The following is a 143,756-nucleotide window of genomic DNA, read 5'->3' as shown; positions in this document are numbered from 1 at the left end:
AACAGGATCACGTCTCTGAATGCCCTGTGGCCCATAAAGCAGCCAGAAGAATCAACGTTCTGGGCGTTGTCCTAAGCACCACACAGGCGTTCACTTGGGTACGCTCATGACAGCCCTACACCGTGCCCTACACCGTGTGACGGCTCTCACCACGGCAGGGGGAAACTGAGGCACCCGAGGGCTGGGCTGCCGAGAGGCAGGGACTGGGCCAGGCTGCTAGGCGACCTGCTGGACCCCCAACAGCACCCACACTGCTGGGCCTCGCTGTCACCCAGAGTCACACTGTCACACAGTATGGCTGCTCCCAGGGGGTCGGCTATGTAGCTCTACGGTTAGGGGGTCTGAATGGGCAGCTCCTCGCGTCTGCACCCTGCAGTAGAGGCAGAGAGGAGGCTGTCGCGGTCTTCCGTCATCCCCTTCTCTTCCGTTCCCCTGTAGGGGCCGGAAGCCAGAACCTGCCCCGTCCAGACCCCCTGTCTGAATTCCAGCGGTGCTTCCCACGGGAACGGGCCCCACGCCAGGCATCAGAGGCAGGTAATTGCTTCTTAGCCCCCTGCAGCAGCAGCAGAGGGGGCTCAGCTGGGAGGGATTGGGGGGTGCTGGCCCTAAAATGACACCCCAGAGCCTGGAGCCGCTGTATTTACTGCCTGGACATTGGGCATCACCAGCCTCCCCTGGCCTACCCCTGCCACCACTCCCTTCCCCAGCCCTCCATATGGGAAAGATCGCCTCTGTTCAGTCGCTCTCCGCTGGGACACCTGCGCCAGTTTCCCCCGTGCCCACTGCTTGGTTCTGACCGGGGATGTGACCCTAAGGCCCGGTCCTGCCTTCTTCCATGACCACAACGAGCACTCGCACCCAGGTCCTGACGAGAGGCAGCAACCGTGACGGCGAGGGGTCCCTAACACGTGCCCCGCAGGCTCCCCGCAAGCGATGCTGGCCACCTGGGTTCACACAGATCCTGGCACCCGAGGATCCGGGTAAACAGGAACAGGAGGGTCACAGCAGCGGGAATACTCCTCTTGAGTGTGCACACACACGACAGCCATCACGCCCCAGACGTGGCAGGGAAACCACCGACGAGGAGGCGGAGAGGGACCAGGAGAAGTGGGAAGGGCCGCCGCCCCTGCAGGAGCCAGAGACGGCTCAGGACACCGCCGGGCAACAGCACACGTCCGGTACTCAGTGTCTGATTTCGCAAACCCGCCTTGTCCGGGCACAAGTCAGGAAGCACAAAGAAGCAGAGACGTCTCAGCTTCACTCCTCACCCCGTGGCTGAGCCCTCGTGTTAGTCCCCTGAGCAGTCACAAGCAGATAAGGAAAACTGTGCTAGTCTGATGGCAGAGAGAGCCAGAGCAGACCCCAGCGTCCTGGGCAGCCCCATCACTGCCGCTGGCCTGGTTATCATCGCACCCCAGGAGGAGCTGTAGCTGCCACAGCCAGCCCCAGGCACCGTCAACCACAACCACAACCACGAGCGCTGAGGTTGAGACCCAGCATCCATTTGCCATCCACCTTCCCTCCCGCCAGCACCACCAGAACAGGCAGCCTCACCTCGGCAGCACCTGCCGGGACACAAGAAGCTGGTCACAACAAAGGGGTCCACGATGACCAGAACCGTGAGAGTGAGGGAAAGAAGGAGGGATAGGAGAGCGCACCCCAAGGCCAGCCCAACCACGCCGGCCCGACCACAGGTGAAGGCTCCCGCCCCACTTCACGTGGAGCCCCCATGGGTATCAACCACAGAATTCCCAGGCTGCCGGGCAGGCAGAGGGGATGGGAGGTGCTGACAGCAAGGGTGCAGGAGAGCAAGGCAGACCGGCAAGACGGAATACGTGTCGGGGGTCACAGACCACCATTCCACAGAGGTCTTCCTCACCAAGAATGAGCTGGAGGGGGCAGCCATGAAGAGGACGTGGAAAACAAGGAGGCAAGGTCAAGGCCAGCAGCCGCCTCGGCGTCGGTAACAATGCAGATGTCCAGACGACTCTAAACTGCAAGCCGGCAAGCACGGGGGCGGCTGATGCACCGGGGGGGACGGCTGATGCGTCTGCTCCCCTGGCTGAGCCGGTGGGGCCGGGCAAACCCCGGCTCAGCATCTCTGCCATCGTCCGGTTTAGTCCTCCAGCAAGAAGAAAGGTCTGGAAAATGCAGCAACGAGAAGCGGACCTGAGACGGCAGCTGAAGACCCCAGGGCTGCCTTCTGACCGCTGACCAGATCCCTGGACGGCCGCGTTCTCTGTGCAGCCTGGGCTTGTTATGATTTCTACCTCGAGACGTCTCTTTGTGGTAAGGAAAAGCACGTTTATTCATTTTAAAGAGCTGGGTTTTTCTCGATACAGCTTTAAAGGTTTTTAAATTGTTACATATCTCCTCACGGTGAGTTTTTTTTTTTAAGAACTTCACTTTATAATAAAAGTTTATGACTTGATTTTTTTCAAAATAAAGGTCTTAAATAATTCAAAAGAAAAGCAAAGCTGCATTATCTTCCTTCCTGCCTCACACGGAACACGTCACGGCATGTTGCATGTATGAGTTTGCTGGCACTGCCATGACAAAGGAGCGGCTTGGAGGCTGAAGGCCAAGGGCACGGGGAGAAGGGGAGGAGCTCTTTGAGGCCCCTCCCCTGGCTCAGGCTTTGCCTGGATGCGTCCCACCCCAGTGGCCTCATTTTCACCTGATTATCTCTGTATGACCCAATCTCAAATATGGCCACATTCAGAGACGGGAGTTGAGCGGAACCCAACCCATCCTAGTAAGTGTACACCCAGCTGCAGTTTGGATACGGCTGGAGTGTACCCAAGACTTCATGTACTGAGAGTTAATTCCCCCTGTGGGGTATCCAGAGGGTGGACACTGAATCTTGGAGGCGGGGCCTCTGGCAGTGATCAAGGTCATCGGGGCGGAGCCCTGTGCTCACCTCCAAGCACCTGCTGCCTCCAGGGTCTGCAGTTAGCAGGGAAGACAGGACTTGAACCCAGGCACTCTAAGAATGTGTCTTAACCACTAGGCCAAATGCCTGCTCCGACTCTGCTTTTGTAAGGATTTCTCTAAGTAGAGAGATTCTTAATGACCCCCACTCACCCACCACTGACTTCAGCAATCACGGCCCAGTGGCCTTGCTGCCCTCCGCGGAGCCCCAGTCACTCCTGGCCTCATATCACCATGTAGCAAATTCCAGCCAATGTAGCATTTCCTCCATAAACAGTGCAGTAGGTATCCACAAAAACACTTAGAAGAGCTACTGTTTGCAGTAGTGCTTTAAAACAAAACAAAAAACAGCTTGGCCACAATAGAGACCCATTAATGATAGGATCTAATTAGTATGCATAGCACTATTTCCACTATGTAAAGGTAATGGTCCAAACCCACAAGTTCTAAGCAATTAGAATATGCTCGCTGGAACAGGACGGGCTGGGAGAGCAGCAAGTGAGAGGCCTGGACAATCAACTTCTGAGATACAGAGAGAGGAAAGACAGGTGGACAGCATGAGAAAACTAAGAGGCACAGAGACAGCTCCAAGAGCCTTGGTGCTCAAGTATTAACAAGTCCAGGAGGGAGAGGCAGCAATGACGTAGAAACAAATACTTTAAACCAACAACTGCATCCACCGCTCAGCCTGGGGCTCCCGGAAAAGGAACGTGAGGGCTGTCAGAACCACAGTGGGGCCGGCACTGCGGCTCAACAGGCTAATCCTCCGCCTGCGGCGCCGGCACACCAGGTTCTAGTCCCAGTCGGGGCGCTGGATTCTGTCCCGGTTGCCCCTCTTCCAGTCCAGCTCTCTGCTGTGGCCTGGGAGTGTACTGGAGGATGGGCCAAATGCTTGGGCCCTGCACCCCATGGGAGGCCAGGAGAAGCACCTGGCTCCTGGCTTCGGATCAGTGCGGTGCGCCGGCTGCAGCGCACCGGCCGCGGTGGCCATTGGAGGGTGAACCAACGGCAAAGGAAGACCTTTCTCTCTCTCTCTCTCACTGTCCACTCTGCCTGTCAAAAAAATAAAGAAAGAAAGAACCACAGCGGAGTTGCCTGTGTCAACCCGAACACAAACAAAGGAGGTGGTGAGGGAAGAGCTCTCAGGCCTAACTGCCTGACACAGCGTTCGCAAAAACTCCACCCGGACCACAGCCCGGCACAGAGGCTGCTGCAACCCCAAAGAAAAAGAAAATGTTTCCACAAGGACACGGCGCGGCTGGGTAACCTCAGACAAACGGCAGCCTGCTTACTAACCACTGAGGCCAAATTTTACTATTTCAAAACATCCAATGTCATCCTCTTCATGTTTTTTACTGATCAGCACGGGAGTTTTGACCTGCTCCGTGTCCGACCTGGGCCGGTTCACCCCTCCTTAGGCAACCTGGTGGTCCCCTGCTCCCAGGAGGTCACCATATCGATGCCAAACTTAGTGCGGACACCCGATCGGCATAGTGCACGACAGCCCAGAACTCCTGGCCTCAGCCTCCCGAGTAGCTGGGACTACAGGTGCGCACCACCGCGCCTGGCCCCTTCATGTTTTTTAAAGATTTATTTACTTGTTTGAAAGGTGGAGTTAGAGAGAGAGAAGGAGAGACAGAGAGAGGTCTTCGATCTGCTGCTTCACTCCCCAGATGCCTGCTGCAGCCAAGTCGGGGCCAGGCCAAAGCCGGCACCCAAGAGCTCCATCTGGGTCTTCCACATGGGTGCAGGGGCCGAAGCACTTGGACCATCCTCTGTTGCTTTTCCCAGGCCATTAGCAGGGAGCTGGACAGGAAGTAGAGTAGCCAGGACTCGAACTCTTGGCTAGATGGTATGTCAGCATTGTAGGCTTCGGTTTAACCTACTACACCAGAATACTGGCCCCCATCCTCTTCATTTTTGCCTTTAAAATTTTTCCCTGGAGGGTGGGCATTGTGGCAGTGGGGTAAGCAGCTGCTTGGGAAACCCACATCCCATATTACAGTGCCTGGATCTTGTTCCAGCTCCTCCACTCCTGGTCCAGTTTCCTGCTGATGTGCATCCTGGGAGGCAACAGGGGGCTCAAGTACTTGGGTCCCTGCCACTACACGGGAGACTCAGATGGAGCTCCAGCCTCTTGGCTGCAGCCTGGCCCAGCTCTGGCTGTGGCCGGCATTGGGGGAGTGAACCAGCAGATGGGACATTCTCTCTCCCTCCCTCCCTCCCTTCCTCCTTCCCTTCCTCTCTCTTCCTCTCTCTCTCTCTCTCCCTCCCTCCCTCCCTCCCTCTCTCTCTCTCTTCCTCTCTCTCTCTCTCTGCCTTCCAGGAAGATGAAAAGTAAATAAATAGACATTTAAAAAAAAAAAGCTCCCCCTAACCTCAGCCTCGTTGAAGCTGCTCCTGGTTAACAGAGGCAGGTGCGTTCCCACCGCCTGCTGGGCACACTTATCCTTTGGGGAGCTGCTGTCTCTCTGATCACTGCCTGTGGTTTAGGCTGACAGCACTAACCGAATCCACTTCATCACTAACACAGACTCTGTGGAGCCGGGCTTCTGACACGGTCATGTATTCCTCAGGACCAGCAGACACACAGGTTTTTATCTCCTTATATTCATTACAATTATTTGCATATACAATTCCGTACAACTGGGGTGCCTAGGCTTACCTGGGTTGAAACACATTCACAGAATAACCCTGCATGCAATATTGAGCTTGCTTAACCCTTAAAGTCTGGAAGCAGGAGACCTCCAGTTAGGAAAGAGGATGTTAAGGGCAGAAGGGAAGGACACACAGGATGAAGTGACACAGCAGGGAGAGCGTCTCAGAGTGCAGGCAGGTGCTCTCTGCAGGCTTGGGGCAGGGACGGCAAACAGAGTGGGGGCTGAACCCAGCACTCCAGCCACGTCTGAGGACAAGACTACACTATCGCTGAAAGATCTTCATTTGCTTTATTTTTTATCTTAGCACTGGGCGACACCTCATTCCAGAAAACTGACTGCTCTGATGAGCTGAGCGAAGGGGCCGGTTTCATGAATAGCAAAGAGCTTGAAGAAAGCAGAAATACAACAACAAAAAGCAGATGGGTCGTTTCAAAATCATTTTCCTTGTAAGGTGAGCACCAGGAGAGAGAACAATAGGGGAATAACTGATCGGGTGTCAGCTGACACCCGGTTATGTAAGGCCACTTCTTTTATGTAAGGATTAAAGCCGAGTACACTGCTATGGGGCCAATGGACATTGGCTCGCAGGGGAATTTCGGCTATTATCGCTTCACCCTCATTTCTCAGGAGGTCAGATAAACAGCTCAGGGTTAGTTTGCTCCCCATGAGCATGAGTGGCTCCATTTCTGTTTTCAGCCTGGTCCACGGGGCCCACTGCAGCGGCTTAGTGCAGAACAGGGACCTCTGGGTAACCTGCACTTAACACTGGCAAGCACAAGTGGCCCTTTAAGGGCTGGAAAACCTCGAGAGGAGAATAATTGGTGATGCATGATGTCCAGGGTGTGGCACCAGAAGTGAAGCTCTCCAGGAAGCCAGCTGGGCTCACCCCTCGCCACAGTCACCGCGGTCCAATCTGCAACAGAGGCCCTTGGCCAGCAGCACGGCTGGCAAGGCCTGAATCCTCCCTGGCCGAAAGGCTGTGGTGGTGTCACAACCTGCCCGTTGGCCCAGTGATCTCGTGACAGGGGTCTTCAGGCCCAAGGAACGCCCGGTGCCAAAGAGAGTGCCTGTCTTCATGGAAACTCGGGCAGAGATTTCCTGGTAAAAGTTCAGTGATAAAGAATGAGACAAGAGCAGCAAAGATAAGAGGGAGGAGAGAAGAGCTCGGAAGTGCCATCCTCCAAGGGCTGCAACGGGGCTCCCAGCAGGAAGGGGCTGGTGCCGCCCCACACCAGCCACAGGCAGCCATGTTCAAAGTCCTGGGGTGAAGAATTTGAACTCGGAACCCTGGAGCCACGCACATCTCACATCCATGCGAAGGCAAGAGAGAGGCATTTCTACAAACACAAGGATGCAGAGTTTATTACCCCGTCTACCATGTTCAAATCATCTACCCTGCAAAGTTCTAGCGAAACAAAACAAACAGCAAAGTGGCTCCAACAAAAAGACAGCACGGAACACAGCAAATCGTGGCTGCTGTGTGTGACCCAGGAGAAGAGAATGAGGCTGGAATGGAAGCAAAACGAAACCCACAGGAGGGCGGTCCTTCATCTTAACGAGCAGAAGGACCCCACTTGGTGCATGTGAGAAATACGAATCCCCCTAGGTAATTCCAGATATTCTGGGTGGGTAGGCAGCTCATTTTCATTTATTTTTATTTATTTAGCTTATTTCTTTGGGAAGCAGAGACAGAAAGAGAGCCAGCCAGCCAGAGAGCTCCCACTTGCTGGTTCACTCCCCAGAACCAGCCAAAGCTAGGAGATGAGAACTCAACCAAGGTTCCTCCGGGGAGGCAGGGACCCAACCACCTGAACCATTACCTGTGCCTCCCAGGGTGCACGCCTGCTGGAAGGCAGAATTTAGAGGTACAGCCAGGACTTGAAACCAGGACAAAGGTAGGGGATGGGAACTTCCCAAAGGGCACCTCAAAAAAAAAAAACTTGATTAATTGACTTGAAAGGCAGAGTTACAGAGAGAGAGAGAGAGAGAGAGAGAGCAAGCTTCCATGTACCGGTTCACTCTCCAAAGGCTACAATAGCCAGGGCTGGGCCAGGCTAAAGCCAGTAGCCCAGAACTGCATCTGAGTCTCCCACATGGGTACAGGGGTCCAAAGACTTAGACCGTCTTCCACTGCTTTCTCAGGTGCAATAGCAGGGAGCTGGCTCTGAAGTGGAGCAGCCGGGACTTGAGCCAGCGTCCATATGGGATTCTGGGGTCACATGCATTGGCTTGACTACCTGTGTCACAGCTCCGGCCCCCCAAGTAGCATCTTAACTGATGACTCAACATCGCTCCCCCCCCACAAGGGGCCAGTTTAAAATGGGCTTCCCTGGTCATCCTCTGACCTCACTTTGAAGAGCTACGTTAGAGACCACTTATAGTATTCATTTTATTTACCAAGTACTTATTCATCTGTTTTACTGAACATCTGCTGGGAACCAGGGCACTGCTCTCCTCAGGACTTCGGGCCCAAGTCCAAGACCAAAGAGATGAGATCTCTGCTCCATAGAGAAGCATTAAGAAATATGGGGAAATGTTTAGGAGAAAGCAAAACAGCCCCTAGTCTCCCCAAGTCCTGCTGTGGAGGAAAGAAGCATGATGTTAAACACTGGGTGGACGTCAGCCCCAGCGTTCACCTAAAGATGTGAACTGCACCCCTGCCTGACTGTAGCAGAGCCAATGCTTGTGAGCAGCTGCAGGAACTGCTCGGCTTCACAGCGGCTCTAAGGGTGAGATGCCCTAGGAGATTGCGCTGAGGTTAGAGAACGATCAGAAAGCTGGATGTATCACCTGTCTCGGACACGTCTTACTTTGGGATAATTAGTGACTCCCTGCTGTGACCTCTGAGAAGGGCTGTATTCCCACACTTCCTCCTCTAGCATCTTGCTCCCTGTCCGTTAAATTTGTTTTTTACTTCGTCAAGTCTTCTAACATTGGCTGAGTTTTTCTTCCCTGTTTATACGACAAACATTTCTAGGTTTAGGTGGCACGACCCTGGCTTTTTTTCTTCCATAAACAAGATTTTCTCCATTGCTGAATTACCAAAAAATGTGAAGTTCTTCAGTGGTTCAATCCCCCGCTGAGTCGGTTTTTAACAGGAAGCGCCAGGTGCGGTACTACCCAGGCTCCTTCACGGTGGAGGAGCTGCCTTCTGCGTGGAGCACTCTGGGGCAGCTCTAATTGCCTGCGATCACAGCTTCTTCCCCTTGGAACGTTACTGATACCCCCCACTGCCGTGTTGGCTGCATTCGGCGCTGCTGTGGAGACGGCTTATTTTTCTTCTGCATAAACAATTCGCTTACCCATCTGAAGGCCTTAAGAATTCTGTCTTTAAAGTTCAGTAACTGGACCAGGGATGCCCCTCGGTCCTACCGGCTTGAGTCACTTTCTCCGCCTGGTCCAGAATCCTAAACGCCCCTTCCTGCGTCTCCTGTGGCCTGGAGGTGACCCCTGAGACATGATCTCCAAGGCTTCCTTTCCCCTCTCTCGGGCTGCAGATTTACAATCTCCATCCACTTTTCTTCAAACTGCAGGACCTTTGTGGGCATTTTCTGTATCCCCTTTTGGGGCAGCAGGGTACGGGGAGGGAATGCGTCGGCTCTGTACCCCTGCTAGGAATCTCCGCAAAGCTCCTGTATGGACCACGGACTAACACGTCAGGAGCCAGGCCCGGGGTAGGGAGAAGGGAAATCAGACAGGGAGGAGCTTTGGGGGCTGCGGGAAGTCAAGGAGCAGGGGAGAGCCTTAGATGCAAGAAGGCACGTCCAGCTGTAAGGCAGGGCACTGGGTGTCAGGTGCAAAAACGACCAATGAGAGCGAGCTCCTTGATCCTTCCACACACTGTGCTGATGGAACCTTCAATGGAACTGGCTTCACACGACCTGGAGTCAGGGCACCTGGCAGAGAGGGAGCCCGCGCTGGCTCTATGGCTGCTGTCCCAAGAAACCAGCAGTGTGCGAAAGGCAAAGGAAGCAGAACCTAGCAGAAGATCAAAATCCGTGGCAGCAGGGACTCCAGGTCGGGAGGGACCCCGGGAACGCGAAGTCGTGTGCCTTAGGAAACACCGGGAATGCTGGCTGGGGAGAGCAGAGTTTGCCATTTTCTCAGCAGCCGGCGTGGAGGACCAGGTGATGGCCCAGATAACTGACATCCAGCCACAAAGGTAACTCAACTCACACGTTCTCCATGGAACAGTGTTGGTCACATCTGCCCTTTCTTGGTTTCATACGTGGACTTGCAGTTATACTGCCGCTACTGAACTACTGACGTGGGATTTAGGCTGGAAGGCTTCTAAAGACCTTTCATGTGGAAATAGATAAAACTGTCATCCTCAGGGGATTTTTACACTTTTCTATTGAGGTCAAATCTGCATGTGGTGAAATGCACAGATTTTAGTGTGCAGTCCAGTACATTTTGACAAACAGCAACACCCATGGAACCAACACCCAGGTGGGACACAGAACATCCTCATCGCCCCACAAAGTTCCCCCCTACCCGCTCTACTCCCCACCCTGCCCTGATTTTGCCACTGTCAAAGATTTTGCTTGTTCCAGAATTTCAGATACACGGGGTCACGGTGTCTGCTCATGACAATGTCTTAGATTCAACAAATATCGATGGTCTGTTCCTTTTTATTACTGATTAGTACTCTGCCACGGGACGTGCTGTAACCTATTACCTTACTGATGGTTACTTGTGTTGTTCTTTTTTTCCTGGTTGCAAACTCATGTTTTTGTTTCATTCGGGCAAGACTCAGAAGTGGAATTTCTGCGTGGATGTATTTTTAACTTTATGGGAAACCATCAGTTTTCCAAGGTGACCATACCACTTTATATCACAAGGAATAAATGAGAATTACTCCACGTCCTTGCTAACACTGGATGTTGTTGGTCTTTTGAATGCGAGCTGTTGTGTGGGGCCTAGAGAGACCTCACTGTGGTTTCAAACTGCATTTCCCTGGAGAGGAATGATGTCGGCATCTCTTGGTGTGGTTGGTGAAGCTTAGAGTTCACTTATCAGTGTTTGTTGGAATACGCTGCTGGCTGGGCTTTTGTTTGGGATCCAATTAAATCTGTAGGTCAACTTCAGGAGAACTGATGTTTTAACCATGTCAGCTCTTGCCCTTCATAAGCTTGCTATATTTCTCTACTTCTTTAGATCTTACACTTCTCTCGGCACCGTTCTACATGAAGACACATTTTATAAGCATATGAAATGTGAATGATTTATGTGCAAACAGTAATACAATGGTGACGGCTGTTGGTCCTTGGCATCTGTGAGTTCTGTATCCATGGTTTCAACCAAGTGCAGATCAGACATATGTTTTAAAAGTTGCGTCTATGCTGAACATGTACAGGCTTTCCCCTCCTTGTCCTTATTCCCTAAGCAGTGCAGAGTTCAGACTATTTACATGGTGCTAGGTGTTAGCAATCAAGGGACGATCTTAAGTACACAGGAGGATATGTGCAGGTTCTGTGTAAATACCACGTTGTTTGGCCTAAGGTCTCTGAGCATCCACAGATCTGGGAACCTGCAGGGGGTCCTGCGCTCAGTCTCTCACCGATACTGACGGATGACTGTATGTGACTGTTCTTTATCTTTTTTTTTTTCTTTTCTATAAACTCTGCAGATCTAAATGAGCGACTAGTACACCCAGCACAAAGGGAGAAAAGCTCTCAGTAAACACTATATTGGTAATGGGCACTAGACACTCGGGGTCTTAAAGCACTATGATAATGGTGACTAGATTTTTAAGTGAAGAAAAATGATACTGAAAACAAAATTTTAGTCTGACTGCCATGTTAGGCAAAATGAGCTAAACAGAACTCGATTCCAATACTTAGTCCATCGCTCATCATCCGCTCGACAAGACATCTCTGTCCACCACGTCTGTCCCCTTGCTCCCAACTGACCCCGCTGCCTGGGGTCACGTGCTCCCGGGTATGTGCCGGGACCACTGCAGGGATGTCCTAACTTAGCCCTGTTGTCGCCATCTTCCAGCTGCCAGCTCAACTCACACCCTGGACTCCAAAGCTACCTTGAAATATACATTTACGCATTCAGTGTATGTTTGCTATATCTGTTCAGTAAAAATGTTCAGATGGGGCCAGTGCCGTGGTCTACTTGGTTAATCCTCTGCCTGCGGTGCCAGCATCCCATATGCTTGCCGGTTCTAGTCCCGGTTGCTCCTCTTCCAGTTCAGCTCTCTGCTGTGGCCCAGGAGTGCAGTGGAGGATGGCTCAAGTGCTTGGGTCCTGCACCCGCTTGGGAGACCAGGTGAAGCACCTGGCTCCTGGCTTTGGATCGGCACAGCTCTGGCCGTTGCAGTCACTTGGGGAGTGAACCGACGGAAGGAAGACCTTTCTTTCTGTCTCTCTCTCACACTGTCTATAACTCTGCCTGTCAAATAAATAAATAAAATCTTAAAACAAAATGTTCAGATGCATTTTCTTTGGAGTACTGGTTTTCTTTAATGTGCCATGGCTGATATATTCTCCATATATCCTTGGTTATCTGCTAAATTAGAAGTTATTAATCCCCATTGATTAAAATCAAAAGCACAGAAGTTCAAATAATTTTGTTAAAATATCTGAATCATTATTCAGATTCTGAATTTAGTTACAAAATTATTAATCTGAAAACAGACAAAATCAAAATCTTACAAAAAACAGACTGCACCTTCCACTTCTATGGAAAATACGCATTCACTTGCCACCCAGCCCAGCCGCCAGCCTGTACCTCCTGCAGAGGAACAAGCAGCAAATCCAGCCTCCTCGATTAATGCCTTGAGCTGAGCCTTCCTGGCTGTGACAGCAATCGCGACGTAAAATATGACAGCACTGAAGCCATGTAAGTAAAACCTATCCTACCTGGAAGTCATATACACAAAGATAGCAGGGCAGGCACTTGGCCTAGCAGTTAATTAAGATGCCCGTTAAGATACCCGCACCCGGACCTGAGTTTGACACCTCGCTGTGACTCCTGACCCCAGTGACCCGCTCACGCAGGCTCAAGTAATTGGCCTCCTGCCAACTGCATGGACGACCTGAGTCCCCAGTTCCTAGCTTTGGCCTGGCCCAGCCCCCGCCATTTCAGACATTCAGGAAGTGAACCAGCAGATGGACGCACTATCTCCCTCTGTTACATTTGAAAAAAGGAGAGTTTGCCATAATGTAAGAGATCTCAAGAGAAGACCACCATGCAATTCTCAAAATGCAAATAAGCAACAGGAAATCTCTACTCAACAGAATTATAGCTTCTGGCCTCAAAATGGACATCTACTTCACTTTTATGACCGGTGATCCTACAAGCCATGCTCCAAACCTGACATGATTATGTCAAGAAAAATTACTAAACACAGAGAGGTGGCATCTTGCAGCATTTCTGCCACGCTGGCAGGGGAGAGAAAGAGTGATTATGCCTCTTTGCTCTGTGGCAGCATTCCAGCGGCTCCAATCGACAAAGCAGCATCCATCATGCCTTGCATGACAATTTTTCTCTGCCAGTTTCCCCCAGCTCATCATAACATAATTATGCTCCTTTTTTTTTTTTTTTTTCTCGCCAGGAGCCGGTATATTCTTCCACACAGAACAACAGCTGCAGAGCTCAACCTTGATGCCTCCTAAAATGGAGAGATGTGTTCGCTTTTGTTGCAGTCTTGGCACTTCCAAATTTCACACTCCTGCCTGGCCAATTTTCTCACATTCAGCTCTGAAGCTTCCTTGGGGCTGTGCAGAGGAGCGGCCAGGGTACTTAGTACTCGGCTGTACTGTAATTTATCCTTGAGCCAAGCTGTTTTGGAAATGTGTGGAGAAGACCAATGCCGCCCTCATTCTTTTTATAGGCCCACAGTTGTGAAGGAGAACTGTCTCTGTGTCCAACCAAGCTGAACATTTTTATTTGTCTCTCTATCGATGTGTATTTGTGCGTCAACGCTTTCTGAGAGTTAGGAATATGGGGCCAAAACCTTGTCAATAGAAATCCTATCGTTAATGGGGGAAAAAAGTTCTGAGATGTTTAAATGAATGTTAATAATACTCACCGGGGTTGGGGGGCATCGCTCTGTGCTAACCATGTTCTAAGTGTTCACAAAGGCCACAAGGGTGAGTGTGACTGTTACCCTCAGTTCCCCAAGGAGGAGCAGCATGAGGCCACAGCAGGGATAGAGAAACGTGTGTGAGAGCCCACAGCAGGAGTTACATTCAGGCAGCTGGGTCCAAACCCAGCACTGTGACGCCGCTGGGCCGCCCATTGGGTGAGCTATCAGCTTGTAAATCCGGAGGCCAGCTTTACCTGCGTCCAGCCCTGCCGGGAGAGACCTGGGCTCATCCCTCGGGGAGTGGGAGCTTATGGGCACTAAAAGCCTCACACCTCTCAAAGAGGAGCTGCGCCTTGTGTACCGGCAGCCTCACTGAAGTCGCTCTACGGATCCCGCAGATCGGGACTGCTCTGGTCTCGACTACATGCCGTTAACCTGAGCGTTAGAATTTCCCTTCAGCCCATGCGGTAACACCGAGGAGCAGGAGGAAAGGGTTTCCAAATGGCCAGTGCGTGGAGGCCGCCAAAGCCATGGGAGAAGCCAGGCTCACCGACACGGCCCTGCTGTGAGGCCATTCCCAGGGACGACAGACAGACAAGTGCCAAGGAGCCTCAGCTGGTCAACCTTCCCAGCCCAGACGTGACACAGAGGCTTCCCAGACCCCCGGCCCTGTCACCAACCAGCAGTGCTCAGACCCACAAACCAAGCAGAGGGCTGCTGCTTCCTAAGCCACTTGGGTGCTTGGGGTGGTTTGTGGATCGGGAGACAGCAACAGAGGACACCTGGGTGAATTCACGCCTGGGCTCCTTTTTAAAGCAGATTTTCCAAGAGAGCCCACTGCTGTGGCAAACCTACAAGGTCTGCTGTGTGGGTGCTGTGAGTAGAACGTGGGTAGGCACTGTTAGTGGTTGAACTTGTATTTAAATATAAATCTTCAACAAAGAGGCAAAGGCAATACGATGGGAAAATCACAATCCTTTAAGAAAAAACTGGGGTGGAACAGCTGGACATCCATATGCAAAAATAGAAGAGGAGGAATCCAGAGGCCTTATCCTCGTCACACAAATGAGCTCAAAGTGGATCACGGTCTCAAACACAAAATACAAAATTCTAAGAAGACGACATGGGCAAAAAGACGACCTTGGATTTGGTAATAACATCTTACATGCAACATCAAAGAATTCATTAAAAAAAGAATTGATAAGGTGGGCTATAGTAAAATTAAAAACTTTTTCGATGCAAAAGAGACAAACAAGAAAATGAAAAGAGAAGCCAGAGACTTGGAGAAACTATTCGCAAAGGACATACATGTATCTGATAAAGGACTTTCATCCAAAATGTATAAAGAACTCTTAACACTTAGCAATAAGAAAACAAAAAACCCAGTTAAAAAATGGGCAAAAGACTTGAGTGGACACCCCCGCCCAAGAAAATATGAAGATGCAAATAATCACATGAAAAGTTGCTCAATATTCTAAGTACTTGGAGAACTACAAATTCAAACAAGAAAGAGCTACCACACACACACGTTAGAATGGTCAGAATTCGAAACACTGACACCCTAAATGCTGGAGAGGATGTGGAGCCACAAGAACTCTCATTCACTGCTGACAGGGTTGCAAAATGACCCCAAACATGCTTTATTTTGGTGGTGTTCCATATCCATCTGAAAAGAGTGCAGGTTCTGTTATTAGTTGTTGGATATGATCAGATTGACTGGTAGTGTGGCTGGCGTCATAGCTGGTGATGTGGTTGGAGGTATGGCTGGTGGTGTATCTGGCATTGGGGCTGATGGTGTGGCTGGTGGCATGGCTGGCACTGTGGCTGGTGGCATGGCTGGCAGTGTTGCTGGCAGTGTAGCTGGCATTATGGCTGGTGGTGTGCTGGATGTGGCTGGTGGTGTGGCTGCTGGTATGACTGGTGGTGTGGTTGGAGGTGTGGCTGGTGGTGTGGCTCAAACCTTACATACTCTTTTTTTTTTTTTTTTTTTTTGACAGGCAGAGTGGACAGTGAGAGAGAGACGGAGAGAAAGGTCTTCCTTTGCCGTTGGTTCACCCTCCAATGGCCGCCTTGGTTGGCGTGCTGCGGCCAGCGCACCGCGCTGATCCGATGACAGGAGCCAGGTGCTTCTCCTGGTCTCCCATGGGGTGCAGGGCCCAAGGACGTGGGCCATCCTCCACTGCACTCCCTGGCCACAGCAGAGAGCTGGCCTGGAAGAAGGGCAGCCGGGACAGAACCGGCGCCCTGACCGGGACTAGAACCCGGTGTGCCGGCACCGCAAGGCGGAGGATTAGCCTAGTGAGCTGCGGCGCCGGCCACAAACCTTACATACTCTTGTTCATTTCTTCTCTGCTTGAAAGATGGGAAGACGGCTGGCACCGCGGCTCAATAGGCTAATCCTCCGCCTGCAGCGCTGGCACACCAGATTCTAGTCCCGGTCGGGGCGCTGGAGTCTGTCCCGGTTGCTCCTCTTCCAAGCCAGCTCTCTGCTGTGGCCCGGGAGTGCAGTGGAGGATGGCCCTAGTCCTTGGGCCCTGCACCTGCATGGGAGACCAGGAGAAGCACCTGGCTCCTGGCTTCGGATCAGTGCAATGCACCGGCCGCAGCGCGCCGGACGCGGTGGCCATTGGAGGGTGAACCAATGGCAAAGGAAGACCTTTCTGTCTCTCTCTCTTTCTCACTGTCCACTCTGCTTGACAAAAAAATTAAAAATCAAAAAATAAAAAAATTAAAAAAAAAGAAAGATGGGAAGACGTGTCTCTGTCCTGGGAGATCTTAAGCTCAGCTAGAAGATGGAGCTCATATTACAATAAGAGAAGAGGATGAGATACGCGAGGGGGCATGCCCTGTGACCACCATGCCCACCAGCACCACAGGTAATCCCGCCGCAGGCTCTCACCTGCAGAGTCACGGTTCAGGCACAGCCTGGGAGAGGGCGGAGCTCATCTCCCTGGGAGGGTGCTCTTCTCTCAGGGACAATGCTGGGTGCTGTCAGATTCGCACATGAGGCTTCCTTTTGATCGGTCAGCTGATGATAAACTCCTTACACTCACTCACAGCTCGTGTTGAGGTCTAGCGCTCCCTAAGCGTCGGCTGTGGGCCAAGTGCTCCTCACCTATCACGTCTGTCTGTGAGTCCTGAGCCCCAGCTCCTGACAACAGCACCGGCGTTTTACACGTGGGAGAAGTAAGGCTCAGTGTGGATGGATAACGCACCAAGGTCCCCCTGCGAGTGGACGGCTGAGGTGGAAATCGGGTCTGGCGGACAAGCAACCTCCAGTCCCTCCACGAAAGATGCTCCCCAGCTAACTACAGCTCAGTGTGGGCCTTCTCAGCTTTTTGATGAGTGAAAACCAATGGGTGGGCCGGCGCTGTGGCGTAGTGGGTAAAGCCACCACCTGCAGTGCCAGCATCCTATATGGGTGCCGGTCCGAGTCTTAGCTACTCCACTTCTGATCCAGCTCTCTGCTGTGGCCTGGGAAAGCAGTAGGAGATGGCCCAAGTGCTTGGGCCCCTGCACTCATGTGGGAGACTGTGAAGAAGCTCCTGGATCCTGGCATAGTCATTTGGAGAGTGAACCAGTGGACCTCCCCTCCCCCCGCCTCTATGTTTCTGTAACTGTGCCTTTCAATTAAATAAATAAATCTTTAAAAAAAAAAAGAAAAGAAAAGAAAACCAATCGATATGTCAAGCAGTACTATAGAATACAGGAAAGAACCAAGGGAACTCAATGATTAAAAAAAAAAAAACACAGAAATTATTCGAGCTGAACAGGAGAGGTTAGACTGCAGATCTTAACGGTGTTAAAGGGAGTACAAGGGAATATCAGGAACTTACTAGGAATGAAGAAAATGCTCTGAAAAACCCAACAGTTTGACTCTAATAGAAATAAAAACTCCTTAAATGTCTTCCTTGTTAAAATAATTAAATCTGTAAACAAAAACCTTTCACAAGGAAAAACCCAGGCACAGAGGTTTTCTTAGTGAAATGTATCAATCCTTTAAAGAAATATATATATTTCCTTATATATAAATATATATATATATATATAAAGCAGACACAAACTTTTTCAGATAAGAGAGGAAGATACTTCACAACTCATTTTGTGAAGCCACTACCAACACCTGACAAGGAGACGACCAGAAACAATGGAAATGGCATGTCGTCTCCATACCAGTCCAAAGCCCTCAACAAGTGATCAGCAAAATCAAATCCAGGAACGTGTGGAAAGGATTCTACATCATGGCCAAGCGAAGTCAATCCCAGAAACAGAAATAAAAAGTCCAAATGATTCTCTAAATAGAGAAAGCATTTGATAAACTTCACCCCGGCCAGGATATTCACCTATTCAACAGATATTTATTAAACACATACCAGGGATAAAAACAAAGCATCCCAACTGTCCAAGCTTACTCTTTGTGGGCGAGAGACGAGAAGCAAGACGGCAGCCTGAATACGCCGCGTGGTGCCAGCCGGGGAGCAGTGCTAGGCAGGACAGATCAGGGGAGGGCGTGGAGCTGTCGCCCTCTCGGGGAAGGTGACGTTCTGTCCGAGAACTGCAGAAAGCATCTTGGTCTTTCTCAAATGAGGGATCCACTGGTGGCTTAAACACACACATTCTCCCAGGTGGTCATGAAGCTCAGAAGTCCAACCCCACCTCACCAGGTTAAAACCCAGGTGCCAGCAGTGCTACGAGCCTATCTGGGGGTTCTGGAAGATTCTGCTACTAGTGGGTTGTGTCATGGGCAGAGGTCAGTTCCTATGGGACTCAGGTCCCACTTCCTTGACTGGCTTTAAGCTGGAGGCCAGTCCCAGCCCCCAGAGGCTGCCACACTTCCGGCTCCTGACTCACTTCCTCTCTCTCCAAAGTCAGCCCCAGCACACGCATAAAGACTATCATTCATTTGCAAGCTACGTATTGAGTGTCACCAACCATCAGCTGGAGTCAGGGCTGCATCGTGACACACGAGTTCAAGCTACACGGGATCAGGCCCCAAAGAAAGTTGTTTCTTAAAGTGGTACTGGTCACGCACCCGACAGGGGTTCACAGATTGAACTGTGGAGTCCTGACCTCGCTTCATCTACAGACAGAACCTTGCCAGGCACTGGTGCTACCGTGAGGTCCTCAGCTTGGGCTGCTGCCCTTATACACAAGGGAAATCTGGGAACAGAGAAAGACACACCCAGGGCGAAGCTGATGTGAAAACACAGGGCAGATGCCGCCACACGCAAGCCCAGGAGGAGTCCTGCCGACACCCTGACCTGCGGCTTCCAGCCTGCAGCACCGCCAGGCGGCTGTGGGTGGGGCTGCCCTGGCTGCCGTGCCTTGTTCCAGGTTTCCAGGCTCCCTCATGTACCACACACTCCAAGCCTCGCAGTTCTGGGAGACAGAGACTGGGGGTGCCAGGCCAGTGGGCACTTGAGAAATCTCCTGTCTCTTCCTTTTTTTTTTGTAAGGGTATGAGTGCCTTCATGAGGACCTCACTTTCATGAGCCAATCTCACCTCCCAAAGCTCTCACCTCCAAATATCATCCCACTGGGGACCAGGGGCCAACAGACATGTCGGGGTGCGGGTACCCAAAGCTCCAGGCCATTGCAACCCGGGAGGATTTCCTTTAGAATTTCTTGCTGGCTAGGACTGCCAACAACACACTGTTCTGGCTTTTCTTTTTCACTGGATTTAGAATTCCAGATTGATGAGCTCTTCCCTGTCAGACCTTTCAAGATGTCATTACCTATGGACGCCATCATTTCTGACAACGTCACTTCTGGTCGTCTGTCATCACTCTTCTTTTTTTTTTTTTTTGAAATTATTCAAATTTTATTCAACAGAGTGCTGGAAGTCCTAGCTGGAGCAATTAGGCAAGACGAAGAAATACAGGACATTCAAACTGCAAAGGAGGAAGTCACATTTTCAAGACCTTATATATAGAAAACCCCCAAAGACCCCACCAGAAAGTTGCTAAAGCAAATAAACAAATTCGGCAAAGTTGCAAACATACAGAAATCAGTAGCACTGTGATACACCAATGGTGAGTCACTGAGAAAAGAAATAAGAAAGCAATCGCACATGCAATAGCTACACTAAAGAAAAAGAAAATGCCTGGGGATAAATTTAACCAAAGAGGTAAAAGGTCTTTACAGTGAAAACTATGGAACACTGATGAAAGAAATTGAAGAGTATTTTTAAACTGGGGTTAGCAAGTGATTCTTGTGGAGTGGTGGGCCACAGTGCAATGTTGTAGCACATAGACCCAGTGCAAACTGAGCACGGCAGACAAGTAACCTCCCCAGAGATCTAATTCTTTACAGCTCTGGGTTCCTGCCTAGTGTCCTGTGTTCATCCTGCAGGGCTGCCCACATAGAGAGCAGGTCGAGCCCGTGTCTCTCTAAACTTCAAGTTCAAGCTCAATGCCGCAGTATTAAGAGGTGGGGAATCCAGGAGCTGATGAAGCCAGGATTCCTTTTGCCTGAACAGGGGAAGTAGCTTTCTTAAAAGAAAAATATTTAGTTAGTTATCTATCTATCTATCTATCTGAAAGGCAGAGTTAGAGAGAGAGAGAGAGAGAGAGAGAGAGATCCATCCATCCTCCATCTGCTGGTTTGCTCCTCCAAACATCCACAACAAACATGGCTTGGCCAGGCCAAAGCCAGGAGCTCAGAACTTGGTCTCTCATATGGGTGGCAGAGGCCCAAGTATTTAGGCCATCCTCTGCTGTTTTCACATGGTAAGGAGCTGGATTGGAAGTGGAGCAGCCAGGACTCCAACCACGCGGTCAGCCCTGTGATGGGTGTCTGTCTACAAGGCTTGAAGCGCCGAGTTCTTTCCTTCTACCATTAGAGGATACCCCAAGAAGGCACTGTCTATGTTATTTATTTATTTATTTTTGAGTTTTGGGTTAAGATGTAGTATTTACACATTTTTAAAGGGCTACAATGCAACTTCTATAAAAAAAATTTTTTTTTTAATTTATTTGAAAGAGTTACAGAAAGAGGGAGAGCCAGAGAGAGAGAGAGAGAGAGAGGTCTTGTATCTGCAGGTTCACTCCCCAAATAACCGCGCCAGGAGCCAGGAGCTTCTTCTGGGTCTCCCACGTGGGTGTAGGCCACGGCAGAGATCTGAAAGGGAAGTGAAGTAGCTGGGACTTGAACCAGAGCCCATATGGGATGCCGGCGCTGTGCCCCTATGCCACAGCGCCGGCCCCTACAAGGCGATTTCTCAACACACAGACAGCTTCGAATGCCTTTGCCTGGCCACCGGCCTTGCTGATCCCTCGTTTGTTCCTGTGAAGAAGGCACCGTCTTAGAAGCAGAGTGAGCTCTTCCCAGACATCAGGTTGCTGGTGCCCTCATCTTAGCCTGGCCCCCAGAACACTCGGGAAAAAAAAATGTCTGTCTTTGTTCAATGACTCGGGTCAAGGTGTTTTGTTACAATCCCAAAAAACCTAAGACATCTGGAAACATCTTGATTTTTCTCTACTATTCCAAGGACAATTGTGGAGGATCTACCTTTCCTTCCACACCCAGACTCTACATATCAGCCCCACTGCCTTCTGGCCCCCAGGGTTTCTGACGGGAAATCTGATGATGGCCTTGGGGGAAATGCTGATATTAGTCACCTTCCTCTCAGCTCTGTGGATGAGAGTAATGCAGCTGGTGGTGTCTTGGGCAGCAGAACATTCAGTCACAGTATCATGATGCCAGAAAAACTGTACCATCATTTTGAGACCTATCATTCAGAGGTTAAAGGGAAAGGAATGGGTATTTTGAGCATAGACATTTGGAGGTCTTCAAAAGCCAAAAGCTGGGAGCCAGCACTGTGGAACAGTGGGTTAAGCCATGGCCTGCAGTGCCTACATCCCATGTGGGCACCAGTTCGAGTCCCAGCTGCTCCTTTTCCCATCCAGCTCCCTGCTAATGTGCCTGGGAAAGCAGCAGAAAATGGCCCAAGTCCTTGGGTCTTTGCACCCATGTGAGAGATCCAGAGGAAGCTCCTGGCTCCTGGCTTTGGATCAGCACAGCTCTGGCCATTGCCCATCATTTGGGCAATGAACCAACAGATGGAAAATCAATCTCTCTCTCTCACTTCCCCTTTCCCTCTGTAACTCAGTCTTTCAAATAAAAAAGTTTCTTTTTAAAGGCCAAAGGTTATTATCACTTGTTTAAACTAGAAAAGACAAGACCATTGAAACATTCTAAAGGTTTTAATTTCTCAAAAAAAAAAAAAAAATCAATCTCTATCACCAACCTAAGCACAAAGCTCTTGGGGTCCTACGTGTACTGAGGTGGAAGAGTCTTGAGAAAACCCCTTTGGATTAACCGCAGCTATGATTGGTCCATTCCTTGCTCCAACTTCGTAAGAATCCACCGTCACAAATTACAAATACGTACAATTCCCTGGTTGGGCTGTGTTGGATCAATTTCATCCTGACTTCATAAGGTGCCACTACTGTTATGTAACTCCAAAAGCGTACATCCAGCTGGCCCCGCCTAGCCCAGGGAGCCAATTCTGGAGACCTGTGTGACTTGGACCCATCTAACCTAGGGATCCTGCTTGTTGAATTTTATTCGTTTGTTTCTTGCTTTGTTAGTTTGTTTCTTGGTCCATTTTATTTATTCTTTTCCCCCTTTTAGGTTGTTTTTTTCCCATTTATTTATTTATTTATTTATTTTTGGACAGGCAGAGTGGACAGTGAGAGAGAGACAGAGAGAAAGGTCCTCCTTTGCTGTTAGTTCACCCTCCAATGGCCGCCATGTCCGGCGCGCTGCAGCCAGCACACCACACTGATCCGAAGCCAGGAGCCAGGAGCTTCCTCTGGATCTCTCACGTGGGTGCAAAGCACTTGGGTCATCCTCCACTGCCCTCCCGGGCCACAGCAGAGAGCTGGCCTGGAAGAGGAGCAACCGGGACAGAATCCGGCGCCCTGACCAGGAGTAGAACCCGGTGTGCCGGCGCCGCAAGGCGGAGGATTAGCCTAGTGAGCCACAGCGCCGGCCCTCATCTATTTATTTTTTGACCATTTTGCTTTTTTGCCAGTTTTAGACTTCTTAGCAGGAGCATGTTTGCAGCTTTCCTCCTCCTTGTTGTCAGTTATTTAGCATCTCGCTGCTTTGCACTACTGGCATGGACAGTAGAGCTGGTGCTGTGCAGCGCTCATATCAGCAGCCAGTCCCCGTGGATCCAGTCCCCGTGGATCCAGACCCGTGGATCCGGTCGCCGTGGATCCGTGTGTGTGATTAGGGCTCGCAGTCAGGGGAGCTGATTAGTTAGTGTTCGCTGATGGAGTTGAGAGAGTAGTTTAGAGAGAATTGGTCCATCACACTCTTGACGGGTCAAACTTCCTGGACACCATCACCGGGCCGGCTGCAGCCCAGTGAGGCTTGCCCGCTACCTTGAAATGGGCAAGAGGTGGCCGTGAAGATCCTGGGGCAACACCGCAGCCCCTCCACTTGCGGGCAGTGAAGTAGGAAGTGGCCCTCACGAGGAGCCTGCGGCGTGAGAACCTTACCCGGCTCCTGGAGGAGTGGTGTACGGCCAAGCACGCGCTCCTGGCCATGGAGCTGGTGGGCGGGGGCTCTCTGTGGCACCACAGCTTGGAGCAGGGTGGCCTGGGGGAGGCCGAGGCCAGGCCCCTGCTCAGCAAGACCCTATCAGGCAGGGCAGGGGCTCCCGCCACGCACCGGGAGGCACAGGGAGACCTGAAGCGGGACCCAGGAGTGCTACACCCCGAAAGTCTTTCTCGAGCAGGACTATGATGTCTTTAAGGCTGACATGCTGGAGGCTGGGGGTGATCCTGTCTGCCATGCTGGCCACAACGCCGCCCCTCTGTGGGAGGAACACAGCCGAGCTGCAGGACAGTGTCCCATGCAGGTGCTACGTGCTGCCGCATCCGGCCAGGCCAGCCCTGAGGGAGCTCCTGGCGTGGCTGCTCACTTTGGACACCTGGGGGAGGCCCCCTGCAGGGCACCTGAGGACCCTGTCAGGAGCTTGCCAAGGAGAATGAGGTCACCTTTGTGCGGCTCCTGGGTGTTCCCTGGGACCCAGAGACCAGACAGTACCTCACAGGCCTTGGCTTGCTGCCCGGCACTGGGGCAGAGTGGATGCTAGGCCCTCGCAGCCACAGCCCCATCCCTGTAGCTGGTCTCCCAGAGCACTGAGAGCCACTCCCGGGAGAACAGCATGCTGCAGGCCTCAGCCTCCCACCCCCAACTCCAGAAAGGTCTCGAGCAAGTCTTCCCCTCCCACCGCCCAGCCCCTGCTGCTGCAGGGCCTCCAGGAGCTCCCCGTGGAGTCCCCACACTTGACTCTCCCCTACCTGGCCAGCTGCAGGAGTTACGGGGCCCTAGTCCCAGCCCAGCCCCAAAACCAGTCCCTGTGGCCTCCCCCCAGACCCCCAGTGCCAGGAGCAGTGGAGACCACACAGAGCCTGAAGCTGTTGCAGCTAGTGAGCCCCAGGAAGCTGGGGCCCCAGCCACGGCCCGGGAGGAGAGCCACAGCTGGCAGGGCGCAGCAGGAGGGTCTGCAGGTTCCTTGTGCAGGCCTGCTGCATCCTGCCAGCCCCGGCCCCCGGCCCTGGAGTCTGCCACTGAAATGTGGTCCCCTGCACTCTCACCGGGGAAGGTCAAGAGCAGGGCCCTCGAGCTGAGCTGCCTGAAGGTTTTCATCTTCTTGAGGCTTCTGCAAATGCTCTCATGAAGAAAAGTCCTAAGGGGTCCCGTGTGACATGTGGGTCCCTGTGTGCACCCGGGCAAAGTTCTACTGAGTTCACTGGCACATGGATCACCACGGAGAGAGAAATGCTGTCCCATGTCACCTGCGTAGGGATTCCAGAAAGGCGGACCTCATGGAAGTAGAGGTGATGGTTCCCAGGCTGCATTAAGCCACCGCCTGCAGCACCAGCATCCCATCTGGACACCCATGTGAGTCCCGGCTATTCCACTTCTGATCCAGCTCCTTGCTAATGGCTTGAGAAAAGCAGCGGAAGATGGCCCAAGTCCTTGGGCCCCTGAAACCACACAGGAGACCCAGATGAAGCTCCAGGCTCCTGGCTTCAGCCTGGCCCAGCCCCGGCCCTTGCAGCTACTTAGGGAATGAACCAGCAAATGGAAGACATCTCTCTCTCTCTCTCTCTTCCTTCTCTAACTCTGCCTTTCAAGTATATAAAATAAATCTTTAAAAACACACTCCCAATTACTGCCCGTCTCCTGCTGGGCCATGCTGTAGCTCTGCAGGTCCCCTAGTGCAGGCTCCTGCTCCTCCTTCCCACCAGCCAGGGTCTCACGGTCCCAGCGAGGCTGATGCCGCTCAGTTCACCCACTGTTTTCATTCTGTGCCCTTCCTCAGGTACAGGAATCACAAAATGGCCATTGTCACGAGGAAAGGGAAATGCAACAGAAAAAGCTCAAAAGTTTCTCAAAATATGCAACCATTACATAATAAAATGAAAACCAGGGTGACGCATCTAAACATAGACGTGCATTTCATAAAAGACCAAGCATGCAAAACATCAGAGATCTGATGTTGTTTGCTTGTACTTTGACAATCCTGACACCACGTCCTAGTTAGGAGCACGTTACTCACCAGCAGGAGTGACGACAAGCCCCGACACACGGATTCTGTAGAGAGATTAGTCTCTTACCTTCCCCTCCTCCTCTCCAGCTGGGGTTACAAACAAAAATAAGAAGCCATGTTCCAGGTAGGCAGTCAGGAGGGTTCCAAGAACATTCTGTATTTGGCCAAGATTAGGATTTAAGGCTTATCACAAAAAAAGATCTATGAAAAAGAAAGAGACAATAAACAATGTTAACAATCCATCGTACAAGAATGAAGTACAGGGCACACTGCAGGTGCCTGAAAACATTTATTAACAAGCGTATGTAACCCAGATCTCGCCGCATTTTTCCAAACAGACCTCCACGTGTAGCCCCGGCTTAGGCGCCACCCTGGTTCCCTTCCTGGGCCGGGGATCTGATCAGCCGCCCTGGTTACTGCTTTTGAGAATGTGTTTAACTTGGAAGACCGTGCTGCGCTATAACTTCACATCTGGCTTGGGGACCGCCCGCTTAGGGAGTCCACGCACGCCTGCAGATGTTTCCACAAGCTTCATTTGGGAAATTTGCTGCACTCTGGCCTTGAAACATGTGTATGGGAGATTTTTAACATAAGAAGCCCTGCGTGCATTGTTCTCCTTAAATAAATGCATGCAACTGTAAGAATGTGTGTCTCGGGGGTTCTGCTGTCCACAGCTGACTGGGCACATTCCCAGGGAGGAAGTAAGGTCAGCAAAACAGCTGCAACCGTGAATGCAAAGGGGGCCCGCAGCCAGGGTACAGAACCAGTGAGCGTCTGCTTCCGTATGAACATGGTGCTGCAGAAGCCACCACATAGAGGCAGAAAACGCTAAAGGTGTGTGACTCCCACGAGGTGCCTCTTACAGGCCCATAACATTATAACTTTATGGCTAGCACTTCATAGATGCAGAGCTATCAAATGTGTCGGTTGGAATTTTCCCTAAACTCTGCTTGGCTCCAAGGTTGGGGAATGCTCAGGTTAATGGTGCCGGATGCAATGGGACCTTTTTCTTCCTAGACAGCAGAAACTTCCCGTCTCAGGCCTGCTCCTGCCTGGTTTTGTGACCACAGGTTCATCATGTGGACAACCTGGGCCTCAATCCCATCATTTGAAACCAAACAATGACTCGGAAATTGGTTATTTTGTCCCTCCCCACCGCTGCCCAGAACGTAGTTCCCAGGCAACTTGATGTATTTGGTTCCGATACTGCCATTCTTTTAGTCAAGGACCGCGAGGGAAGAACGGCCAGAAACAACTCTCCCTCGTCAACGCTGATGCTCAGGGTATAGAACAAAACTGGCAAACACGGCCCCCAGGCAGAGTAGACAGTGAGAGAGAAAGACAGAGAGAAAGGTCTTCCTTCCGTTGGTTCACCCCCCAAATGGCCGCTACGGCCGGCACGCTGTGCCGATCCGAAGCCAGGAGTCAGGCGCTTCCTCCTGGTCTCCCATGCGGATGCAGGGCCCAAGGACTTGGGCCATCCTCCACTGCCTTCCCAGGCCACAGCAGAGAGCTGGACTGGAAGAGGAGTAACCAGGACAGAACCGGCACTCAAACCGGGACTAGAACCCGGAGTACCGGCACCGCAGGTGGAGGATTCGCCTAGTGAGCCGTGGTGCCAGTCTGTCATTAGATTTTTAGTCTGAGGTTAGACACCTGAGGAATGAATTTATGAATGGCTTTGACGCTTGGATGCCCCTTGACAGATCCACACACCAGCCCATGTCGCTGTGAGAGTGCTCCGCAGGAACACACAGGCTGATGAGAAAGCATTGATTAGCATCTTAAAAATATTTATATATTTATTTATTTATTTATTTGAAAGGCAGAGTTACAAAGAAGCAGAGAGAGAGAGAGACAGGTCTTCCATCCACTGGTTCACTCCCCTAATGGCTAAGCTGCTCAGAAGCTCGGAGCCAGGAGCTTCTTCTAGGTACTTGGGCCATCCTCTGCTGCTTTCCCAGGCCATAACAGAGCACTGGATCAGAAGCAGAGCAGCTGAGTCTCGAACCGGCACCAGTATGGGATGCTGGCACTGTAGGCAGTGGCTTTACCTGCTATGCCACAGCTCCAGCATCTAACATCTTTCTTAAAAGGCTAAAACCCACAGACTCCCTATGCTTTGTGCTGAAACAACTCTTCCTTATTTCCTAGGGCCCTTCCCCTCTTCATGCTCCTGTGAACCCACATCTCGCGTGGATATCAGCAGACACGCAGTCACAGTGTGTGGCCTATGTTACACACTATTCCCTTAGAACTCCATGATCTTCGTTTGTGATAGCCATAAAATACTTAATAGAGCTGACATAATAATTTTTATCTATATTAGAGTAAAATGGACAAATTAAGGTCTATAAAGATATGTCAAGATTACTGGAAAATGAAACTCTATTTTGGTGCAAAAAAAAAAGGAAATTCATAGTTTTTCATAATACACATCTTCCATGATCTTTCTGAAAGCCTCTCACATTATCAGTGTGTTTTTGTCTGTTTCTCTTTACATTTTTTTTTTAATTTATTTGAAAGGTAGAGAGAAAAAGAGAGGGACACCTTCCATCCACCACTGGGACTGGCTGGGCCAAAGCTAGGAGCCCAGAACTCATTCCGGGTCTCCCACCTGGGTGGCAGAGGCCCAGGCACTCCGCCATCACCCGCTGCTCCCCAGGTGCACATGAGCAGGAAGCTGGAACGGTGGCGGAGCCAGGACTCAGACCCAGGGACTCCAATATGGGAAGTGGGCATCGCAAGCACCACCCTGACCACTATGAGTCCTTCTTCACCTCCCCTGAACACAGGCCTAATCAAGGAGCTGGGGCAGCGTTTGAGGCAGACACTTACACCTGCTCTATTTTATGGTGGTTTGTATCCTCTAGCAATCTAAGGTGGCAGTTTTTGGCCTGAATTTTACCTTGTGTAATACTAAGATCCTGTTCCCTACACACACACACACACACACGTGTGCACACACATGTGCACACACACATTGCCTTGTTGCAGGCATATCTTCACCCATCTTTTTACTTCCAGCTTTTTTACTTTATTTGGTGATTCAATCTGAAAATCTTTTCCTTCTGACGAGCGAGTTCTACTCACATTTGTCAGCATGACATAAGTGCTGGTCCTAGTTCTGTCCCAGCTTGTACACTTTCTTTTTCTTGTACTGTACTTCTTCCACATTTTCACACCTTGGAAATCGAGGCATGTCTTAGCGTGGATGCCAAGTCACCGCCTAATTGTCTACATGGTGTTCTGTATGATGACTAAAATGACAGCGATCCTATGACCGAGGCAATCAGTCTTTACCTGGGCACACACATGCGTGTGACGTGTCCTCCTTAGTGCCTGGTGCAGTTCGCCTGTGGAGGAGGACCTGCACTCTGCTCTACTGGCCATCTTTAAGTACCTACGTCCTGGGATCTTTGCCTGCTTCAGCCAACACGCACTGCTTCCTTCCGAGAACAGGCTTTGTCTCTCCCAGTACCCATCCCCTCTGTCACCCCCCAGTTTTAGTCCCCATACTATTTGTGCTTTACCTCTTCCTTCGCAAGGAGAACACGATCTATCAGTACTAACGATGTGGCAATCCACAAGTGTCGCCTGCTCCCTCCCAGGACAGAAACACGACGTTGCATGTCAGGTGCCTTCCTGTGTTTAACAAAACACCCACGACTGTAATGGCTTCAAGCAGTGAACCATCCTCATCTCCCGCAGGGGCTGCTGGTCTGGGCGAGCGGCCACGTGGGGGTTACGGAGTCCGCGGCAGGCTTGCTCCTGGGAGACCGCCCCCCCGGGTCCAGGTCCATGTCAGCTGAGGAACAAAGCCTGGGTCTCCGTCTCCCGGCCGGCCAGCCTGGGCTTGTTCACACTCAGGCTGCAGAACTTCCAGCGGCGGCGAGAGAGGGCAAATCCCACCCCCCGGGCATGTTTCAAGTCTCTGCTTGCACTGCTTCTCCTATTGTTCCATTGGCCAAACGAGCCCCCGGCCAAGGCCGGCGTCAGTGTGGGAGACGGGTATGGAGAATTCACTTCACCCTTCATTCCGTCTATCTTTCCCCTTCTTTGTTTTTGTTTCGGGTTTGTCCTCAGATGTACTCAGCATTCAGCCCTGTTCTGAGGGTTCCCATTACCTCTGGGTCAGAGTACATCCTCTGGGGAGGGGGTAGCAGGAGGGAACCCCGCCTTCTCGTTTGCACGAAGGCACTGTCAGGACCAGCCGCAGCTCTGCCCTTCAGCTGTCTCTGAGTCGGACACAGAGTCTATGGCTCCAGCGTGGGACAGGGGGCTCCTGGGGCATGAGGGCTCTGCAGAGAAACAGAACCAGTGGGAGACAGATACAGAGGTGACAGAGGACATTATGGGGGCTGGCTCACAGCACTGCGGAAGCCGAGAAACGCTACCACCTGCACCTGGAGAACCAGGAAAGCTGCCAGTGTCAGCAAGTCGCAGTCCGAGGGCCCGAGAACCAGGGGAGCCACAGATGCCACTCCCGGTCAAGTTCAAAGGCCTGAGGACTAGGCACACGGATATCCAAGGGCAGGAGAAGATTTGCGGCCCAGGTGGAGAGGAGCAAACCTGCCCTCCCTCTGCCCTTCTGCTTCACCGGGACCTGTGACAGGCGGGTTCCAGCTCAGCAGCACCGGGAAGCACGGGTCTTCCTCTGCTCAGTCCAGCACCTCAGATCCTGACCTCCCCCCGAAACTCCCTCACAGTCACGCCCAGAAACACACATCGCCAGCCTTCTGGGCATCCCGTAGCCCGGTCAAGTTAACACATAAAACTGAGCGCCATGTCCGGGCTGTTCTTTTGATGGTCTCACTGGGTCCAGAAAGAACTTCCTCACAGCCAGTAACTGCTCAGACCTCCTGGAGGGGCTCCCATGTCTGCAGCACCATCCTGCACGCCGTGCTCCTGAGCGGGCCGGCTCTGCAGCTGCAGGAGCAGACACCACACCCAGGCTGTGTAACTTCCACCCAGTCCAGAGGTTATACCTCCCTGGCCCCGGATGTGCTTTGGTCCATGAGACACGAGCAGATGGGCAGCGGGCAGAGGCTGGAGAGGCCTCGCATGGTTACATCAACCATCGCCACGGCTGCCATTTCCATGAGAACATTCCTGCTGAGTCCGCTGGTCCAGGGAGCAAAGGCTTCCCAGCTCAGCGGGATCTGCAGCCTGAAGCAGCATCGCCGACGGGGTCCGGGCCGGAGGAACCCCAGCCAACCCTGCAGCAGCCAGGCACAGCATTTTCCGCACTTGCATTTTGAAGTGGTTTTTTTACACAGCGGCACTGTTGACACTTGGTACGGTCTCTTGGTTGTGAATATCAGTGTCTATGGCTAAACCATTGGGGAGGGGGGGGTTGGGCGGTGGCAAGATGGCACTTCTTGGTGAGGACACGGCCCTCGCCAGCTCAGGCTGGGACTTCTCCACAGCCACGCAAGCAATTCCGCCCACAGGTGGCCAGGAGCCACGTGAGCGCATGGCCTTTTCGTGTTCCCCAAGTTCTCCTTTTCCTTCCCACTCCCAGACTTTGAAATCTCCCCAGTTTCCTCTCGTGCTGAGTGCAGAGCTGTGGATGCGGGAGTCCGTTAATACCTGTTATTTGAAAAAATTCACGAATGAAGGCATTAGGAGGTCGTCTCTTCTAAAAGTGACAAAGGGCCCCCGGGAATTAAAAGGTAGGCCATTTGTTCTATTGAACTGCACATTAAATAAATGCATTTAGATACACCAAATGGCCTTTTGAACAAATCAGCAAAATTATATCTCACCACCATTTTAGTTTGATTGCATCCCACTTCAGATCTAGCGCTAATAATTCAAGACTGACACACGTTTTACTGGGCTGCTGGGAGCCCTTGACCAAAGCAGAGGTAAAATGCCCAGAAGCCTCTTCCAGCCCTTCCAGAACTGCTGTTAAGGGAACCGGCTGGGCCTAAAAGAAACTTGTCCCTTACACTAATAAACTCGCTTAATCACTCGCAGAATTAAAACTGGACTCTTAGCTGCTGTACTTCTCACAACTTTTAATATGCTAATGTACATTGTACGGCTCTCAGAGGGGGAATTAGCATGCAGCGATTCCTAAGCCAATTTGGCCCTGGAGCCCTGAGAACTTTCTGAGCCGGGGACATTTGTATGATTCCTATCAGCCCGTGGAACGCAGCTGGAGAAACTCTGATCTTTTCCACTGACCTACAAGGCAATGAATCATTCTGTCAGTTGCACAGTTGTATTTAAAATCCCACCTTCCTGGTCCGATGCTGACTGCCCGGTGGTTGGTTACCCTTTTGATGGCTCCACACTCTTGTGGGCATCCAATGAGGCCGGGGGCAGGAAGCGGTGGGTGGTGGACAGCCACCAAGCAAGTCAGAAATCACTGCAGTGGAAACACTTCTTTGGCGGCACTGAGTCTCACAAGTCCATAAAAGAACCCGTGGGTATCTCACTATTCACCCGCACACTGGGTCTTTGACCACCAGAACCTGGTAACGGGGCCCGCACTAATGGCCGTGTTCTGAATGGTTCCAAGAACGCTGGGTCTTGGCACTGGCTGCTGGGACTCCGCTCCCTTTAACCCTTCTTGGTGAGGAGCTGTTCTCGCATCTCACGGCCTGATCAGCACGAGGCTGCACATATATTCACGTGGAGTGAAACAGGTGCGAAATGGCAGCGCGCACCTGTCCTTAGAAGTCAGGGTCACAGTGAGTTCCCGGTAAACCCGAGGACCACTGAGCCAAGCATAGCCAACCACATAGCACCAGAATACATGAATACTGGGGAAGAAATGATACCAACGTATCCCTTGGGTTGTTCCCAATTGCACCCTGCTTAATTTAGAGCTACTACAAGACAAGCAAAAACAAAAGAAAAATGCCTCCAGCCCAAGTGGCCCTCCAGAGCTTGACCTTGTACCCACATGGACCAAGTGCCAAGACAGCTCCATGGAGGCCTCAGCAGCAAAATACCCTCCATGGTGCAGGACACAGGGCTGTCTGCTGTGCTGCCTGCTCCCAGCGCACGGCCCTGCGATGGCACACAGGAGGCACTCGGCTGTTGGCAGCGGCCCGTTTTAAGCACCATGGTAGGTATTCTCACACAAGGAATCAAGCACCCACATGTGAAGCAGGATTCCCGTTCAAGCAATAAGGCACACGCATGTGACACACAGCAAACCTGGTTATAGGAACCTGTACCTTCGGAAGGCCTTGTCCAAGAGCAGGGCCGATGAGGGCAGCCCACCTTACAGTGTGCACCAAGCCCTACGAACGAGTCAGTGCTCAGCCAGTGAGAAAATACAGTGGGAGAGAAGAGCGCCTCCTGATAGTACACAACTCTGAAACACACACTGAGCAAGCAACGCTCAAGAGGGCCCAAAGCAAAGACCAAACCAGCAACAGGACAGGCTCCCAAGTGGAGAGGCGCGGTCTGGACCACAGATGGACTCTCAATGTCGGACAAGTACTCTGTTCTCCCAAACTGATAGGAATACGTTACTTATCCACAATTCGAGATGAAACTACAAAATGAGACTAAACAATTCTAAAACTGAAGTCGAAAAAATACCTAAGGATAGCCAGGAAACTTTTGAAACAGATCAGAAACTGACCCGGGTGTGTGTTTATGCTGAGATAAAGCTGTAAGAATCGCAGCACGATGCTCCTGAGGCAGGAGCAACAGACCAACAGGAAGACGGCGCACACGTGCTCAGAAGGAACAGCCATATTAACAGAGGTTCAACTGCTGGAACGATAAGCAGTGGGAAAAAAAAAAAAAAACACCACTATTTCTTGCCTAACAGAGCAGCACAGGTGAAAAAGACCATGAACAGGTGTCGGCCAAGATGCAGGATGGCGAATACTTCCCAAGCCTGCAGTGCAGGCCACCGGGGGAAGAGATGGCAATGGATGTGACACACACCTTCTGCCCAGGAGATCCCGTTCCTGAGACTCTCAGAAAGCTGCACATGCCAGCGTCACGCCACAGTAATGGTCCAGGTTGCTAAGACAAATGGCCAGCTGTGAGACACAGCTGAGTGAGTTCTGGTTTCCTCCGCTCAGTTCCACGCAGGCACCAGAAGTTATGATCCATGGTCATGGACGTGAAGAGCCGTTGTAAGTGGAGGTGCCATCACGCCAAGTTCCAGAGGCATTGTGGGTCCCTGTCAGGGACAGCAGGTGCAGTGATCCAGGTGGGTGTGCTGCACAGGTTGGCTCCCCACAGCCAGCCCTGCCGAAAGGGTTTTGTTCCTGTCGCTGCCGCTGTCCTCTGTGTTCAGAGTGCGATCACCGTGTGTATGAGTTCATTTTCTGTTGCTATAATTCAAAACCTGAGGCTGGATACTTGTAGAGAAAACCGGTTCACTGAGTTCAGCATTTTGGAGGCTGAAAAACCCAGATGAGGCAGTCCCATCTGTTTGGCCTCTTATAAAGACCTCCAGGGCAGATGGCTTCTCCATAGTGGGTGTGCATGGAAGGGACCTTGTGTGGGACAGGAAGCCAGGGGCCAGGCCATGCTTTTGAGAACAACCTGCTCTCGGGCTTCCCAAGGGCAGCACGTGACCCAACCGGCTCCCACCAGGCCCTCCCCGCAACGTCAACACGGCTGTGCTGAGGACCACGATTCAGGGGATAGCCTCAAACCACATCCAGCCAGAGCCCTGGGCTTCCATAGAAACTTGCTGTAAGCAATAGCTTCAACAGAGAAAAACAGGTGGGACTAAGTGGGCAAGAGAGGCCAAAATTTTGTCACAGAACACCTCATGGAGAGCCAGGCGTGCTCTACGAGTCAACCTAGACAAAAGGTACGTGGGAGACTGTGGGGACAGTCTACAGCTTTTTGTGGCTGGAAATTCCTTCAAGTGAAAGGAGAGACACACGTTCCAGAATGGGCGACCCCACGGGAGATCACTTAGCCTCACTGATGGGACTCAGGGCTGAACATGCTGACGGCCCAAGGCTCTACCCCGTATCTCAGCTTGGCACTCCAAATCTCAAAAGCCTCTTGTTGTAGGCCCCCACCCCTCCCCTGAAAGCCCCCACCTTATGCTCTAACAATAGGTCTGATCATGTCTTGAGGCCCCTGTTTACTTAGGGAAGCTGAAGACGTAGTCACGCATGTGCACAGGGAAGCCGGAGCCCTGCACGGCAAACCATCACCCGGGCATGTGTGGAAGAAGGAGAGGCCTAAGAGCAGAACCGAGGAGGTCAGATGCTGGAGGCCTCTCGGCAGTGAGAGATCCACTGGCCGAGGACACTGGCGCTGGAATCCATCTTGCTAAACCGTACCACGAACAGCCTGGTTCCCGGCCCCTCCGATCAGACCTTGCCTCTCTGGTTTTCTGCACACCAGCTTCCCCTACCTCATGCACAAATCATTCCCCAGGTCCCAAACTGGGGAGACAGATCTGAGTCAGCTTCCTGTCTCGTTCGCTGCCAGATCATCTCAAAACACCCATGTCCCAGATCTGTCTTCACACGCATCGGATGGTGACCCCACCTCATTCAGTAACAACATGGGCTCCAGGTGGGCAACTGTTGCAATGTATAAAACACAGATTAGGATTACTACAGATTGGTAAACTTGAGATTGATCCTTGGGAAATTTCCAGAATGTATAACCAAAGGAATGGATAGGGAAAAAACCTTGAAGCTCTCTACAGGTCAATACGAATCACCCTACAGTAAATAAATACATGCATGCAAATAAGACCAAACCAACCTTATTTCCTAAGCTACGTGACAGAAGTGACCATCAGCCCAACGAACCCTGGTGTAGCAAAGTTGCTGACCGGGTTGCTCATTGCGTCCTCCTGGATCAGATCATGCGAGCGCAGACTTGAGGGTGGCGGTGTCTTGCTTTGCCTTGGCTGTCGTAACAAAGGACCACAAACCGGGCGGGGTGACTTAACAGAAACGGATGTCTCACAGCTCTGCAGGCTGAGCCCAAGGTCAAGGAGTGCGCAGCTCCCTCTGAGGACGGTGACGGGGACCAGGTCTCCCTGGCTGGCGTTCTTCCCAGCTGTGTGCCGGTCTCCAATTTCCCTTTTCTGTAGCACCACTACTCACAATGTTTCCATTTGGGCTCAGTCGCAGCTGCACAACTCCAACGAGGGCTGAGTGCTTAGGGCTTAGGGCTCAATGTCTGGATCTGGGGAGACACAAGCCAGCCCTCACCAGGACGGGTCCTAGCAGGAGGCAAGACAGCCCCCTCTGGGAAGCAGAGCGTGATGGAGGCCACACAGAGCCCATCAAGAGGCAGGGAGACAGCACGGGCGAGGGCGGCCAGGCATTGAGCTGGTGCCCTGCTGCCATTCCCTGTGCACCATCCCGAGGCCTGGCCTCCTCCAGAGTAGGGTGAGGAGTGAATGAGAGCAGGAGCAAAAGGCATTATGCAAACCAGGAGGAGGCCCACGTGAGCCACTTATCACAGGCGCCGCCCCCTGCTGGGTGGGATGCGGGCGCATCGAGGCCGCCCTGTCTTTTGCAGCTGTGTTGATCAGCACGGGACATGGGGATTTACTAATTCACTGATCTCATTGAGTGCTCATTTATAAAACATCTTCAGGAGATTTCCACGCATTTCCTGTTCTTCAGACGAGCTGAGGGAGGAGACACAGTCACCCGAGAGATTCTCGTCCTTCCCCCAGCCACCAGCAGCCAATTCGGTCCTCACAAACCCCTTTATTTCGCTCCATCTCCCCTCCCCCGCAGGCCAGTGAAGATGGCTGGTGTTGCTTGCTCTGTTCTCCTCCAGGGTTGGGAATCTCCCCCTTGCCATGGCTGTCGTGGTTTCCGCCTTCAGATGGATGTAAACCTTCCGTCCTAACGTGGCCTCGCAGGTTTTCCCAGGTGTGCCCCAGGGATTGCAGTCTGCGTGAGATCCACCGTCACATCAGAAACAGAGAGGCCCCAAAGTCCAGAGCATCCAGGAAACGCTTCGTCTCTCTTGGCAACCGTACTGCATCAGCTCCCTTTCCCCTGAAGTTCTGACCCGGCGCCCTGCCGGGCGGGCACACTCCCACACCTGCAAACAAAGTGCATCTTCCTTTCCTTTCCACCTTCTGCTTAATGACGGCCAACTGCTACTCCTGCGACGGAGCACGAGGTTTGTTTGATGGGCGGTGGCCTAAGAATTTCAGGAGCTAACCTCAGATGAGGAAGGAACGCATGACTACCCGTGCCAAACAGCCAAGGCCGTGTATCAAAGAAGTCCCGACAAAGTGGCATCAGGATGACTTCCAGAACCGACCGAAAAACCCGGCTGATGATCTTCCCTAACCTCCCCCGATGGCCCTGTCTCCTTTGAGGGTCCTGATCACTTGCAGATTGGGGAAAGTGCTGGTGAGACTGCTGAAGTCCACCTTGTGCCCAAGACTGCAGGCCTCTGGAACACACCTGTTCCCTGGCAGCCACTCTGGTCTCCAGCATGGAGCAGTGTGGGCCTATTTTAACCGTTAGCATTAACTGTGCGCCTCACCAGGACCTTTAATGCCGCATCCTGATCCTGCAACAAGGGATGTGGAACGTGGCATTTCCCAAATTGCTCTAACTCAGGACTCCTTTCTCCAAACATCGCAAGGGCTGAAGGTCCCACCTCCACAGGTGCTGGCATCCTGTCTCCACCAAAATCCAGCCTTCCTTGCAGCTAGGTGTGGCCAGTGGAAAGAGGTGTCCACATCTCATCTATGCCTGACCCACACAACCCTCTCACCGGCTGGCCAGGACCTTGGCAGGGATATCAGGGCCTCTGAAGGGACTTCCTGGAGGAGCTGAACGCCTGCCTGAAGCTGGTGCCTCAGTGAAAGACGAAATGTCAGCTTGTGAAGCCATGCAATGTTGAGGCTTGTTTACCCCGCGGCCTAAGGGCTGCCTTTCTTCTCTGCTCCCTGAGATCCACCCTCCGGTCCCAACCTCGCCACTGAGATGACCCCTAGTCTGCGAGTTCTGAATCACATCCTGGGGCTTCGTCCCATGGCTCAGCCTCTCTGCAAAACCAGACCCACTCCACCACCTCTTCCTCCCCTCTGGGTATCTGCCGCCACGGCCAGTCTCTGTCTGTCGTCCTCAGGCAGAATATTCTCACGGTCTCTGCTTTCTCTCGCTGCTCCTTCTCCCCAGCTTTCCAAGCACCTCCATCCACCGTCTGTGTTGGTCCTGGCTTTCCTATCACAGCTTCACCTCTCATCTCACGGCTTCTAGCCTCTCATCCACACAGTCATTCAGCGCCCTAGGATGATGGCAGCTTGTCCAATGTCAGTACCTCTCCTGGCCTTACACTTGTTCCCCAGAACTTTATTTTCAAGTTGCTAAGGCAGCCAGCGCTTTGGCTCAATAGGCTAATCCTCTGCCAGCGGCGCCGGCACACCAGGTTCTTGTCCCAGTTGGGGCACCAGATTCTGTCCCGGTTGCCCCTCTTCCAAGCCAGCTCTCTGCTGTGGCCTAGGAGGGCAGTGGAGAATGGTCCAAGTGCTTGGGCCCTGCACCCGCATGGGAGACCAGGAGAAGCACCTGGCTCCTGGCTTCGGATCAGCGCGGTGCACCGGCCGCAGCGGCCATTGGAGAGTGAAACAATGGTAAAAGGAAGACCTTTCTCTCTCTCTCTCTCACTGTCCACTCTGCCTGTCAAAAAAAAAAAAAAAAGTTGCTAAGGCATTTCTTCACTTGAAATCACAGGCCGAACAGCAGAAGTGACTGTACGGATAGTCCTTTGGGACCCCCTGTAATTCCCTCCTGTCCATCAGCTTACCTCCGCAGAGAGGCCTTCTCTGATTGCCTCCGCTGTGGTATCTCCCCACCTGGCCCCTCGTCCTGTGTCGTTATTCTCCGAAGCACTGCTGCTGCTTGGGTATACATTATAATCTTGTTTGCGGCTTCTCAGCCACTAGAACACAAGCTCCAAAGGGCACAAGATTTCTTCTGCTGCTGTATCCCTGGTACCTAGGGCAGTGCTTGATGCAAAGTAGGCAGGCGTTCAATAAAACTTTGTAGAAGGAACTAAGGCCAAAGCTGCTTCTACTCCAAGTCACGTAGTTCGTGAAGGGGTTCAGACTTCAGACAGGTGTTCTGCCTCTGTGTCAGGTTCCTTCCACTGCCCAATCATCCTACATCATCTCAGACTCACAAAGTCTGAAACAAGAGCTCTGCCGTGGGGCCTATGTCCATCACTGATACCTTTATTCTTCCAGGCTCCCTGGTTGAAGATTGATGACCCTGTAGCCGTCTTTGATCTCTACCCTCTTCTGTCATCCAGGTCTGATCTGTTCAATGTCTTCTTTCTCTCTTAAGGACATCTCCTTGCCCACCTTTCTATCTATCCCAACACTGCAGCACCAAGCTCCAAAATAAATTGTTGATTGTCCTGTTCCCTTTCTCAGTCCAATACAAAGCATCATATGACCTCAAAGCATGAATTCCATAGACTATTTCTAGAAGGAGACCCAAGAAACCAACCAGAGTCCCTCTGGAGATGAGGAACTGAGAGCTTGTCGAACTGGAGTATCCTCTCCATTGTACATGCTTTTGAATGGCATGGATTTTTATCAGTTGCATTATTTATTTTGCAGTTTAAAATGTTTTAAAATATTGCTTCACATCCACATTTATTTTACAGGCTTTTTTTTTTTTTTTTTTTTTGCTAAAGGTATAACCTGACTCACTGTCAGATCAGGAATGTAACAGCTGTAAGATGGAAAGGAGGACCTCTGGTAACAAGCTTGAGAAGAGGGCACTGGTTTGGCTGGGCCATTTGTGGCCACCAAGAGCAGGGGCAGAGAGGGCATGGGTGCTCAGGAGACTGACCACACTGTGCACACGTCACATGCCTTAAATTTTGGCAGTGAAGAGAAATGGTGAGAGGAAGTCACTGCTTGAGCAGCCGAGGGAACTGGAAGGTCTTTGAGTTTTTTTTAAGGTCAGGAAAATGTTTCTATTTCTGCAAGCAAACGAGAATTAGAGACTGATCCTCTGTCCCCTTGCCGAACGGTATCCTCCAGGGGACCACATCCGCTCGATGCACAGCTGTTGTCACCACTGTCTAGCTGTTCCTGGCACAGAACCGATGCTCAGTAGACAGCTGTTGTGTAACTAGAGGAATGAATAGATGGAGAGGGAGGCACTGCCCTTCCAATGCCAATGCCAAGGGAGTCTGGAATTGGAAAAGGACAAAACCCAGAGTTCAAGTGGGTGTTCAGGGAGAAACAGGGTCACACGGTTGCATGGCGGGCTGTGTGCTTCGTCGCCACAACCTCTCTTACGCGATACAGTGTGAGGGTCTCTGCTTGCGCTGAGCTCTCGCAGGTGGAAGGAACTAGCTGGGAGCATGACAGCAGCAGAGCACTCTGGGAGAGAAGCTGTGATGAGCAGCGGTGGGCAAGAGCACATGATGGGGAAGCTCCTGCTGATTCCGCACCAAAGCCCTTTGCTCTCAAACACAACTGCATTCAGCAGGTGGCCCCATCTAAGTCTGTTTTCTGCTGCTACAACAAGACAGCCTAGACTGCGCAATGATAAAGAAAAGAAATGTATTTCTCATGGTTTGCAGGCTGGGATGCCCAGGATTGAGGGCCTGCACCGGTGAGGGCCTTCCTGCTGCTTCGTAACAGGGCAGAGTGGCAGACGGTAAGGCTGAACCCAGGAGCGCACTTCTGGGATAACTAACCCCTCCCATTATCATCAATGCATCCACGAGGGCAGTGCTCTCCCCATCCTGTCACCTCTGAAGGTCCCACTTCCCAGCATTGTCACAGTGGCAATTAAATTTCAACATGAAGCTTTCGCAAGAGACACTGGAACCATAGCAGCCCTCCTGTGTGCTGATCCCTGAGGGTGCAGGATGAGTGGGACTGCTCTCTGCCCTGGGGAAGCTCATCATCCAGCCAGCCAGGAGACCCTTTACCTCTGTAATGCAATGGGCCAAAGGCTATCTCCTGGTAGCTGGGCCGAGCAGGAGGGCTGCAGTAATTCTGCTGGAGACCTGCTCCCAAAAGGCAGAGAAGAGGTGACGGTGGAGCTGCATTTGGAGAACCGTAGGAAGTTTCCTAATGATGATCATTCATTTACTCTAGAACAATTCACTGAACACCTACTATGTGTCGGGCACCATCCTAGACTCTGGTGAGCAGACACAGTCCCCGCCCTCCCAACATGTGCAGCTTAAGAGAAGTGCTTTTGTGCATACAGTGCCATGAACCCATGCAACTCTAAACCTGGCCAAGGGCTATAAGGACGTGCAAGGCTTTCTGAAAGGTGAGATAAATTAATCTACACAGAGCACATGTGGCAAAGATTGCTAGCTATGTCATAACATCCTGCTCCCCCTTTTTTTAAAAAAATTTTTTTTGACAGGCAGAGTGGACAGTGAGAGAAAGAGAGAAAGGTCTTCCTTTTGCTGTTGGTTCACCCTCTAATGGCTGCCGCGGCTGGCGCACTGCGGCTGGTGCATCGTGCTGATCCGAAGCCAGGAGCCAGGTGCTTCTCCTGGTCTCCCATATGGGTGCAGGGCCCAAGGATCTGGGCCATCCTCCACTGCACTCCTGGGCCACAGCAGAGAGCTGGTCTGGAAGAGGGGCAACCGGGACAGAATCCAGCGCCCTGACTGGGACTAGAACCCGGTGTGCCGGCGCCACAAGGTGGAGGATTAGCCTAGTGAGCCGCAGCGCCGACCTCCTGCTCCCCTTTTTCTGAATACAACAACACTGGTCACCCAAGAGAGACTGCATGTCCCAGCCCTACAGCTTTATAGCAAGGTTTGGCCATGTGACTCAGTTACAGGCAACGGTCTACAAGCAGGAGCAATGTGGGGGACCTACAGTGTGCCCTTAAAGGAAAGGGTCTGTCTTCTCCTTCCCCCTTCCCCCTGGCTGAAGGCAGTGGGGAGCCATCTTGGAGCATGTGGGCAAGGGTAACACCCAGTGACAAGAACACACCGGGTGGACAAGAAGAGGGAAAGAGTCTGGGCCGATGACCCCAGAGCCACCTTAGAAGGAGCCTTGGAATGTTCCCAGTCCTCCAACTGTGCAAGAGAAAAGTCACCGCCCTCAGGGTTAGGAAACTCTCATTTGAATTCTCTGTTAGAGCAGCCAAGCTTATGCTACTTAACTCACACATAAGATCACTGGGCATGGCTTAATTGTGCAACAAACAATAGCGAGCAGTCAGGCCTGAGTTAAGAAACTGTGTGGACTCTTATCTGAGGGATGGGCATTGGCACCTGCATCCCACACTGGAGTGCAAGTCCTGGCTCCACTCCAGGTAGTAGCTTCCTGCTAACGCACGCCCTGGGAGGCAGAGGGTGATGGCTGAAGTATTTGAGTCCCCGCCACCCGCCTGAGTTTCCAGCTCCTGGCTTCGGCCTGACCCAGCCACAGCTGCCACAAGCATTTGGGGAGTGACCCAGAAAACTGAAGATCTCTCTCCTCCTTTCAAATACATAAAATAAAAAAATAAATTAATTTTAAATTCTTTAAATCAGTTTTGAATATTCATATGCTTAGAGTTTGAGGGATTCATTTGCTGAGAAAAATGAAATAATCTTGAAATGTTCAGAGCAATCAGGCTTCCTGCAGGCTTCTCGACTTTTGAAGAACTCCCTACCTACTGGATGAAGTTGTGTGCGGCCTCAGGATGGCTGGCTGAGCGTGACTCATCACCAGGACAGTGAGAACCGAGTGCCTTGGCTCCTCTATGGTTCATGAAAGCACCTCCACACCATTAACTCTCTGATTTCATCCTCTTAATAAGTTGCATGCAAAAGAGACCCATTACCACCTGCCTGTTCCACTCCAGGCCACCAGGCCTCAGGGAGCAAAGCTAGGCCAGGACACCTGCTGGCCCTGCCCCAGCCCCACCCCCTCCTTGTCACGCACCTGCTCAGCCTCGAGACCCCCCCCCCACTTCCCTTAGCATTCCCTCGCCATCTGTTCTCCCGGGGACCTGAGCTAAGCACACGAGTGGGCCACAGAGACGTGGAAGGGAAACATGACAGGTATCCGCAGAGGGTAGCGAGAGGGGCTTCCCAGGTGAGCACCAGGAGACGGCACCAGCAACAAGGCTCTAAGCCCTTCAGACCAAAGCTGCCAGCAAGGAAGGAAAGCCGGGTGTGGTGGCTGCTGCAAGTCCCACCTCCCACAAGGGGCTCATCCTTCTCTCTCCCACACAAAGACACACACACACACACACACAGACAAACGCATTAGGCCTGCCAACCCATTTTTGGAAATCAAGGTCAAGCCCCCTAGTCCCACTTTCCGCTAAAGAATTCTCTTTGATGAAGAGCAATACTTCATTAATCACTTGGCAATTGGATATTTTAATAACACAAGTCACACAGTGACCAAGCCCAGGATGTAAATTAGCGTCCGGACTCCACGCCCTGGCTTTTGCCTTCATGTCCCACTTCCTCCTGATGCAAACGAGAAAGGTGAAATGAAGCCGCCAAACAGGAAATGGGGCGGGGCCGTGCCCAGGTGGAGGACACTCCTTAGCTTCCCACAGACTCTGGGAAACAGCAGAGGGATCTAAACGGGTGCAGAGCAAGCCACGGCTGTGGAAATGGAGACAGCACTCACCTCAGTGCCTGTGCGTGAATACAAACGCTGGGAGGGTGCCTCACTAACACGCAAACCTCCAACAGCCAAGGGGGCCCCGCTTTCCAACGTGGGATTCGCTGCTTCCAATGTGCTGTACACATCCATACAGGGCACACACACATGGAATCACACATGTATTGACATATAAGGGTACTTTCAACAGTTCATGGAAAATGGAACTGGAAGACGTTTATTTTGGTACAAAAATTGTGAAATTCGGAGCCGCTGCTATGGTATAGTGGCCTAAGTCTCTGCCTAAACTACCAGCATCCTATATGGGCGCTGGTTCAAGTCCCAGCTGCTCCTCTTCAGATCCAGCTCTCTGCCAATGGCCTGGGAAAGCAGTGGAAGATGACCCAAGTACTTGGGGCCCTGCACCCACGTGGGAGACCCAAAAGAAGCTCCTGCACTGAAATCATCTGAACTCCAGCCACTGTGGCTACTCAGGGAGTGAACCAGCCTCTCTCTTTGCCTCTCAAATAAATGAAACAATTTAAAAATTGTGAAATTCATGCACATGAGGGGGGTCTTCAAGCAGTTAATGGAAAACACGCAGCATGGAAAAAGCACAGATGGCTTCCTATGTTATATATGTGTATATGTGAACATGTTCAGCCTTCAAAAAGGCAGGCAGTTCTGATGCCTGCTACAATACGAGTGAACCCTGAGGACCTGGTGCTCACAGAGGGACCAGAACCATGTGTTCTGCCTTTATAAGGTGCCTGGAGTCAGCACACTTAGAAACAGGGTGGAGCCCAGGTTCCCGGATGCTGCAGGAGGAAGGGCCAGGAAGCTCTTGTTTAATGGGTGTGGGATTCTTTCAGGGATGAGGAAAAACTACAGGGCCTGGATCGTGGTGATGGCCGCACAGCACTGTTAATAAAGGCATTGCACTGGATGCTCCAAGATGATTAATGCTGAATTCCATGCTATGCATACTTGACCACCATAGCAATAATAAAAAGGAAGTGGGGACAAAGGTTAGTGGTGCTGTGGGAGGGACGGCACCGGGGTCCTGGCGCTGAGGATGGAGGAAGGGCCTGCAGCTGAAGAATGACATCTGGGAGCTGAAGCCCGGGAGAAGTGGCCCTGCTCACACCTGCACGTAATCCAGCCAGGCGCATCTCCATTCAGACCTGCAGAGGTGTTAACATGATAAATGTGCCCCTGGCACTGGAGCCGATTTGGTTTTGTTCTGCTTTCAACTAGCTTACCTAACACTGCAGAGGCCTGGGGCAAAAACCACAAGTTGAGGGCTCCTGGGGAGTTGCCAGGGGTGGCTCATGCCCTAAATAAAAAAGCCAGATAAAGCCAGAACAGCGAGAAGCCTGGAGCTCATCGCCCATTCACCGAGTGACACACTCGGATTCACAAACACTGGTCCCACACCCACCCAAACATGCACCGAGTCAAGCGCCCCTGTTTATCCGACAATCCCACCTGAGGGCCACGTTCCACGGGGCCACACACACAGTATGATTTTGGCTGTGTCTGCAATCAAAAATAACAACACTACATGGGCAACTTGTTGTTTTCAAAATCCAGTTTCCAAATTTTCTCTAGCAGCATGTCCAGCCCGAGGAACGCGGGCCAGCGCAGGAAGAGCTGAGCTGCCGTGGGAACCAGCGGTGTGGTCCAGGCTGGAGGGTGCACCTGTCGTCTGCGCGGGCCGATGGCAGCGCCCTCCCTCCCGGCCTCGGCCTCAGCCCTCCCCGCAAGGTCTATTTATATCACTCAGCCGGCACAGGCCCATATTGGGCAGTGTGGTCAGCAGGCCTGCGCCCTACCTGGCCTGGAGCACCCGGCGGCGCCATCGTGGGCAGCCCTGTGGAGCGAGTGGGGCCGCGCCTCAAGCCGGGGCGGCAGCACTGTAAGTAGGGGCCCGGGCTGATACCCGCGCCCTCCCAGCCCCCGAGCCCGTGCCCGGGCCACCTCCTGTCCCTGGTGTCCAAAGGCGCTCCCCTGGGGAGGCCGCGGGCCTCAGAGGCGCTTCCTCCCTCCCTCCGGTCCCCTCCTCCCTGTGGCAAGCTCCGGACACCTGCCCCCTCTCAAAGGTGGGGACACGTCTGCCTTCCTGTTCCTGGCGTCTTCTTGGAACCCGCAAGGGGGCCTGGCAGTTAAAAAAACGGTTCCTTTAAGTTCAGTAAACACGGGACGTCTCCCTGGGCAACTCTCCACTGTAAAGCCGGGAACATAATTGCCCTGCAGTTCCCCGCAGGATGTGGAGAGGAACTAATGAGCTGTAAGGCATCTCGGAGCACTTTCAAAGTGGAAAGCCTGCGAGAATGCAAAACATCATGAGCTTGAATGGGGGGGGGGGGGCGAGGAGGACTGCCAGCCAGGAGGCCACGTGGTGCTTCCGCAGTCTGCCACCCCAGGGGAAAACCTGGGGGCTACCTGGCGGGGGAGGGGGGTCCTGTCTGCAGAGCCACCTCCTACCAGCATCTGCAAAGACAGGACTGGAGCAGGATGATGGCACTGGAACCTGCTGAGGGTGGGCTGCAGGGGGTCAAGGAGGGCTCGAAAACTCACCTGCAGGGCTTGCAGATGGGTGGGGGTGGGAGAAGCAACAGCTTATGAATCACAAATGCTGGAATGTTTCAGCTTTGCGTAGTGACAAATAACTGACCAGAAAAGAAGAAGGAAAAAACAAAACAAAACAACAACAACAACCCTGGGGGGGAGGGGGCTTTGCTGTGGCATAGGTAATAGGTTAACCCTGCAGCGCCAGCATCTCATAAGGGTACGGGCTGGAGTCCCAGCTGCTCCACTTCCCATCCAACTCCCTGCTTAATGGGCCTGGGAAAGCAGCAGAAGATGGCTCAGGTCCTTGGACCCCTGCACCCATGTGGGAGACCTGTATGAAGCTCCTGGCTCCTGCCCCTTCCCCCCCCCCCCCCCGGCCATTGCAGCCATTTGGGGAGTGAACCAGATGATGGAAGATCTCTCTCTCCCTCCCTGTCTCTGTAACTCTGCCTTTCAAATAATTAAAAACTATAAATAGAAAAGAAAGAACCATCAGGGCAGCCAGCTCGTGAGCTCTGGCGTGAGGGAAGCAGAAACAGGCCGGGGCTTCCAGTGCTCCCTGAGGACAAAGGCTGACGCCCCAGACAGCAGGGAAGGGCTGAGGTCTGGGAGTTCCTGTGCAGGGTGGGAGAGGCGGGTGGGTGTATCCTACTGCACCCAGCTGCAGGCAAGGGAATCAAGGGAATGACGGGATGATTCATTAGACTTGGACCAAAGATGAGCAACTTGGAGCATTAAATATCACTTTCCTATGCAGAAGAATAATCTTCAGGATACTGCTTTATTAAGTTTATGTAAGACCAAAATGGGGGGCCAGCGCCACGGCTCACTAGGCTAATCCTCCGCCTTGCGGCGCCGGCACACTAGGTTCTAGTCCCGGTCGGGACGCCGGATTCTATCCTGGTTACCCCTCTTCCAGGCCAGCTCTCTGCTGTAGCCCGGGAGGGCAGTGGAGGATGGCCCAAGTGCTTGGGTCCTGCACCCCATGGGAGACCAGGAGAAGCACCTGGCTCCTGCCTTCGGATCAGCGCAGTGCGCCAGTCGCAGCGCGCTGGCCGCAGCGGCCATTGGAGGGTGAACCAACGGCAAAGGAAGACCTTTCTCTCTGTCTCTCTCTCTCTCTCACTGTCCACTCTGCCTGTCAAAAAATTTAAAAAAAAAAAAAAAAAAACAGACCAAAATGGGGAAAAACTTATGAATTTGTAATTTAGGACTAAACAAAGCCTTAATATAACTGAACAAACCATACTGAGCATCTCTTATGTGCCAGGTATCATTCTTTAAAAAAAAAAAAAATTATAGGCCGGCGCCGTGGCTTAACAGGCTAATCCTCTGCCTTGCGGCACCGGCACACCGGGTTCTAGTCCCGGTTGGGGCGCCGGATTCTATCCCGGCTGCCCCTCTTCCAGGCCAGCTCTCTGCTATGGCCCGGGAAGGCAGTGGAGGATGGCCCAAGTGCTTGGGCCCTGCACCCGCATGGGAGACCAGGAGAAGCACCTGGCTCCTGCCTTCAGATCAGCGCGATGCGCTGGCTGCAGCGGCCATTGGAGGGTGAACCAACGGCAAAAAGGAAGACCTTTCTCTCTGTCTCTCTCTCTCTCACTATCCACTCTGCCTGTCAAAAAAAAAAAAATTACTTATTTAAAAGGCAGTTGATGGAAAGTGAAGGAGAAAGAGAAAGACTGATCTTCCATCTACTGATTCACTCCCTAAATGTCCTCAGTAGCTGAGACTAGGCCAGGAGGAAGCCAGGAGCTCCATCTGGGTCTCCCATGAGGGTGGCAGGGACCCAAGTGCTTGGGCCATCACCTACTGCCCCCCCACCCAGCACACTAGCAGGAAGCTGGATTGCAAGTGTAGAGTAGCAGGGACTCGAACCAGGCATTTTTAGATGGGATGTAGGTGTCTCAAGTCTTAGCTTAACCCTCTGTGCCACAGCATGCACCCGCAGGTATCATTCTTATCAGACCAGGCTGGCAGATTGGTAGGCCAAGTTGTGGTTTCCACGTGCATGGGGAAGAGGGACATTCCTGACAGAGAACAGCAGGTGGATGGGCTTCAGATTCACTAGTGGTCCAGCTGAAAACAGACAGGCTGGGAGAGGAGACGGGAGAGGGCAGAGGTGCCGGGTGGTGCGGTCTCGTGGAGTCTGGGTAGAGGGTTGAAAAGAGGCACAGTGTTTTTCAAAACGTGGAGTAATCACGTGGCCCATGGCAGTCACCAGCTTATAGGAGGGCTTTGTTCTCTGGCTAGGACACTTTCTGATCTAGAATGTTCATGGTCCTTGGCTTGCTAGGCAAAGTCACTGGAATTTAAGAGTCCTGCCCCAGTTCTCCAGTCTTCGGTTTTTCCCGATAGAAACCAAAGCTGTGGTGTGGATCCGCTCCATCACAACAGTGACCCCCGTCCCCACACTGCTCACCTCTGTGGGAGCAAGTACACGCCATTCAGGGATCCAGAAACTCCTTCTCCCACCCAAACAGGGGCGGGAACAGCGCCTGTCTCCCCTCACACATGCTGATGCCAGGGAAATTACAGATGAGCAAAGGTCTCCAAGGCAGCTCCCCTGCACACTGAATAAGGGGGTGGAAGTCTCTGTATTGTCCCGTCACTCATCACGTGGCTGCCAACACTGTAGTGTGCTAAAACACAAATTAGGAATGCATGTTCTCTCTCTCTCTCTCCCTCTCTCTCCATGCAGACGGATAAACAGATACCTCTATCAGAGATATCTTTTAGTCATTGGAATATATGCATTATATATTATTCATATATTATATATATATATATCAGATACATGTTTTATTCATTGGCTATATATTCACTGGAATATATATATATATATGTATATATATATATATATATATCTGATATGCCTATTAGGTAATGCACAGACATGGTTTTCAATGTGAGTTAGGTCTTCAGAAACTTTAAAGGACTTTAGTGTTAATATGGTCTCCTACTTTTAGCTCACTTTGTGCAATGTTTAAGACATGCATCCCGGCATAAGGAGTGAGACGGAATGTGCTGGACTCCTGTGTTACACAGGTGAAGCCTCTCATCACCCGCCAGCTTGCATGCCGACCCCCGCCTGTCCCCTAAGGCCACTGCCATCCCAAAGACGAGGTTCACCCCTGCCACTTCTCTTCATGGTCCTCCACCACAGTACGCATTCTTTTTTTCTTTTTTCTTACTTTTTTTTTTTTTTTTTTTTGACAGGCAGAGTGGACAGAGAGAGAGAGAGAAAGGTCTTCCTTTGCCGTTGGTTCACCCTCCAATGGCCGCTGCGGCCAGCGCATCGTGCTGATCCGAAGCCAGGAGCCAGGTGCTTCTCCTGGTCTCCCATGGGGTGCAGGACCCAAGCACTTGGGCCATCCTCCACTGCACTCCCGGGCCACAGCAGAGAGCTGGCCTGGAAGAGGGGCAACTGGGACAGAATCTGGTGCCCCGACCGGGACTAGACCCGGTGTGCCGGTGCTGCAAGGCGGAGGATTAGCCTAGTGAGCCACAGCGCCGGCCCACATTCTTAACAAATCATTTTTTAAACTTATTAAAATATAATCCCCAACCTAACAAAAGCTCCACAAAGCGTACAAAAAGCTCCCCCATCCCTCTGCCAGACTGCCCAAGGGTTTCTATCTGCATTGTCAAAGTGGATCAGCTGCTCACTCTGTAACGCACCGCCTGTGTCTAGTCTACCACACGTCCTGTCTGTGGGACTCACTCATGTTGAAACACAGTTTCCATTCAGTTCTGCTGTGCCCTGGGCTCTTGGGCACACAAACATGCCACAGTCTGTTTGTCCTCCCATTAATGGATATTGAGGCTATTTCCAAATTTTTGCTATTACAGTGCTATGAATTCAAACTAATGAAACAGAGTTTTTTTTTTTGTTTGTTTGTTTTGTTTTTTTGTTTTTTTGACAGGCAGAGTGGATAGTGAGAGAGAGAGAGACAGAGAGAAAGGTCTTCCTTTGCCGTTGGTTCACCCTCCAATGGCCGCTGCGGCCAGCGCATCGTGCTGATCCGAAGCCAGGAGCCAGGTGCTTCTCCTGGTCTCCCATGGGGTGCAGGACCCAAGCACTTGGGCCATCCTCCACTGAACTCCCGGGCCACAGCAGAGAGCTGGCCTGGAAGAGGGGCAACCGGGACAGGATCGGCGCCCCGACCGGGACTAGAACCCGGTGTGCCTGTGCCGCAAGGCGGAGGATTAGCCTAGTGAGCCGCAGCACCGGCCATGAAACAGAGTTTTTATGGAAAAGCATGCTCCTGTGTCAGCCATTGTCTAGAAAAAGTGGCCAGAGTAAAGACAATAAAATTAAACATCATCAAAGCAAAACATGAGTGGTTTAAGGAAACTGACATTTTTGCACAATAAAATGTATAGAAGTTCATTTCTCAAAGCTGAGTATCATGGACATGGATCCAACCGCACTTGGGATTTGCGAAGTAATTGGGCTTTATTCTCATGATTTATATTTATCCCTGCTACTCATTTTTCTTCATTATTATGGGTCCTGATATTATGAAGGCACCAGTTCAGTCTTGTATAAATTGGAGCAGAGAATCACTTCCCATTGATAGCACTGAGAACATTTCTACATTTTGTTTTGCTGATGAAAGTAGAAAGTACTCCCAGCCTCGTTGCAAGAAAAACAGTTGTCAGCTTCCTTCGTCTCCGAGCTGCGCCTGCAGCCGCTGATCTGTGTATGTACCGAAATATTTTTACATGACACGTGTTCGTACAGGTGACAGGCTGCTTCAGCTCTACCGAGAAAATTGTGTATTGTACCTGCATGGCCTTATTTAATTCTGCCAATTCTTCTCACGTAATCCTCAAAATGAATCCCAGGCATAGCAGCAAAGATGCTGCTTGGGACGCCTGTACCCCATACTGAGTGCCTGGTTCAAGTCCCAGCTTCCTGCTAATGCACTCCCTGGAAGACACAGTGACGGCTCAAGTAGCTGTACCTCCGCCACCCACGTGGGAGACCTGGATTGAGGTCTGGGCCCCAGGCTTCGGCCTGGTCCAGCCCTGGGTGTTTCGGGCATATTGGGAGTGAACCAGCAGAAGATGCAACAAATCTGCCCCCATCACACACACACTTTTCTGCCTTTCAACTTAAATAGCTAATTTTAGAAAATGAATCCCAGGTGAGGATAGTGGAAGTTAAAGTTCAGATTGCCAGATAGTACAAGAGGGATTCAAACTCAGCCACCCAACCCAAAGTCCATGTTTCCAATCCTTAGAGCTACCCTGTGCTACAGACCGGTAAACTATTTATTTATTATTTATTTATTGCAAACATGGATACCAAGGACTAGTCTCATTACTTTATTTACATATGTTGTTTCCATTTTATAGATGAATAAACCAAGGTTGAGAAAGGTTATATAATTTTAAGATTACAATAAGTAACTGGCTGACCCGGAATTCAAACCCAGGGCTAGGTCCCAGCAAAATCCCCAGCTGCCAGGCCAGCGTCTCCCGTGCACCTTACACTACAAGAAACAGGGCTGCAAGTGGTTTTTAAGTGTGGTGCTCGCTTCAGTGCCTAGATATTTTCTCAGGACTTTCATGAACAGATCCCTTTGCTCTGTAGCAATTAGAGTAGCTTCGGGGGTTGTACAAAAGGCCACTGGAAGGAAAAGATACTTAGTTAAGCATTTGTGCCATTAAAATTATTTAATAAACAGAGAATGAAACATTTTTTAGAAGTTCTACTTTCTGTTGTTTATTGAAGTCAATGTTTGAGAGAGAGAGAGAGAGAGAGAGAGAGAGAGAGAAACAGAGAAAATGCATCAAAGTATTTATTCAAGAAACTGATCTGCAGATCTGCAGACAACCAGATGCCCTCCGTGAAATAACACCATTCTCCTCTCAAAACTCTTCACCTGGATTTCGGCAGAGGTGGAGATCCAGCGCCCACATAGGATGCTGTCCCGCTCGTGATGTAGAAGGTGGATTTATGTATGACATTAGAGCAGGAGTTGGCAACCTGCTATTCTTGTATAGTCGATGACCCAAGAATGGCTTTTGTAATGGCAAATGGCTTTTAAAATCAGGAGTCGTCTTTCCTGACACGTGAGACTCTGACGTGTGAAGAGACCTGAAGTGGCAAGGCTCAACACCCGCACACATCTAACTGGAACATAGCCAGGCCTCTTTGCTTACATGTTGCGTGTGCGACAGCACACTCTTTTGTGCGACAGCAGTGTTGGGTGGTGGCGCAGGGACTACACGGCACAGAGCCTGCAAGATTTATGGTTTCCCGCCCTTGCACTTCAGCAAGTGGTTGCCAGGGCCGACCTTGAGTCAAATGGCATTGGGTTCAAGACTGAGTTCCATCTCCTGTAAAAGCCATTTAAGGAGGAGAGATAAACTCAGAAGACAAACGAATGTGACTGTTGCCTTTTACCAAGAAGAAATGAGGATAAGTTGAGGCTTCTACGGCTCTCCTACTTGACAGTGTAATAATAGAAATCTAAGAGTTTCACAAACATGATACCACATTAAACATCTTTAGAAATCTCATGGAAAATGTGTTAGGAGAAAACTATGCATAGATTTCAAAAAAATTTCTGCACCGAAATAAACACACCTTTTAATTTCACTTTTTCCACAAACTTTTTGAAGGACCCTCATGTAATTATAATTAACTTAGGCAACTTTTCTCAATTTTCCTGCATATACCACTTCCGCAAGTAAGGAGCTAAAAAAAATTTTTTTTAATCTGAGAGGAATAGAGAGACACAGACAATGCTCCCATCCATAGGTGTACTCCCCAGGAGCCTGTGAAGCCCGGAGCTGGGAACACAATGCAGGTCTCCCAGCCGAGCGGCAGGAACCCCATTACTGGAGCCTTCTCCACTGCCTGCCAGGTCTGCATGAGTAGGGAGCTGGCGTGGGAGCTGCAGCCAGGAAAATGCAGGCGTTGTGACCTCCAGGCTCAACACCTGCCCTGAGTGAGCGTTCTCCATTACCACCCCCAACTCCAGTTCACGCTAGTTTAAACAGCAAAGGGAACAGTTCCTCTCCCAAAGCTGAGCGATACAGATAGAAGGTGTCCTTCAAACTCCATTGCCTCAGCTTCCCTCCTTCCTGCCCTTGCTGGCTTTCAAAACAGGGCTGCAGCCGTTCAGACCTCCCATCTGGACAACACGTGCACAGCCCTGAGCTACACTCTCATTGGTTGATCTCAGCTCTCCCGCCTGTCCCTGGAATCCAGAGGAGCAACATGGGAGTCAGTCCCGCCCCAGGTGCACCACGGGAAGACAGGTGGACACCGAGGGAACCCTTCCACTGTCCCCTGGAGAGCTGCTTGTAAGATGCTACCCATCGTGTGCCTATGAGGAAAACAGCCACATGGTTCACTTGTTCTTTCATCATCCCTGAGTAAATGTTACCTGTGTTTTTATTAAAAATGACCTCGACACCAAATAGCCCAACAAGGTGTCATGGCTCTTCCTTCACAGACACGAAACCCCAGGGCTATGGCCGAACATCTGGGTCCCCACATCTTAGCTGCCCCCAGCCACCCAGCACCAGAACTTTGGGAGCTGATGAGCCGGAATCAGCAGCAGCATGCCGGGTCCTTCTGGAGGCCGCGCGTGGCCGTCGAGCACTGTGAGGGCTGGTGTTCTGGGGTTCTTGTCTATCGGGACAAATGGAACGGGCGAGATCTTCAGATATTTCCTGACAAGAAGGCATCAGGCTTTTTGTTTCTGAGCAGCAGCTGTCACGTGACGCTGGCTGTATCTAATGAAGCTTCTGTCAACCTGACTGGGGTGGCTCCTGGTGTGTTACAGCAGAGTTCAGAAACACAGCGATCTCTTAATTACCCAAGACTGGATCGCCTTTGGACAGATGTGAAATCCATAAATGCAAATGTTCATTTTTAACCAATAAGCCCTCACCAACAAAGTCTTAAGCTGTTAGTGAAATAAGACTAAGCCATTAATGCAAGGAAATCCAGAAAGAGGGCTGGACTCCTGTTTCAAGCATATGACTTCTAGCACTGACTAGTTATTATATCATTCTGCAAATTTCAGCACAGTGCTTTTTGTGTCTTACAATGCCATTATATAATTAAACATTCCTATCATGCATAACATTTGCTGCTTGAATTGAACTTTAATTCAACACTCAGAAAAGTGCCATTTCTCATGAGATTTCTAATTCTTTACTGGGTTACAGAAATTTAGAAAATTTCTAACTTTTATAGCTGACAAACTTTGTGCTCATGTTATTGGACTTATCTCTCCTTTAAAAATGTTTACTTATACTTGTTTACTTGAAAGGCAGAGTTGGGGGAGGGGAAGAGAGAGAGAGAGAGAAAGGTGGAGTCTTCCACCTGATGGTTCACTCCTCAAATGACTACAAGAGCTGGGACTGGGCCACGCTGAAGCCAGGAGCCCCAACCGCAATCTGGTTCTCCCCGATGGGTGGCAAGGACCCCAATTACTGGGGATCATCCACATCCCCCAAGGTGCATGATGAGGAACCTGGATTGGAAGCAGAGCAGCCAGGACTGGCACTGGCACTCAGTATAGTACATGGGCCAAGTGTATGCATACAGTGTATGTCCCAGAGGAAGCTTCACCTGTTGTGCACAGAGCCTTCCCTAAGCTCTCCTTTTTCAACTCCCAATACTAACATTTCTTCCATCAATTTATTGTTTGCTTATTTGAGAAGCGGATGAGAGAGACTAAGAGATCCTACCTGCTGGTTTACTCCTCAAATGCCCACAATGACCAGGGGGCTGCAGCTGGGAGCCAGCAACTCAATCCAGGTTTCCCACAGGAGTGGGTGGCAGGAGCCCAGCCATGAGCCAACTCCCTAACAGGAAGCTGCACTCAGAAGCCAGAGCTGGGACTCAAACCCAGAAGCTGCACATGGGATTTGAGCATCTCAGCTACTGGGCTAAACACCTGCTTCATCCGTGTTCCTTCTTCTTGCAGGCACCTTAGAACCACGCAAGAGCAAGAAAAGTGGCAGAGACTTGAGGTCCTCCCCTCACATCCGGGGAAGTCCTGCTTTCAATCAGAGCAGCTGATTAACTTCCTTGAAAGCCCCTGCCTCCAACCCCCAGGAAGGTGAGGATGCCACAGCTAGCTCTAGAGACCGAATTAGACCAGGGCGTCTTAGGGAAAGAAGGGGATAGGTCTGTGCCACTGTGATGAAGGGAGCCAAGGAAGGCTGAGCAAGGGGGAAAGACAGCAAGATGCTGGCCCTGTGTGTCTCCTGAGCTGAGGATGTAGTTGTAGGGCAAATGTCGTCAAGTCTCAGGTCAGCAGACATCTGGTTGTGAACCCAAAGCTCATGGGAGATGATCTTGGTGTGCTGCTCGGTTTGGGCAGGGTTTTCTTGCCCTCAGTCTTCCCACCTCCCCAGGGTGCACCCTGAGTGGCCCCCACCATTCATCTGTGGACTGGCCACCCTAATATCTGGGTGCATTGTCAGAGGGTGTGCACAATCCTTTAAGGCGATGCGCGTCTCCTGGGAGAGATTGGTGATGGGCGCCCTGCACCCTCAGCCTGCCATCAGCCACACCCTACTGAAATGGAGTCGTGCACCACACCCATCTTCTCTCTCTTCCTTCCCATTGGGAGGTATGAATTCCCAGCCTTCAAAAATCTGTGCTACTAATAAGGAAAACACCGTGTTGGCAGTTAATAATTCACTATTTACATGACCAAACACCTCATTTTCAAAGGTGGTTGCCTTCAACTGCTTTGTTTGGAATGAATGTGTAGTTATGAATACTTGTTAGAACTACCGCTGCATATTTAGATTATAGAGGATTTTTTCTAGAACACTGCTTCTTTTCTTTCCCTCAGGAACGTTCCCTGGCATCTGTGCTGTTTTGTGAGTGATCAGACATGCTCAGAGCCCCTCCGGACTCAAGCTGAACTTAAAGACGACAGACTGAGAAAGCTCAGAGAGTGCACGATGGAGCGCAAGGCCGAGGGAAAAGAGAAGCAGCAGCACAGCCTGAGCTTGCTGAACAAAATCCAGAGCATGAAGGAACTAGCAGAAATGATCGACGTCGTGCTCATAGCGGAAGAGGAGAAATTCCCTTGCCACAGGCTGGTCCTGGCTGCCTTCAGTCCTTATTTCAAAGCGATGTTCACCTGTGGACTGCTTGAATGCACGCAGCGGGAAGTGGTCCTCTATGACATCACGGCAGAAAGCGTGTCGGTGATACTGAACTACATGTACAGCGCGGCCCTGGAGATCAACCACGCCAACGTGCAGACGGTGGCCATGGCCGCCTACTTCATGCAGATGGAGGACGTCTTCAGCGTGTGTCAGAGATACATGATGGACCACATGGATGCCTCCAACTGTGTAGGTATCTATTATTTTGCAAAGCAGATTGGAGCTGAGGAGTTATCCGATCAGTCAAAGAGATACCTGTATCAGCACTTTGCCGAGGTGAGCTTACACGAAGAAATACTGGACGTCGAAGTGCACCAGTTTCTGACGCTCATCAAATCAGATGACCTTAACATATCCAGAGAGGAGAGCATTCTGGATTTGGTTCTGAGATGGGTAAATCATAACCGGGAACTGCGCACGGAGCACCTCGTTGAGCTTTTGAAGCAAGTCAGACTGGAACTTGTAAACCCTTCTTTTTTAAGACAGGCCCTTAAGAGGAATACAATGCTCCTATGTGATGCAGGTTGCATTGACATCATTCAGAATGCGTTCAAAGCCATCAAGACGCCCCAGCAGCACGCGCTAAACCTCCGCTACGGCATGGAGACCACCAGCCTTCTGCTTTGCATTGGCAACAACTCCTCAGGGATCAGATCAAGACACAGGAGCTATGGGGACGCCAGTTTCTGTTATGATCCAGTGTCTCGGAAGACCTATTTCATCTCCTCTCCCAAGTACGGGGAGGGTTTAGGCACCGTGTGTGCTGGTGTCGTCCTGGAGAATAACACGATCGTCGTGGCTGGAGAAGCGAGTGCCTCCAGACTCTCTAGACAAAGGAACAAGAACATTGAAATCTACAGGTATGTATCCAGGAACAAGTGAGTCCCTTTCTCACACCCATACCTCGAAGATATGTCTGACCTCCCTTGGTAGCGAGCATGGAGAACGTGGAGCCCTGGATGACCCCAGGCCCACAGTGGCTGCAGCTGGCCCTGAGCCACAGGGGTAGCGTCCATGCAGGACTGTCGGGGTAGACTGCAGAGCCAGGACATGGGATCCGTACAGGAAGAGGACGCCGTGGTCTTCTCTGGGTCAGTGCCTCTTGTGGGATCCCTGCACTTGGTTAGGCACCTTCTTCCCACGCCAGGGCTTCCTGGCCAAAGCCCTCAGATTCTTTGGGTAGCTCTTTTGCTTCCTCATCAGGATAGCACATGATTAAACCATGACAACACTTGTCAAAAATGAAATCGAGCCATGTCAAAAGTCTTTTTGATCCTTAAACATCTACTTTTTGACCATTTTGAAGACCTTCTCTCCTTGCTTGTGTCCTGTGTCCAACCATTTGCCCCATGTTTCCCTTCTCATTGATCGGGCACTCAGCCAGGCTGTCTTCACTAACCAGCTGCTCCACAATGGTCGGAACCAGGGTCCAAGGAAGCAGTCATCCCACTATCTCCTCCACTAATGAAACTGTCAGCAAGGCAAGTGATGAAATTATTGCAAGCATTGCCTTGGGCTTAAATGAGATTTCTGCCTGATGTCTGGAGAGTTAAAATCTCCCAAAACCACAGTCACTTCATTGCCAGTTTTGTGAAATGTATGAGAATTATGTATAATCTTGAGGTGCATTCCTACATGAGTACACTTCAAAAAAGTGGTAGAGAAACGCATTCCTAAAAGTTAAGTTTAGGGAGCAGGTGTTCAGCCTTGCGGTTAGGATGCCTATGTCCCACATGGACTACCTGGGTTCAAGTCCCAGCTCTGGTGCCTGATTCTAGCTTCCTGCTAATCTGGACCCTGGAAGGCAGCAGAAAGCTCAAGTAACTGGGTTCCCGGAATCCACCTGGGAGACCTGGACTAAGGTCTAGTTCCTGACTTTGGCCCGGCCCAACCCAACCCTAACCATTAGAGGCCTTGGAGGAGTGAGTCAGCAGATGGAAGATCTCTGTTGGTTGGCTGTCTACCTACCTACCTACCTCTCTCTCTCTCTCTCTCTCTCTCTGCCTCTCCAATAAATGTTTAAATAAAAAGTAAAACATTTTTGTTTTGGTGCAAAAACTATAAAGCCCATGCACGTTTCTTGATGATTCACATTTTTCACGTACTTTTTGGAGACACATCCTCTGCATGGATGTCAATATTTTTTTGCGCCAGCACAAGACTATCATTTCATTGCATTTGCCACACACTTCTGTAGACTGCTGGCCCATGTCTTCTTGACTTGGAAGCTGAAGGAGACTAGAAGTCTGCTGGGCCGTGTCTTTTCCCTATGCTGTACCTCTCCCTCTGCTTTGTCACCTGCTGCTCGCTGGCACACGAGCACCTGAGGATGCAGGAACTGTCTTTGAACTGCCAACCTCCATTAACACCGAACGCTCCTGTCACTGTGGCTCCTTCTTATGTCAAATCCACTTTTCTTAACAATAAGTTTTTTAGTTTTATCTGAGCGTTTTCTCTCCCCAGTTTCAGTTCTAAATTTAAAACCAAAATCAGACTGGCAAGTCACCCAGCAAACCTATACTCCCCAGCGTTCACAGAATGTATTTTGGTCTTAGCCTATTTTCTTCAACTGTGGCTCAGAAAACCAAAACCCATTATTTAGTTCTATTTATATACATTCATTCAGTTGGCTTTATTTCGTGAGCCCCCACAAAAGGCAACCAATCAGCCCTTCTCTTCTATAATCCATACAATTAAAAACACTGGTAAAGGGAGTGGGCATTTAGCCTCCCAGTTAAGACAACAGTGTCCCAACCAGAGTACCCGGCTCTAGTTTTTGTTTCCAGCTTCCTGATGATGTGGACTGCAGGAGGCAGCAGTGGTGGCTCAAGGCAGTGCCTGCCACCCACATGGGAGACTTGGTTTGCATTCCCAGCTCGCAGCTTCAGCCCTGGCACAGCCCCAGCCCAGCCCAGCCCCGGCTGTCTCAGGGGCCTGGGGAGTGACCCAGTGGAATCTCTCTCTCTCTCTCTCACCTACCTCTATCTCTATCTCTTCCTCTCCCCCTGCCCCTCCCTCTCAAATAATTAAGCAAATAACAATAGTGGTAAAATATTACCCGTGATTCCAGGACTTGGTTTGCTGTCTAGAATTACATAGAAGGCAGCCATCGTAAATCTGCATAGAATTCTGCATGCCTATGGGGATGAGCCAGGCATGGCCCTGAGGAGGAGAGCACACCTTCCCACTTCGTTGCCAAGCCTGGGGTAAAATCTCACCTCATGAAGAACGGAGGCTTGGCCTGGAACCACGGGAAAAACTCCTGTAACATGATTAACTGTCACACAATTAGTGCAAGATAAGTAGTCTACACTTAATTCATTCCATACAAATCCCTATATCAAAATGTCTTCATTTGTTTCCAAAACAGAGTAACTTTTTTTTCTTACTTGCCCTGTTTTCCTGATGTCTGTGCTTTGTTAGTTCTGAGTCCAGGTATACTTTCTGGGACATCTTAACTTCAGGTCTTTTATCCCACTGTCCCGGGGAGCACTTCACTTTGTCTCACACTCATCATTGAGTCGGGACAACCGAAAGCCACCAACTCAAAGGTGCAGGGACTGTGTCATGTCCTACTCACAGGTGCGGGGACTGTGTCATGTCCCACTACCCTTCACAGGTGCAGGGACTGTGTCATGTCCTACTCACAGGTGCAGGGACTGTGACATGTCCCACTACCCACCCCCACCACCACCACCACACACAGACCATCAGGTAGTGTGCTGGGCTCCAGAGCACACTGCAAGAACAGATACCCTGGCGGCGCTACCTCCCAAGGGTCTTCTTAGACTATATAACTATTCATGAAATAATTTACCAAAATTACCATATCTATTCGATTACAATAGGCGTTAAATGCCCAGTAGGCATCTACAAGTGAGTTTTTATACAGTGTTCTTGACCCAGTTTTAAGCCAGTAAGAATTACAACAATCTTAAAACTCTGCATCTCCTACATTATCCAGTTAGAAATTCTGAACCGGAGAGACTTTCAGGTCCCCGGCCCTAAAGCTATTTTTTTACTGCACTATTAAAGTGATGATACATCTCTTGCACACAGAATAAGGCATTGGAAATTTTTTTTAATTCATTCTTCTTTCATGGTAAAACTGTAGATGATTTGCTTAAAATCTTTACCGTGTGCTCTTGGTTTTTGCAGAATTAGCAAACAAATGCTAGTCTTGGATAATGTTTACTTTTTCCATGTGTGATTTTGTTACCCGTGAATGGCAAGGTTCTCGTCTTCACGCAAGAAAGAATTCAGGTGTGAGACAGAGAGTTGTGGAAAGTAAAATAGCAAAGTTTATTAGGGAAGGGACATCCGTAAGAACGGATGGGCACCCCTCCAGACAGAACCTGAGGGAGAGCACCCAGTCGCTCAGACTGGGGAAGAGTGAGGTTACATGGTTGAGTGGAGAGAGTACACCTGGGCAGGCCAGGTGAGCGGCTCAGCAGAGAGGCAGAGGGCTGAGCGCGAAGTCTGGTTGAGGCTGGGGTTTTTTAAGGAGATGGGTCTTTGTCTTCACACATCTCCTCCTGAAACAAAAGACTTTAAGGATGTAAATACTAAAAAAACTCCTACCTGAGTCCGCCCCCCCCCCCAAGGTATCAGACAGAAAGAAGCCTGGTTGGTGCCACCCTGAGTTAGAGGAAGGGTGAGCAACACCCCCTGGAGAATCTGGATGGGAGCAGGGTATTTGAAATGCAGATGCTGGGCTGCATCTGGAAGAGTATCAGGCAGAAGGGGCAGGGACCCCCACCTGGCAGGTTATGAGGTAGATGCAGATGCTGGACATAGACGTCTTCTCTTTAGGGCTTTGTCACACACACATAAGCTCATATCTGACTTCCTACCTAACAATTTTTCTAGCATTCTCCGGATAGGTGTAGTTAATCATTTTTAAGTACATTATATTTTGTTCTTCAGTCTGAGAGAGAGAGAGAGAGAGAAAGGCAAACTTATACCACTGTGTTGCATCAAAAGCCTATGTATTTCTGGGGTCGGTGGTTTTCAGGTCGATGCTAATGCCAGTCTCTCTCTCTCTCTCTCTCTCTCTCTCTCTCTCTCTCTCTCTCTCGCTTACAGGTATCATGACAGAGGAAACCAGTTTTGGGAAAAGCTATGCACAGCCGAATTTCGAGAGCTCTACGCCCTGGGCAGCGTCGGTAACGACCTGTATGTCGTAGGAGGGCAGATGAAAATTAAAAACCAGTATCTGATCAGCAACTGCGTTGATAAGTACTCGGCCGACCGCGCCGCCTGGAGGAGGGTGGCTCCCCTGCCCCTGGGGCTGGCGTGTCACGCAGCGGTGGCCCTGAAGGAGAAGCTGTACGTGCTCGGCGGCTGGACCCCGCAGGTGAAGCGGCTGCGGGGCCCGGGCTGCAGGCCGAGTGTCCGGAGGCTCTAAGGGCCTGGGCCGGTCGGGTGTGTGCAGGGCGGGCGGGGAGCAGCTGCAGGGGAGGCGGGACGCTGGCTGCACTTCCGCAGCTGTGCGACCAGGCACAAGCGACTCTCGGGTCTTCCACACATTCAAAATCCTTCCCCTGGGTGGGAAACCCGAAAACCGACCCCACGAAGCACGGGCGTCGGCAGAGAGGAGCCTGAACATAGGTATATCATACCTATTTTTAAAAACTCAGAATTTTGCCATGGAGAATATATCCTATCTGTTTTAAAAACTCAGAATTCAAGTAGATTTTTTTTATTTGTGATATCTAGCCAAAAAAAGGTGTGGATTTCACCACAGCTAGTACAGAAACCTGACAAATTCTTTGTAACTAGATTTTTTTCAAGACCATTATTTAGTTGTTTTTTTTTTTTTTCTTTTTTTTTTTTGACAGGCAGAGTGGACAGTGAGAGAGAGACAGAGAGAAAGGTCTTCCTTTGCCGTTGGTTCACCCTCCAATGGCCGCCGCGGTAGGTGCGCTACGGCCGGCCGGCGCACCTCGCTGATCCGATGGCAGGAGCCAGGTGCTTCTCCTGGTCTCCCATGGGGTGCAGGACCCAAGCACTTGGGCCATCCTCCACTGCACTCCCTGGCCACAGCAGAGAGCTGGCCTGGAAGAGGGGCAACCGGGACAGGATCGGTGCCCCGACCGGGACTAGAACCCGGTGTGCCGGCGCCGCAAGGCGGAGGATTAGCCTAGTGAGCCGCGGCGCCGGCCTCATTATTTAGTTTTGCAAGAGTAAGTTCCAAAGACAATTTATAAGCTTTGTGTTTTTTTTACTAAAATAAGAATTGCTTAAATTAAAAGAATGGAAAACTGGCCGGCGCGTGGCTCACTAGGCTAATCCTCCGCCTTGCGGCGCCAGCACACCAGGTTCTAGTCCCAGTCGCGGCACCAGATTCTGTCCCGCTTGCCCCTCTTCCAGGCCAGCTCTCTGCTATGGCCCGGGAGTGCTGTGGAGGATGGCCCAAGTGCTTGGGTCCTGCACCCGCAAGGGATACCAGGAGAAGCACCCGGCTCCTGCCTTCGGATCAGCGCGGTGCACCGGCTGCGCCAGCCATTGAAGGGTGAACCAACGGCAAAGAAAGACCTTTCTCTCTGTCTCTCTCTCTCACTGTCCACTCTGCCTGTCAAAAAAAAAAAAAAAAAAAAAATTAAAAAAAAAAAGAGAGAACTGGGTTTCATTTTTTGAGACTTCACAATTGTATTATTAAAAAAAAAAAAAAAGGCAACTGTCTCACCGCTAAGGTTACAGGGCTGTCCGCTCTCACCGGACACCTTAGTCCCGCGCTTACAGAGCAGAACTCCCCTGACGCTGGCCGGGTCTCCGCAGCCCCGCCTCAGAGGATCTGGGGCTGAGAGCCCTGGTGGCCGCACCGGTGCTCACACACAGCTAAGAGGCTGCCATGTTTCCTTCAGATGGATCTTCCTGATGAAGAACCTGACCGACTAAGCAACAAACTCCTGCAGTACGACCCCAGCCAGGACCAGTGGCGAGAGCGGGCGCCCATGCGGTACTCCAAGTACCGCTTCAGCACGGCTGTGGTCAACGGCGAGCTCTACGTGCTGGGTAAGACGAGACCAGCTGGCATTTTCCCCTACAGTCTCCCCTCCTCTTCTATCCCAGCTCAGATATATGCATGGCTGGCCAAACGCTGGCTTTCATTTCTTCTTTTCTAGAGCTCAAATAAGATTAAATGAAACTCTGACTTCTTACTGAGAGCAGTTACTGCTAGGGCATTTTCAGGTGCCTTGGGATGAAGCGATGGTTAGTGATCCACCCGCACACAGGTACACTTGGGTGGGAACAAGAGCCCTTGGCTACCACCAGTCAGTAACACGTGGGCTCCGGAGCCGACTGTGACTGTCTTTGCTGTTAGGAGGGAACAGCACCAAGGGTGGGAGCACCCTGCAGGTCACATGGGTCCTCATCTGTTGGTTCACCACCCAAATGCCCGCAACAGCCAGGGCTGGGCCAGGAACTCGATCCAGGTCTGTCCTGTGCATGGCAGCAACCTCAGCACTTGGGCCATCATCCTTCCCAGGCCCATTAGCAGGAAGCTGGATTGGAAGTGGAGCACCCAGGACTCAATCAGGCGCTCCAGTATGGTGTGTGGGGTCCCAGGTGGTTTAACCCCTGCCTGCCCCATGTATGTCTTCCTTATCTCTTGAATAAATGCAGTGTTATACTAATCAGCAGGGATTTAAGAAAGACCTCGATTTGGTTCCAGCAAACTGGGCATAAACAACTCCGGAACATCCCCTGGGCCCCCTCCTTTACTCCTTGGGTTCTTTGTTCATTAAGTCCTTTGCTCCTCTAGGTCCGATCCATCTCTGTTCCCCTCCCCCAACCCTGCAATGGGGGACAGCAGGCTGACTGGTAAAATGATAACTTTGCCACTTCCTTACTTCATCCCATCTGCACTGATGGCTGACAGGCAAAAATGGGGGTGGGGGTGGGGGGCAGCAAAGAGCTGGCAAAGGAAAAACAGGAAGTCAGGGATGAAAGCAAACCAAGCGAGCGATTGAATAGAAATGATTTTTTTTTTTTTTTACTAAAGAGAGGCCATTATCCCTTGGCTGTTTGCACAGCATGAAGCAAAATAATTCAAGTACTTAAGTATTAATCATTGTCTCAGGATTTTAAGAACAAGAACATTACGCAGTATAATGTATGACTACCTCAGTTATGGAAGTCACTTATGATAATTAAGTTTTTTCTCTTACTTCATTATAACTGTTTGCCCTGTCATAGGCCCAGAAGAGACAAGCCCTAAGTTCCGATAGGTTGCCTAGGAGAAACATGTAACTCAAGGGGGTCGAGGGCGAGGTGGCCTAAAAGTGATGTCACCAAGTGAACCAGAATGAGATTTCCCCTAATCCGGCACCAAAGCTAAGCTAGATCTGCAATAAAAATGATAATATCTTGTTTGGTAAATCGTTCAGGGAAAGGCACCCTGGAGTCTATTAGGTTGCACTTTGTGGCATGAACATACATCCAAGGAACGAATGAAAACAGGTAAATCTTAAAGGACCTCTAAGACTTCCGTGGGTGAAACAGAGAAAGAATCACAGGAAAGGGAGGAATAGGAGGGGGAGGGGAGGGAAGGGAGAGACTGTCCAGGATTTAATAAGACCCAGAGTCTCATAATAATCAGAATGTCTAGGGTACGATCCCAAATCACTCATCATACAAAGGGTCTTAAAACTCTTAACTCACAAGGAAAAAAAAAAAAACAATTAACCATGAAAATATGCTACAGTTCTCTTTTCAAAGGCTTTAAAGCAACTGTCATAAAAATATTTTTTAAATCTATTGTGAACATGCTTGAAATAAATGCTAAAGTTGAAAGTCTCAACAAAGAAATAGAAGAAACAAATGGAGAATTCAGAACCGAAAATACCATCACCAAAATAAAAGATGTTTCAGATCCACTCAAGCTGGCTGGAGGCGGCACAGGAGACAGGCAGGGGATGTAAAGGGAGACCGACAGAAACGAAACGACACAGTCTGGGCGACAGAAAAGTGCTGAAAGGGACGGAATAAAACCTAAGGAAGCTGTGCAACAATTCCAGAAGCTCTCCTGTTCAGGTGACTGCAATCCCAGAATTCAAGGAGCAAGAACGCGGGGGTGAGAAAGAGGCTTGCGGAGATAATGACTTAAACCCTTCCAAGTACAAAGCCATAAGCTTCCATTTTCAAGATGCTGAGCAAACCACAAATAGAATGAATCTACAAAATCCATGCCCAGACACATCACAAATAGCCGAAAAATAAAGGCAAAAAAAGGAATCCTAAAAGTAGCCAGACAAAAACATTTGCCTTACCCAGGGAACAACAGTTTGAATGACCAGAAATTCCTCAGCAGAGACCATGGGCAGGGGCTAGTGGTTAGCCCGGTGGCTAGACACCTGCGTCTCATCTCACAGGACCTGGGTGCAGTACCTGCTCCTGACTCCCACCTTCCTGCTAATGCAGGCGCTGGGAGACAGCAGGATGGCTCCAGTGACTAGCTTCCTGCCGCCCTTGTGGGGAGATCTGGACTGAGTTCAGCCCAGAATCTGGGAAGTGAACCAGCAGGTCAGGGAGCTCTCTTGCTCTAAAATAAATACATTTTTTAAAATAAAAAAATTAAGAAAGCATGAGAGCTAAAAGGAAGTGTAAACGTTTTTAATTTCTAAAACGCTAAAGAAAAAGAATTGTCAACCCAAAGTTCCATATCCCATGAAAATATCCTTCAGGAATGGAGGTGCAAACAACATATTCAAGGATAAAGGAACACTGAGAGAATGCATGCAAAGTAGGTCTGCTGCAAAAGAGTAGCGAAATAACTCCCCAGACAGAAAGGGGAGGATGCATAAGGGGAGTTCACAAGTCAGGAGTGAAATAAGATCAACAGAAATTATTGATATCTGGGTAAATGAAGCAGAATATTATTCTGCTTTTGAGTTTTTTTGATGACTGAAAGGGTAAATAATTACATTTTACATGGTTTCCAATGCAAGTAAATGTAATCTATGGGACATATTTTATACAGCATAAAAGGGGACCTGACAGCTGGGAGGTTCCAACATTCCAGTTCTGGTGGTAAAATCCTGATTCTCAGTAAACTTCAAAGTGTTAGAGTCACATTTTGTAATCCCCAAAGAAAGGCTAATCAAAGAGATATAGTTAAAATTACAATAAATACATTAAGATGTAAGACTTTAAAAATTTTACAACATTCACATAATCCAAAAGATGCCGGTGCTGTGGTGTAGCAGGTAAAGCCACTGCCTGCAGTGCCAGCATCCCCTATGGACACTGGCTTGAGTCCCAGCTGCTCCACTTCCAATCTAACTCTCTGCTATGGCCTAGGAAAGCAGTGGAAGATGGCCCAAGTCCTTGGGCCCTTGCACCTGCATGGGAGACCCAGAGGAAGCTCTTTGCTTCAGATTGGTGCAGATGTGCTGTTATGGCCATCTGGGGAGTGAACCAGCAGATAGAAGACCTCTCTCTGTCTCTCTGCCTCAGCCTCTCTGTAACTCTGCCTTTTGCATAAAATAAATAAATCTTTTAAAAAAATAATAATCCAAAAGAGAGCTGACCAAGTAAAACAGAACAGCAGAGAGAACAAACAAAAAACAAATAATACAGTGGCAGACCTAAATCCAGCCATGAACATAATCATGTTATGTTCATAACATGATGACGACTTAGAAGACAGAAATTGCCAGACTGCATTACAAATAGAATAACCTAACAATATTTTCTATAAGAAACCCACCTCAGTTAGAACGATGTAGGTTAAAAGTGCAAGAACAGAAAACATAAACCAGCCAAAGTCTAACTGATAGGAAGGTGAGGCTGCTATGCCATCATCAGACAAAGTACACTGTGGCAGAGAGGAGATCACCAGCACAGAAGGATTTTACATAATGATAAAGTGACGATTCACGAAGAAGACATAACAGCACTAATGTGCATTCAGCTAACAGAGCTTCAAATTACACCAGGAACTGACAGAACTAAAAGAAACGGTCAGCCCTGCAGTCACAGCTGAAGACTTCAGCATTCCTCTCAGTGATACGTAGGATCAGCAGACAGTAAACCAGCAAGTATCTAGAACTCACAACACTGGCAATCAACTCGGTCCAGCTGAAATGTACTGTCTGTCCCTCCCCAACAGAGCACATGGAACACTCCCCAGAACAGACTGGATCCCTAGTTATAAAACAAACCTTCCAGTTTCAGGAAGTGGAATCCTACAGGTCATCTGCTCCAGCACAGTGGGATTGCACTGGAAAGCAGGAACACAGAGCAAAGTCTTGAGAACTGTGCAGCACATTTAAGAATTCATGGGTCAAAGAGGAATCTCAAGAGAAATTAGAAAATGTGTTGGGCTGAATGGAAATGAAAGTGTAACACAACAACGCAGAGTGCAGCTTAAGCAGTGCTTGGAAGGAAATGTGTAGCATTAAGTGCTTATATTAGAAAAAACACATCCTCAGATCTATAGTCCAAGCATCTAGCTTAAGGAACTAGAAAAATAAGACCAATATAAACCCAAATCAAAGAAAGAAGTAAATAATAAAGATAATAGCAGAGAACAACAGAACTAGAAGCTGAAAAGAGAGAAAATCAGTGAAACCATGCTGTTTCTTTGAAGATATCAAGCCAGGGGCCAGCACCGAGCTACAGGAGGTTAATCCTCTGCCTGTGGCACTGGCATCCCATATGGGCACTGGTTCGAGTCCCAGCTGTTCCTCTTCCAGTCCAGCTCTCTGCTGTGGCCTGGGAAAGCAGTGGAGGATGGCCCAAGTACTTGGGCCCTGCACCCTCATGAGAGACCTGGAAGAAGCTCCTGGCTCCAGAATGATGCAGCTCTGGCCGTTGCGGCCATTTGGGGAGTGAACCATCAGAAGGAAGACCTTTCCCTCTCTCTCCCTCTCACTGTCCGTAACTCTACCTCTCAAATAAATAATACAAAAATCTTTAAAAAGAAAATATTCATCCAGTTAATAAACCTCTAGCAAGACTAACCAATTAAAAGAGAAAACAAGCGACAAATGATCAACATCAGGAATGTGAAAGCGGCTAGCACGACAGCCCCGTAGACTTGAAAGGATAACGGGCATTCCACAAACCCCTCAACACACACATCTCTGATGACTTGGATGACATGCTCCAATTTCTTGAAAACCATAAACTACTAAAAACCACCCAAGATTAAACAAATAACTCAAAACTGTGAGGGTAGTTCAAAAAGTTCATGAAACATAGGATTAGAAGGTAAATTTATTTTGATACAACACAAATTGAAATCCATCCACATAAGAGGTCTTCAAAAAGTTCATGAAAATGGCATGTTATGAGACATTGTGCATGAATTTCAAAAACTTCTGCCCCAAAATAAACACATATTTTAATTCCATTTTTCCACAAACTTTTTGAAGTGCCCTCCTATTACATACATCATATTCTTAATTGAAAACATTCCAAGAGACAAATTTCCAGGCCCAGTTGGTTTCACTGGTGAACTGAACGAAGCATTTACAAATAAATATGAGTAAACCAGTTCTGCACTTCCTTCAGAACACAGAAGAGGGAGGAACAGTCCTCAACTCAACAGCATTACACATACCAAAGCTGTCAAAAGATTTTACAGAAAAACTGTACACACACCAACATCCCTCATGAACAGACACAAACATCCTCAGAAACATACTAGCAAGTTCAATAAAGCAATATATAAAAAGAGGAACCATGACAAATACGCTTCATCCAGGGAATGCAAGTTTAGTTCAGTATTTAGAAACCAGTCAGAATCTAAGTTAACAGTCTAGAAAAGCAAAGCCACATGATCCCATCAGCTGATGCAAAAAAAATCACTTGAGAAGAAAAAAATAACCTCCATTCAGGCTATAGCCTTCTCAGGAAACTAGGAAAATAAAAGAACTTTTTCACTTTCTCCACCTGACAGGGGTCACCTAAGAAAACTTTCCAGTAAAATGGCAAAATGGAATGCTTTTCCCCTGAGTTCATGAGCAGGGCAAGGATGTCACTCGTGCTGCTAACTGTATCACACTGCAACAGGAAGTGTGCGGTCTGTGCCACTGGAAGGGAAGAGATAAAACTGTCCCTGTTTCAGGTGACATGATTATCTACATAGAAAATCTCAAAAGATCAATTTTTGAAATTCCGAAAACTCATCAACTTAGTGTGGTCAAAGAATACAGAAGGTCATTCTTATTTCCTCTTTTAATAAAAAATTATATGTATTGAAGGTATACATGTTTTGATATAACAAATTTGAGTATATTATGAATGATTATATTCAAACTAATCACCGTATCTCCTCATTTGGTCACTCTGTGTGTGTGCGCGGTGAGCATCTGAGATCTTAGTGAACGTCCCCTATGTTAACTACATGGGCAGTATTCTTTGGGTACATCACCCTGTATGTCTGATCTCTCATTCATGCTGCAGAACTGCATCTCTGTACCCGTGACCACAATCTTCCCCTTCTCCCCGCCTCTGACAACTGCAGTTGGCTCTCTGCCTCTGTGAACTTGACTCTCTCAGGCCCCACCCGTGGTGAGATCACACAATATTTTTCTTTCTGTATCTGAGTCATTCATTAATGAAGCCAGTGTCCTCTGGTTCATCCATGTTGTCCCAAGTGGCAGGATCTGCTCTCTGGAGGCTGACTAACACTCCATGTCTGCATCCGGTCATCCTCTGGCACTCACTTCGCTCATTCCACATGATGGCTGCTGTGAGCAGTGCAGCAAGGACTGGGGGGCGCAGGTGTCCCTCTGGGGAAGTAGCTTCCTTTCCTCTGGGGACCCTTGCCAAAGAGGGATTGCTGGATCTCACAGTGGTTCTTCCCCCTGGTTCTTCCCTGGGTGACCCTGCTGGGTACCCCTGTCTCGGGGACTCTAAGTGGTTAATTATTTTCTCAAAGGCATTCACTTCTCTGTGCCATCCCTCCGTCACGTCTGTAAACTAAAATCCCACAGATACAACTGAGACAAATCAACTAGTCAGCTATATATACTTATGAGACAGAGAGAGATCCTCAGCTTAAACCTCACACCTTATGCAAAAATTAACTCAAAATGGAACATAGAGGTAAATGCAAAATACATGAATTTAAAATTTGCAGAGGATAACACAAGGAAGTCCTGTGACCTTAAGCTAGGCAAAGAGTTCTTGGACATGAGACCAAACAATCCATGTATAAAAACTAACAGTGGCTGGCACCGTGGCTCAACAGGCTAATCCTCCGCCTTGTGGAGCCGGCACACCGGGTTCTAGTCCCGGTCATGGCACCAGATTCTGTCCCGGTTGCCCCTCTTCCAGGCCAGCTCTCTGCTATGGCCCGGGAGTGCAGTGGAGGATGGCCCAAGTGCTTGGGCCCTGCACCCACATGGGAGACCAGGAGAAGCACCTGGCTCCTGCCTTCGGATCAGCGCGGTACGCAGGCCGCAGCGTGCCGGCCGCGGCGGCCATTGAAGGGTGAACCAACGGCAAAGGAAGACCTTTCTCTCTGTCTCTCTCTCTCTCACTGTCCACTCTGCCTGTCAAAAAAAAAAAAAAAAAAAAAACTAACAGTGATAAACAGTACTTCCTCACAACTGGTAACTTGTGCTGTGTCAAACATGGCTGAGAAAATGAACACCAAGTACAGACTTGGAGAAAAACATCTGCAAATCAAATCTGACAAAGAGCTTTTTCCAGAATGTACAAAGAGTTCTCCAAACTCAGCAACAAAAAATAAGCAAAAGATATGAAAAGATCCTTTACCTAGTAAGGATATAAAGATAGAAAAATAAACACTTGATAAAATATTCAACATCATTCACCATTAGTGAGATGCAAATTAAAATCAGTTAGGAAAAGACACTATATACAAAAACATACAAATATTAAGGGTTCAGGAATATCAGCCTAACAAAAGTTGCACAACACTTTGGAAAAAATTATGAAACATTATTGAGGCCATTAAAGAGTAGAAAAGCCTAGTGTTGTAAATATGTTCATTCTTACCCAGAATACAGGACAGTTTCAAACTCTGAATATTTTCTTTTACCTTGACAGGCTGATTCTTTTTTTTTTTTTTTTTTTTAATTTTTTTATTTTTTGACAGGCAGAGTGGACAGTGAGAGAGAGAGAGAGAGAGAGAAAGGTCTTCCTTTTGCCGTTGGTTCACCCTCCAGTGGCCGCCGCGGCCGGCGCACCGCACTGATCCGCTGATCCGGAGGCAGGAGCCAGGTGCTTCTCCTGGTCTCCCATGGGGTGCAGGGCCCAAGTACTTGGGCCATCCTCCACTGCACTCCCGGGCCACAGCAGAGAGCTGACCTAGAAGAGGGGCAACCGGGACAGAACCCGGTGTGCCGGCGCCGCAAGGCGGAGGATTAGCCTAGTGAGTTGCGGCGCCGGCCGACAGGCTGATTCTAAAATGTTTATGTGTAAAGAGACAATAATAGGTAAGATATACTTGAAGAATAACATGGTAGGATAGTCTGGTTTATCAAACAGACATATATATATTAAAGTGGTCACACTTATAGCATCATAGCACTTCCATAAAGATAGACGAATGTTTAACTGGAGTGGAAACCCCAGAGAAAACCCACACATACATGGACACTTGACATCACAGATGTAGCATTGAAATCAGACAGGGGAAAGGTGAACCTTCCAGTATATGGTGCTGGGACACGTGGGTACATGTACGGAGAGAAAATGAGAGCCCAACTCCACCTCCTACTGTTCATGGGTAGTAGTCTACACTGAGGGAGACCTGAATCCAAAACAGAAAACATAAGGTGCACTTCAAGTGTCACTTTTTTCAAACAATCTAGCCCTGACTGGCGAGTTTAGACCATGTCCATTTCACATACATATTCATATGCCTGCTACTTGCTATGCTTTTGTTCTATGTTTCTTTATTCCTCTTTTCCTCCCTCCATTTGCATTATTTTTATTCCACTTTTAAAATTTTATGTGCATGTTATTTCCATTAGTTGCCCTGGCTACTTCAGTGTGCATCCATAACTCCTCACAGTCCGCCTTCTACCCCGTCTCAGAACAGACAAGAACCTGACTCCATCCCTTCAACCCACTGCACTTTTGGGGTCTTAGTCAACCACAGAGCTCTTCAACAAGCTCACGGAAACACATACTATGAAAAAAAATGACGCAAGGACTTTAAGATTTTGCACACCAAAGTAAACTGATCTTTTAATTCCATTTTCCAAGAACCTTTTGGCACCTCATCTTTTTTTAAAATACCCTCACGTTGTGGTTTAAACAACTCTTGAGGGAATGTGAGGAGTCGGATGGGTTAATGGAAAGTCAGGGGATCCCTATGGAATTTGGGGTGTAAAATATTTGCTTCCTTCCCCACAACTTTATCTTCATCCAGAACAAACAGGCCACCCTCCTTCCTTCAGAATAATCTCCAAATTAACCATGAGAACAGCAAGGGAGCTCCACCCCGAGCACAGCTGACTGTGGAAGCAAGTTGCTTAGCTGGCCAGATGGGATGGAGAATTGTAAATGAGGTCTTTTGCTGGTTTTTGTCTCCACCTGGTAACTGAATGCCAATCTGATTGTCAAGTTTTTGTACTTAAAGCTGACTGCCACCAGAGCCCGTGGGGTTTTCCTCTCCTGGAAGCCCCTCACCGCTCTGGCTGGAGGTCCTATATACTAGTAAGTAAAACAAACAACTCTTTACACTTCTTCATGAAATCAGCCTTTCCGGTACTCCTCCCAGCAGGGAGAACTCACACTCACCCTGACACTGTCCCTTCCATATTCCTGCCAGCCCGGGACTGCTGGAGACTGATTGTCCTGGCGTTGGATTCTCTCTGTTTTGTCTTTGTTTTTTGAAGCCCATCTTGCTGGTAAACAGAATTATAGACTGGCAGTATACTCTTCTTTCAGCACTTCTAATGTGTCAGTCTCCTTCACCTGGCTTTCATGGTTTGTATTTAAAAAGCTAATGTGGCTCCCTTGAAGGAAATGCGGCCATTCTCCCTCTAAAGTTTTTCTCTCTGCCTCTGTTTTCAGCAGTTTCACCTAAGTGTGGTTCCTTTGTTTTCATTCTGTGTGGAGTTCACTGAGCATCTATAATTTATAGACTGAAGCTCTCATCCGTGTTGGCGAAGTCCTCTGCTCCTGCCTTTTTAAACGCTGCTTCTCTTTATTCTCTCTCTTCTTGCCTTGTGAGACTCCAGTTAGCGCTATGCTAGACCTTTAGATCTATGCATCATCTATCTCATATCTTATCTGAATTCTCTTTCCTGTTTCCTTGTTTTCCTTTGTACCATCTTCAGAATCACTGTCCGCCTCCTGATGTGTCCAGTTTGCTGTGAAGCTATCCAGTGAGCTCCTGTTTTCCTAGTTTTCAGTTCTAGAATATCCACCTCATTCTCTTTCACAGATTCCAGTGCCTGAGTGAACTTCTTATCCTTTTCTCCATCTTTTCCTCTTATTAATAAGCTATGGTATTTGTCTGCTAATTCCACTATGTGCGTATTTCACGAGTCTACTTCTAGCAAGTTTCCTCTTGTATCGGCTGTATTTCCCCCCTGCTCGTGTGCCCGGTAACTTTTCGCTGCACGCTGAGCTATGGGACAGAACACAGGCTCCTGATGCTACCCTTCGCCACAGAGACACAGGGAGTGAGGGACTGAGCCCCGCCGGGGAATCAGGGATGAAGCTGCGCCAGGGCCTTGTTCCAGCCTTGGGCGGCCCCAGTCCACCGGCAGCTTGCCCACGTTCCTCAGGCACGGCCCTCCCGGCCTCGGGACTGCAAGCCCGGCAGCGCGCCATCTCCTCCATCCTGAATCACCGGCAGCACTCAGCTCGTTCCTGCCTTCACTTAGCTCAGCTCTCAGCCTCCCCGGCAGGCATCTCCCAGGAGACCACTTGCTCCCGTGCTAATGGCAAGGGCTCCCTCCCCTTGGCCAGACTTGCTCTCCTACTTAGCATGTCAGTGTGAGAGATTTCTCATGACCGCCCGAAGTGTCTGGCCCAGAATCGCAGGCTGCCCCAGTCATCCACACATACAGGAGAAAACCAGCCACGCGCTGCAGGTCCCCGTGTGCGGCTCCTGCTTCCAGTCTGTCACCCGAAACCCACGCAACCACCACAGGCTCCCCTGCTTTCTCTTCCCCTCCCTGGAGTCCTCCCTGTGTGCCAGCTAGACCAGAATTAACCAGTGCCTGAGGGCAGAAGACCATCTAGGATGGGCTCTCCCCTGGCTGCAATCTTAGCTCTCCTTGTCCTGTTTCCATGCCACTCCCATGCCTCTTAAAATGCACTCTGCCCACTTAGGCATTTTTTTCTAGTTGCACAATGCTCGCTGGCTGGCTGCAACACCAAGAGGCAGGAAAATGGTTACTATCCACGCCACAGACATCCTAGTTTCACACACACTTTCTTCCTGTACATTTTCTTCACAACTTTATTAATGGAACGAAGGAAGAGAATGGACTCTCAGAGGGACCAGTACTTTATCCAGGCACGGCTGTGAAGTGCACACAGAAATCAGGACCAGGCATCTGAGGGCAGCGCTCTGACCCACCGTACGGCTCACACCCAGGCTGCTGTTCCACTGCGCCTGTGTCAGTAGCCATCCTAAAGGGTTGGGCCCTTGGTTCTGTCTGTACCTTAAGTGCACTGAGACAGGGCAGTAACTGTTGAGTTGTACGTTGGTGTGTGCTGGTCCTGAGCTCTCTGGTATTCTGGTCTTCAGAATTCCAGCACAGCCTTATCTCCTGCCAAAGATCATAAACTAGACTCTCTCCATAGGGGCTGACTGAGGGAAATGGTTCATCACCATGGATGAATATAAATTCTGGAATGTTTTCCCATAACTGGAAGTGTGGAATAAGCCACAAACTCACACATCCCAGCCAAGGTCAACATCTCCCCCGTAAATGCTCCTTCCAAACCAGGGCTTCTCCAAGCACGCTGGCCCTGCGGAGCTAGGGCCTCCCTGTCTGGATTAGCCCCAAGGCTCATCACCAAGTGACTTCCTCCCCCTGGGGAGCAGGCACGATCAGCCACTCGTGCTAGATCCACGCTCCTGGGATCATCTCATGAAATGGTTTGAGCCCAAATTGGGATTTAGTTGCACAAAACAAGCGAAGACAGTGAAAGGGTCAAGACAGGAAGGAAGCCCGTTTCTAGCTGCAGAACAAGCTGACATCTCCTGAAGTTGAAACATTCTAGCTTAATGCCCGTCTGGCACACAGTCAGGACTCGCAAATATTTTTGAGAGAACCCTGCTAGGGATCAGTTCCCCTCACTTGCAACCATTATCTGTTCACTGGGTGGACATTCCACAAAAACCTAACCACTGGAGATGCCAGAGGGTCACACCAACTGGAGAAACCTGGTGCGGAAGATGCACCAGACGGATGGAACCCAATGCACCGACGGACCCACTGCACCAACTGCTATGTTTAGAGACTTCCGCAAACCTCGGGATTCAGAAGGCTGACCCTGAGCTCGCCCTTGAAAGAGCAAGAGACTTGCTCAGCCAACTAGCAGAGAGAGGGAGCGCCTTGGCCAGAGATGTCCCATGGCAAGGGGTGTCTGCTACCCGCCTGTGGTTCAGGAACCAACTGCATGATGCACCAATGGCAGATGACCCTGGAGAGGAGGCAGCTTCACAGAACGCACGCTAGAACTCAAACCCTGCCCCTAAACAGTGGCGAGCCACTGGAGAATTCAAACAGTAAAGTCACAGTGGCTTGGTGCTTTTCAAGAACCAGACCCCTCCATTCTACCTGCACACATTCGCAAGACATTGAAAGGCTTTGCCTATGTGGACGGTTTCACATGGAGACGGTGACTGTCTGGGGTCTGCCCGCCGCCCTCTGCCCTAAACAGTGGCCAGATGGGCAATAATTCCAACCCTGGCAGCCCAAGTCACAACAGCCAAGCTGAGAAACAGATGGATCAAAACTCGAAGTTCTAGAAATTCTCACTTTCTAGAGACTAATCCAAGTGAGATCTCTGCTCTTTGCTGTAGCTGCACTTAATTTTTTTATAAGATTTATTAATTTGAAAGGCAGAGTTACAGAGAGTCAGAGGCAGAGAGAGAGAATCAGAGAGAGAGAGGTCTTTCATCTGCTGGTTCACACCCCAGATGGCTGCAATGGCTGGAGCTGCAACGATCTAAAGCCAGGAGCCAGCAGCTTCCCCTGGGTCTGCCAAGTGGGTGGAGGGGCCCAAGCACTTGGGCCATCTTCTACAGCTTTGCCAGGCCATAGCAGAGAGCTGGATCAGAAGAGGAGCAGCTGGGACTTGAACTGGTGCCCATATGGGATGCCAGTGCTACAGGTGGTAGCTTTACCCGCTACGCCACAGTGTCAGCCCCTATACCTGTATTTAAATACAACACTGTCTGTGTGTCAGCCAGGTGGTGAGCCAGAAAAAAAAGGAAATCAAACTAGGTAACTGTGCCCTCTGACTCCATGCTCTTACAAATGGTTTTCCGGGACAAGAGCTGAAGTACAGCTTCAATAGAGGGTATATTTTTATTATCTGTGTTTTGTTTTCTTTTAATATGAAAATTTAAGAGTTAGCTTTAGAGTTTGACCCATTAGGTTAAGATAAGATTGTAATGTGATTTCTGGGACATTTTAAGTTTTGGAATTTTGTTCATTATCCTCTGAACGTAATAGAGTATTATTTTTGCGACATTTATGAAAAAAACACAAAATACGCCATGTAAGAAAGAAGTAAAAGGAGGGGGAAAAAGCACATACTAGGAAAAGAAAAAATGGTTTCTAAATTCAAAATGATTGCAGTGAGAGGAGCAGGAAGAGAGTAGCCGGGCCCCAGGCTAATGAGGAGGAGCCATCCAGAGACTTAGAAACAAACAGCCCTTAGGAGCTGGATGAGCGAAAATGAAGTCTGACGACCCCCACCCCCCACCCCACCCCGCCAATGGAGGGAAGAGATAACTGAATGGAAAGAAAGCCTTTCTAAGTAGCCAGTGAAATTCAATTGAGCAGCATTAGTGCCAGGGAGACCAGCAATTTCCACCGGAGAGATACTGAATTTTCTTATTATACTATAATTTCATTAAACAAATACGTGCTAGGGCAAAGAACAAGCCACACCCTGGGCTGGGAGATGAGCACCCAGAGGGGACAGACTCCGGGCCCAGGGGGCCTGGCAGACTCGGACGACACAGGGCTGTGCACGCAGGGAAGGGCGGACCTCAGGGACACAGTGGAGCACCAGCTAACCCACTCCACAGGGAGGAATCAAGTAAAGAAAAAGACGAAAGTACACTTGGCACCAACAACAATGTAAGTCAGAACACTGGTACACAAAGATTAAGTTGTCATAGCCAAGATTCAGGAGCGCGTGTTTAGTCAGTTAAAAGGCAATTACTGATTACAGTTAAAGGGCCGACCACCGTTCAGCGTCTGAAATCCAAAAAGCTGACCGTGACAAGCCCGTCAAGCAAGCTGGTCTCACGCAGCCCTGTGGGCGGGAGTTTGCTGGGATTACTGCTGGTGACAAAGGTGGGATGGGCCACTGTCCCACAGCAGTGCAGTCACGCTCACTACCGAGGCGGGAGCGGCCCAGGTCAGCCTGCGGAGCGGCTTTGCAGGGTCAGTTAGCCCCCTGTTGGAGGGCGAGTCCGTCTCCACCTCCAGATGTGTGCTGACTGCAGCAAGCTGTCACGGAGTGATTCACCAGGCTGGAAACCAGTTCTGACTCTGACTCGGGATGGGGGCCGAGGAACAAGTGGGCTTTTCCTGGCAGTGAGGGGCTCTGGTCTATTCCCACTGCCCAGTTTGATCTTCTGTCCGCTAAAGCCGCAGGAGAGACCAGGAGGAGCTGTCCCGATACTCGTCGCTGCTGCCTGTCCTTAAAGACAGGGCTTGCAGCTCTCTGCTGTGGCCAGGGAGTGCAGTGGAGGATGGCCCAAGTCCTTGGGCCCTGCACCCCATGGGAGACCAGGAGAAGCACCTGGCTCCTGCCTTCGGATCAGCGCGGTGCGCCAGCCGCAGCGCGCTACCGTGGCGGTCATTGGAGGGTGAACCAACGGCAAAAAGGAAGACCTTTCTCTCTGTCTCTCTCTCACTGTCCACTCTGTCAAAAAAAAAAAAAAAAAAAGACAGGGCTTGGTGCGTGGGTCTGGTGCTCAGTTCACGTGTCTGTCGGCCTGAGTTCACCTGCTCTTGTCCTTCGGGCATGTGTTAGGAACACGGCCGTGTGGATGTAAGACTGGGTAAACACAGCAAGCTGTGCAACAAACAAGGTGAACAAAGCTTACGAGCAGGGGTTAGAGGGCAGTCTGATGGAAAGATCTAGATTTCCCAGGTTTCACCACGAGAACAACGCTGAGTCTTCCTCAATGGTTGGTTTGCCTTTTCGCTTTGCTTGGACAGAAGTTGCTTTGCCTCATCCAGGGTGGTGACACAGGTTCATCACCAATGGGAGGGATGCTGGCAATGACAGGGACACACTCTGGTCAGCAAGAGAAAACCCGAGCTGCGCCGTCATCCAGAACCACCTGAGGAGGTGAACCTGGGTTGCTGTGCCCCAAGGCCCGGGCTCTACCGTTCTCTGTATCAGCCCAAGGTAGAACGACCCCCACTTCTGGGACTGTGCCCCTTTGGAATCTGCCCTCCAGGGTTTACGGGCACATCCTTGTGGGTTCTCAGAGGTCAGGGTCCCATGGGGGTGTGGGGCTGTCACCCACTTGGAGGATCTAACAGACTGGCTGGCATCAAAGAATCTGTCTCCATACAGGAAGAACCATGGGCTCACTCCTGGTTCTGCAGGCATCTTGTCTGTGGTCTCGTGGACGTTTTTATCTCCCGCTGTCAGTGCTGGCCCTGTTTCTCACTTGTGTACGATCACAGCAGTAACACTGGCGTAACCATCTCCACACCAAACGTCAAGGAGAACCGAGCTGTCAAGTTAGGATGGTCCTGCTCCTTCGCCAGCAAACAAGAAACACAGGCTCACAGGGTCACACGAGGAAAGTGCACAAGACGGGGCCGCACATGGAAGCACTGGCTTGGGGCGGCTGCGTCCTCGTCCAAGGAGCTTCCTGCAGAGCAGAGGCCTGTAGGTTACCTGGAGAGCCTCAGTTTATCCCCGAGGGTCTGTGTCCGGCTCTGCTGACTTTCTAAAGTTCATGGGAAGTGCCCACCCCAGGGGGGCACAGCTCCAGTATCAGGGACTCCGCATTCCAATCTTTTCCTGAGATTCCTTTTTCAGGACAGAATCCGTTTACCAAAGCAGGGGAAAGGCCCACTGCACGGCGGCTACTGGGTCTCCCCAGAGAGCCGTTGGAGCATTTCCCCATGGGCCACGCTTACCGTGTCCTGTGGCTTCACCTTTACCAATTTACCATGGTGAGTCTTTGACCCTATGCTGCCTGTCCATCACTTCTCAGGTAATTACCTGGGTAAGGCTGCCGCCCTACTTATGGGCGGAGCATTCTCCAGTTAGCAGGTGAAACACCTCAACAGAGGGCAAAGTTGTCTTCCTGGCCTGACGGGAAATGAGCGATTCTGTAGTCACATATTCCAAATGACTGAAGCATCTTTAAGGGCCTATATTTGATAACATTTTTAACAAGGAAAAAAAAGCATTCTAGGTTACCCCTCCTCAGAGTCGTGAAAGGTTTCTTTGAAGGAAATATTATTCATTTACATCATACCTATAAATATGTTTTTAATGATTTAGTTATTCAAAAGGCAGAGTTTACAGAGAGAGAGGAGAGACAGAAATCTTCCATCCATTGGTTCACTCCCCACGTGACCGCAATGGCCAGGCCGAGGCCAGGATGTGGCAGGTTCCCCAGGTCTCCCATGTGGCTGCAGGGGCCCAAGCACTTGGGCCATCTTCCACTGTTTTCTCAGGCACATTAGCAGGGAGCTGGGTCAGAAGTGGAACAGCTCAGACTAGAACAGTGCCCAAATGGCATGCTGGCACTGCAGCAGTGGCTTTACCCACTATGCCACATCGCCGGTCCCATCTATATTTTTGAAATTCATTAGCACCGTGTGATTTTGACCAAATAACCTAACCTGAGTCTGTCTGCTTCATGAACAAAGCAGCAAGGGTGATGATAAGACGTCATTACCCCCTGCCATTCTTGTGACGCTTGCGAGACGGTGTCACCCACATGCTGACTGCTGTGCCTGGCATATGACTGCTCCATAAACGATGGACACCATCACTGTCGTCGCTGGCAATGAGTGGCAAGAGGTCTATGACGGTTCCGTGCCCTCGCGACGCTCAGCCCAGGCATCTGGTCTTCCATGTCCTGCACAATCCCCTGGGAGGCACGACTGTGCCAGGGTCTCTCATGCCTGGGGCGCCAGAGGACCAGGTCCTCCTGTGGCCTCACTGCAAACCCACACATACTGTAAAGCCAAGCACATACTGCACGTCCATGCCCCCTGCTTCCAGGGCTGGCACTTGGGGAACTCGTGGAAAACAGTGTGCTCACGGGAAGTCAGGAGGTGGACAGTAAGCCACGAGACCGTGAAGCGAACACCCACACTGGAGTTTTGCTTTGAGTTGTGAAGTTTAGAACAATGGCCCTCGGTGAGAATCTCTGCTGAGTTCTGAACTCTGGGAGAAGCGTGCGTTGCCACAGATGCCGTGAATAACCCAAATTTAGATGAAAACAACCAGTGGAGGGGTGGGCTCGGCACGGGTTGGGTGGCCTTTCCAGGCCCTCCGTAGTCAGCCTTCTTAACCTAACAAGGATGAGACGTGGTGCCAGCTTAAGGGGTTCCAGGCTTCACCTGGCTTCCTGTGCGGTTTTTATCAGCTTCACCACCTCATGGCTGGCTCTCCTGTTGGGCTGCTTCCTGGAACGGTGAACATCACTTAAACAGTCTAGATAAGCCCCATGAAGAAAGGATACCCTTAGCAACACGTAGGTATTTAACCCGGCTCAGTTACCTTTTGGCTTTTTTTTTCCCCCTGAGGATTTCCTGCAGATCATCACCGTTTGGGTCAGAAACGCAGGCAGAGCCACTGAACCCCCCGGGAAGACAGCCAGGAAGTGTGCTGTTTCAGGCCAGGTGTCTTAAGATGCCTCATCAAGAAACAGCTTCTGTCATGTGCACAGTGAAAGCTCATTATAAGAGACAGCGTAAGCTACGTGAATCCAAAGTGGAGACCAATTTCCCTAAAGCAGTCAGTCCAGAAAGCGCAGGTTCACACAGGGACTTCCAGAAGTTCGTGGAAAAAGGAACTGAAGCTCGTTCTGGTGCGAAAATATATTTAAAATCATGCAGCTCTTTTCATCCCATGCATCTTCCATGCGTTTTCCTGTTGCTCCAAGAATTGTTAACTCCTTGCTTCCTAGTCTTTTTTTTTTTTTTTTTTTTGACAGGCAGAGTGGACAGTGAGAGACAGAGACAGAGAGAAAGGTCTTCCTTTACCACTGGTTAACCCTCCAATGGCCACTGCGGCCGGTATACAGCGCTGATCCGAAGGCAGGAGCCAGGTGCTTCCTCCTGGTCTCCCATGTGGGTGCAGGGCCCAAGCACTTGGGCCATCCTCTACTGCACTCGCAGGCCATAGCAGAGAGCTGGACTAGAAGAGGGGCAACCGGGACAGAATCCGGTGCCCCGACCGGGACTAGAACCCAGTGTGCTGGTGCTGCAGGCGGAGGATTAGCCTAGTGAGCCACGGCACCGGCTTACTTCCCAGTCTTTAAATCCTATTTTTATGAACAATTAAATACAAAGTGAGGGGACATCCTGGCTCCACTTCGTTAACGGCTCGCTGTGAGTGCTTACTGAGGCCTCTGTTCGAGACACTGGCTCAGAAATCATTCCTGTGTCAGATAAAACTAGCCAGCATTTTAGGTCTCATAGTATTGGTTGTGCTTTTGAATTTTTTAAAAAACATTTTTTAAAATTTATTTGAAAGGTAGAGTGACAGGGGAGAGACAGAAATAAATCTCCCATCTGCTGGTTCACTCTCCAAAAGGCCTCAACAGCCTGGGCTGGGCCAGGCTGAAGCCAGGAAGCCTGGAACCCCATCCACCAGGACTCTCACATGAGTGCAGGGGCCTGAGTACCTGCAGCATCACCCACTGCTTTCCCAGGCACAGAAGCAGAACAGCCAGGGCTTGACCCAGTGCTCTGACAGGTGATGACAGCATCACATGGAGGATTAACCCTTCGTGCCACTATGCCAGCTTTGGTTATGCTTTTAAGTAAAGTATGCTTACTTCTAAAATGAAAATATGTGCTCATAAAACTGCTCTTGCTTTCCACCAGGCATTCTTAAAAAGCATATTCAGGGCCGGCGCTGCAGCTCAATAGGCTAATCCTCTGCCTGCGGCGCTGGCACCCTGGGTTCTAGTCCTGGTTGGGGTGCCGGATTCTGTCCCGGTTACCCCTCTTCCAGTCCAGCTCTCTGCTGTGGCCTGGGAGGGCAGTGGAGGATGGCCCAAGTGCTTGGGCCCTGCACCCACATGGGAGACCAGGAGGAAGCACCTGGCTCCTGGCTTCGGATCAGCGCAGTGTGCCGGTCGTAGCGGCCATTTGGGGGTGAACCAGTGGTAAAGGAAGACCTTTCTCTCTGTCTCTCTTTCACTAACTCTGCCTGTCTAAATAAATAAATAGCATAATCAGGAGTTGCATCCACTTGATGGGTCAGGCAAAATCAAATGTAGAAAGTGGGCTGCAGAGGCTGGTGCTGTGGTGTAGCGGGTTAAGCCGCTGTCTGCAGTGCCAGCATCCCACATGGGCACCGGTTCTAGTTCCGGCTGCTCCACTTCTGATTTAGCTCGCTACTGACGTACCTGGGAAAGCAACAGAAGATGACCCAAGTGCTTCGGTCCTTACACCCATATGGGCCCCTGCACCCAGATGAAGCTTCTGGCTTCAGCCTGACCCAGTCCTGGCTGTTGGGGCTGTTTGGGGAGTGAACCAGCAGATGGAAAATCTTTTGGTCTTTTCTTCTCTCTCATGAAATCTTCCAAGTAAGTAAAAAAAATATTTCAAAAAAAAAGTGAGCCCCAGAGTGTGCAAACCAGCCCTGCTTGCCTCCAGCCTCAGCTCCCTCCAACCCCACAGCACCTGCCCTCCAGCCACAGGGACCCTGGTGGCTTCCTGAACACACCTGCCTCCCTGGCCTCTGTCTACCCTCCCGCCGTGCACGATGTTGGCAGGCTCCTACACATCCTACAAATCCCATCTCCTCGCCGTCACAGCTCGTGTGACCCTGCCTGGGCTGTGCCACACACTGCTCTACCTGTCCCTGTCTCAGTCACACTAAGCTCACACGTCCCCAGGAAGACACCTGGCCTCCTTCACCTTTGTCTTGGTTAAAAGCCAGCCCAGGGCCTGGCTTCAGGTGATGGATGCATGGGGAACACGTGTGCATGGAACTGAACCGCCTCCTCCCTGCAGCCTGTCCTGCTCCCCCACCGTGTGAAAAGCCACCAGGGTCACTGGCCGTGGGGCGTGTGCCATGCCTGGAGCTCAGGGGCTGTGGTGGCCCCGCCAGCCAGCCAGGGCCACTGTGTCCACACGGCTCAAGCCCCACACTGCCAGCGCTGTTCTCTCCAGGAAACCATTCTGTGCCTTGCTGGGTGACTGAAAACCTAACAGCACTGCCTGCGTTTGCCTCTCAGCTTGAATGCCATTAAGAGCGATGGAGGGAGCGAGCCGGGAGGTAAAAGGCTGGGCGATTACAGGAAATGCATCTCAAAGCTCACTTTCCTGGTGAATTGTTTCATGAAATGAGAGGGCCAAGCTCCCCGGGGGCCAGATCTGGCCTTTTCTGTTGAAACTTTACTAAGATTCAAAGCAATCTTTAAAAACCCAAGTGTTTCTCACATCACAGAGGCTGCTGATGAGAATGGCTGACGCCTCGACCTTGCTGCCTGGTGAGTCCGAAGGTGTGAAACGGTGCCGGGGAGCCTGGTTCACATCTTCCAGACAATGCTGGCATGAACGCCACCGCGGGGCTGCAGCTTAGGACCCGCAGAGCCTGTGAGGGAAGTGGTGAGGCCAGGCTGATAATGAGACACCCTGTGCTCACAATATTCCCCAGGCACGCATTCCGCACACCAGGCTCTGTCGGAAGACCACGGAGATGTGCAGGACGGTGCCACATACCCCCATGTTCTAGGCGGTTGGGTACGGTTATTTGGTCAAAGCATCCAGGCACAAAGCAGTTCTCGGAGCGCCCCATCCGGCACATCCCAGTCTGATCACACGAGCTTTCCAGGCTTGGATACACTTTTCCCAAGGTCTTGCTGAGTCAGGAGAGAAACACGCGTGACTGAGAACAGGCGTGAGGGCACCCCCAGTGCCTCCTTGTACTGACAAAAACTGGACTTAGAGGTTCGGCAGCTGCAGAGGCCTTGAACCACACTTTGGCTTAAAGCACCTAGAAAATATATTTCCAGTTAAGAATATGAAGTGCTGGAGACCTCCATCACCTGACGCCCTCAGTGGGATACTCAGAAATATTCACTCCAAGTGACCAAAGTTTGCCTCTGACTCCCAAATTACAAGTTAACTGTACTATTTTTTTTTTTTATCATCAATATCCCCAAAGTTCAGCCAGCCAGCATTCAGCATTTCATTGCGACAGTGAGAGAGAAACCGTGTCTAACGCCACTGCTGCATGACATATGGTTTCATGTTCGGCTGATTTCCCAGCAGACTCTGAGTGTCTTATGGACAAAACAAAGCAAAACCTTAACCTCTGACACCTAGTGCAAACATGAAGTGGCTATCCACAAATTATACTTTTATGTTAAAGCTAACTAGAAGTTGGAAGCACTTCTGATTTTGAAGTCAGAATGTCTGGAAATTTCTATGCTGGGAAAGCCTCAGCAGGCAGTGCTGGGAACAGACGAGAAGCGAACCAGGAGAATTCTGCCACAGCCCCAGGTGTAGCTGTTGTGTGTGCCTATAGGAAAACAGTTACACAGCCAGAGCTGCACAATCACACAGGCCGTGCTCTGCCCTTATGAAAAAGAGGAAAACCTGCTAAAAAGCCATGCCAATGGCCTGCAATGCCTCAAGAAAGCCCAAGTCTTGGGTATGATTCCATACAACTCAATGCATCAAGCTCTCTGTAGGTAAAGGAGTATTATGACAGAAGATCATATGTTACTGCTTAATTTGCAAGAAAATGTGAAGTTATCTTTAACTCATTGGAACAGAAAAGAATATAACAAATGTTTCAAAACATCATAAAGAGGGCCTGGTGCTGTAGTACAGCAGTTTAATCCTCCATCTGCAGCACCGGCATCCCATATGGACACCGGTTCAAGACCCGGCTGCTGCACTTCTGGCCCAGCTCTCTGCTGTGGCCTGGGGAAACAGTGGAAGATGGCCCAAGTGCTTGGACCCTTGCACCTGAGTGGGAGACCCAGAGGAAGCTTCTGTCTTCATATCTGCCCAGCTCCAGCTGTTGCAGCCATTTGGGGAGTGAACCAGCGATGGAAGATCTCTCCCATTCTCTATAAACTCTGCCTTTCAATAAAAAAAAAATCATAAGGAACTGAAACAAAAATTTCCACGCTTTAAAGAAGAAATATTAATTATCAAACAATTCTGTCATCTTGATTAAAATGTATTTTCTTCAATTTGTTCATCCTAATTCATATATGGTAAACTCCTAATTACTCCCTTTATCAGTTCTTCAGGTAAATGAGGAAATAAGCATAAATGATCCCTTTCTGCAGGTCACTTTATTTAGACACAGATAAATATAGCAAAGACTTATCAGGATCTTTTTCCTTTAATTTTTTATGAAAGAGCCAGTGCCTAGCACCCCTCTGAAGTCACACAGCATGCCCGGCCCCCTGGGGAATACAAAGGTGTGTGCCTGGCCCCGCAGGGCCCATGTCCTGTGTCTGCCTCCCCGTGTGGGAGCAGAATGCATCCCATCGCCAGGTCTCTGCAAGGCCTCCTCATAGAAGCACAAGTACGAGGTTGGCCCGTGCCCTGCTAGGCGAGGCCAGTGGTCCATTAAGTCAGCAGCCCTGGGCGAGGAGAACAAGCCCAACAAGACTCAACCCGATTTCTCTCTCAGCCTCTGGGCGGAGATGCCTGTACCCTCAAGGAGATGACTGCAAACCAGGCAATGACTCAGGACTTGTTATGCTGTAGAAAGCTAGCCACTCCTGATTTTCCTTTTAATATTTTCTTGCATCCAAATAGAACTTTATCTTTAGATTACCTTTTCCACATACCCCCAAGATTTATTGATTTATTTATACGAAAGGCAGAATTACAGAAAAAGAGGTCTTCCATCTGCTGGTTTGCTTCCCAAATGGCTACAATGGCCAGAGCTGGGCCAGAATGACTCCAGGAGCTTCTTCCAGGTCTCCCACGTGGGTGCAGGGACCCAAGGCCTTGGGCTACCTTCTGCTGCTTCCCTGGACATGTGAGCAAAGAGGCAGATCAGAACTGGAGCAGTTGGAATTCAAACCAATGCCCACATGGGATGCCAGTGCCATAGGCTGCGGCTTAACTCACTGCACCACCACGCCAGCCCGCTTTCTGTTTTAAGAAAACGGCACAGGGATGAGCGTAGGCGCCGATGCCCTCATGCGTTCAGTTCAGTGCTTATTTGTTGCCTCTTTGGACCCAGTGTCAAAAATGCTGAGAATTTTCATGGCATCACAATGAATACAGAGACACATGATTGTCTTCAGTTAGTCTGATGGAGAATCACTGGCAATGGACTGAGTGCAGGGTCAGCAAGTGGGAGAACGGCTGGGGGCTGCACCCGTGCTCCGTGACAGTGCTGAGCACTGGCACATCCCAGGAAGCGAGAAAGGCAGGTCAGCCGGCTCTCCACCCGGCCTGCAGGGTGTTTTCCTAAGACACCCCTGTGTTAGACTTGAGAAAGTGACAAGAAGCAGGCCTCCTGTTTTCTCCAAATCTGGAATTCTAAAATGAAGGTGCGAAAGAATGTGGGAGCCGTAACTCAGGTGACAATGAGCTAAGCTGTCTCGAGCACTGTGTTAGCCGAGGAGATTATATTTGACACCCAGGTCTGGAAGTGGCCCCTCCACTCCAGCACGTGGGCCAGCAGTGCCCCCAGAGACCGGCACATCGCGAGATCCTCTTCTGTCTTGAGCAATGCCCACCAATGGCTGTCTCTGCTGGCTTGCTCTTGCCAATGTTTATGACCAAACGAGTTACTGGAAGTCGCACCAGAGTGTGTCTCCCTCCACCCAAAAGTCTAGCTCTGTGTAATTTGTTAGCCTTTTGCCCTCCTGGTTCTTTCTTTCAGCCTCAAAAGAAACATCTAACTTGACCACCGAGCCAGGAAACCATCATAGACATGGCAGTAATTAAATTGAGGATAATCCAACATAGATTTCAGCAACTTCGGTAAATACTAGTTTACTTGTGCAACCCTCTGAGACAGGAACGAGAACGAGAATTAACCTTTGGGGATCTTGACGCCCGCTACCCGCAGTGCACCAAAGTCTATAAAAAGAAAGGTTTCTGTGGCCGCACCAGGGACGCAACGACTCCCCGTGTTCCTCCTCCCCTTTACCCCCTTCGCAGGGTAATCTAAGAACTGAATCTTTACAACAATTTGTGAAACTGATATTGTCCTCAATACACAGGTAAGAAAGTTGAAACTTCGAGAGATTAAACTGAGCAACTCTGTCCAGCTGGTGGGAACAGGAAGCAGGGTCTCTTTCCCACAGCTCACAGGTGCCCAGGGCAGTGACAAAGTGTATGTTCTGCCCCAGGGCTCCTTTGGCAACTGCAGGGCTTAGCAGAGCCACAGCCCCCTCCTGTTCTGGATCCAGCCCCGGAAGCACAGCATCAGCCACTACCTGGAGGCTCCCTGGGAGCAGAAGGGCATCGGGAGCCCAAGGGCAACTGGGACGCAAACCCTTGGAGCGGACCAGAGAAGAACCACCTCTCTCTGCCCTCAGCCGGCTCCCTGCCAGGCTCTGTGGGGGAGGAGGTTTTCTCCCAATCTAGAATACAAGAGCACAAGCAGAGGGAATATTTACCTCGGCAGAAATGAGAGGGGAGGGAGGCACTGCTTGTGGATCACCCCAAAACCACGGCATAGAATCTGCACTTGAGGGCCACTTGGGTCGGACTTGCAAGGAAGATTTCTACTCATCTGTCTGCTTCTGAACAAAGAGAAGTGATGCTCAGAGGTTGTGGTAGCACATAAATTAAAGATCCCGAGGTCTCTCATTGAAATTCTACAGAAGTGCCGATCCTACCCTAGGACTCCTCTCTTCAAAAGATCGCTCTTGTCGCGCTGGTGCTGACTTATTAATAAAGACCACGCTTTTATTTGATTATTTATCTAATCAAGATTCACCTTCAGCTTAAGCTCATTAAGCCTGCTGCTTGCAGAGTATAGCTGCTGGTGGAATTACAGCCAGGTGACACAGAGTGGTGTCTAGGCAGAGCCCCCCGTGGTCCCTGTCACTCTGCAGCGCAGCCTGTGGACGGTCCGCCAGCCACAGAGGACGCCACCGACTCGCGAGGTCAGTTCTGGCAGAGCTGGGGCTGAACGTTAGCCAAGGACGCTCAGCAGCAGGGCAGCACTCTAACTCTCCCAAAGAGCAAGGGGAGGAAGCCCACCCTGCACGCCCTGTGCCGCACAGCTCCCAACCGGCCTCCAGGCGGAACTTCCGCATTACGCTCTAGAAGGTGGCTGCTCCCCGGGCCCCAGCCTGAGCCCCAGCGATGAGCCATCAACCTGTTTGCTTCCACTCACTGGTCCCCTAGAGTGGCTAGGGTGTGAGCACCTGGGTGCAAGCCCTCCCAGGTCTTCCCCAGATAACCGGACCATCTTACTCCAACCTCAGGGGTACGTGCTGGGCTCATCTGGTATGGATAAACCTTCTTTAAGGGCCCCCGCCTCACCAACAGGAAATCCCACTCTGTCAGGCCCAGACACCCCTCGCCACAGCAGCACCCCCGTGACCGGGGGCCCATGGGCCGCAGAGCCTGCCGCTCACCCAGGCCTGTGCACCCCCGCCCCCTCCGTGACAGCACCCGCCTCACACTTGGCACTGTGACTGGCTGAATTATTTATCCAGTCGGGTAAGAGAGAAAACAGCTAAAAGCTTCCTTAGAGCCTCACTCCCCGGATACTGAGACAGAGACGGGCCGAGCTCCATCTGCAAAGCAGGAGTGGGGGAGACTTTTCCTCCAAAGTCCCCTCCCAGCGTCGTGTATGCTGGTCAAAGTCGACTGTGCCCGTCAATCTTCTTGGGGACACAAAGCATGGCCTTTGCCCCCGGGGGACACAGAGCTGTCCCACCGGACAGCTGGGACGGCAGAGGCAGAGGTGATGGTCTTGTTGTGCCAGGCATCGTGCTGGGTTCTGGGGCCGTGAGGCTCAGGACCACAGTCAGTGAGCAAGACAGGCGTGCAGGCGACATGGGGACACTGTCCAGTCACCGCTGGGCAGGGTGACGGCTGCTAAACAGCGGGGAGAGGAACGGGCCTGAGACGGTGCACGGCTGATTTCTCGAGAGATGGGGGCAGTTCTTGGTTTTGGCCCCCCCAGTGAGGTCAACATCACCTCCTCAGCCAGTCCCCATTTGACGTGAGTGATGGCCACTTGAGGGCCCCGTCTGTGGTAAAGAGCTGGCTTAGCCCAGGCTGGCACAGCACGGATCTTTGGTTGGCCATGTGGGTTGGGCAGGAGTCTGGGCGAACGAGGTCACTGATGACAGCCCCACCACAGGGGACTCACCTTCTGCCCTCCAAGTCAGGGAGTGCAGCCCAGACTGCTGGACCTGTCACCGCGGGACCCCGGATGGAAAAACAACACAAAGAATTGCTCACAAACGTGTGCCTCCCGTTCCTACAGGCTGGGAGTTCTTACACGGCTGCTTCTCCCATAGGGGTGGTGCTGAACCTCACCTTGTGCTTCTGTCACTCGTCACCTCCTCTGACTTTAGAACCCAATTTCTATCTCTTTTTGGACACCTGCTGAGATGCCCACTCTTCTGTTTATTCGTACACGTGACCCCTTCCACCCCATTAACTTCTTAAGACCTGCCTCACTGGTCTTTTTAAACTCATGTCACTTCGCTCATCGCTTTCATTGTATAGGCATTGAATGAACAGCCACTAAATGGACTGTAAACCCACGGATGACCCTAACCCTAACTTTAACCCTGACCCTGACCCTAACCCTAAGCGAGATACCAGCCTGCAATGGTGAGGGAGGGGAAGGACACCTCCCCAGCTGGCCAGTCAGGAGGTCTCTGCCAACAGCCCACAGTGAAGCAGGTGTCCAAGTCAGGGCAGCCCCACCCTCAGCCCTGAGGTTCACAGTAGAGGGGATGCCCCTGGATGCCGGGCTCTGGGCACGCGCAGGCCTGCAGTAGAGTCAGTCTGGTGCACAGGCACAAACAGGAAGCACCCTGAGTAAAACTGACATTGATCTTGACCATGGACTGCGCAGTATACGTTGCTATTGCTGAGAAATTCGCTTAGAAGTAGCACCAGGCAAGACAGAGAACAAAGGCCCACAGGTCTGTGACACAGACCCACGGGACAAGGGTGCTGTCCGTTGGAGGGTGTCCATTCTTATCTAACTTCTGGGCGTGATTCTCTGCAGGTGGAATTGGCTGTGTTGGTCGAGATAAAGGCCAGGTTCGGAAATGCCTTGACGTGGTGGAGATCTACAACCCGGATGGGGACTTCTGGCGCGAGGGCCCGCCCATGCCAAGTCCCCTCCTCTCACTGCGAACCAATGCTACCAACGCAGGAGCGGTGGACGGGAAGCTGTATGTCTGCGGGGGATTCCACGGAGCAGGTACCGGGCCAGGTTTCAGTGTTCTGTTACCTCCTCTGATGCTGCTCTTGACCTCCCCTTCCTGCCCCAATCACTAGTGCATGCTGCTCAGAGCCTGCGTGCTGCCGAGGGCCTGGCTTGGGAGCTCAGGGAGCCAGAACAACTCACCTGGCCTCTGGACGTGGGTTTCCTTATCTACCAAATGCAGCCATGATGTCCACAGCTGTTGCACGATTCCATGGGATCCGGCTTATAATGCATCTGGCATGTGGCAGACACTGTACATACTGGGTGCGTGGAGTGTGGTGAGAGGAGGAGTGGAGAGTAGACTGATGCCTGGTAGCAGGGCTCATGGAGACAGTGAAGCACAGGAAGAACAGACAGAAGAAGAGGATCAACCAGACGCATGGGGTTGCATCTCTGTCGTCGTCAACCGAGACCCACAAGACTCGTCTTCCTGCGTTTCTAGAATAATCCCCAGTGCTAAACTTGGTTTCCAGGAATCCCATAGTACCATCACTGTGTTCTGCACACGTGACCCCAAGTTTTTGATATGAGAAAGAAACTTTGAAACGTACATCAATCTGGCAGGCAGATGTCTCCGAAGTTCGATTGGCTGTATCAGCAAATCAGGCAGAGTGCGGTTCTGTTTTCCGTGACTGCTGAATTCTTAGCCACTAGTGGAGGCACGGGCCAGCAGTGCCCATGGAACAGAGGCCTCGGGGTTCACAGAGTTGTAAGAATTCTAGATGAGAACAGAGCTGACGCTGCAGCAAGTGGACTTTTCTAAGTCCCCTTCCTTTTATGAGCACATAGTGACAAACAAGTTAAGGAACACGGTTCTCTTTATGAATTATGAGACTAGAACAAAATGCAACAGGTAGGTCTTGTCTTACTTGAGTCTTCACTCAAACAAATCTTCCATACGAAAACTACGTTTCAGGTAACCTAGGAAATCTGAGCATGGACCAGCGTGTTAAATGGTAGATATTAAGGAATTACTAATTTCCTTTGAGATGACCGTGGTGCTGTAGTTTTACACAAAAGACAAGAGGGAAGAAGTTTGGGTCAATCCGAGACCGTGCACACGTATTTCCAAGTGAAAATGAGGCACTCTTGGCATCTGCTTTCTTCTACTGCAGCACATATTCCTAAGCCAGGAGCAGGGACGAGAACAGATCGGAGCCTGCAGACAGAGGGCAGGAGCTGCTGGAGCCCGGCCTCGCTGTCGCTTTGACTGCTTCGCTTCCATCCACCTGAAGATGTGGGATTTTACTTTGCCTTTCTCCATCCGCTCTTCCAAGGACTTTGTAGGCCGTGTTCTGTTTTGTTTTCTTCACATTAAACGCCACATGCATGGTCGGGTAAAGTTTGGAACCTGTCCAAGCAGCAAGAAACCTGGCCCAGCAAGGAGGCCTGAGAAGTACCCGGCTCAACCTCTGCCTGTGATTAGGGAGCTGTGGGGACAGGAACCAAAGCCCAGGCATAGGGAGCCGGGGCACCGAGCGCTCCCTCCTGGCCGGCCAGGGGGAGGCTCCTGGCATATGCCTTCGCCGGCTCCTGGCCAGCCTGGGGGAGGCTCTGGGTCTGTGCCTGGTAGGCTCCCAGCCCATCCGGCGAGCTCCTCCCCAGCCCCTGGTCTTCTGCTTTCTCCAGACAGAAAAGATGGACAGAGCATGCCAGGGGAAGCAAGGGTGGAGGTAATTAGCTTCTGAGGTCCTGGAAGGCTTTCTGTTCTTCTTCCTTTATCTTATCTTCCTTGGCAGAAGCCTGAGCTAGAGAACCTTTTTTTTTCCCCTAAACTTGCCAAATGCATGCTGTGAGCTCTAACAGGCTAATTTGCAGCCAGAGGGAGAGGGATTCACTCCATGAGCTCTCCAAGTCCACTTTAATTATTTGGTTCTAAAATGGTAGACTGTCTGGGATTAGCTGAATGAACCGTCGCTGGGACTTTATGCAAAACAGAACAATTACATAACAGCCCATTGTGATCAAGCCGACCCCATCATCATCAGACCAAGAGCAGACACTGAATTTTCTCTCCCCATGTGACACACACCGACTTGTCCCATTTATTAATTCAGAAAGAAATTAATCTCCGGTAACACATTTTGTCAATTAAAATATCTGATTGGAACATATCTTGAACAGGCATCTGGGACACAATCTCGAGATGCTCAGCATCCGATGAACACAGACTCTGTTACAAATGGAGCGATTTAGTTCTGCTTAAAACAGTAGCAGGCTGAACACCTCTGTTTCCTCGCCACACCCACTGCAGCGACAGCAGATGAACAAGCACAGTTAGACAGGGAGAGGAGGGAGGACCATGGCGCCGCAGTTTGGGAAGCTGCAAAGCAGATGAATGAGCAATTACCAGCCGGATCTGAGGAAGTGCAGTCCCACCCTGGCAACGGGAAAAGCAAAGAAAAACCCGGATTTGTGCCGCAGACCCCAGGGCATCTCAGAGTCTGGAAGAGGAAAGGCAGGAGGCGCAGGAGACAGAGAACCCTCAGCACCGCTCGGTTCTCTGTGCCCCTATCCTGCCTTTGCCCCCTCGGACGCTGGAGTGGAGGCCAGGAGGCCAGGTCAGGCTGCCAGTGCTGGAAACGGGACGCAGTGAGCATGACCTCCCCGCTGCCTCCCTCACGGACTCCCAGCACGTGGGCAGCAAGATGAGAAGGTTCTCCCTTGAGGATCTCACCAGCCCCAGAAAGGCAAAGCCAGCCAGCCCTGTGGGAAATCTCACAGAGCCTCCCACGGGACGCGGATGAGCCCGTTACCCTACTCTTCAGCTATGGGAGTGAGCTGGGGAAGCTGCCCTGATAAAAAAGGTCACTGAGCTCGAGTGGCTGGAGGCCCTGGTCTCTGGGAAGGGAGCCATGCAGGGCAGCATCCAGGAGAGAGCCGGCACATCACCAGACAAGAAGCCGAGAGCAGTCAGGGTCGGGCTCACACTGCTACAACAACTTTTCTCAAGAACTCGGGGTCCCCCCAAGAGCTCCCTGTGCCTCATCTCAAGGCAGTACGCCAGAGGCTGAAGGACGTACCACCAGGCCACACCTTTGGCCATTGCCAAACTGAGGACCAAGCTTCCCACACATGTGTCTTGGGGAACACACCCAAAGCACAGCAGCGTCATTTTTATTTTTATTTTTATTTTTATTTTTATTTTTAAGTTGACAGGTACAGTTACAGACAGTGAGAGAGAGAGAGACAGAGAGAGGTCTTCCTTCCATTGGTTCACCCCCCAAATGGCCGCCACAGCTGGCGCACTGCGCTGATCCAAAGCCAGGAGCCAGGTGCTTCCTCCTGGTCTCTCATACGGGTGCAGGGGCCCAAGCACTTGGGCCATCCTCCACTGCCCTCCCAGGCCACAGCAGAGAGCTGGACCGGAAGAGGAGCAACCAGGACTAGAACCCGGCACCCACATGGGATGCTGGCGCCGCAGGCGAAGGACCAACCAAGTGAGCCACAGCACCAGCCCAGCAGCACCTGTTCTTAAAGTAGACCAAACAGCCAAGGATCACCAGCATTGGAGCAAAGCATGTCCACCAAAGATGGAAAGCAAAACAAAGAAAAACCACGTGGGGGGAAACAGGAGGCTGTGCCTCAAGGAGAAGAGAAAATGCAGCATCAACAGAATGGGGAAGGGGCTTTAAAGATTTCTTAGAAACCAAAAACACTATAGCAGACATGGAAGCCACAGCGGAAAACGCGGAGGGGACAGTGGGGAAACAGCCTGGAAGGCAGAGTGCGTGCGTGGAAAATGAGACGTGAGGTCCAGGAGGCCAACGCTGGCATAACAGGAGCTCCGACAGGAGAGAGCGGAGCAAGAGCCACAGATCCCCTGGGAAGTAAATTTAGGGACTGCGGCAGAGCTGAAGTAACCAGACTGACGGACACACTGAGCCCCAGGACAGTGAAGGAAAATGTCCCCAAACCAAACTCAGCAGAGCGATGCTGGAGTCCCCAAGTTTCTAGGGAGAACAAAAACAGTTTCACATGCACTGCCAAGAAACAGGCTCTGACCATGGCACTGAAAGCTGGAAGAAAAGTAAGCAAACGCCTTCAAAACTTTCATGGGAAAATGATTTTTCACCTATAATTCTTTTTATAGAGTTACAGAGACAGGGAGACACACACACACACACACAGCACACGTGCACACACGAGCAAGCAATCTTCCATCCACTGGTTCGCTTCCCAAATGGCTGCAACAGCCAGGGCTGAGCCAACCCAAAGCCAGGAGCCTCGAGTTTCTTCTGGGTCCCAAGCGCTTGGGCCGTCTTCTGCTACTTTCCCAGGCAGGGAGCTGGATCAGAAGCAGAGCAGCTGGATCTCAAACCAGTGCCCCTATGGGATGCCAGCATCGCAGGCGGTAGCTTAACCTGCTATACCACAATGCCAACTCCTCACCTGTACTTCTATATCTGCTGCACTATTAAGCGTAAGGGCTCATTTTCAGACTTGTAATGATCAAAAAGCTTTTCTACCATGTGCCCTTTCATCAGAATATGCTTCAGCGGAATCTACAGGATCGAATGTTGTGCTTGTTAACCCAGCACGTGGGCCACCTGCATTCCTTATCAAAGTGCCTGGGTTCAATTCCTACCTCTGCTTCCCATCCAGCTTCCTGCTAGTACACCCAGCAGGCAGCACATGATGGTTCCTGCCACTCACATGAGAGACCCAGATGGAGTTCCTAGGTCCTGGCTTCAGCCTGGCCAGTCTCTGCTGCTGTGGGCATCTGGGGAGTGAACCAGCAGATGGATACTTCTCTCTGTGTCTCTCCCTCTCTGTCACTGTGCCTTTCAAACAAATGAGTTTTTTAAAAATGAATATATAAACCAAGGACGAGCAGACATGAGATCTAGAGGTCAAATTAAACATAGCACAGAAACCAGGAAACCCCTGGGAGGGGAGTGAGTGAAGGCCCAGGAGTGGCAGCCACACGGTGGGTCCAGGGTACAGCCTGGGTGATGGAGCTGGACGAGGGGATCTGTGGGAGGGGCCGCAAAGAAGAGAAAAAGGATGAAACCTCATTATTAGCAAAGAAGACTTAAATATTTGGACATGTGAAGAAGAGCAATGGAAAGTAACAAAGATGAAACAACTTCAGAATAAACCAACTGTAAGCTGTGTAGGACAGAAAAAGCAGGCCACGTAGCACGTTATAATAACAGTCTCATAATCAAGTGCACACTCAATTCTGAGCTAACCAGAACCATGCCTTAAGTGTACTGGGAAAAAAGGAAACAGAGAGTAGGCAGATGTGGCAGGGATGTGAGAGGAAGCCACACCCAGGCTCTGGTGGGAGCCCAGAGCCTTTGACACCTTCATTTGAGAAATCGAGAAGCCGCAGCAGCAAGGAACGCTAGCTACAGATACGTCCGTCAGGGCCAGGAGCATCAGCCAGAGTGGAGAGGAGAAAGATGAGCAATGGGGTAGAGACAGCTACTTGTAACGGCTAAGACTTGGAGAGCTATCTGCTTTTTTTTTTTTTTTAAAGATTTATTTATTTATGTGAAAGGCAGAGTTACAGAGAGGCAGAGTGAGAAAGGTCTTCCATCCACTGGTTCACTCCCTAAATTGCAGCAACAGATGGAGTTGGAGCAATCCGAAGCCAAGAGCTTCTTCAGGTCTCTCACATGGGTGCAGGGGCCCAAGCATTTGGGCCATCTTCTGCTGCTTTCCCAGCTACATTAACATGGAGCTGGATGGCAAGTGGAGCAACCAGAACTTGAACCGGCACCCATATGAGATGCCAGCACCGCAGGCAGCAGCTTTACCCACTATGCCACAGCGCCAGCCCCATATCTAACTTTTTAAATCATGTGAATGTGCAGCTGATAAAAGCAAAAGCTGAATTCAAAATGCTCATCACAGAGGAGTAATAAGGAGGGTGTTAAGGAGAACAGGAGCAGGAGAAACCACTGGGAGACAGTTCTCCATGGCTCTCGGGTGTTTCTGCATGTCCTCAGAGCAGACACTGGCTGCCTCTGTTCTAGACTGTCTGTGCAAGCATCCTTATACAGCACACAGCCTTACAGGACACGGTGTCTCCCTCCACAGCAAAGGGCAGACACACTTGCCAGTCCTCACAGGATTCAGGTTCCCTAAGCTCAGGCTTTGTCTCCAGCAATGCAGGCCACTGTGCAGGTATCAGCCAGCGTCCTTCCTGTTGCCCTGTGAGAATGGGGGCTCAAATAACTGATGCTTAAAATGCTGGTACCCCAGGGCCTGCGGTGTGGTGCAGTGGGCTAAGCCTCCGCCTGCAGTGCCAATATCCCACATGGGCAACAGTTTGTATCCTGGCTGCTCCACTTCTGATCCAGCTCTCTGCTATGGCCTCAGAAAGCAACAGAAAATGGCCCAAGTCCTTGGGCCCCTGCACCCACATTGGAGACCCGGAAGAAGCTCCTGGCTCTTGACTTTGGATCAGCCCAGCTCTGGCCACTACAGCCATTTGGGGAGTGAATCAGCAGATGGAAGACCTCTCTCTATATATCTGTAACTCTACCTCTCAAATAAGTAAATAAATCTTTTTTAAAAAATGCTGGTAGCCCAGCTATGCTACTGCCATGTTGATGATGTCCTTCAGCCCTGAGCTGGGAGTCCCGTATCTTCTGTCAGCACCACTGAGAGCGAGCTGAGGAAATCGCAGAGCCTTCACAGAGCTTGACAGGGTGCTGGCACTCACCAGGAGGGCTCTGTTCTCTACTGACAAAACAGGACAAGGGAGACGGTACTGTGCTCCCAGAAGCTCAGAGCTCCTAGTGCCAACCCTCCACAAACTCTCACAACACACAGAAGAGGGAACACTTCCCAACTCATTCTGTGAGGCCATATTATCCAAAACCAGACAAAAGTGTTTCTAGAAAACTGTAGGTCAATATCCTTTACGAATATGGATGCAAAAATCCCCAATGCAACACTAGTAAAGTGAATCCAGGAACACAGAAAAATAATTATATATCGTGACGACAGACTTATCCCAAAAACTCAAGGTTGGCTCACCATCTGCAAATTCCCTACGGGCTATACCACATTAACAGAATGGGGGACAGCGACAGGATGAATCTCTCAACAGATGCAGAAAAGGGGTCTGACAAAATCCAATACCCGCCATGACAGAAATACTTAACCAACGAGAAAAAGCGGGTGGCTTCCTCAACCTGATAAAGGGCATCTGTGCAAAATCCACAGCCTGCATCACAGTTCACGGTCACAGACGGAAAGCGTTTCCCCTAAAAGGAGGAACAACACGAGGATGTTCCCTGTCGCCACGTCTACTCAATGCTGTACTGGAGGTTCCAACCAGGCAGTTAGGAGAAATACGAGGCACCGAAGTTGGAAAATAGTAACTATTGTATACGACATGATCTTCTGCTTAGAGACTCGTAAGGAATTACTTGTGCCCAAAGAAAAACCTCATCTAATAAGCAAGTTTAGCAAGGTTTCAAGACACAGGATCAATATACTGAAAGCAATTGCATGTCTGCATACTTGCAATGAACAATTCAAAAATGAAAACAAGAAAACAATTCCATCTATAATAGCAACAGAAAGAATAAAACACTTAGAATTAAATTTAATAAAAATGTGTACACTGAAAAATTTAAATCATTAAAAGAAATTGAAAATCTAAATAAATATCACATATACAAAAACTGAGGAGCTCATCTAAAATTAGTACAGAAATTCAAGAGGGGCCGGCACTGTGGCGTAGCGGGCTAAGCCTCAAAATGCAGCATCAGCATCCCATATGGGCTCTGGTTTGTGTCCCGGCTGCTCCTCTTCCAATCCAGCTCCCTGCTATGGCCTGGGAGAGCAGTTGAAGATGGCCCACGTGCTCAGGCTCCTGCACCTGTGTGGGAGACCTGGAAGAAGCTCCTGGTTCCTGGCTTCAGATCAGCCTAGCTCCAGCTGTTGTGGCCATTTGGGGCATGAACCAGCGGACAGAAAACCTTTCTCTCTGTCTCTCCCTCTCTCTGTCTGCAAATCTACCTCGTAAATAAGTAAAGTCTTTAACAAGAAAATTCAAGAGACCCAGAAATTCAAAACAGTCTTGCAGATGAAGAACAAAGTTGGAAGACTCATACTTCCTAATTCGAAACCATATGTCAAAGCTACAATAATCAAGAGCATGTGGTACTGGCCCAATAAAAGACGTATAGATCAGTGGAACAGACTGGGGAGTCCAGAAACAATCCTCCCTGTTTACAGTCGGCTGATTTGCAACAAGGCTTCCAGGATGGCTTAACAGGCAAAGGATCCTTGTGGCAGCAAAAGGTGAATAACTGGAAATCCAGGTGCAACGAGCGACTTGGAAACCCTACTTTATATCATGCGAAAAAAAAAAAAGGATCAAAAATCCAAACATGAGAGTGAGAACAATAAAAATATGAGAAGAAAACATGGGCTTAAATCTTTATCACACACACAAGTAGATAAACCACACTTCAGAATTTAACACTTTTGAGCTTCAAAAGGTAGTATAAAGAAAATGAAAAGACAACCCACAGGATAAAAGAAAATATTTGCAAATCATGTGTCTGGTAAGAGACTTGCATCTAAAATGTACACAGAAATCTTAATAAGACAAATGACCTATTTTTTAAATTGACCAAGGAGCTGAACAGACATTTCTTCAATGAACAGAGACAAACAGCCATATTCTCTATCCTCAGCCATTAAAGAAAAGCAAATCCAGTGCATGAACCAATGCTTCCTAGCCACTAGTAGGATGACCGTACAAAGAGGGCAGATAATAACAAGCACGACAAGGACGAGAGAATTCAGAACCCTCAGACTCTGCGGGGGATGAGACAAGTGGCACTGCTATGGACAACGGCCCTGGCAGCTCCTCAGGAGGCTGAACACAGACTCGTGTGAACCCATGAGAGAGTAAAACGCCCCACGCTGGTATGTGGATGTTCTTCGCAGCAGTATCCCTAACCACCAAAATGTGGAAAGACCGCGTGTTGACCCTCTGAAGAATGGGTAAGCACGGTCCATTCACACGGGGGAATGTTGTTCATTGAGAGGAAAAGGAAATGAAGCACTAATTCATATGCTGCAATATAAATGAACCTTGAAAATGTCAGGCCAGGTCGAAGAAGGCAGTCACGAAAGGCCACAGTTGTGGGCTCGGTGTCTGGGAAACACCCAGAAGAGGCAGCAGCCAGGGACGCAAAGCAGGCTTCTGGCAGTCGGAGCCTGGGAGAAGGGAAGGGGCGACCATGGGTGAGGGGTTCATTGTGGTGATGAACAGGTTCTGACACCATACAGTGGCGGTGGCTGCAGAGCTGTGTGAACACACTAAAATTCCCTGAATTATATACATTTAAAAGCTTACGAGGCATTGATTACATCGCCAAAAGGCTGTGTTACAGGGAAAGAGAGCTCTTCCCCTTCCGTCCTCCAGGGCTAGGGGAGCGGAGGTGACTCACCCACAGGGAGAGGGTGTGGGGCCAGTCTAGAGGTGGCCGAATCTGGAGAGCCAGTGAGACCCATGGCACGGCGACCCCAGGAATGTGCACACTGACACCCTGCCTTCCAGGGACGGCATGGGCTTGAGCAGTGGCATCACAGGACACCTATGATGAACACCAAAGCCTCTCTGTGTCTCCAGCTCACCCGTGCCCCCGGATTCTGCATGTCCCACATAGCAGGGCTGCTCACAGAGGGTTTGGGGGGCCCTCTGCTGACACATCCCTGCTCCAGCTCTTTGGGGTGCAGCTGCAGCTTCCTTCCAGGCCCTCAGTTTAGTCTGCTTTCCCCAGCTCCAGGGCAGGCGGTGCACAGTCTAGCCGGCAGGCTGCTGGCACACATGCATACTTGCGAGCTACAGCTACCCCTCCCCATTGCAGGAGAGCAACACACTCTGCCCACAGGCCGGGGCAGCAGGGAGGCCTGCCCCATCTCCATCTGGACGCCACGATGGCTGCCTAAGCACAGCCAGGATCTGGGCTGCAGGGTTTCCACCCCAAGCACAGACCAAGTCCTTGCTGCTTTCAACCCCTCCGGGCCATTTTCCCCATCATGCCTGGCTGACGTCTAAGGGACCCAGGCAATGTTCTCACCTTTGCCTCAGGTCCCCTCCAAATCTGTCCCTCCTGCACACAGGACAGCAAAGGGCTCTGCCTCCTCAACCCAGCAAAGCTTCCCTCAGATCACCCCCTCTGTCTTATCCAGTCCTCTCTTAATGGTGGAAAGGCTGCAGAAGACAAATCTGAATTATCAGAAACATGCAGCGGAAGCTATTTCAAACATGAATTCCCTCACTAACAAAGGAAAAGTAAAATTGACAGCTGGCAGTCACCTGGCAGTGGTTCTGTGCTAGGTGCTGTTCTGAGCGCTTACCTGGTCCTCCCAAGTGTCTGCAGGGTGGACTGATACACTATCCCGGTTTTATAAGAACAGACACTGGGACCACCTAGCAAGGTCACATGAGGGTAAATGTTGAATCTGGGAATCACATCTAGATACTCTGGCCCCAAAGGCTAGATTGTTACCCAATGGGCTAAACTCTCTGTCCATACCCATCAACTTGGAATATTTGGGTATGAGGCCTGGACATCTATCTATCTATGTTTACAGCAGTTTCAGACTATTCTAATTTGCAACTGGGGTTGATTCCCTAGCTGATATCTGTTGGTTTCTATTCATTCAACAGACCTTATCAAATGCCTTCTAGGTAATGAGCCCAAGTAAATTCCCAGAATACAGATCCTAATGTGTTTTGTTCTAGTCCTGAAAGAGCTAATTGAGGGAAAAATGAGGAAGTGTCTATATTAGTGGAATAACGGAGCTCTCCAGCTTCTTAGAACACGGCTGTGCTCCCTAGGGAGCAGCCAATTCCAGGTCTGGAGCACAGACACCTCATCATCCCAGAGAGCAAGCCCGGCTCAAAGACTTAGGGGAGTCGGGAGACGAGAAGCCAGCCCAACAGGCCAGTCACTGGCCGAACAGAGTCACGTGGACATCCCAAGTCATAGCTAACGGTAATTCACTCAAAGGGTTTGAATGAAAAGCCTGCTGATCAATGTAGAAAGTCTGGTAGAAGGACAGATAAGATCACTGTGTAACCCTAACTAACTGGTTCAAGCAAAAGCCATAAATGGATGCTGAAAGCACTGGTTGAAAGGTTCTATAGAACCAGATACTCAGACAGCACCAAAGCACTCCCCTGCAGGTCCCACGTGCACTGCAGTGAGAACAACGCATATTTTCACAACGGAGAAGCCAGGTGGTCACTGCTGTCACCAAGCCATCATCACTGAGAGCTGGGACTGTCATGGAACCCAGACCCTAGAGGGTACAATGTGCAGTCTCCTTGTCCCTGTGCCTGCAAAGCACTTAGCTTGCTTCTAATCAAACCTCTGCACTTCACTCCAGCTTATAAGTAAAAGAGGAACAAGGTAGGTGACCCTGTGAGAAAAAAATAAATTCTGAACATGAGACGTTCTACAAGAAAACCGGCTTGGACATAACAAAACATCCAAGTCGTGGAGAAAAACCCCAAGATGGGAGCCATCCTGAGGGAAAGGAGACCAACAGGATAGAGCAACAAATACAATGTGTGACATTTGGCTCCGGGTTTGAAAACAGCAGCTATATTAGGCAATTTGGGGGTGATGGGGACATGAGAATCCTGGCTGTTGAGGTTATCAGTAACTAGTGTAGAGTTAATGTTGCCCTTTCTGAGGTATGCTAACAGCTTTGTAGTTATGAGAAGGGATATCCTCGTTCTTAGAAAAAGCCTGCTGAGTATTCAGGCGTAAACTTTCTGCAAGTGTTCCAGAAAAAGTGTGTGTGTGCACGCATGCGCGCTGTGTGTGTGTGTGCGTGCACATGTGTGCTGTGTGTATACGTGCACGCTGTGTGTGTGCATGTGTGCTGTGTGTGTACATGCATGTTGTGTGTGTGCATGCGCACTGTGTGTGTGCGTGCACATGTGTGCTGTGTGTATACGTGCACGCTGTGTGTGTGCATGTGTGCTGTGTGTGTGCATGTGTGCTGTGTGTGTACATGCATGTTGTGTGTGTGCATGTGCGCTGTGTGTGTGCATACGCGCTGTGTGTGTGCATGCGCACTGTGTGTGTACGTGCACGCTGTGTGTGCATGCGTGCTGTGTGTGTGCATGTGTGCTGTGTGTACATGCATGTTGTGTGTGTGCATGCGCACTGTGTGTGTACGTGCACGCTGTGTGTGTGCATGTGCGCTGCGTGTGTGTACATGCACGTTGTGTGTGCATGAGCACTGTGTGTGTGCATGTTGTGTGTGTGCATGTGCGCTGTGTGTGTAAGTGCACGTTGTATGTGTGTGTGCATGTGCGCTGTGTGTGTATGCATGCGCGCACACATGGGGTGGGGGAGAGCAAATGTGGCGAACGTTAACTAACACTGAATTCACCTGCAGAGGCATCTGTCCTCTCTCCTTCGCTGTTCACTTGCGATTTCGCAGCATGACATCGCTCACCGCGCCCCTCTTGGGTGACATCACAATGGCCCTGGGATGCCCCAGGGGAGACCTACTACTTTTATTTCCAGTGTCATGTACACATCACAATACAGACTGTCTGCCAAAAGGTTGGTGGGAAATGGAAGTAAACGATGGGTTTATTTTGGTTCAAAAACAAAGTTTGAAATCCATGCATGGTTTTTATGTAATATATTTTCCATAACTTTTAGAACACCTTTGTAAGTATAGATTTCAAAAAATGGCTTTTGCCCCAAAATAATCTTGTAATTCCATTTCTTTTCTGAAGTCTCCTCGTGTGTGTGTAGGGAACATATAATACACTATATATACCATTTCTATGTCCAAAAAGAATGGAGCCAACTTACTGAAAAAGCATAAATACAGCAGCACTAAACACACGCTGAGCAGTAAGTACAGGGAGTGGTTATATCAGAAGCCTAAGCTAAGAACAATTTCCAGAATTCAGCTCATTTTCCGAGCCACCAAGGCCCAGGAAGAAAGCAAGGGCTCTGGGGCTGTGGTCGTGGGAGGCACCCGGATCTCTGCTCCGCCTGCCTCTCATCCCAGGTCTGCCTCCTGCTCGCCCCTCTTATCCATCTGTACTCTTCTCAGGGCCCTCCGTGACACAGGGCACCCACTGCACCCTGTGCTGTCACACTGCAGCCTTCAGGCCTGGCTTTCTGTGGACAGCAGTGGCCGGGGCTGGTCAGGTGTGGGCCATCAGGAAGGTGACATCCCAGAAGTCCGGCAGGGACTAGCTCCCCGTCCACATCATCCAACCCATTCTTCCCCCCTCCCCACTATCACACTTGACTTCATTTTCTAATTAGGTTTCCAAAGAATAAAAATAATCATCTGTCTCGGTTTGGGCTCCTCCACAAGCCCTGAAACCAAGACTGGGGTGAGAGCAGCTTCCCTGAGACCCCAGCATGGGGAAGAGGATGAGACAGGAAGGGGGCTCACCTGACCGCTTCCTGCTGCAGCCACTGGGGCTCAGGCCCATTGGCAAACCCAGACTTGCCCCACCCCAAGCAGGAGGACTCCAAGCTATTTATCCTCAGACTCGCTTCTTGATTCTTCCCATTTGCCCTGCATGAGTGGGGAGAAAATCCTTGGCAAACAGCAGCAGATGGACACAGCCAGTTACCTGGGTCAGTCAACGCATGCTTTACTGTTCGTGCCAATGTCTCTTGGATCTTGTGAGAGGCCGGAGTATGGAGGAGAGCATACCCTGTTCTGGATCTGCACTGTCCTTAAGGCAGCAAAAACAAAAAACAAAAAACCCGCAGCTTAGAAGACTCCCATCTCTTAAACATGAGAGAAGTCTTCTCAGAGACTCATGGAGGGGAGTGGCCAAAGTCCGATGATCAATAAGAACGAAGCGAGCATTTTGCCAGAGAGCAAGTCAGGAAGAAGCAATTCTGCCAGGGGCCCAGACACATCCTGTTCCAGTTTCCTCATGCTCTGACGTGATACACCATGAACTTCCGACGAACGCGGCACTTCTCAAGTCTCTCCCCGTACCCCTCCCAGCAGCAGAGGGGGCCCCCTGCAAGCTCGAGGGGTACAGCCCAGGGTGGCGACCACATGCAGTAAAAGTCTGTGACACCCACTTACCCACCTCAAAAACCGGGAGAGCGTTTTCTCTACTCCTGTTTCCCATGGAGGAGGAGGAAGGGTGTACGGTTCCCACCATCCCACGATGAGCAGGATGCCACTTACCGGCTTCAGAACAACAGATGTGGGGTCCAGCCCCATCTCCTTTCCCTACTGAGTGTAATACAGTTCTAAGAACCCAAACCCACCTACGTAGGTAGGTAGAAATGCCACACAGTTTTCACTGCTTTGGGAGCTCTGTAGGTCAAGACATAGGAGAGCAAAACAAGTAACCCCAAGAAGGCACACCAAGTTGTCGGGTTATTCTTGGGGGAAATCTTGGCAAGTCTGTGTTGTTCTGAGAGATCAGGACTCCGGAGTCATACAGAAGGTCTGTTATCTAGAACATTCTGTCAAGGTTAAGAAAGCGCTTGACTGCCTTCTTCATTTTACCATTAGACCATTAACTTCTACTCCAAGTAATTAACATGAGAGATTGCCAGAGAGGCACACATGGTTTTACCAAGATCTCCTCCACAAACACTGACATGACACACAGCAAGTCTGACTGTGCCGACGCTGTAGAAGGTCCAGCCTGCGACAGTTTGAACGAGGACACTGAAGCCTTCATCGAGCTCAAACAGGACAGAACCCAGGCGTGGCTACGGCAGAAGATGCTCTTCGCCTCCATGGGAGGAGCAAGCAGGAAGATGTGACAGTGGCACTGTCGTGTTTTCAGCCACCCACCGCGCCAGCCCTCTCACCTTCCTGTTAGGCTCACTGCCTACTCCCACTGGGAGGCTGGGGGCCTTCTCACCCATCTAAGCAGAGTCCACAGTGAGCCGCTCAGCCTCTCCCTGCTGAGTTTCAGAAGGGTACAGCAGCTGTGCCCAGCAGCAGTGGGCAGCAGGAGGCGCACTGGAGTACCTGGCCTTACTGGGCCCATGGCCCAGCCCCCAGTTCTCCTGGGTAAGCTGCCTTCCTGCTCACCAAATCCCTTGTCACTAACCCCAGCCCCCGGTGGTATCTGTCAGTGCTCCCACGAGCTCTCGTACAATAGGCTTGACCCCAACAACACAGCTTTGAAATACATTCAGGAGAAACTGCTAGAGATACTAAGATAAATGGATAACCCTGAAGACTGCATGGAATCCTGGACACATGGCTAAGAAATGGACGGGCCATAATAGGTGGCAGCCACGTGTCCATTTGAATTCTAATTTAAGCTATTCAAATTAGATAGAATCTAATAGTCAGTCACTTTGGATGACACCATTCTACATGTGCCCAGTGGCTGCTGCATCAGATGTGTACCCTACAGGGCATTTCCCTCAATCCATGTGTCCGAAGGATTTAAATAGCACAGTAAGCTTAATTTTCTAGAAATACAGAGCCGTGGCCGGCGCCGTGGCTCAACAGGCTAATCCTCCGCCTTGCGGTGCCGGCACACCGGGTTCTAGTCCCGGTCGGGGCACCGATCCTGTCCCGGTTGCCCCGCTTCCAGGCCAGCTCTCTGCTGTGGCTAGGGAGTGCAGTGGAGGATGGCCCAAGTCCTTGGGTCCTGCACCCCATGGGAGACCAGGAGAAGCACCTGGCTCCTGCCATCGGAACAGCGCGGTGCGCCGGCCGCAGCGCGCTACCGCGGCGGCCATTGGAGGGTGAACCAACGGCAAAAGGAAGACCTTTCTCTCTGTCTCTCTCTCTCACTGTCCACTCTGCCTGTCAAAAAAAAAAAAAAAAAAAAAGAAATACAGAGCCGTATACCAAGCATGCAAAAAACAGACACTGCTCTTGAACACTTCTGATATACGTTAAGTAACCATAAACTAAGGCAAAAGAAAATGTCAATATATTTCCCAAAGTAGAAATTATAGGACCTACACATCCTGTCCATAATACAAGCAAATTACAAATTCACAATGAAAGGACAGCCTGCACACACATGCACACTTACACACACTCAACTGGAAATTTTTAAACCTTTTTCTACATAAATCTTGGGTTCCTGAAAGTAAAAAACCATGAAGGAATTTGAACCACACTAGCAATTTTCTAAAAGCAGTATGCCAAAGAAAATGTATGGTAGTGGACACTGGAAGATGGCTGAGCATTAGCACCTGACCCAAAGCACAAGTTCAGGGTTGGCAGCACTGGCACGGGGTCATGGACTCCAGCCGTGCCCCCTCGTGAGCGAGGCAGCTTCACCTTGCTCCCATCCCTGCTGAGTCATCAGCACAGCCTGGCACACCTTACAGCTGGGACTCAGGTTTCTTCAGCGTGGAGAAAGCTACGTCTTCTGCTCAAAGTGTGTCTGCTCGGTTGGCTGTTAACTGATTCTTGGGGCTTGATGCCCTTCAGATGAAGTCAGCTCATTCAGTGACGGGGGTTTCTGGATTTCACACCCCCATGATGCTTTGTCGTCCTCCTCTGCTGTTTTTCAGATCGCCATGAGGTTATCTCCAAAGAAATCCTGGAGCTGGACCCTTGGGAAAACCAGTGGAATGTGGTCGCCGTCAACGTGCTCATGCATGACAGCTATGACGTCTGCCTGGTGGCCAGGATGAACCCCCGAGACCTCATTCCCCCGCCCGCAGACCTAGTGGACGAGGACAGTTAGCACGGAGGCCCTCCTGCCGTGCCTGGGCACCCAGCCATCACTGACACAAGCACAGCATGCGTAGCGGCCCCTGGGCAGAGTGCGCTGGTGCTGCCGGGAGGGGTGGACGCAGTCTGCCCTTGGGGACACAGTAGATGAGACACCAGGGGTGAAGCAGCTGGAATGGCCACAGGAAGAGCCCTGGGGGCGCAGGAGATGGAGGCATTGCAGTCAGCAGTGGCCTCTTACCTGGCCACAACCTCACAGGTGCAGCTGATGGTCAGGTCACAGAAATGGCCAAGCAGAGGCCCTGGGCTGGCAAAGCCTCCAGGAGGCCAGGTTGCCTAGGGCACAGGGTTCACTGCTAAGGTTAGGAAAAGTAGGTGGAGCTAATTGATGGCCAGCTGAAAGGACCAGGAGCGTGGACCTGGTCACTGCGCAGGGGGGTATCTCGGGTAGGGACGTGAAAGGCAGGCTTCTCTCTGGGCTCCATCCTGTCTTCGGTCTTACAGACTGTACCACAGCAACATGGCCCGGAGCTGGGCTGGCTGTGGCCTGTTCCCAACACACCACCATGAACAGACATGTCTGCTCTGGGCAGAGCATGTGTGCACACAGAGGTGCAGGATTCTGCAGTCCTGAGCCACTCTGGGGTTGGTACTGAGGATCCGGGGTGAGGCTTGTCCAGGCTGCCCTCATCTGCTCTCAGACATACACAGCCTCTCTGCAGGCTGGCGCCAGGTGAGGAGAACTGGCCCCAACCCCGGGCCAGCACTGGCTCCGGAGTGAGGGGAAAGGAAACAGCCTCTCTGGCCTGGCCATCTGCTGCCTTCTTAGCCTCAGCCCTTAAATACCGTCCCCAATGTTGGGGTGAGGACAGAGCCACTGGCTTTAGCCCAGGGACACTATTTAAATAATACATAGGAAAGCCACCTATTTTCCTACCATCCATCTGTATTTCTGGAAGCACCATGAATTCTAAGAATGTATTTTGATGGCTGCTTTTCAACTGCATTTCAAAAGTTCATGAGGCACAAGGTGCTTTTTTAAGCAGGAGAGATCAGTGAATTCCCTACGGTTTTCCCAGAGAGAGACAGACCCTCCCAAGACCGCTGCTCTGCAGCACGGAGCTATGCGTCCCCAGCTCCAGCTGCTCACCCAGGGAGCAGAGGCAGGTCCAAAGGAACAGGAGCCACCTAGAAACCGACTTCTTCTGCCCCAAGGAAGGGGACCGGGTACCCAGCCCTGTGTGTTCTGGAGTAGACTAGACTCTAGGAGGGCAGGGGTCCTGTCTACCTCCTTGCAACTGCAAGGACCTGGCCTAAGGTGGATCTTAGAGTGGCAAGTTAGGGAGGAATCTCTGAGCACAGCTGGGAGTCTGGGTTAAAGTGAGCTCATTTCTCTCCTGGGGAAGGGTCATAATCTGTGGGTTCTTCTCCTTGCTGCAAAGACAGAGCAGTTCTGAGTTGGCTATGTCAGCTGCTGGTAGCCACAGCTGAGGGCCTCCAGTCCCAAGCTCCTCTTCACAGAATCACTGTGCCTACTCCACCTACTGGAACGTTCTAGAAGCTGCCAGTTCCCTGAATCTAGGGAGGCCTTGTCAGCGTGTCATTGCTGATCCAGATGCTTTGGGCTCGAGTTCCACCTCAACTTAGCTAGTAGCCGTGCAACCTTACACGAGATAATCTTTCTAAAGTACTTTTTTTGCTTATGTGCAAAATGGGAAAGAAAATGCTACATGCTTTATATATAAGAAAATGCTGAGCAAAATACCTGTTAAATACTAAAGCAATAAACACGCATTAGCTTCCATCATCATCGTCATCAGTATCACTGCCTTCAGCATTTCCCAGAGCGAGATGTCCCAGGGGGAATCCAGTGCTGTAAGGGACCCCTGCAGTGGGTCACACACCGGTGACCAGAGACGGCTCCTGACTGCCCAGGCCCAGCCACTCAGCTCCTCCCGGGGCTGAGAAGCAAGCAAGGGAGGCCCTGATGCCTCTCAGACGGATGCCTTCCTGGAGGGCGGGGGTAAAACGGCCACTGCTATCCCATGAAAGGTCTCGTGGGGTCACTGTGTCCAAAGCTCTTCAGGGAATTTCAAGAGAGGACAGAGGAGGACAGATGACCTCGGCCTGGAGCCAGGGTGGTCAGGGCTCCCGGGCTGGTTTCACCCTGGAGGGTGAGCTCCCATCAAGAAGCAGAATGTCTCAAACTGGTTCTGCCAAATGAGCATACGACGTCACAGGGAGCAGCCATCCGGCTGTCATTTGTCTTTACGTAGCAGGCTGCTGGCTTGCTCACTTCCGTGCTCGGTGGAAGCCCTAGGGTGCTTTTCTTATTTGTAATGAAAAACCATGGGCCCTTGCCCCCTCGCCGTTAAACACTCAGAGATCCAACTGTGAAACGTTTTCCTCTCGCTCCTTCCTTCACTGTAACCCAAGGCAGTCCCAACATCTCACGGCGGGCTCTTTCCAAACCTCCCCAGGTTGCCGGTTCTCAGCACGGTGACACAGGACTTCCAGGCACTGGGTGGGGACACGCGTCAGGAGGGAATTTGGCTGCTGAGGCCGACAGAGACCGCAGCTGTCCACCATACCCAGCCCGGTTTGTGTTCCACAAGGCGGCACCATTGTTCTCAGACTGACTTCATAACGAGCGAAGGCTTTAAATGTGAACTTACAACATAAATCTTTGTGAACAAAAGATAGAGCTTTCACCTTGGTTTTCAGATTGCAATTCAATGCCACCTTGGGGCAGGGGCAGCAGGTGGCGCCATTCCCAGGGAGGCTGAAGCACAGAAGGGTGCCAGGAAAAGCAGCCAAAGCTGACCACAGAGGACCCCGAGGGCCACACCCGGCAGTTGGGTATCCACGCAGGAGCCTCACTCTGCAGGCCTCTCCCTGTAGCCAGCAGGAAGCACAGCAGGGCCGGTGTCGGGGAGCCTGACCTGACCCAGGAGCAGTGCGCTGAGGACTGCAGCTGAGTCCCTTGGGGCCTGGGGTAGGGGGCGCCAGCACGTGCTGGCAGATTGAGAGAGTATGGAGGTGCCACGGGTTTGACCAGACAGCCGAAACCAGAGACCAGGAGACCTTCGAGGGAGCCCCCGCCTCTCCACCAGTGTTCCTTAGGGAATGGCCACCCACACAGCTTTGGCTCCTCTCCCCAAGCCAAGTGGGCTCACCGAGAGCCAGGAGAGGCCCTGTGGCACAGGGTCAAATCACTCCACTTCTTGGCCAGCCCTTGCAGACACAGTCAGGTGAGCTCTATGGCTGCCCCCCAGCACACAGACAAGGGCCCTGCGCAGCATCGACCAGGCATTACAATGTTTTTCCTTCTGGTGCTTAGTGTAATGTGGCCCATGGCACCATGCTGCCAGAGACATCAGGGAGCTCTGCAGAGGGGCTCGGAAAGTTTTTCTCACTCTTTGAGAGAGACGTAGAGGAAGAGAGTGGACCATGGAGAGGCTATTCTCTGCTGAGGCTAAGTTGACCTGCTCCCTGGAACAGTGCGACTGCCCTTCAGCCAGTAGGGGGCGGTCAGACACCACTGCAGTCCACCGCTCCAAGAACTGGGATCCTGGATGCTGTGAAGCCACTGAACTCCCCTGCCAGGGGCCACTGGTCTAACAAGTGTTCACTGCCATTCAGGTCACCTGCAGCTACGCGCAACCCAAGATGTCCTAACAGATACTTCACCCGCCTCCCCAAGACCACCCTCTGTTAGGTCAACATCTGTTACTCCCGACAAAGGGGAGGACTCAGTCCCGGGTCCCTCAGAGGTCTGGGGACGAGGCTGCTGCCCAGTGCTACAGGGTAAATTCTGCCCAGCCTGCAAGTGCTTACAGTGTCCAGTCACTTAGCTATTTCTCTATTTCTCTCAGATCTTCAACGTTTTCGTTTACTGCAAATCCCACCACCACCTGCTTTTGTAGACAGTGTTTTCCTGGAACCCAGCCACTCCCATGCATCGGTGCGTCATCTGCAGCTGCTTCCAGCGCGGCCCGTGGCCCTTACAGAGAAGGTTTGCTGACTTCCCGCGCCCCCCACCCAATTACCTTGAAGACAAGTTCTGAGCTAAGTGAATGGATGTAATGAGGGACTGAAGGGGGCTTCACAGTTCATTTCTAGGGACTTTCTCAAGATTCCTGTAAGCATGGATTTCAACATTTTAGCATCAAAATAAGCTTAACGTTTAATTCCATATTCCATGAACTCTGAAACATCCCTGTATATGCATACTCTCCCTCTGTTGACACATTTAACATGGTATGGATCCATTCTTTCACTCAATGATGTATTTTTTTTTTTTGACAGGCAGAATTAGACAGTGAGAGGGAAAGACAGAGAGAAAGGTCTTCTTTCTGCTGGTTCACCTCCCAAATGGCTGTCACGGCTGGTGCGCTGCGCCAATCCGAAGCCAGGAGCCAGGTGCTTCCTCCTGGTCTCCCATGCGGGTGCAGGGCCCAAGGACCTGGGCCATCCTCCACTGCCCTCCCGGGCCACAGCAGAGAGCTGGACTGGAAGAGGAGCAACCGGGACAGAACCGGCGCACCAACCGGGACCATAACCTGGTGTGCCGGCGCCACAAGCGGAGGATTAGCCTAGTGAGCCACGGCGCCGGCCTCAATGATGTATTTTTATAGACTGTGTTCCATACAGAACACACAGAGCTGCCTGCTGTCTCCCTCCCTCCCTCCCTCTCTCCTTAAGATTTTTCTCAAAGTCAGAATTTTGAAAATAGAAAAGGAGATAGAGAGGAGGAGGATAAATAAATCTTAAAAAAGAGAGAGAGAAGGTGGTGGAGAGGAGAGAGAGAGAGAGAGAGAGAGACATTCCATCTGCTGGTTCTCTCCACAGATGGCCTACAACAGCCAGGGCTAGGCTAGCCAAAACCAGGAGCTTCTTCTGGGTCTCCCAAGTGGGTGCAGGTGCCCAAACACTTGGGCCATCATCCGCTGCCTTTCCAGGCACATTAGCAGGGAGCTGGCTCAAAAGTGGAGCAGCTGGGACTCCAACAGGTGCTCACATGGAACGCTGGCATCACAGGCAGCAGGTTAACCCACTGCACCACAAGGCTGGCCCCATCAACCATACTTAGATTTTTGTGGAAGGTCAGGAGCACCAGGGATAGATGTGGGAGGCTGCCCGGCTGTGCTGCGAGAGACCTCAAGCTGCTTCAGGGCACTGGGGCTCTTAGACACTGCAGGTAGCATCCATGCTAGAAAACAGATGGGTCTCACGTGAGGGCTGGCCTCAGCTGTGCAGAACAAGAACCCCGGGAGGCAGTGGGCAGATGTCACAGCATCCCTGGATGCCACACTCATCTAGGAGTCACTGACGGCCACTGGCTGTGGAACAGGGTAGTGACCCACAGGCGGGAAGAGCAAGCAGCACTTCCGGTCCATGGGCAGCCATGCAGGGCACCTCCATCAGGTGCAGGCAGTGCCAAGGGCCAGCATCCTCCCCGCCGCCTCGCTTTGCTGCCCTCCCCAAGCTGTGGGCCTTTAGGGTGACATCCGCAAGGGGCCCCGTGCCAGTACTGGGGCTGCCACATTTGAGGGGTGCGCCATGGGGAGCGCGAGCCAGGGGCAGGAAAGGTTCCCACAGTACCAGATGAAAGCCACTCTCTGCCCTTTATCTCTGCTTAGCACCTGTGGGTGCTCAGCACCGAACAAGGTGCTCCTGGGATACCAGAAGTAGCACAGGGGCACCCTCGCCCTGAGGATCAGCACCAAGGGAAGGCAAGTGTGACAAGATGACGAAGCCTCAGCCAAGCCCTGTGTGCACCAGGCACGGTGCTAGGCAGACTCGTGCCACAATGTCCAGTCCTGGCTCAGGCACAGTGCCGGGCAGACTCCTGACACGACGTCTGGCTCCAGCTCAGGTTCTGCAGAACAAAGGAGCTACGTCTGTGAATGAAGTTCCCTCCTCCGAGGGGGAGCGCCCAACCCAGCACAGCAGGCAAAAACACCACGGAGTCCAGGCTTCCTCCCCACAGCTCCCCACCACTGCCATAACTGACTACCACACGGCGGCTTAGAACCACACGAATCCATTCTCTTACACCCCGGTAGTACAGAAGCCCCCTAAGGCTCTCAATGAGCTAAAGTCAAGGTTCCCAAAGGGCTGCATTCCCTCTAGAGGCTTGGAGGAGAGCCGAGGTCCTGGCTTCTTCCGCCTTTGGAATCCGCTGCCATCTCTCAGCTTGTGGCCCTCCCTCCAACGTCAAAGCCGCCAGCCGCCGGGCTCTTACCCACTTCCACTGCCTGCAGGGGCCCATGTGGACAGTGCAGAAGATGCTACCCAGTTAAGGTCAGCTGATTAGCAACCCAAGGCCATGTGCAGCCTCAACTGCCCTCTGCCATGTGACATCATGTACACAGCAGCTCTGGGATTAAGATGTGGATGTGTTAGGGAAACAAGTATTCTCCCTATCACAGCCCCCAGGCCCGTGGAATCAGTGCACACTGGTGTGTGTACAATGTTTACAGGACGTGACACACACAGCGAAGTCAGGGGGTACACAGACACCTGGTCATCGAAAGCATGCACCCTAGGGATGTCCATGACCAGGAAGGACACGCGGCAAGGCTCTGGATGGAGGAGACATCCGGCCTGGGATTGGCTGGCACCCAGCTTGCACCCACGAGGGGCCAGGCACGGATGAAGCTCATACCATGCAAGGGGAAATGCTGGCAGGAAGAACTGGGTCAGTGGCAGCATTACTGTGCCCCTGATTAAGCCAGTCCCACCTCTGCCTTTCCAGAGCCAGCAGATCACACCCCGTGGGCACACACCAAGACATCTGGAGAGCAGTGCAGGAGGTAGGAACAGGGAGCAGGGAGCCACAAGGTCACGATCCAGGCTCAGAAGCTTCCGTGGTTGTGCAAACGTAGGCTGAGCTGGGGGCGGGGCCAGGTGCACATGGTGTTTGAATGCTAGGGGCCCGTGGGCCGGACTCCAGATGCTGGAACATGCCTCATGGGACCTCATCGTCTCTGTCATTTGAGAGCTCCACTGAGGCCCTGGAGGCAGAGGGGAAGCCCCTATGACCTGGCCATGAAAAATCAGAAAAGGAAGATGCCCTTCCCGAAAAACTGGGCCGAGGGCACACAGGCTCTCCCTTCCTTATAACTGCATGTGGATCTGCAATTATCTCCAAATAACAAGTTTAATTACACAGGAGAGAAGGCTGCCCCTTCGGCCTCCAGACTACAGGGAGCCAGCTTGGCAGGAGCCCAGCGGCTCAGAGCCGGGCTCTCGGCACCTGGGTTCTCTACCCAGCCCCTCCGCTCACCAGTTCTGGGACTGTGGGTAACTTAAACAACCAAGAAAGACCCAACAGCAAACAATCAGGGAAGACAGACACAATGAAGGGAGGGAGGGGCGGGCATTTGGCCTGTGGCTAAGACACCTGCATCCTATATTGGAGTTCCTACGTTCGACTTTCAGCTCTGTTTCCAACCTGTATCCCTCTTCCTAGCTTTACCACTCATCAAGCAAAAACTCAGCACAGACACTTTGAGACAGGTGAAAATTCAGAAAACATTTTGATCCAGTCATCTACTGTTGTGTAACAAACTACAGCCAAACTTGTCACATCCCACGACCATGGACCAGGAACCCTGGCACGACTCGGCTAGTCACTTCTCTACTCCTCGCAGTACTCGGGCCTGGCCTGGTGCACAGGCCTGGGAGATGGCAATGACAGCTATGAGGCCAGGCTCCAACTGAGGCTCCACGGCCTCCGCAGGCCTACACCCCACTCTGCAGCAAGGACGGCAGCGACACGGCCTACCACAGGTTTCTCAGGTCTCAGACTCAGCGGGAAGGAAGTAAACCTCTCTCTCCATGACAGGAGAACCAAAGAACATGCACCACGCTGTAGAACCTCCATCTCTGCCATGCACTTCCTCAAAGGCTCCTCTAGGGTGCGCTCGAGCAGAACGAAGGAATAAACCAGGGATATGGAACAGGAAACAATGTGCTATGAGCCAGGGAGCCCTCCCCCAAGGCGGGAGAAAGGCAAAGAACTACCAGAAAGAGTTCCAGCATAAAAACAAAAACCAGCTCAGTGATAGAATGTGGGGAAAGAATCAACTGTATAAATAGAGGGAATGGGGCTGGCACTGTGGTGTAGCGGGTAAAACCGCTGCCTGCATTGCTGGCATCCCATATGGGCACCAGTTCGAGTCCTGGTTGCTGCACTTCCCATCCAGCTCTCTGCTATGGCCTGGGATAGCAGTAGAAGATGGCCCCAAGCCCTTGGGTCCCTGCACCCGATGTGGGAGACCCGGAGGAAGCTCCTGGCTTCTGATCGGCGCAGCTCTGGCCGTTGCACCCAATTGGGGAGTGAACCAGCAGACGGAAGACCTCTCGCTACCTCTTCCTCTCCTTCTCTATTTAACTCTTTCAAGTAAATAAATAAATAAATAAAAATGGAGGGAACTGCACCAGTGAAAACCTGAAGCAGTTATTACTCTAATAAAGAAACAAAAAGTACTTGTAAATACAGGGAACCACCTGGGTCTGAAAGGAACACTCTCACACAGTCATAATATCTAAGCGCCACATAATCGAAAAAAAAAAAAATCATTTCGGTGCAGAGGTGTATGTAAGAGGCTAAACATTCAGCTAAGCAATTCACAGCATGTGGGGCTGATAAACCGGGAAACTGCAGCACAACCTTATTACTTAAAATCCCTGGGTGACCACAGCAACAAGAACACTTCCTCGAAGACTCTGGGACTGCCTCTGAGGAGTGGGCCTGCAGACAGGAACAGGGGTCGGGGTCCTCGTGTAATTATCGGCTTTTGGAAATTTTTCTGTACATGTACTAATTAATAAAGTGCTAAACGCTTTAATGTTTAAAATAAAGGAGGGACTGAGGGTCTCGAGGTCCCCGTCATAATGGACTCCCTGCGCCAGAGAGGCCCCCAAAGACACTTGGGGTGGGGAGGTGACAGAGGCCTCTGGTGTGAGAGCGGACTCAGCTGAGCCAGCTGCGGCTGTGTGCGGTCAAAGAGCAGCCTTTGATCACCCCGATATTTGTTCAGACAGCCCCAGGAGGATGGAAAGGCCAAAGGCCAAAGAAAAAGCAGCAGCAGCATCAAGTGGCCAGGAATCGACTTATCCTCAAATGCGTCGATGCACAGGGAACTGGCAGCCCAGCTTGCCCCTCGGCCCAGGGCTGCCCCACTCCTGGCTCTGCTCCCTGAGGGCCAGGCCCCCGCACAGGGAGTGGGGACAAAGGACTTCCCCCTGTGCCAGGCCCTACGAATGGCTTCTCCCAGGAAACCCAAGAGTCTCTGGCAAACCCTGAAGCCTCCCTTGCTGTGTGTTTTTAAACCTGGGACTGACTTGGCCCCAGGGGTCACTTTTCCCATGGGCTAAACATCACTTCCAGTTATTCACTGACATTCCTTGCCTCCTCTCAGCACCAGGCTGGCACTGGAATCCAGGCAAGGCCTGTGACAGAGGGGCTGAGAGTGCAGGAGGCAGGGCCAGGGGGTGGCCAACAGGCCTCCCAGCCATGCAGGGTGCAGTAAGAATGGTGGCACCTTTTTGGAGAATGATTTGACAACAGGATGCATTTGAAATACTTCCACCCTATGCCCAGCAGCTTTGTCCCTACAGAGGCCCCCGACTACCCCGGAACACAAAGACATCATCAGAACAGCCCAGTTAAGGCAGGAAACAGGCTCAGCTGGTGCTGTCCACACCTGATGGCGAATCTGCACTGGGACTACTATGGAGTCATTAAAGGGAATTAAGTTGACTGGTAGGGCTGTGGGATAAACTCCAGGTGTGGCTAAGTCCAGGAAATAAGATAAAGGAAAGCAGGTGTAGGAAACCACTGTTTGCATAAAAAAAGGTGGAAGACACATATAGAAATGAACATGTATGCACACTTAGAACCTTCTAGAATGATGCAGAAGACACAAGATACTAGAAGACTACAAATAGGGGTAGAAGAGAACTTACTTCTCAGCGAGCATCCATTCAAACTGTTTGGCTCTTTTTACATGTGCATAAAATACTCAGGAATCAGTGCCGGGCAAGGACGCCTGCCCGCCCGGAGACCAGAGCACACGCGCACTGCTGGTGGCAATCAATGGTGCAGCCGCAGGGGGAAACAGTCTGGCTGTTTGTCAGAACACTAAATTAGCATCACCATATGTCCCAGCAATTTCACTTCTGGGTATATTCCCAAAAGAGTTGGGGGAAAAAAAAAAAAAAAAACAGGAACTCAAACAGATTTGTACACCAATATTCACAGCAGTGTCACTCGCGAGAGCGAACAGGTAGAAGTGACCCAGGCGCCTCCCAACGGATAAACAAAACGTGGTCCACACAGATGAGGGAATGTCATTCAGCCTCCACAGGGAAGGAGGCTGTGACGCGCCACAGCATGGATGACCCGACACAGGAGGACAAATATTGCACAGTTCCACTCACACGGGGTCCCTGGGGTAGTCAGTGTCTTAGAGACGGAAGAGGAGACAGCGGTGCTGGGGCAGAGGAGCAGGAACCGGGAGATACTTTGAAAAAGGACAGAGTTTCGGTTTGGGAAGACGACGAAGCTCAGAGGCGGATGGTATTGATAATCATACAATAGGGTGAATGTGCTCGAAGCCACTGAACTGTATGTTTAAAGTGGTTAAAATGGTCGATTTTATGCTCTATTTATTTTACCACAGTAACATATTTGCTACATTTCCAGAGAGGTTCTGGAAGGCAGCTATGAACTCTGCGCCAGGGAAGCTGTCCCTCCGAGATGCAGGCTCCAAGGAGGAGGAGCCCCTCCTGCCCCAGAGCCCCCTAAGACCCCTGGTTCTGGGAACACAAAGCTTCCCCCGTAGCAAGCCTGCTGGCCCCTGCTGAGGCCTCAGGTCCCCGGGAACCGACCCTCGGCAGTCTGCAGAGTGGCTAGACTGCCATGGGCCCTCAGCACATCACACAGATCAACCTCGTGGCCCAGACCACAGCGGCCAAAGACGAGCTGGGCCAGCGCCATGGCTCAATAGGCTAATCCTCCGCCTGTGGCGCCGGCACACCGGGTTCTAGCCCTAGTTGGGACGCCGGATTCTGTCCCGGTTGCCCCTCTTCCAGTCCAGCTCTCTGCTGTGGCCTGGGAGTGCAGTGGAGGATGGCCCAGGTGCTTGGGCCCTGCACCCGCATGGGAGACCAGGAGAAGCACCTGGCTCCTGGCTTCGGATTAGTGCACCGGCCGCAGTGGCCATTGGAGGGTGAACTAACGGAAAAAAAATAAGGAAGACCTTTCTCTCTCTGTCTCTCTCTCTCACTGTCCACTCTGCCTTTCAAAAAAAAAAAAGACAAGCTGGACACGGCTGTGGCTCCATGTTGACACCGTGGCGTCTGCGCGTCTGCACTCGGCAGAGGCAACTGACAGGAGAGGTCCACCCATGGCTGGGGGCTGCAGAAGGGGAAGAGCCCTGGAAGAAGGGAGAGACCCAGACCCTTCCCTCTTTAAACGAGCTGGCACCCACCTTCCGCAGGTGGCAAAGCAGGATTCTGGAGGTGCCATCTCTATGGGTTGGCTCACTCAGCCATCACAGTCTTCCACATTGGGCTGGGTTCTCCCATGAGAGACAGAGAGAAAGAGAGAGAGACCAGCTGTGACTTCACCCGCACGCCTCCCCAGTGGCCACTGCCGGGCTGGAAACAGCGAGAAGCCCCACAAACACCTCCCTTTCCAACCAGGGCCAGCCGCAGGCTCTGTTCAGCCCAGAGGAGGGCACTGCACAAAGGGGGCTTCCTTCTCTGGGTCTTAAACAAACTCCAAACAGGAAGCCTCCGGTCCCAGTCCTGTGAGAACGAGACGCAGTCCCTCAGGACACCCACACTCCCACGACTGGCCACAGAGGCTGCTCAGGGACGCCGGAAGGGGTGGGTGCAGCCCTCGAGTCAGCTGTCTGCGCCCCCGTGCTGCTGGCCCTGCCACTTGCCCACTGCCAGCCCTGGTGTAGCCACCTCCTCTCCTCTCAGAGAGAAACAGCAACCTCCCCTCCAATCCCTGGACCGACGCCAGGCTAAGGATGGTAATGTAGAGCAAACAGGGCGACATTGATGAGACAAGCAACAGGGGGAAGAGGAGCTGTGATTAAGCCCCCCACTCAAATTCTGAAAAAAATTATGAGACCATCCAGTTGATGACAAAATGAGATTTGGAGAAACTCAACATACCTTCTCAATTTTTAAAACTCTTAATAAAACAGGAAAATACAGATTCTTCCTTAACATAATTTTTTTGATAGGCAGAGTCATAGACAATGAGAGAGAGAGACAGAGAGAAAAGTCTTCCTTCCATTGGTTCACTCCCTAAATGGCCGCCATGGCCAGTGCGCTGCGCCAATCCGAAGCCAGGAGCCAGATACTTCCTCCTGGTCTACCATGCGGGTGCAGGGGCCCAAGCACTTGGGTCATCCTCCACTGCCCTCCCAGGCCACAGCAGAGAGCTGGACTGGAAGAGGAGCAACTGGGACTAGAACTCGGCGCCCATATGGGATGCCAGCGTCACAAGGTAGAGGGTTAACCAAGTGAGCCACGGCACCGGCCCAACATAATTTTTTTCAAATATACAAAGTCCTTCCAGCCATGTGAGATTAACCAGACTAGCATTTCCTTCCACTGTGAGCCACTGGAAAACACCTGTTGGGACTGGCACTGTGGCGTAGCAGGCAAAGCCACTGTCTGCAGTGCCAGCATCCCATATGGACACTGGTTCGAGTCCTGGCTGTTCCATTTCCAATCTAGCTCTCTGTTATGGCCTGGGAAGGCAGTGGAGGATGGCCCAAGTCCTTAGGCCCCTGCACCCACATGGGAGACCCAGAAGAATCTCCTGGCTCCTGGCTTTGGATCAGCACAGCTCTGGCCGTTGTGGCCAACTGGGGAGTGAACCATGGATGGAAGATCGATCTTTCTCTCTCTCTCTCTCTCTCTCTCTCTCTCTCTCTTTGTAACTCTTTCAAGTAAATAAATAAATCTTTTTAAAAATGTGCCCAAGAATTTAAAGAAAATGCGAACATAATCAGTAAAGATATGAGAGCTACAAAATGATCTGGGCAGCCAGGTGGCCCCGCAGGTAAGATGCTGGTTCCGATGCCAATACAGGACCTGGGTTCAATACCCGGCTCCAGCTCCTGATTCCAGGCTCCTGCTCATGTGGACCCCGGGAGGCAACAGTGACAGCTTTGTCACTCATGTCACACCCCAAGACTGGCTTCTTGGCTCCCAGCTTAGACTACAACCCAGCCCCGTCCATGTGGGCACTTTGGGGAGTGATCCAGCCGATGGGCTCTCTAGATAGACAGACGGACAGACGTATATATGTCTATGTCTATCTGTGAAAATACACTTTTTTTTAAAAGACTCTAATAGGCCTTCTGGAAGTGGGACGATCTGAAGCGGTGTGTGTTCAGCTGGGACACCAGGAGGGGCTGAGAAGTTTAGATAATAACATACTAAACCTGATGAAAATCATCAATGCACATCTCCAGGGGACGCAGTGACCCCGCACGGGAAACAGAAAGCTGAGCAGCCGGAGTTCCCACCGGGGAATGCAGGCTGCAGAGCGCCCTCTGCTGACCACTCCTCCAGGACAGCCTCATCTTGCAGACAGAGCCACTCCGTGGTTCAAGGCTGCACTTAGCCAGCCAGCAAGACAGGCATCTGGTGACTGAACCTGGGGGAATACGGCGGCCGGCCACATGGCTCCGGGCAGGGACGTTCCAACGGGCAGGTCTTGCTTCAGAGCCCCTGCCAGATGGGAGAGTTCATGAGGCCTGACTCAAGTTCTAAGTCACTGTCGAAGCCTGCTCCGCCTCCACCTTTCACAGGTCTGGCTGCACATCTGCTACCTGCTTCCTTCCCACTTCCCAGGAGCCCCGCCAGCCACACCTGAGCAGCACAAACAGAAGACAGCCTGCAGCAGCACATCCTGATCCAAAACTGAAAAGCAGGGTTGGGGGGGCGGGGAAGAGAAGGGTCTCACGGAAAACTCAGCAAGCCAGCAGACAGGGAAACATCTGGAAGGAGACTCCGAGACCCTACAAATCCACACCCTGCAACCAAAGACGATGACCACATACAGGCTGGTGCTCAACCAAGCCAAAGCTGGGGGAGTCTGTCACCCGCAGGGAGCAGCAACACATAAAGTGCTGGAAGCAATTCTTCGAGCCAAAGAGAAATGATTCCAGATAAAAATCCTGGAGCTAAATGAAAGGATGGAAATTTATAGAAATGAGAGAGGCATCAGTAAATATGAAAACCTTTACAAGAGTTCTGTGTTACATATTATATGTGAACAAGTGCAATATTATTTGAACGTACACTGTCATCACTTAGAGGTGCATATTGCAAACCCTAGAGCAACCACAACAGAGAAAATGAAAAGGTACAGCTAACAATAATGAAGATGAGTGGAGATACTAAACATGAATTAATGCAAAGAAGACAGGAAAAGAATAAAAACGAGCCAAGAACAGAAGGGATAAACAGAGAAACAGCAAGACAGTGGATGCAAACACGAACGTTTGAAAATCTACATTAAATATAAATGACCTTGGCTGGCGCCGTGGCTTAACAGGCTAATCCTCCACCTTGCAGCGCCGGCACACCGGGTTCTAGTCCTGGTTGGGGCGCTGGATTCTATCCCGGTTGCCCCTCTTCCAGGCCAGCTCTCTGCTATGGCCCGGGAAGGCAGTGGAGGATGGCCCAAGTCCTTGGGCCCTGCACCCGCACAGGAGACCAGGAGAAGCACCTGGCTCCTGGCTTCGGATCAGCGAGATGCACCGGCCGTAGCAGCCATTGGAGGGTGAACCAACGGCAAAAAGGAAGACCTTTTTCTCTTTCTCTCTCACTATCCACTCTGCCTGTCAAAAAAATAAAAAAATAAAAAAATAAAAAACAACTCTTAAAAAATATATATATATACATATATATAAATGACCTAGGTACGCAAATAAAAAAAGATCACATTAGATGATAAAGCAAGCCTTGGTGATACACTATCTACGAGAAATTTAGTGTTAACATGGAGACACAGATAAACTACAAAAGGACAAGTCTTGAAGCACTAATCAATTCTAATACACAAATAAATTTAGTGTGTATAGTTATTTTGTCTGATAAAAATATAGGCAACCCATGGGACAGGTGTCTAGCCCAGTAGTTAAGATGCTGGTTGAGGCCAGCACCGCGGCTCACTAGGCTAATCCTCCGCCTGTGGCGCCAGCACCCCGGGGTTCTAGTCCCAGTTGGGGCGCTGGATTCCATCCCGGCTGCTCCTCTTCCAGTCCAGCTCTCTGCTGTGGCCCGGGACTGCAGTGGAGGATGGCCCAAGTCCTTGGGCTCTGCACCCGCATGGGAAACCAGGAGGAAGCACCTGGCTCCTGGCTTCAGATTGGCGCAGGGAAGACCTTTCTCTCTGTCTCTCTCTCTCACTGTCCAACTCTGCCTGTCAAAAAAAAAAAAAAAAAAGATGCTGGTTGAGATACCTGTGTCCCACATCAGAGTACCTGGGTTTGATACCTGGCTCTAACTCCTGACTCCAGCTTCCTGTTAACGCAGACCTTAGGAGGCAGAAGGTGATGGCTCAAGTCCCTGGTTCCCTGCCATCCACATGGGAGACGTGCACAGAGCTCCACATTCCTGGCTTCCACCTGGGTCAGCCCACCTATTGCAGGCATTTTGTGGAGTAAACCAGTGAATGGAGATCTCTCTTTCTCTTTTTTTTTTTTTTTTTTTTTTTTTTTTTGACAGGCAGAGTGGATAGTGAGAAAGAAAGACAGAGAAAAAGGTCTTCCTTCTTGCCGTTGGTTCACCCTCCAATGGCTGCTACGGCCGGTGCACCTCGCTGATCCGAAACCAGGAGCCAGGTGCTTCTCCTGGTCTCCTGTGCGGGTGCAGGGCCCAAGGACTTGGGCCATCCTCCACTGCCTTCCCGGGCCATAGCAGAGAGCTGGCCTGGAAGAGGGGCAACCGGGATAGAATCCAGCGCCCCAACCAGGACTAGAACCCGGTGTGCCGGCGCTGCAAGGTGGAGGATTAGCCTGTTAAGCCATGGCACCAGCCTTTTTTTTTTTTTTTTTTAAGATTTATTTATAGGGCTGGCACTGTGGCACAGGGGGCATCCCATATCGGCAACAGTTCAAGCCCCAGCTACTCCACTTCCGATCTATCTCTCTGCTACAGCCTGGGAAAGCAGTACAAGATGGCCCAAATCCTTGGGCCCCCACACCCGCGTGGGAGACCCAGAGGAAGCTCCTGGCTCCTGGCTTCAGATTGGCACAGCTCTAGCAGTTGCAGCCAACTGGGGAGTAAACCAGAGGATAGAAAACCTTTCTCTCTCTCTCTGCCTCTCCTTTTCTCTCTGTGTAACTCTGACTTTCAAATAAATGCATAAATGTTCAAAAAAAGAGATTTATTTATTATTTGAAAGATCTCGAACTGCTGCCCATATGGGATGCCAGCACTGCAGGCAGCGGCTTTACCCTCTACATCACAGCACTGGCCCAATCTCTCTCTTTTTTCTTTTTAAGTTAAAAGAATAGGGAATATACTCTCTAACTAAAAACACAGTTAAAAATAAATTGTAAATTTGTAACAATTTTGTGCTTTTAAATATTCAAACATTTGGAAATTGAACAAACACTTTTAGTTACCTAAAGGTCAAAGAAGATGGTAGGAGAAATTAGGAAATATTTCAACTCAATGAAAATAAAATACAGCATACAAAATTTATTAGATGTAGCTAATTCAGGGTTTACAGTGTAATTTACCAAGCTAAATGCTATATCTGAACAGAAAAAGGTCACAAATTAGTAAAACTGGGTAATACATGTATAAACGTCCTAAGATAGAAGTTCTACCTACAAAAAATATTTTTATAAACCAGAAATAACAAATCGGTAAATGGAATTTAAAGATTATGTCCTTTAGATTTTCAAAAAACAGACAATAGAATAAGGATAAATTTAATATACTTTGAGCTCACCCTACCCACTGAAAACTGCAGTGTATTCCTGAGAGTGATTTCTAAAGGCCTAAACCAACATACAGATCGACCACGCTCAAGGACTGAAAGACTATACAACAATTCTCCCACACTGGTCCAAAAAATTCAATGAGAACTCAGTGAGAAACCCACAGCCTACTTGTAAAACCCAACAAGCTAGTTCTCAAACTAGAGAATGCAAAGAACCTTAAGTAGTCCAGATATTTAAAAAAAAAAAAAAAAAAAAAAAAAGAGCAAAGCCTGTGGAACACACGTCCTGATCTCAAGGGCTCTCACAATGTGACTGCGACGTGCACTGTGTGCAAAGGCACAAAGCTAGACAGGAGGTCACTGGGGCAGAACGGAGGACCCAGAGACGGACACACACACACACACACACACACACACACACGGTGGCTCATTATTACCAAACTCCCCAGGTAATCCAATATGCAAAGACAGACTTCTCAGCAGGTGGCCCTGAGCACTGCAGCAAGGGAACAAGTCAACCTTGACCCTCAACCTCTCACGTACAGCAAAATAACTTACATGAACATGAAGGTAAAACTAGAAATCCACCAGAACGTGATATTTAAGATACTAAGCTTAGAACAAAAACTTGTGTTAAAAAAAAAAAAATCAACCAACTGGGCGTCAATAAAATTAAAAATTCCTGCTCTTCAAAACATACTATTAAGAAAATGAAAACGTAAGACACAGATTGGAAGAAAACACTGCTTATACATACAGAAGCTGTATAAGAACTTGTATCTGGAACATACAAAGAACATTCACAATAAAAAGAACAACGGGCAATCAGGGAGTAGGCACTTGGCCTGGCAGTTAAGACCATGGTGTCAGAGGGCCTGAGTTTGAGTCCAAGCTCTGCTCCCAATTCCAGCTTCTTGTTAATGGGAGGCAGCAGCTGATGGCCCAAGGAGTTGGGTTCCTGCCACCCACACAGAAGGCCTGGACTGAGTTCCTGGCTCCCAGCTTCGGCCTGACCCGGCCCAGCTGTTGTGTGCATTTAGGGAATAAATGAAGTGAACAGGAGCACACTCTCTGTCTCTAAAAACTTTATAAAAAATACAAGCAATAAAAATGGGCAAAAGTCACAAACAGATGTTTGCCACAGAAGACATGTGGGTGTAAAACAAGCACATGACAGACGCTCAATATCCTTAGCCATTAGGAAAATGCAAATTCAAGCTACACCAAGGGGCCAGCATTGTGGCATAGCAGGTGAAGCAGCTACCTTCCATACCAGCAGCCCACATGGGCATCCATTCGTGTCTCCACTGCTCCACTTCAGATCCAGCTCCCTGCTAATGCACCTGGGAAAGCAGCAGAGGATGGCCCAAGTGCTTGGGCCCCTGCTACCCATGTAGGAGACCCAGAAGAAGCTCCTGCCTTCAGCTTGGTCCAACCCTGGCTGTTGCACCCATTTGGGGAATGAACCAGCAGATGGAAGATCTCTGTCTCTGCCTCTATCACTTTCAAATAAATAAATAAATCCTCAAAAAAAAAAAAAAAAAACCTACAATGAAGTACTACTTCACATCTACTGGAACTCTTGGTGAGGATACAGACTAACCGGAACCCACACTCACTCAAGATGGTGATGTAAAGTGGCATATCCACTTTGGGAAACAGTCTGGCAGTTTCTTTCGTTAAATGTTTCCTTAGATTTACTTCTTTATTTAAAAAGCAGAGTAAAAGAGAGGCACAGAACAAGAGATCTTCCAGGTGCTGCTTCACTTCTCAAATGGCTGCATCAGCCGGGGCTGGGACAGGCGGGAGCCAGGAACCAGGGACTTCACCCAGTTCTCCCACACTGGTGCCAAGAAATCAAGCACCGGAGCCATCATCTGCTGCTTCCCAGCTACATCAGCAGGGAGCTGGACCGGAAGCAGAGTAAGCGCCGCTCAAATCGGCACTCAGATGGGGATGCCAGGGTGCCAAGTACTGGCTTAACCTGATGTACCCATGATAGCTGCCTAGCGGCAGTTTCTCAAGTCACAGCATGGACACCTACCATGTGTCCCATCCATCTCACAACCAAACAGTTACCCAAGCAGAATGACATTGTGCATCTACACAAAGGCTGTAGAGCTTCGAATGTTCATAAAAGCTTTGTGCAAAAGCCCCAAAGTGGAAAAACCCTGAATGTCCATCACAGGTGAACGGACAAACTGTGTATATCCAACTACTGAAATACTACACAGCAATAAAAAAAATGAATTATTGATACAACATGGATGGACCTCAAAATAATTATGTGGCGTGAAGAGGCTGGGTCAAAGGCAGTACACGCTGAGTGAGCACATCGGCGGTGGTCTCGGGGCTCTCAGGATGGGAGGGGAAGGGGCTGGAGGCAGCAGCAATACGAGCCATAGGTAGACTCTGGGAAGTGGTGGGTGAGCACTGTCTGGAGCGATGAATTACATGTATGGACAGGCGTCAACACTTCAACTATCGGCATGTCATCATCAGCCTTTATCAAGCTTGTTTTTTAGCGCAAAGGTAGGTACCATCACGGTGGTACTATAAACCCACTAAAATGGATAGAACGTAAAAGACGGGTCATTAACCAGAACCCTCAGAAATTGCTGGATGGAGTCAAAAGGACGGGTTGGCACTGGGCCTATGAGTTAAGACATCCACGTCCCATTTCAAAGCGCCCAGGTTCAATCTGAAGGTCTGGCTCCTGACTCCAGCTTCCTGCTAATGCAGACCCTGGGAGGCATGATGATGGCTCAAATCTCTGGGCTCCTGCGACCCATGTGGAAGGCCTGCACCGAGTTCCTGGCTCCCAGCTCAGCCCTGCTTGAGCCCCAGAAGTTAAAGCCATCTGCATCTCCTTGAAAGAATAAATAAAACTTTTTTAAAGTGTCCTGCAACTGCTTTGGAAAACCGTCCTGCAGTTTCTTACAAAATTAACCACAGGGGCTGGTGCGGTGGTGTAAAGGGTGAAGCTGCCACCTCCGGCACCAACATCCCCTATGGCAGTCAGTTCAAGTCCCAGCTGCTGCACTTCTGATCCAGCTCCCTGGTAATGCGCCTGGAAAAGCAACAGAAGATGGCCCAAATCCCTGGTCTCCTGCACCCACATGGGAGACCTGGAACAAACTCCTGGTTCCTGGATTCAGCCTGGCCCAGACCTGGCCACTGCGGCCATCTGGATGAAGACTGGATGCTCCAATTCTGACTTTTAAATAAATATTTTTTTAAAAAATTAACCATATGTCCCAGAAAGAACATTCCCAAGTATTTCTATGAGAAATGAATGCCTCTCTCAAAATGTTAACAACAGCTTTAGGCCTAAAAGCCAAATCCTGAAAAACAACCCAAGTGTCCATCAGGAGGCAAATGGTTGGACTTTTGCAGCATAGCCACGTAAGGGTAATAAAAAAGGAAAAGCTCATCGTATGTTCACAACATTACTGCATCCTCGAAACACCACGCTGAATAAAACAAAAATGCATGAGTGCATTCCGTGCCCTCCTCTCCACACGCTACTCCACGATGGGCAGAGGTGACCAGCGGTTGACAGGTCCAGGCACAGGGTGGGAGAACCGGCCTCAGTGGGACGTAACAGCCTTCTCAGGGTGCTGAAGCAGCTCTGTGCCTTGCTTCTAGTGGTGCCAACTCGTCCTCCGAGATCAGACGAGATCGGGTGCGTTCAGGAAGGTATGGCCATAGACCCAACTCGTCTTCAACTATTTACTTTACATGAGTAAGGCCCATTTTAAATAAATTAAACCTCACCAACCTAAGTTAAGACAGAGACAGAGACCACAACCAAATCACAGGCCTCAGACACACTGGCTTCTCACTTTCCAACTGGGAAAAACAATTTTAAGACATGAGGAAAGATAAAACATGATCTATATGTTTGCTAAGATTAACAACATATTATATTGTTTTAATACAATGCTGATTTATTAAGTATTTTTTAAAAGATTTATTTATTTATCTTCAAAGTCAGAGTTATAGAAAGAAAGGAGGGGAGAGTGGGGAAGAGACGGGGAGAGAGGAGGGAAACAGAGAGAGAGAGAGAGATCTTGCATCCACTGGTTCACTCCCCAGATGGCCGCAATGGCCAGTGCTGGGCCAGGCTGAAACCAGGAGCCGGGAGCATGACCCAGGTCCCCCAGATGGCTGGCAGGGACCCAAACACTTAGGCCATCCTCCCTGCTTTTCCAAGGCCATCAAGGAGTCGGATGGGAAGTAGAGCTGCCAGGACATAAACCAGTGCCTATATGGGATGCCAGCATCACAGGTGGTGACTTTACCTAGTACGTCACCATGCCAGCCTCTGATTTGCTTTTTTTTTTTTTAAGATTTCCTATCTTTTATGGACATACAATGAAGTATTTGCAGATGAAATGATAGGGTGTCTGGTATTTGTTTCAAAATTCTCTGTGGAAGGGGACGTGGGAGGGTTTAAGGATGACTTCTGGAGGTGGGTGATGAGAACCTGGTGACCCCTTACGCAGCCTCCGCCTTTGTGTACATTTGAGTTTTCAATACAACAAGAGCATGAAGCGCAACCTCCATGTGACGCTGGGCACCTACCCTGGTCACCAGCTTTCTCGTGGCTGCCTAGGGTGCCCCATGGGGATGTGGTGCCCTGTAGGATGTCGGTCACAGTCAGAGAGGTGCAGGGCACACGGCTGGGGATGTGGAAGTCCCGAGGCCGGTGACTTAACTCTCTGTTCCTCGGCTTCCTCACCGGTGCAGCAGGATCCGCCTCCTCGGGCTACCGTGAGGACTCAGAGCACCCAGTGCAGCAGCTGGGACAGGTGAGCTCACCACTGCCAATGTCAAGGTCAGTCATGCCTGGGTCCATCCCAGGCAGCTCTGTTTCTTTGGGGTTTCCACCCCAAAGGTGTCACTGCCCATGGCAAATACTCCCACCTACAAGTATGGAGTAACTAATTTAAATTTCATACAACGAAGACCAAACGAGTGGCCTTCTCACCATGGTCACTGTGCAAAACGCCAGCCTATGGCCTCTGCAAGGTCAGACCGAGGTGGGGGTAGGTCAGTGCCCCTTCCTGGACAGAGGGAGCAGGCTGGCAGGCACGGAGACATGATGACTGGAGCAGGGGTCACGGACAGAAGCCAGGCTGCCTCCGCCCTGCCTGGGGTACGGCAATAAGGCTCTCACTGCAGCCAGAGGACGTTTGCCGGGATGGGGCCGCCTCCTGGTGACCATCGGTCTTGGAGAAGCAAGGCCCAAAGGGTAGGACAGGACAGAGGGACCGGCAGCTCTCAGCACTATGGTTTCACCTTTTCATACAACAGGAGCAGACACACCCCACAGAGAAAGCAGCCTGCATCTGCTGGTGGACCGTGGCATGCCTGCCCCCACTCCCAGATTCACCATCCCCCGCATCTGTGATCAACAGGAAGGTGGAGGAAGGACGCTGGTAGCCAACACATGTGTGCTGGCAGCCAGGGGGAGGGGGAGGTGTCGGAGGAGCAGCCCTCACATGGCTTGGCTGAAGGCAACTCTGGCCACCAACTGCTCCAGTCAAAGGTCATCCTGACCCCACCTACCACTCAGGCTCCAACTCCTGCCTGTCAGAGTGTGGGCGGGTCCTCCAGGAGCCCAGGCTGAACTGGAGCTGGGCGTGCAGGGAGCTCACAGAAGGGCTGGGGCGCAAGTGGGATCAGCTGGGGAGCAGTGAGCTGAGGCTGGGGCACAGCTGAGGACACACCAAGCCCTCGCAGCTCTGGATGCAGGATGCCATCCGCCTCGCCTCAGGGCCCCAGCCAAGGCCCACCCTGACCTCTGGAGGAAGCTGGCCGACAGCCGGGACACCAGTCCTTCCTTGAAGGAAAACTGGGGGTTCCCCCACCATGTACCCACCCCCAGTCAACGAAACAAAACACAAACCCCCAGTACCACGAGGATGGGCTGTCCCAGGCTCCCCCGGGATACCCAAACCTGCAGGTGCCTAAGCCCCTTATATGTAAAATGGCAAGGGCCTTTCTCCCTGTCTCTCTCTCTCACTGTCCACTCTGCCTGTCAAAAAAAAAAAAAAAAAAAAAAAAAGGCTGGCGCTGTGGCTTCTGCCTTGCAGTGCCAGCACACTGGGTTCTACTTCCGCTTGGGGCACTGGATTCTGTCCCGGTTGCCCCTCTTCCAGGCCAACTCTCTGCTGTGTCCCGGGAGTGCAGTGGAGGATGGCCCAGGTGCTTGGGCCCTGCACCCCATGGGAGACCAGGAGAAGCTCCTGGCTTCGGATCGGCGCAGTGCGCCAGACGTAGCGGCCATTGGAGGGTGAACCAACAGCAGGGGAAGACCTTTCTGTCTCTCTCTCTCTCTCACTGTCCACTCTGCCTGTCAAAAAAAAAAAAAAAATGGCAAGGGACCGGCCTGTACCCTCCACACCTTCTCCTGTACACCTTAGTCTATGTGCTGCCCAAGCGAGCACCCCTCCCGTACCCTTGAAATCATCCCTAGATGACTTAGCACACGTAATGCAACGTAAATGCCCAGGAAACGGGCTGCATCGCTTAGGGAATAAGAACAAGAAAACAGAGAAAGGTCCATCCACTGGTTCACTCCCCAGAGGCCCACAGCAGCTCGGGCTGGGCCACAGCCAAAGCCAGGAGCTCCACCCTGGCCTCCCACCTGGGCAGCAGGACCCAAGCACCTGAGTCGGCAGGGGGCGCACTGGCGGGAAGCTGGTGCGGAAGCCCAGCAGCTGCACCCATCCCAAGGAGACTCTTCGTAAACAAGCATTTCTGGTCTGCAGTCCGTGGAACCCACGGCGAGAGCCGCCTGCAGCCCTGGACCCGGGCCTCGCTCCCATCTCCGCGCGTACCTGGATCTCCGCCGGCCTCTGGTCCCGACTCTCCCCGCCTCTGCGGACCACGCTCGCGCAGCGGGCGAGGGCGCAGGCCCCAGCGAGGCGCCAGCCGTCCAGGGCCTCACCTGCCCCGCCCCACTCACTGCCCGTCTGGCCCGCACACCTGTGCCATTCTTCTGGAACCTTCCCCCGCATTGCCCTCCACGGCCACAGGGCCCCGCCTTGAACCCTCGGCTGGTGACTCAGGACTTAACCCTGCCATTTCCCCCGCTTCCCTCTCCCCCCGCCAGCCTACCTTCCACCTGCGCCACTGGGTTGACCCCCGGGGCCCCATTCCAGCGTCCCTTCGGCCTTTCCGGGGGAGGCGGCCCCGCCGCCATCCTGCTGACGTCACTGCCTTCGCACGTGGCGGAGCCGCCTGGCGCCAGGTGCAGGAGAGTCTCCAGGTGCTGAGAGCCACGCCATCTAAGAGCCGCTTTCTACAAAGGAGATCGGTGAAATGTTAATAACATTTAATTTGCATTTTAATACATATGCCCTATGACATGGTATCATAAATAATTTTATAGAACTCAATAATCAAATATTGTCATGTGAACACAATGAATATAAACATCTATAATCAAATATGTGATAAATACAGTGAGATACTTGACTTTTTTTTGCACTAAGTCCTGGAAATCCAGTGTGTATTTGACACTCACAGAACAGGGTGAGGGGCAGCTCAGGTGCTCAAGATGCTGCTCACGTGGTCCCAGGTGCCCTGAAACAGTGCCGCAGTGGCCTCCTTACTGGGGCCCCCGTACCAGTGTGATCATCCTTTTCCGCCCAGGAGGGGGCGCTCACTCCATGCACCTGGCCCTCACTGGCAGCCAGCTCCCGGGCCTGCTGTGCCAGCCACACTCCCAGCAGGACCTGAGGGCTCCCTGATTCGTGCCCTTCCCATTTCTGGCCTTATCCACCTGTCGGGGGTTTGTCAAGAGGCTGGTTGTCCAATGACACCTCTTGGATATCTTTATCTGCGTTTCTCTAATTACTAATAACCTCCTCTAGTTGCTGAGCTACCTGTAGAACTTCTCCAACCTAAGTAGGCATTGATCCCATTTATTGGCTGCAGACATGCTGTTGGGCCACTCTGTAGTAACGGAGCACCACAGAGCTGTGTGAAGCCCAGGTGCTAAGGTCCTTTATGATGCGGGGATGTGGGCGGCAGAGCTGGGAGCCCAGCTTCATGCAGCACAAGCCCAGGAGGGAAACGGCTCTGGTGCAGCCCCACACAACCCCGCTCGGCTGTCCTGGCCAGTGCTCTCTCCTCCAGCCTGCTCTGAGGGCCGGAGAGGCTGGGGGTTCCCAGCCAGTCCCTTCACAGTCTGAGTCCTGAACAACAGCAGGGGGAGAGAGAGGGGTGAATGTGTCTATGCGTGCCTATGGGCGGGTGTGTATGTGTCTGTAGTGGTGGCAAGATGCCTAGGAAGTCTGCAGGGGACAGCTGTGTGGTACAGCAAGACGCGTTTAGGATGCCTGCCTCCTGCATTGGCGTGCCTGGGTTCAAGTTCCAGCTATGCCTCTGCTGGGAGGCAGTGGAGATGACTCAAGTGCATGGGTCCTGTCACCCAGAAGGGAGACCTGGATGGAGTGACAGGTCCCTACCTTCAGCCTGGCCCAGTTCTAGCTATTGTGGGCATTTGGGGAGTGAACCAGCTGATGGAAGATCAATCTCTCTATTTCAAATAAAAATAAGTAAAGAATACATAAGTAGAAGGGGTAAGTTTATGTGATATGCAAATCATCCTCAGTGGGGTTTTTTTTAAGCCTGCACACCCTCAGGATGAGGGGGCTGGGCACTGGGGCTGGGGCTGGGAAGGGGACTAGAGGTCTGCATCCCCTGCGTAACAGTGGAACTCAGCACACGCACCGCCTTGTGGGGAAAATGCATCCTTCAGGCCCCTTTGCAGGGTCTGCTGGAGGCTTTTCTCCATGAACTCTGCCAGCCCAGCTCCAGGCAGAGTGCCCCCGACTCCCCCCTCATCGCACATCACCCTCCAGGTAGCCCCCAGCTCAGCTGCCCAACCCTGTGAGGAGGTCCATCCCATTACTGTTCCCATCCACTGGCCTGAGGTCACACAGGGCTGGAAGCACACCAGGGCCAGCACTCGCACTCAGATCTGCCCAAGCGCAGAGCGCTGCACCGACCACAAGCCCACTGTCCACGAATTCTGGAGTCCCAGTGAGCAGGAGCCCATCCGCGTCCTCCGCTGGCTCCTGGGACATCTTCACCTCTCAGCCCCAAGTCCTGATCCTCGCTCAGAGCCACGCCACACAGGCTGCACTGTCTGGGTTCCAACTCAGCTGCTCTCTGCCCCATCCCCTGCTCCCAATGCCAGGCACCAGCCCAAGTCCAGCCCTGTAGCAGCTGTAGTTCCAACAGGAAGCTAAATTGAGTGAAAATTGAGTGCAGCCAGGACTCCAGAGCCAAAGAACACTAATTACATCAGGATCCCTGCAGGAGGAGAGGGCTCAGGCTGCCGGGAGCACTCTGTGGTTCATTTAAAACCAAGAAGGATAAAGAATGACAGTCCAGTGAGCAGGAAAACCCAACAGGAGGCAGAGACGTGGAGTGGACCTGGCATTGGTCTGCAGCCCCAGCCCTGGCCTGGCCTGTGGGCAGCTGAGGAATTCTTGTCCTCATGAATACGTGAGAACATTGCACCCCTACAAGATGGACTGCCTGCTTTGTCAGGTTGGGCAGGCTGAAGACAACCCCAGAAAGCAAGGGCCATCCCTCCCCCATTGCCATCTGGGGGTCTTATGCTGATCAAGCAGTAATCCTATGACCCCCCCCCCCTTTTTTGTCCCCTGGTGCCAAAAGACACTGTCCAAACCCCCTCCTCCTCCTCCTGACACCTGCTCAGCCCCGCCTCCCTCTGTGGTTTCCCAGCCTGAGCTGACCCCAGCATGAGGGCAAGACACAGCAGTAAATGGAGCAGTTCCTCCCCCTAGTGGCCAGACAGGACACTGCACTGAGACAATGCACAGGCCCTGACATCCAGAAGGCTGTGTGCCTCAGGGCCAGCCAGGCCACCAGGCAGGTGCAGAGCAGACTGGTGACACAACCTGGACAGCCGATGTCACAAGAAACAAGCAAGTGAGCAACAACTGTCCCGACATAGTGTGCATAGAAAGGATCAGGAAAAAAAAGTAGGAAACACTGGGTTCCCAGAAAGGGAACCTTGAATGGCCAATAAACAGATGAAAAGGTGCTCAACCTGATAGAATTCAGGGAGGAGCGAATTCCAATCACAATGCAATACCACTTCACCAGCAAACACTGATGGCCTGACCCAGCCACTGCCATTGGGCGCACTCTGGCACAAACACCTCGGAAAACAGGTTAGCACTGCTTGGTAAGGCTGAAGGTGCGGGGAGCAAGGTGTAGCTTAGCGGTAAAGATGCCTGCAACCCGGATTGGAAGGCCTGGGTTCAACTCCCAGCTCTGACTCCGGATTCTACTTTGTGCTAACGCACAGCCCTGGAGGCAAGTGGTGATGGCACAAGTAACTGGGGCTCTGCCACCCCCATGGGAGACCTGAATTGAGTTCCAGGCTCCCAGCTTCAGCTCAGCCATGGCAGGCATTTGGGGGAGCGAACCAGTGGATGGGAACCCTCTGTCTCTCAAATAAATAAAAGCTTAAGGAGCAGATGCCCTGCATCCCCTCTGCAGGTGCAGACCCAGAGAATCCCATGCCCTGGGGCACACGAGGTTCTTCACAGCACTCTTTGGGCGGGGCAATGGGTGTCCCTCAACAGGATAGTGGCTGAACAACCCAGAGCACCACAGCTGCATAGAGGAATCTCAGAAACATAATAGTACGTGAAAACTAGCAAGTCAGTGCTGGTGTTGTAGCCTCTGCCTGTGACACCAGCATCCCATATGGGCACCAGTTCAAGACCAGGCTGCTCCACTTTCTATCCAGCTCTCTGCTAATGCACCTGGGAAAGCAGTGGAAGATATCCCAAATCCTTGGGCCTCTGCACCCATGTGGGAGACCTGAAAGAAGCTCCTGGCTCCTTTTTTCAGATTGACCCAGCTCCAGCTGTTGCTACCATTTGGGGAGTGAACCAGCAGATGGAAGATCTCTCTCTCCTCCTGTTTCTGTAACTCTGCCTTTCAAATAAATTAAAGACAAATATTTAGGGGGGAAAAAAAGAAAAAACTAGCAAGTCACAGAATCATAGATGCCATAAGACACTGCTTATACAAAGCTTAAAGCATGCAAAATGCATTAGACAGGATTTAGAGATGTATCTGCGCATAACAAAAAAAATGACAACAGGGATGGCAAAGATGCACCTGCAGGGAGGGAGAGAAAGGGAAGAGGGCCCAGTGCAGCTTCAGATGCATCTGAAATGTCTCACTTGCTTGAATGATTCGGAGCTGGGTATGACAAAACGTCAAGCCTGGGGCATGAGTTTTATCCTCTACAGGTGACTGGCACAGCCATGAAGACCTGCTTGGGACACCTGCATCCCATAGGGAAGTGCCTGGTTCAAGTCCTGATTCCTTTGCTTCTGATTCGCACTGCTTGCTAACTGACACCCCGGGAGGCAGCAGGTGATGGCCCCAGCAGGTGGGTCCCTGCCACCCACATGGAAGACCTGGATACAGTTCCTGACTCCTGGCTTTGGCCTGGCCCGAGCCAGGAGAACCTGGCAGATATTTGGGAAGTGAACCAGCAGATGGAAGATCCATCTCTCTCTCTCTCTCTCCCTCTCTCTCTCTCTCTCTCTGCCTTTTAAGTAAAATGAAAATATTTTTAAAATAAAATATATTTGATAATTGTGCAATATGCTTGTACACACTGGCTTGGGTTGGAACCTACACAAAACCCCCTCATTCCCCACCGCCCGCCTCCCAGGTGAACGACCCTGGCCTACCACTCAGCCTATCTGAATCTTACTTTGTTGTCTACACAAGGAAAACAGGGAAATCTGTTTTCAGAGAAAGGAAAAAGGCATAGTTGAGAAGAAAAAAAATCATCTTATGTGCTTGCTACATGTCCAGCAAAGTGATGGGCAAACACTGGGAGACAGAGGCTGGTTCACTCAGCCCTAAATCAGGATGGGGGCCAAGCCAGAGTCCCCAGCATGTGGGGCAACCCCTCCTGGGGCCAGGCGACTATGGTAGGTGGCAGCCCAGGTAAAGTCCACTACTGTTTTCATGACAAAGCTGTTTCCATTTCAGGTCCCCAAAAGCCCCTTCTTTTGTGTCAAGGATGGTTGTCCACAGGGTCTGACCAAGTCTGAGCAAGACCCCAACATGCAACTCTCTTTGTAACTGAAAGGCCACAGGCCATGGCCGAAGCCGGCCTGCCTGGTGTTTGTGGGTGGTGCCCTTAGTTGCTGGTTTTCCACTGAAACCATACCAGTTCCTTCTGACATACACTGGTGAATGTGAAAATCGACCGAAAGAGAAACAAACTGAACACCCTGAAGCGATTCAGAGGGTTTGTCAATGTGGCAGAAACCAGGGGGTGGCACGCCAAGGGTGAGCTGTGGGAAACTCCGGGTGAAAGGAGGGGCTCTGTAAGGAGCTCAGGCTGAGGGGTTCGCCCAAAGAGGAGGAACAGGAGGACGGGGAGAGGACAGGTGGCCGGGGGTGGCCAGATCTCAGGCATGGAGTGGACTTCCTGGCTTCCCAATCTCAGTGTTTCTAGCAGTGTGGGCAAATCTGTAAGGGGCCAGGCAGCAAATATTTCAGGCTGTGCTAGGCCTGTGGTCTCTGTGGCATATTCTTCATTGGCTTTTGTTTTAGAGGCTCTATCTTTTTAAAACGCCATTCTTGCACCAAAGTCCATCATTTGGCAGAAATCACCTGAGCACAGCTGCAACAGTGCAGGTTCCTAGGCCCCACCCCCAGGTACTGTGGCCGGGGTTGTAGGTCAGGCCTGGGAACATGCATTTCCTGGGTGTGGCGTTCTCTCCCTCCACCTTGCCCCCACCCACCTCCCCCTGCCCAGGGAGCCTGCTTTGAGAAACACTCAGACAGAGGCCTGTCCCTGACCACAGCAGCTGGGCCAGGTCGGGGTGTGCTGTGCAGTGCCCAGGGAGCCTCAGCAGGTGCACTGTGTGTGAATCACCTGGGCCGTGACTAACCAGGCCTGGTCACCTCACACCTCTGCCCGACTCCCTCCCAGCTCATGACAGAAGTGTCTGTGACACAAGGAGGCAGAGCGGGGATGTGGTCACGGCCTCTGTTAGCCCCGGGGAAGGCACTGCACCTCAGCCCTCTCTGAGCAAACACCCAGTGCCTTGTTCTTCGGCTCACCACAGCCCCCGGCACTGTATTCCATCTCAACACCTGGGCCAGTGCAAGCACAAGACAGTCCACTTGCATTTCCACCCATCCACCTCTGTCATCACACTCTGCTACGAGGGCGGCAGGGGCACTGGCTTATACACGTGAGCAGTAACGGGATGGCCGGACTTGGGATTGAGACTGGAGTCACAGCTGGGCTACCACACTCTCTGCCAGGCGAGGACTCGGGCTGTCCCGACTGGACCTCCAGCCTGCCACACTGACAGAGGACAGCAGTGAGCAAGCATGTGCTCTATCGTGACACATTTCACCCATTTGAGTGTCACCAATTTGATGGTGCTGAGGCTATACGGAGCTGTGTGACCATCACCACGACTAACTACAGAACATCGTTTTGTTTTGCTTTGTTAACACCCTAGGACATGGAGTGATGGGGGCCGATGTTGTGGAGCAGCAGGTTAGGCCACCGTGTGTGATGCTGGGCATCCCTTATCAGCGTGCCAGTTCAAGTCCTCGCTGCTCTGTTCTGATCAGGCTCCCTGCTGATGCACCTTCAAAAGCAGAAGTTGTTCCACGTACTTGAGCCTCTGCCACCCATGTGGGAAACCCAGATGGAGTCTCTGGCTCCTGGCTTCAGCCTGGCACAGCCCCAGGCTTTTGCAGCCATTTAGGGAGTGAACCAGAAGATAGACAATATCAGTCTCCTCCTCCCTGTCACTCTTTCAAGTTCATTTTTTTAAGTGGAGTGATAAAAGAAACCCAAGAATGTAAGGAACTAATGGGTAAAAGATACCTGTGGGGGCTGGAGCTGTGGCGTAGTGGGTAAAGCTGACCAGAAGTGGAGCATCTGGGACCCAAACCAGCATCCAAATGGGATGGTGGTGGCACATGCAGTGCTGCACCCGCTTTATCCCGGTGGGCCCAGAAGTTTTTTAGTTTCAACTTCTCTGTGTCTTTGAATCCTAACTATCTCTCTGTGGACTGCAGATATGAGGGCACTTCAAAAAGTTCAAGGAAAATGGAACTAAAAGATAAATTTGCCTACAAGACAATCTGAAAATCATACTTGGTTTTTTTTTCAAAATACACATTTTGCTGTGAACTTTTTGAAATACCCTTGCACTTGGATCTCGATTGTCATCCAATCTCTGCCTTTTGTTTGGAAAGTTTAATCCATTTGCACATAATGTCATCATTGACATAGGCAAACTTTCCTCTGCTTTCTTATTTTTCCCCCTGTATGTCTCACATCTTTCCGTTTCTACATTTCTATCACTTTCTCTTGCATTAAGTGAATTTTTTCTGGTGTAACACCATCCTAGTTCATTTTGTGTGTTCCAGCAAAATACCAAAGTCTATGCACTGTATAAAGAACATGTATTTGGCTCCTGTTTGTGGTAGAGAGAGACAGAGAGAAAGGTCTTCCTTTTCTGTTGGTTCACCCCCCAGTGGCTGCTGCGGCCGGCGTGCTGCAGCCGGCACACCGCGCTGATCCGAAGCCAGGAGCCAAATGCTTCTCCTGGTATCCCATGTGGGTGCAGGGCCCAAGAACCTGGGTCATCCTCCACTGCACTTCTGGGCCACAGCAGAGAGCTGGCCTGGAAGAGGAGCAACCGGGACTAGAACCCAGGGTGCCGGCGCCACAGGCAGAGGATTAGCCTATTGAGCTGCGGCACCAGCCCCTACTCTCTATATCTTTAACAGTTAAAATGATAATCTTGCTATTTTATATAATTATAATGCATGTGTGTAATTACACATCTGAGGGAAGAAAGGAGGGCAAATATTTATCAAGTTTGCTGTATTAACCATCTATTTGTCACTTCTGGTTCTCTTCATTTCTTTCTGTGGATTGGAGTTACCATCTGGAGTCATTTCCTTACTCTAGTAGCTTGTACTATTATTTGAAATAATTACGTCTCTATACAGTATATGTTCCACAAAATGATAATATATGTATTGCTTTATATATTGCTCTTTAAGTCGATTAAGAGATGAAAGGAGAAAAAACATGCATTTAAACTGTCTTTTATAATTACAGAATTTCCTTTATTCTTCTCTGTCTGGGGTCACTTACCTCACTCCCCGAGAACTTTCTTCAGGATTCCTTGCAGGGCAGCCTATTGGCAATAAATCCTTCCAGTTTTGTTTATCTGGAAATGTCTTTATTTTGCCTTCATCTTACTGTGTGTGAGATTCTTGGTCAATACCTTTTTCTCTCAGCACTGGGTCCTACTGCCTCCTGACTTCCATTTTTTTCTGAGCAGTCACCTGCTCGTTGTGGTTCCCTTGCGTGCAGTCATTTTCCTCTTGCTGCTCCCCTCTTTGTTTTCATCTTCCTGCAGTTTTACTGAGCTGTGTCTGGGTGCAGATATCTGTGATTATCTTGGGCGCTCATGGAATTTCTTGGGTTCATATACTAATGGTATCAAGTCTGGGAAGGTTTTAACAACTGTTTCTTTGAATAGTTTCTCTCTCTCTCTCCTCCCCTTCTAATAGTCCTACTACATGTGCTTTGGCGTACTTCCTGGTTCATACATTCTTCTTCGGATTGTATCATCTCTGTCAGTCTTCGGTTTCACGTTCACCAATTCCTTCTTCTGCCAGCTAAAATCTATTCCTGAGCTCCTCTGCTGAATTCATTTCGGTTACTGTACTTTCCAACTCCGGAATTTCCACTTTTTCACAGTTTCTATCCCTTTATTGATGTTTTCTATCTTGTGGAGCATCGTGCTCACGCTTCCTTCGCTTCTTTAAGCGTGGTGAGTTCTAGTCTTTTACCATATTTATAAAAGCTACTTCAAGATCTGACATCTGGTCCTCTACAGGTGGCTTCAGTTGTCTGCTTTATTTTTCCTGTGTGGGTCCCACCTTCCTTTTCCTTCCCACATCTCATAGCTTGCTTTTTTTTTAGAAAGCTTGGGGTACATATACCGATTCTGCATACTGATCTCCCAGCCTCCCTCCAAGAGCTCTGTTGCAGCATACTTGTTTTTTTGTTAAGTACTTGGCTGGGTGATTTTGGTGACACCTGTTTCCCCCATGGTGTGTAAGTGCTAACCTTGCTCCTCAGGGCCCCAGCCTCTGACCCGCCCACAGTCACTCTGAGATGACGATGGCTTCCGCCGGGCTCTCTTTGACAGCTCCCTTCCCAGGTAGCTTTGCATCAGTATCACGCTGACCCCCATTAATTGCTAATCACTGTATTGTTTTACATAAAGCATTGGGACATATACCATACCACAGTTTGATCCAGTTACACACGGGTCACTTTACAGCAGCAGCCCGAGTCCAGCCTTTTTCTTATGATGCAAAGACAGATCTTCCTATCTCCTTCCCTGCTGCACTTCAGTACACTGGCTGGTCTGTGGCTTCTCTTAGTGCTCATAGAGCTACCAGCCTCCTCTTAATTTTTTTCTTTTCATATTTATTTGTTTACTTCACAGGCATATTACAAATAAAGGGAGAGATCTTCCATCCACTGGTTCACTCCCTAAATGGCTGCAACAGCCGGCCAGAGCTGTAAAGATTTGAAGCCAGGAGCCAGAAGCTGCTTCCAGGTTTCACACACAGGTGCAGGGGCCCAGGCACTTGGGCCATCTTCCACTGCTATCCCAGGCCACAAGCAGGGAGCTGCATCAGAAGTAGAGCAGCCGGGACTCAAATGGATGCTCAAAAGGGGTGCTGGCACTGCAGGCGGATGCCTAACCTACTATGCCACAGTGCCAGGCCCCTCCTCTTAATTTCTTACCACAAAAATTTCCCCTACTTTTGAGAGTCCTCAGGTTTGAACTTTCCTACCTTCCATGAAAAATACAGTCAGCTCCTTTTGCGGAGAGCTTTGGAGCTCTCTGGACTTGAGTCTTCCTCTTGCTCAGAGTTTCTCAGAAACTAGAGGCGGGAGCAGTCATCCGCCTGTCTCAGCATGACACCCCGCCTAGAGACAGGAGCCTCTGCTCTACCCAGCTTGCCTCTCCTGGGGTAGGACCTCTTCCCCATAAACAAGCGAGGGCAATGGTGGTAGAAACCTTACTAATTCCAATGTGCCATGCCTGAATTAGAGTTTCTGCTCTACACACAGGATGTAGGCAGAAGGCAGGCCTCAACCTCTCAGCCACACTTCCCTAAACTTTAATCTTGGCAACACACAGCTGGAGGTAGGGGACAAGGTGGAGTGCATAAGAAAGTTAACACTGCACACCTGCAGACCAACCCTCCCCGTGCCTTTCTTTGCAAATAAAGGTATACCAGAACACACGCTTGCATGCCCCCTCATTTATTGTTGTCTACGGGTGGTTTCATGCTGAAGGAGCAGCGCTGAGGAACTGCGAGAGACAGCCACGGCCTCAAAAAGCAGTGGTCCTTGTTCAAAAAACTTTCTAGAAGAGGCCAGGGCTGTGGTGGGGTGGGTTTGAGTCCCAGCTGCTCCACTTCTGATCCAAATCCCTGCTGATGTACCTGGGAAAGCGGTGGAAGATGGCTGGGTCCCTGCACTCATGAGGGAGACCCAGAGGAAGCTCCTGTCTTAAGGCTGGCCCAGCTCCAGCTGTTGCAGCCATTTGGGGAGTGAACCAGTGGATGGAAGCTTGCTTGCTCTCTATCTCTTTGTAACTCTGCCTTTCAAATAAATATATATATATTTTTTTAAAAATTCCTAGCCAGCAGGGCAGTAGCTGTCCTTCAAGAGGTGGGCAGTTCCTGAAAGCACCATCGGAGCTTCTGGGCTGCTGGTGAGCTCCTTTCTCCATCTGTGTGCTGCTTGTGTGGTTGTGTTCACTTCGAAAAACTCTGCTGGACTACGACTCGTGATTGGGACACTCTTCTGTACATCTTTTTTTTTAGCAAAAGATTACCAAAATAACATTCTCTCTGCTACCTAAAGACACCAATGAGAATTCACAGTAGAAGACCACAAGGCCAAAGAGAAAAGGGAAGAGACAGTAACAGGTGAAACATGACCAAGGAACTTCCAAAGTTGGAAAACAGATGAACAGGGGGTGCTTTGATTCCCTCTGATAACTGTTTACAAGAGATGGGGTGCAGGGAGGAGGAAGGTCAGGAATTGGAGGCACACACGTGTGGGCAGAGCTTAACATCAAAAGGAGTGGGGCTGTAAGCTCTTGCCTGACCACAATGTTTCTGTTCTACTTTCAGGCTTGTGTGACAGTTTGGTTGCTATATAGAAATCTGGGTTGAAAATCAAAGTCGCTCTAATATTTAAACATAGATGCCTCCCTCAGCTCTCTCACTGGGTGGCTGACCCTCCCTAGCAGGGAAACGAGGTCTCCATCTGGATAGAGTTGCCAGATTCAGCAAACTAAAAATAAAAAACCAAGATGTCCAACTAAAATTGAATTTCAGCTGGGCAACAATTTATTATTAAGTATGTCCCATATGGTGCAAGGGACACTTACACTTGCTAGAAAGCATTAAGTTGCTTATCTGAAATGTGAATTCAACTGGGGCTCCTACGATTTATCAGCAGGAAATCTTACACCTGGAGGAATGGACCAGGAACCCGGATGGGGCATGCTGGCCCAGTCACAGAGGGCAGTGCTGGCAGAGAGGGCGAGCATGAAAGCTGAGCTCGACTCACTTCACTCCCAGACCAAGCAGAATGGCTTCAGACTTCTCAACAGTGGTGGGCAAGCTATCCCGCTGTTGTGGCCATTTGGGGACTGGACCAGCAGATAGAAACTATCAATTTCTCTCTCTCTCTCTCCAAATACACAATTACATTATATATTTGACAGTGAATCTGAAACATTTTTTTTAAGGTTTTAATTTTTTATTTGAGAGGGAGAGTTACAGATAGTGAAAGGGAAAGAGAGAGAGAAAGGTCCTACCTCCGCTGGTTCACTCCCCAAATGGCCAAACGGCCGGAGCGGCGCCTATCCGAAGCCAGGAGCTTCTTTCTCATCTCCAATGCGGGTGCAGGGGCCCAAGCACTTGGGCCATCTTCCACTGCTTTCCTAAGCCACAGCAGAGAGCTGGCGTGGAAGAGGAGCAGCCAGGACTAGAACTGGCGCCCATATGGGAAGCCGGCGCCACAGGCAGAGGATTAACCTACTGTACCACGGTGCCGGCCCTGTAACATATTTTTAAAACTCCCAAAACTCAGTACTTTTTAAAAATCTATTTTTAAAAAATATTTATTTACTCGAAAGGCAAAGTTCGAAAGAAAGAGATCAATCTCCCATCTCCTGGTTCACTCCCCAAATGGCTGTGACAGCCAGGGCTGAGCCAGGAGCTTCATCCAGGTCTCCCAGATGGGGGGCAGGGGCCCAAGCATGTAGGCCATCTGCTGCTGCTTTCTGAGACACACTGGTAGTGAGCTTGATTGAAGTAGAGCAGCTGGGACTCGAATAGCACCCGTATGGGCTGCAGGTAGTAGCTTAACCCACTGGTATCAATCCCCAAAACCAATTTTTTAAATAGGGAAAATAAGCACATGAAAAGATGTTCAACATCATTAATCATTAGAAAAATAAAATTAAAACCACAAGGAGTAACCATATTAGAATAACTACCTGTAAATAAAAGTTATTTGGGGCCAATGCTGTGGCACAGTGGGTTAAAGCTCTGGACTGAGGCGCTGGCATCCTACATGGGCACTGGTTCTAGGCCCAGCTGCTCCTCTTCTGATCCAGCTCTCTGCTATGGCCTGGGGTAACAGTAGAAGATGGCCCACGTCCTTAGGCCCCTGCACCCACGTGGGA

The 143,756-nt window shown here is 50.8% G+C and overlaps 1 protein-coding gene across 1 annotated transcript; it reads left to right on the top strand.

Annotated features, from left to right (window-relative positions):
• The first annotated feature begins 44,578 nt into the window (after positions 1 to 44,578).
• On the top strand, positions 44,579 to 108,633 carry KBTBD12 (kelch repeat and BTB domain containing 12). The gene is made up of 6 exons (XM_062200094.1): positions 44,579 to 44,655; positions 55,151 to 56,332; positions 60,558 to 60,828; positions 62,339 to 62,489; positions 90,021 to 90,218; positions 106,724 to 108,633. The coding sequence occupies exons 2-6, from the start codon at positions 55,263 to 55,265 to the stop codon at positions 106,897 to 106,899; spliced, it is 1,866 nt and encodes a 621-aa protein (XP_062056078.1). The 5' UTR covers positions 44,579 to 44,655; positions 55,151 to 55,262; the 3' UTR covers positions 106,900 to 108,633.
• Positions 108,634 to 143,756: the final 35,123 nt, after the last annotated feature.

Source organism: Lepus europaeus, chromosome 9 (genome assembly GCF_033115175.1).
Source record: "Lepus europaeus isolate LE1 chromosome 9, mLepTim1.pri, whole genome shotgun sequence".
Taxonomy (NCBI): domain Eukaryota; kingdom Metazoa; phylum Chordata; class Mammalia; order Lagomorpha; family Leporidae; genus Lepus; species Lepus europaeus.
The sequence above is the reverse complement of the archived record's forward strand: the minus strand, read 5'-3'. Positions and strand labels throughout refer to the sequence as shown.

What these genes read in the sequence shown, in the direction of transcription:
- KBTBD12 (XM_062200094.1), top strand. Translation starts at nt 55,263, where the DNA reads ATGGAGCGCAAGGCCGAGGGAAAAGAGAAGCAGCAGCACAGCCTGAGC. An exon ending in TCGGCGGCTGGACCCCGCAG is followed by an intron (nt 60,829 to 62,338) that starts GTGAAGCGGCTG and finishes TGTTTCCTTCAG; the next exon opens with ATGGATCTTCCTGATGAAGA. An exon ending in CGGGGGATTCCACGGAGCAG is followed by an intron (nt 90,219 to 106,723) that starts GTACCGGGCCAG and finishes GCTGTTTTTCAG; the next exon opens with ATCGCCATGAGGTTATCTCC.